Consider the following 144,179-nt stretch of genomic DNA (forward strand, 5'->3'; position numbering starts at 1 on the left):
ATTGCTTCAACATTAGTAACCACTGCTAGTCTGGGGAATTAGATGGTTGCATGCAAACTATCTATTCACAGTCTTCATTAGAAACTTTCAATTCCATCACCATGCCCAGGAATTCTTTGAGTAAGTTATGGCACATCAAAAAAACCCTGCCAAACACACTAGCTAAAAATATAAAAGATTACTAGCATTAGCAGTTGTGTTCCAACAATTAGAAGCATCATTACATACTCCATAAAGAACTAGAAATTTTTATCAAGCATATAAAATTTTAAATGTACATAAAATAAACATATATAAATAAATGCCATAACAGCCATATAATGTGGCAACAGCTCCTCTGGCTTCCAATGCACACTGGAGTCTCAAACACTATGTTTATTCATCCTGATTCTATTTTACATCACTGCCTTTTTGATTGGTCTAATGATGTTTACTTATTTGCTATTGATCTCACACCACTCTTCTGCTCCAAGTTACAGCTGAGGAGTCCCATGGCAAGGGAACCTGCTGCATTTTCACTGGAGCAAACCTACAGAACACACACAAAACAGAGGCAAAACACAACAATGTTCACGTGTTCCTTTCGTCACATATAGTCTGATGTTTTTCATGGCCATTCTTCAAGAAAATCCTCTAACTAACCATATTAGATCACAGGGTACTCTCAAGCTAGTTATCATTCAGCAGAACAGCACCTTACCTGGACAGGGCTGGAGAATGTGGTGCTGAAGACCAGTAGCTATTAGCAGGTTCCAAGTAGAATCTATGATATCACAAAACAAAGGAAAATTTCTCCTGTCTAGGTAAACTCACACAAAACAGAGGCAAAGCACAACAATGTTCACAAGTTCCTTGATCTTGACTTAAAGCAGAGAAAACTTATTGCAGGAGACTATCAAACACTTCTTGGTAATAGAAAATAGAAAGAACACTATGGCTTTTGTTGGCCAAACCCAGCCATGATCATCTGCTTCCAGTTGATTAACAGACTGAACACTTTCTCAAGGCACAAGGAATTGTGTAAGACATTGTGAACAAGCTACAGGCTGGGATAAATGTCATGGACCCCAAAGAGTGAAAAACCATCCTCATATTTTGAAGCATTTTTCATCTTGAGGAAAGAATTCCTCAGATCAGGTCTGAGGAATTTATAAACTGCCAGGTGAAACAGACATAGTGATTTCCAGAAAAGTGTTTTGAACAAGAGCAGTTTGATTTGTCAAATTTGATATTTCTCTGCTGACAGAAAAAATGTCAGGTATACTAGCACAAATCAAAGTTCCTCAAGTAATCATTGCATGCATGTCTCAAGAACAAAAGATTTTGTTGTTGCCCTGGGCTCTCTGACATATAACTGCACAGCAGGGCCAAGCGTGGCCAGGCGTGCAGGTTAGAGCTGAGAATGTGAGTCAGAAGCAATTGCATAAAAGATTGTAAGTAATTTCTTGTTCTGTTTGCACCATATATTGTCCAAAGCCTTTTATGATTTTGTGAATATCAATTACACATCTCTGCCCACACATTCAAGTAATCTCAAGTCCACACTCCTGTCACTGCTTTGGCCAGCACTAAAATATCTTTTCTTGTCCTCTGAAGCATTGCCATATATATGTTGTTCTGCTAAGCAACAAATCTGCTTTGCCTTCATTCAGAGACTTCCATTGTTTTTCAGAAAAACTTCATGCAGTTTTCAAAAACCTGAACTGATCACTCCACTTCATGCAAGAGATTAAATCAGTACAAAAAACAGTACAATAATTCAGTCCCACAATATTTCTACGTCACGTCATGACATGCTATGGTGAACAGGCTATCACTTCATTTCACAAAGTACAATGATGTGAAAAAAACTTCATTCCAGTTTAGAATTCCAGACAATACCAATTGCTTTATATATTTGTATACTTACTCACCCTCTTTTCCCTTATGTCATGGTTTTAATCCCAGCTGGGTATGCAGTGATGCCTGTGCTGTGTGTAGCCTCAGCTGAGGTTTGACATCCCTGTGGAACAGCCTGACTTGCTGCTCAGCAATAGCTTTGTCAAGGGATGGGGCTTAGCTTTGGAGACCTTTGTCAGTTCAGTGGCTGTTCTAGTTCTGCTAAGCTAAATTCAACAGGCTGTGTGGCCTAGAGCATCCTGAAGATCTGCTCATACCTTTACAGCATCCCAGTGCACAATTCAGCCACATCATGAGGACTGAAGGATTGGGACAAGAACATGTCTCAAATCCCAATTCACTCCTTTCATTTTAAGATGAAAACCCTGATGAATTCTGTTTCAATGTCATCTTCTCCCCATCACTGAATTCTGGAGGTTGAGTAAAAGTAAAGCTTGGAGGTTGAGATAAGAACAGTCTAATAATTAAAACCAAAGTAAAATACAATAATAGTATTAAATAATAATAATAATAACAATAAAAAGGGAAAGAAAATAACAAAAAAATTATTTATGCACAATACAATTGCTCCACCCACTGACTGATGCCAGCCCCCATTCCTGAACCTAGACCAAGCCCACTTCCAGGTAACTCCCCCAGTTTATATATTGGGCATGACATTCTATGCTGTGTAATAGCCCTTCAGCTAGTGTTATCCACACCATTCTCATTCCAAATTACAGCAGTGTATCAGCTACTGAGGAAAAATTAACTCTACCCTAGCTGAAACTAGGAAATTCTAGTAATTCACACCGTTTTGTTTCTTTTGTGTCATCTGTTAAAACATGATAAAAATAAATTTCACTAAAATAACAAGAATCATGTGTGAAAAGGAATGAGAGACAACTGTTAATATCCATCTTTTCCTGGTTAACTGATATACATATTGTAACAGCTTAATACCTTACTCTTCTCTGCAATAGGGGAAAAATAGCAAAAAAATTAATTGGAAAACTTCTTTACTAACACAACTTTAAAAAGCATGACAATATTTAAGGAATGCAGTACTTAAGATGCTTACCCAGATAGAAAAAGAAGTGGGATATTTTTGCTCACCCAGGTGCTTAAAGGTTCCATCACCATCATTTTTATAACTCACACTCTAATAGCTCATGAATCTGAACTAAATACTTTCTCAAGGGGAGCCCTGAGTTTCCCCAGACCATTTAGAATTTCAAACATAAATCTTTGCTGCACAGGAAACTCTCAGATGTTGTTACATAGCTTTTAATGAAGACCTCCTGCTACCTTCCAAACCTCATTCTTTTTTTTTGAGATTTAAAAGTATATTGCACTATTTCTAAATTAGTCACACTTAAAGCTATCTCTAGGGGTTTCCTTCCAAGTCTCTCATGCTGCATTACAGAAATGTTGACTATATGAACTGTGAATGAATTGGAAAAACTGACAAATTTGTCAAGCCTGAATTGGAATGTAAAGACAGTTTGTTTGATGCAGCAAATCATGTGAAAACTATTTCCAAGGAGCCTTTTGACAAGCTGTCAAGACATTGGTTGGACAAGCACCAGGTAGCGTTACTCAGGACTGGAACAGCAACCAAAGTGAGGAAACATGTCATTTCAGCTCTGTATTCCACTTCTTGAGAACTGACTGTCATATGATAGAAAATATCCTTTCTGTCAGATTGATTTTATGTGCTAGGGCGCTACAAACTGGCTGCTTTAAAAGGTGCACATTCCCTAAGTGTAACTTCAGGCACAAAAGCCTAAATTAGGCAGGTTCCCCTTTCCTCAGCAGTGGGGAGAGACAGGCTTTTCCAGAGACTCCTTCAGAGATCACAGGCAAGGTTCCTTCCATGAGCTCACTTTAGAGTGGCTCATCTCCTGGGTCCTGCTAAGCTCACTTCTCTAGCCGGTTGAAGTCTTCCTGAAAAATAGGTAGCACAGCCATTACCTGTTCTTCCCAGTTTTGCATGATATTCAAACCTGCTCAGGGTGCACTCTATCCCCTTATCCAGGCCATTAACAAAAATATATCAATGGATGGTTCATTCCACTAACAAGTGTCCTCCTGCAGGACTTTGCCTTGATGACCACAGCTGGAACAGCCAACAGATGAATGTGTTTTCTACTCAGACCAATTTTTGGTTTTCGATACTGTTTTCCCATTCTTACAGTTAGAAAAGATAATGGCAGTTACTTATTCTTACTTTCTGAGAATGTTTCTCTTTGTAAAAAATTGTGAACAATTTTCAGTAGTATTTTTAAAAAGTATAATTAATACTGCACTGATTTAAAGGAAAAGCATTATGTGAGATTCATGGCCCCACCTGATAAGCTCTGATGTTTCACAACACCTACTAACATCTTTGGCTTTCATAAGAGCCTTATAAAATTTTAAAATCTACTGTAGGAATATTCCTCTTCATTTATCAATAAAATGAGGCGGATGATTGTTAGTCTCTATCTTGTTTAAGAGCTCTTTATCATATTAGTTTATACCCTAGGGGATATTGTATAGCTTTACAACAAGTTATAGATGTCTGGTCAGATAGTAAAATGTTAATTGTATCTTCTATTGGTTTTATAGACTTTCTTCTGTCCTGTTGCTTTGCTACCTTGTTTTCCATTTCAGTTCTTTCATAGCAACTTTCTCCAATTTTCTGTGTAGAAATGTCTATGACAGTAAAATAATTCATATAAGGATTGTTCATGAGTTTCCATAAATATCCATTAATCTCTGAAATGTCACTCTCTATAGAGTCCACATCTGTTCTCAGATCACTACATGCAACACCTGTTGATACCAGAGGAAGCTGTGCTCTGTCATATATTATCATTTGAGGTGGTGCTGGTACAATTTCCATTTTATCCAACAAACATTTCCAAACCAATCTTATTCCTGAAATGAATATAAGAAAGGAATATTTTTAATATTCTGAATAGTGTATTACTTTATTTTGCAAGCACATTATGTGGGAAATAACTCTGTATTACAGTGGTTATTAAGTTTAGATTAAGATTATGGTAGCAAATAGACTACCTATCAATCAATGTCTTGCTATTATCTTGCCTAGGAACTTCATGGCTGCCATCTCTGAATCTTTTTATCTGTAAGATGTGCCAAACTTCACTGCCCTAAGAAAACTCTGTACAAAGTCCTTTCATAGAGGCCAGAGACCCTGGCTAATCTTTTCTTCTTCTGATCCCAAGAATTTCATGAAACTGCTATGGAGAATGATGGATGAGAAAAAAGGCAGAATTAGGTAGCCAGAATTGTGGCATTTTTAAGAGTTTAAGAGATGCACAAAGTAATTATCCTCAATCACTACTGCAATATTTTTTCAATAATTTTTGCCTTTTTTATTTCTGTTTGTGATTTATATAATTATTTAATAAAATATACTATTTGTGAGATATTTTAATCCTCTGAATTTGCAGTTGGCTCTTTTTCTAATTAAGGTAATATCGTACACTCTTTTTTATAATCCTTTTTCTACACCTTGTTCATGACAACTCATGCCTTTGGAGTTTTTCTCCCTCTTGACTTTTTCTCACAAGTGGACGCTGGCTTCTGTCAGATCAACAAGAAAATGGACAGATTACTCACTAAGAAATTGGACTGCTGACTGTGGTAAAGCTTAATTTGCTGCTGTGTTAAAACTACCTCTCATCAAGCTGAATTTATTACACTGCTGGCCTTCTCTTGTGCCAGTTTAAAGTACTTGCTTTCAGTGGCTGGTGTTCTCCTCAGGAAAAGGCAGTGTTCATTCCTTATAAATCTCCTACTTGCTAGAGTAATAAAACTAATAAATAAGAATAAAATTTGCCCATCCTGAAATAAATTTATAATTGGATATCAATACAAATGAAATTGTCATTGTCAATGCATAGCAATATCTGTTGAAAATGTCAAAAGTCAGACTAATAGCTAAAAAATACATATTTTAGATATTATTTGCTTACATTAAAATCTTTGAGGCAAGCTGAGAAGAAAAGAATTATTAAAGCTGATGAGAGCAAGTAGAACTTCAGAATTATGATGAATCTGTTTGGTTCTAAATTGACAAGGTGATTATGGATTTTCTATGTGAAAATGCAACGTGGATAAACCTTTTGTGTTGGTGTGGCAAGGTTTTGGGGATGAGTGGCCTCTGTGAAAGAAGGTCAGAGATTGTCCTGCACTAGGCACAGTCATTTCCCGATAGCTCTCCACCCATCACAGGCCAAAGATTATCCCATCACTGAATTTGGGTGCTGCCTCTGCCAAAATGTTTTTATGAAAGAATGGAAGTTCTTGAAAGAGGAGAAGAGAACACAATGAGGGAGCAAAGACAGGTAGAGGGAACCTGAGGGAAACAGCAAGAGAATACTGAGGTCAGAGAGGCAGGAGCTTCCATGGCAGTGCACAATTCCCAAAGGCACAGAGCCTCTGGAAGGCCCATGCCAAAGCAGAGGAAAAGCACAAAGAAGCACCAGAAGGAACCACTGTATCCTGACTTGCAAACTGCCACCCCTCCACCACTGGGTCCCTTGCCTCACTGGAGGTACAACCTGCAGCTGTAACAAGCTGGGAGGTGAGAGATGCCTGATGTGAAGCTTGGGAAAAGGAATGGTGAATTTTCCTTAAATGTTTTAATGGTTTTTTCTTGTTTTGCTTTTGTTTCTCAATACCTGAAAGAGTAATTATTTCTCTTAATTTGCAATAAATAATTTGCCCAGTTTGAGTCTACTCTGCCTGCCACAGCAATTGTGATCTCATTGTCTTCATCCTGAAGCATGAGCTATCTTCTGTTCTGTTTGCTCTTCAGCCACGCTGAAAGCGAGAAGAGTGAGAAGGAGCTGTGTGCTTGCCTACCAGCTAGGACCAGACCACCACAGGGCTTTTTGGTAACTTTTTCACAATGTTGCTGACCTCCTCAATAGTCCCCCTCTTTCACAGAAATGAACAACCTTGTTTACAGACATCCACCTAAGTCACAGAGAAGCTAAAACTGCCATCCTCACTGCTGTAGATGCTTCAGAGACAGCTTCATATTTGAGATTATATACTCAGATGTGCAGTGTTTGATCAATTGTAATGTTCTGCAAACTGAATGACACAAAAGATTTGCATGAAAATAGCAAATAAATACTCATATTCACCAAGGTTGAGACAAAGGTGATCTACATGACTCTTCGTAATGTCTTCCTGGAAGAGTGTCTTGTTTCCTTAGAAAACACTATCTTGGACATCTGCTATAAATTATAACATCAATATATGCAAATAATTTAACAACCTAATTTAAGAAAACACTATAGAATAGTGCTATTAGCTACTGCAAATTTACAAGCTCCAAATTTGGTGTGCTATTGAGTTCCTTCAGGCTTGACTGCTTTCTTAAAGATGCAGAAGTCAGTATCAGGAAGCTTTGTCTATATTCAATGTCACAATGCAGCATCCAACTGCAATTTTCAAAATAATTAGATGCTTGGTTGAGCACCTAGTCTTAGTCAATTCAGTTGAATGCAATTGTATTTATGATATACCAGAAAACTCTTGTTTACAACACTTACGACTTTTTGCTACTATCAAATAAATTTTAAAATCTATTTTTGAACTTGTTAATACTTCCTAGATTTTTATATTATCTAAAAAATGACAATTAAATAAATAACATTAAAACACACAAACCACAAAACTGAATGACATTGTCAATATAAAAAAAAATAACAAAGAACTAATGTGTCATGAAAATGGGGCAATGTGTTGACGGAGAATAATACAGCTTTAAGATATGAATAAATTTAAAGTAAGGAAAAGTTTCAAGCCAAATTTTAAAAAATCAGAGAAAAATAGAGTTAAAATTACCTTCAGGAAGTATCTTACCTATCTATCCATATACTCTGAGAAAAATCATCTAGCTAATCTAAATATTTTATTAACCCTGCCCAAAAAAATCCATTCAGTAATGCAGGTCTCAGAAAAATTATTCCATGCCTCATTATTTTTTTTTTATCAGAAAGTCTGTCCTATTGTCAAATACAAATAATTCACTACAGAATTTAATGTTACTACTTCTTCTCCTCTGTACCATGGATACACACACACAAATGATCTTAAAAAAAAATAACTTCTCTTTATATGCAAATGACTCCACATTAGAAAAAGTTTAGTCTAAAAACCCCAACTCTTTCTATCCATCTCTGGTGACCATGTTTCCTAAGCCTTTCCTCATTGACACTGATGTCCTTCAGAATGTCTCCAATGGATCTATAGGGTTTTTTCTTCAAGCTTTATGATAGAAACGTGATGCATTACTTCAGCTTATCAGAATTCCTGAACAAGAAAGTTATTTTATGCACCTTAAAGGTTATTTGTGCAATTTGTTAATTTTTTTTTTTTAGAACAGAATAATGTCTGACTCATGTGATTCATTCTTTTCTTCTAAAAAGAGCTGCCACCTAGCCCATTGTTTATCCTTCTGTATTTACAACGAGATTATTTTTGTTGTAATATCTTTTTCTTGTCTCTTTTGACTGCATCTTATTCTTTAACAATTTTCTTCAATTCAACAAAATACTTTTGAAGGACAGTGAAGAATAAATATTATCTTCTATTATTAAGAGTCTTCAAATTACCATATTTCCTCGGTGTGCTATATTTTACAGAGCACAGCAACCAGACCATTGCCAAGGTTGTAAGAACATACCAACATATTCTCATAACTTTACAGGGCCTGAACATCTGCCCTGAGATTTCTGTGGAAATTGAGCTCATGTAGTACCTCTCAAGAGCTCAGCAGTCTGTTATATAAGGTCTTGACAGAGCTGAAAAATCCTGATTTCCACGAGATTCTATGTTGTTTGAAGTGCCACTGAAGTCTAGAAGACTATGAAAAATCAAGTACAACACAGCTGCACTCTAAAATATCTGAGCAGTAGTGGATGAAATCACAAGCACTCTTGAGTTATGCTGTTCTGGTTCTGGCCAGAAGAGGGTTAAGTTTTTGCAGTAGTTAGGAGGGGACGTGGCTGGGACATGTGGTGCTGTATATTCTATACCACCACCTCATGTCATTGCTGGGGGCAAGGGAAAGGGACACACTTCTGGGGAGTGCTTTTACTAGCTTTTACTGCTAGTCAAAAAAAATGTGGCAGAGGTAGCCTGCTGGTATTGTCTGTTATTGGAGGGGGTTTTTTTTCCAATGTGAATGGTTTCTTTTGTTGTACCCTCTGTCATTAGTATTGTTGCTGTAACTGTTCATTTTCTTGTTCCATTGCTGTTTCCAGTACATAGTTCTTATCACAACTTATGACCTTTGCCTTTCATATCTCCAATTCTCCTCTCCATCCCACTGTAGAGGAAGGAAAGGGGAAAATGGGGGAATGAGAAAGAATGGAGCATGGTTTGAGAGTCTTGCTGGGGGCACTGAACTGGGCAGTACCATTCCTAAGCCATGACATAAATAAATTCTAGAAGTAAAGATGAGTGTGAACTCATCACTAAACTGTTAGATACTAACACAGAGATCAGTTTTTCTTGTGCTTCCCTCTTATTCAGTTGCTGAGGTAGACTTTCATTTCTGTCATGGTTAAAAACTAGATGGCATATTTTGCCTTTGAATAGTTTGGCTGTTTCTAAATGTAAAATAAGGTTTATATTTACCATGTTTTGTAAAATGCTGTTTATGTTTTTCCCTGACAAAGAAGTTTTAAAAAGTAATCATCTAGCCCAGAAAAATAAACAGACAAAAATGTTTGGAAGACTGAAGACAATCATCATCCAAGTTATAAACATTTTTAAATAAAGTGGTCTGTTATTCCTGGTAGAGCAACTTCTGTTCAGTTTTTCATAGAATGTTGAAGCTGAAAAGATTAAGAGCATTGGACACCCAATGTTTTAGCTTCAAGGTACTTAAAGCACTTAAGACACTTTCAGTTAAAATCTGAATTAAGGATCTCTTAGAAAACATTCAAAATATCAGGATAGGCAGTGAACTAATGTGACTAGATAAAATCATTCTGTTTAAGCCACAGGTTTTTCCTCCTTTGTTTTAATTTTAATTTTAATTTTAATTTTAATTTTAATTTTAATTTTAATTTTTCCTTATTTTACAGAAATCTCAAATAAATGTATAATTAAAAAATACATTGGTGCAAAAATGAATTGAGAATTTAATAGGAATGGGATAAAAACAGGGGAAGAAAATTTGGAAAAATCCCACCATAGTCAATGAAGACAGAATTATCAGAATTGAGCCCTAATAGCTAAAGGATTTTCAAGAAATGAATAAATGGGTTTTGTGCTTTTTGGGTATTTTATATATCCCAAAAGGTCAATATGTTAATAAATTATAATTCATTTTATGTATAGAAGTTTTCTCCCAGCTGGAGAACTCAATAATGTCTGGAAAACTGGCGCCATCATCACACACATGATGGAATAGGAATAAGCTTCCCAGTAACATCTCTTCCCAAGACTCCTTCAGCTTCCTGACATATTTTTTGGTTTCAAAGGAAGAGCTCGCTACATATTAAATTAACTACAATTCTCATTTTCTCAGTGTATTTTGTCTACAGACCTGGTGAGGCAAAGACAGGCTCTTTTGTTCACCACCACATTGTTAAACACAATTATTTTAGTTCATGATGGCATCTATGGATTTTCATAGTGAGGAAAGTGATGCCTGTGATAATAACCATAGTTAGACTTTCATTCTTGAAATGGAAGAACTTGAATTTTCCAGGTAAACTGGTTCATAAAGAATTCTATTTAACTAATATTTTCTAAAGAAACAAAATTCAGGTTTTAGTACATGTCATAGAAAATGAATTTCTTCACTTATTGAAAATAACAGAAGAAACAGTTTACTATTTTACAAGTAATACATAAATAGCTGTTATAGAAATAGTTCTGCTTATCTGCCCTCACACAATTGTATCCTTTAATAAGCTCTTTCAATGAGTTTTTTGAAAATGTATACTTGGATTCCTGTCTTGTCTACAACTGATGCACACATAACCAAAATTCACATGCAATAAATGGATATACAAATAAGTGCTCCAACATTAAAAGATTAAACACTCCAGTCATGCCACTTTGTTTTTAATTACCTTGTAGTATAAATGTTCTGCTTTTCTCACAGAATATCTTAATACATCCCTGTTTTTATTTCTGTTTCCAACAAATGAAAAAATCCACTGCTTCTGAAGTGTAGGGGTTTCTTTTTGTTATCTTACTCCCAGGATATGCATCACACTAACACATCAAATCTTTTGGAAATAATATAAATCAGATTTTTTTTTTTTTTCAGAAGCCTTCTTAGTGTAAGCTTATAACCATCAATGAAAGAAGCACAAACCTCTATATCTATTTAGATAGCTGAGGCTTCAGAATAAGGAACAGTATTTCACCATTCTTAGAGCTAGTGAGTATTTAAACTGAAATACAGAAAAACTGCTATACAAAGAGATAATAAATTTCCATTCTTGGTTTCTACAGAAGGCTTTTGCGTAAATGCCTTATTAGAAAATAAAATGCTATTGCTAAGAAAATTACCTAAGCACACAATCACAGAGCAAACATATTTAATGAGTGTATTAAATTTAGAAAAGGAAAATGTCTCATTTTAAACAATGAAACAAAGAATAAACATATTTATTCTGTTTTAATACCTGAAAACAGAAATTTAATTGCACTATCTGTGATGACTCAACAAATAGGAAACCTTTGGAACCAATGAAAAGACTAATACTGAATTCAAACAGCTTTGTGTCAGCTTCCAAAATTTACACTAACCCTAATAACTAAATATATTCTCTTAGCATTTACCTTAATAATGCTCAAAACCCCAATAAGTTTTGAAGTCGGCAGCTGGCACAAGAATCCTTTGCAAGAGACTCCATGTATCACATATCTTCTTTTACAAGCAAACTTGGAGATTTTCACATACACTTTAGACTTGCTGAAGTACAGAATTGCCACATGCAGATGTGTCTCCAGGATCACATTAGTGGAGACTTTCTTCATTTCTTTGCCTACATTCATCCTCTCCCATTTCTTTTTCCTTGTCTCCTAGATACAGAAGAAAATTGTCTCCTGCCCAAAATAAGTCTTTCTTCACCCAATACTCCATTAGTGAGTTATTTAATGCTGGCTTCTTCTGAATCTGTTCAGTCATTGAGCTACTGCAATATCAGTAATAGTCTGTGAAAGTGTTCTATGCTATCATATAATTTATACAAATCATAACCTATACAATTTGGTGTAATAAACTATTTATCCTACTCTGCAATTCTTGCTTCTTAAATTATCACAACATACCCATTAAATACTTATAAACATAAGTTCTATTTATTTTTACACCCACATAAGTTATACCCATGTAAGTGAACTTCAATCAAACAGAACACCAATATAAGACAAACAGCAAAGAATTACTTATTTTAGTACTTCATATATACTTACTTCAAACTACTCCAATTCTGGCTCTGCATTTCAGATTTCCCAGCAGTTACAAGTCAAGAATCTGACTATTCTTGCCAGAAGGAAAATCCTTTAAGCACAGTACTTTGTAATGAGAAGCATGCTATAGTAATATGATTTCTTATTGAGTGACTACACATTAACTATTTCTATAAAGATGCAATTAATCAAAATTATTTCCTGGAAATCATCTAGAAATTCTTAAACATTTATACTGTAATAAAAATTTCTGTAATTTTAATAAATCTGGATTTTTGACTTCTCTTAGCTTATCAATTCTAGCATGCAACACATAATTTTAGATACACTGCAAAGGATCTCCGGCTGAATTTGGCTGGTATCCATAAAAGTTCAAGTAAAAACCAAGTGCTATCATCAAAGCAAAACAAAGTTAAAAAAGTAGAAAGGGCTGCATTTAGTCTGTGAAATGTCTCTTGCTGAACTTGGAAAATAATATACCAAGGGGGCTGGTAATGAAAATAGCCTGTATTCCTATAGGACAATTATTTTGCTACTGTTTACTAAGATATCCAAGAAAAATAAGACTGAAGAGATAGAATTTTCAATATTGCTTAAGTATCTGACTGACACTCCAATGTGTGTTTGGAAAGACATAATTGAAAAACTTGCCCAGTTTTTTGGTTTTATTTTTTGATTTCTAGGTGTTTTAGGATTGTTTTTTTGTTCTTTTTTTTTTTTTTTTTTTTAACATGAACTCAAGGCTAGGTTCCAAAACCCTTATCTAGTTCTTGCCTCATTAAGAGAACAGTCTTCAGAAGTGCCTGTGACTAGGTATTGATTTAATGTATAAGGCTCCTATTCCTGAAAGCTTTGATTCAATGTCTTATGTTACAGTTTTGATGCACAGGGGGACCTCGTAGTCTTCCTCAAGTGAATGGAAAGTTTTTATTATTTTCAGTGAGATTAGAACTTCAGTTGCATTTGGGGATTTCCAAGGATTCCTAAACTGGTTAAGAGCATGTGTAACTTCCATGTGGACCCCGCACCAAAACATGGGTTCAAGAAATAATGCTAGCTGTTATTAATTTAGGGACTTTTGTACTGTAAACAGTTTATTAAAATCCACAAAGCAAAACAACATTAAGATCAGAATTATGATTTTGGTGATTTTTTTTCCTCTGCAGAGGTACTATTTTCTATTATGATACATATAAATTGCAGCACATTTCAACATTACTGCAAGTAGTATGAGAATACACACACTAACTGGAACATTAAAAATCATCTTTTGATGTAATTCATCTAATTTCTCATAAAATTTCTTGAATTAAAACTAGTAACTGAAGAAGAGGAAGGTAACTACCACAAAAAGCAAGGTTAAAATTAAAGAAAAACAGACTTCAGGCTAAATTTTTGATAGACCCAATTGTTTTGTTGACACATAAAACTAGGGTATTCTTTTATCAAACTAAAAATTTTGCTTATATACAGTTTTTCTCTGTTTTTCTCTTTTGATTATATAGAGGACAAAAAATATTTGAATTCTTCTAGGTTTAAGATTACTTATAGAATGAATTTAATACTAAATTTAGAAAGTGTAATGGAAATAGAAGCAGCAAAAGAGAAGTAAGACCAGAAGATCAAGTAACCATTTAAATTACTCTGGAGTGCAACTTGATGTGTCCAAATGATTTTAATTTAATTCGCCTATAATGTATAAGCTTTCCATGATTTCACTTCACTGTAATTTTAATTGGTAACTTGATCAACTTTTTATTTGCTGATCAATTTTACTTATTGTTTTCTATATTGAAAATAATTGGTTTCAAAATGTAGATTTAAAAATAGAAGCCATAAAAGAAAAAAGACTATATTCCACCAGAAATGCTCACTCGACAGATTTTAATAGCCTAAAGATAAGTTTGATTTCTCAAAATCATTTGATGGAAACAAAGGATGTGGGCTAGACACACTAATCTTCTCAGCCTATCTGCTATAGCTGGCTCTTCAAATGGCAGATCATTAGTTCTCCATGTAACCAGCTGTGCTTAAATTCCCAGCTCTGACAGCTTCACTCTGGGCTACTATTATCATGCCTGTATAACAAGGTATTAATAATATTTTTGTTCATAATCAAGCATGGTACATCAATACCCAATGGAAGGAACAGGATTATTGAGAATCGTGATGATCAAAGAAAAAAAAGCCAGTTCCAGAAAAGATTGTCAATAGTGAAAATGAGTACAAAGCATAGATGTCCCTCCAGAGGCTTCCTGAATACGGATGGATCCAAGTTCCATTTTTTGAATTGGATTTGAATTCTAAGTGTAACTATAAAACACTCCGGAGACATAACTAAAAGAGCTCCAAAACAGGAGGAGGGTTGTGAAGGAAATTATTTGAAGGTAGAGAAAGGAGAAAATTGTTTCCACTGGGACTTTTAAAAAATCACTAAGTGATGAGAAACAAGAAAAAGAAAGCTGTCCCAGATATTCAGGACTGCAGAGATGGGAAAGGAAAGAAAGAGAGCATAGACTGGCAGCAGCCGTATCTCTGAGGTGCTGGAGACAGAAAGCTGAAGTCTCTAAAGGAAGAAGCGTCACTGTTGCAATGCTGAGCCACGACTGCTGTAATTTTGAATTGGCGAGCACCGCAAATGGGATCTTGGCAGGTGTCAGTGGGATCTTGGCATGTGTCAGCTTGCAGCATCCAAACACCAGCAATCCTCAGGGACCGCGTGTCGCTGTCAGCGACGAATCCTGGTTTCCATAGCCGCTCAAACAGCAGACGCCAGCAAGCACCAGGGTGTTCTTTTCCCCCGGATTTTTTAACCTTCTGCAGGTGGCAGCTTTTACGTTCGCCTGAGCACGGCCGTGGCATGCGCGTTTTACGGGCGAGCCCACATCGGCCCGGCCGCCGGCTCTGAACCTCCCGCTCCAGGGGCTCGGAGCGGAGCCGGGGCTGGGGAGCCGGGGGGACCGGGAGGGGCCGGGAGGGACCGGGAAGGGCCAGGAGGGGCCGGCACGGCTCCTGCAGGAGGGGCTGCAGCGGCCCGGGGACACCGGGACAACGGGACACGGGGACAACGGGACACGGGGATACAGGGACACGGGGATACAGGGACACGGGGACAGCGGGACACGGGGACACCGGGACACGGGGACAACGGCACACGGGGACACCGAAACACGGGGACACCGGGACACCGGGACACGGGGACACCGGGACACGGGGACACCGGGACACCGGGACACGGGGACACGGGGACTCCGGGACACGGGGACACCGGGACACAGGACACAGGGACACGGGACACGGGGACTCCGGGACACAAGACACAGGACACGGGGACTCCGGGACACGGGGACACAGGGACACGGGGACTCCGGGACACGGGGACACCGGGACACAGGACACAGGGACACGGGGACACCGGGACACGGGGACACCGGGACACAGGACACAGGGACACCGGGACACAGGACACAGGGACACGGGGACTCCGGGACACGGGGACACCGGGACACAGGACACAGGGACACGGGACACGGGGACTCCGGGACACAAGACACAGGACACGGGGACACAGGACACAGGGACACGGGACACGGGGACTCCGGGACACAAGACACAGGACACGGGGACACAGGACACAGGGACACCGGGCTCGGAGACAGCCCAGCCCGCGCTTTGCGGTCGCCGCTCTTCCCTCACCCGCCCCGCCCCGGTCCCTGCCCCGTGCCATCCTCCTGAGAAGGAAAATAATTGCCGTCCAAAAACAAAACCCGTTCAAATTAAAGGTTAAAGAGAAACAGGCTTCAGGCTAAATTTCTGTCAGACCCAGTCGTTTTGTTGACACATAAAAATGGGGTATTCTGTTATCAAAATTCTGCGCTTGTTTTTCCCCCTTTGGTTATATGCAGGACAGGGCATAAGAACCTCCAATTCTTCTAGGTTTAAGATTACTTTATAGAAAGACTCTAATAGTAGATTTTATTAAAAAGTAACTGGAAAAAGAAACAGCAAAGAAGGAGAGAAGAGGAGAAGATCAAGTAACCGTTTAAATTAATCTGCAGTGCAAATTGATGTTCCCAAATTATTTTAATTCACCTATAACGTATAAACCAGTCCCTGCTCCCATCCCCAGCCGTGTCCCTGGCCCGGTCCATGCTGGGCGGGCGCGCCCAGCGCCGCCATTGCGCGTGCGCGCGCCGCCCGACCATGCGCAGTGCGCGGCAGGCGCGGAGGCGGGCGGAAGTGGCGCAGGCGGCGGGACCGGGGCAGGGACCGGGACCGGCACAGACAGGGACCGGGACAGAGACAGGGACCGGCACAGACAGGGACCGGGACAAACGGGGCTAGCGGCACACGGGGACCGGCGGGTCTCTGCGCCCCGCTTTGCTTCCCTCCGGCCTGCAGCTGCCCTGCACACGGGCTCTGCTCCGGGCTCTGAGTCCCGGCACAGTGCTCCACGACTTTGGAAGTTGCTTTCTGCGCACTGAGTAAACCGAAAGGGGAGTTTAGTTGATAATTATGTTGATGGTCTTGGTTCTAAAGGCCTCGGCTTATTGTAAGTGGTGGATTGGCTTTCTGAAGCGATTGGTTCATATCGTGTGAAGGGTGGGATCTGCAGAGTAGCCCTCTCCTCCTGAGGCCGCTGCTATGCAGTGCATTGCTGCTTTCTAGAGCTGAAGTACTGTTGAGATAATAATGGCTGTGTAAGAATCCCTTTTCCACAGGTAATGTTTGATTGTAGTCTCTTTTGCAGTAAAAGTAAAGTAAATTAAAAGTAAATGTTAATCTGAAATAAAGGAAATTTTGTTTGCTTAAGAAACCTAGTTGTATTCTAAGGAAACTAAGTGTCACCTTATTCTTAAGAGTAAGAGCAGCTGAGGGTACACACTCCCAAAAAAGATAAGTGCTCTTCAGCAAGAGCAAGCTGAAGCCATGCATCTAAGGGAGTAAGATGTGCCACGCTACTGACTTGATTCCTCCTTCTATTTTAATTAATCTGACTTGATATTTTCACTTCTTGAGAATTCTCAAGGAACTAATATTTTAGAAAATTAGATTTTTGAAAAAATTCTAGACAGACTACAGACTTTGTTCACTGATGGTCTTCTTGATCTATGACCAAAGCATTGTCTTGTGATGGCAGATTGGGTTTGTAGTAGTTCTGTACTGTCTATTTTGTTCAAGCTGCAGATGTTCATTTTTACAACAGTATTATGTAAAATATAGTAGGAATGTATGGTTGGTCTACACAGGTGTGTGCTTTTATAATGGAGCATGACTTATTTCATAATCATTTTGACTTCTGCACAGTTAGCCCAAATATTGCACTGATTAGTATTTGTTTTTACAGGGGCTTCACGTATCTACCACTGTGACTGACTACATCAATAAGATGCTGATACTCTTGGCTATTCCTTCATTCTTCATGAGACTTTGGTGAGGTTTCCTCCAGAAGTCCACATAGTCACATGTTTTATTCTCTTCTGTTTCCCAAAATGACGTTGTTCTTTCATGTAATTTTTATGTGTGACTGAAGTATTTCTTGGTAGTAGGGAAAGGACTAAATTTTCTAGTTAGTAGGCAGAATGTCAAGGCTAGGCCAGAGCAACACATAAGAGCTACTAGGACCATAGTCATCGTCAGTCTTATGCAACTTGAGTGTTGCATGTCACATTCTCTCTGGTGGAGTTAAGTTGTATGTTACATCCTATATGCAATATATAGTCTACTTTAAACAGTCTACATCCTTTTATATAATTCTTTGTTAAAGTTGTGAAACTTTGTTTGCTCACTCTCCAAATTTTTGTCATTTTAATTACTGGAAGGCAAAAGGTATTTGTAGTTCACAGTCTTCTTTCTGCTCTGTGTATGTGTTGTATCTCTCTCCTCTTCAAGGAGTGTCCCATGCTGCTGTCTGCCTTTCTTGCAGTCTGTTGGTTTTGTTTGGAGCTTTTTTTCAATATCCATTGTAGAATGTCATAAACCCAACCTGCTTTTCTACAGGAGAGGTTTGTTGGGAGCAGATATTAGGCAGCAGCGCCCACCATCCATCTCCCGCATTTTCCATCCATCCTTATTTATAGCTCTGTTTACACCATTTTCAGGCTTCTTAGGCTCAAGTTGGAATTATTCCTGTCAGCACTAGTCAGACTTTTGGGAGCAATGAAGGTACTTGACTCACTTACTTGCACTTAGTTGCTCTCCAGAAGAGTTGGGAACAGCAAGGACAGCACTAACAGTATCTTCATGTGGGTTTTGAAAGCCAATGCTCTATCGGTTTGATTTGGAAATTTACTTTTATAACTCTTAGAACTGAATATTCATATCTTTGGTTTTTAATTGCTGGGAACAAGAATCTGAAAGCTTCAGAGATTAGCAGTTAGAACACATGACCTTTGTTTTATATATATAGGAGTTTAAATTCTGCAAAAACATCCCACTTGTTCTCTGCTGGAATGTTATTTACAATGCTATTTGTTGTTAAGACATCTTCATGGGAAAATAAAAAAAAACCAAACAGAAAAATCTATTTTAATTGCTCAAGTAGTGTAACAGAGAGAAACAGGATAAAAAAAATAGTTAATCTGTTATGTTGTATGTCTCCCTGGCTCATTATACAGTTGCTGGGTGAAGATCAATATCGCTGATTAACTTTGAAGTTGATTCTTTCTAGGTGGAATAGATCAGCTTCTCAGTCTGCTAGAATAAAGTAGGAAGTAGATACTTTGAACTGAAAAGCTGTGTAAATCTTCCAGTTGCTCTTTTTGCTGGAGACTTGAAATCTGGTAACGACAATGCTGTTGTGGTGTGTTTGAAAACATAGAGATAAAGGCATTGTTTTTAGCCTCATTTAGTAACATCTTAGAGAAACTCTTAACTTCTAATACCTCACTAGTCAAAAGCAGGAACAGCATCTGCACCTATGTAGGAGGCTTTTACTTCTCCTTCTGTTGAAGCAGAAATTGAAACCTGTCTGGTACTGCACCTCCCAGCTCTGTGCTGTCATAGGTAGACCCTGGCTGGAAGCCAGGTGCCTGCCAAAGCCGCTCTTATTATTCCCCTCAGGAGGACAGGGAAGAGAAAATATGACTAAAAGCTTGCAGGTTGAGATGGGGAGATCACTCACCATTTACATAGACAAAAGAGACTCAAACCAAGTAATTTAACTTACTGGTCATCAAACCAAGGTGGGATAATGACAAATAAGAACAAATCTAAAGACTTTTCTTCCACCTCTCCCATTTTTGTGGGCTTAGCTCCACTCCAATTTCTTTACCGGTTTCTCCTTGTGAGCAGTGCAGGGTTTGTGGTCAGTTCATAATGCTTCATTCTGCCTCCTTCCTCCTCATGTAAATTGGAAGCTAGGAAAAAACAAAAGTTAATCACCCTATATGTGCCATTGCAGCTGAGACATCCTCAAACCAAAGTATATTACTGATATGTCATGAGTGACTGTGACTTCTTGCTTATATCTGTTAGTCAAGAATAACAGTGCTGGGGAGTTTCCTGGAAAATGGGGAAGGAGAAAGAAGGGTTGCTCACAACAAGAGAAATAGTCATGAGTTATTAGTAAAGTCTGATATCTTTGGATACTAGAGTAACAATAAGGTGGAATTTAGATTTTTGTGAGGAATAAGGTATTTTTAAAATAATGTGTATAATTTTGCTCTCTGCACCTGTATGTGTTGACTTACATTTCTTGCTTATGATTCACTGATCTTTCCATTTTGCAATGGTTTCCCAATTCCATTTAATTATAACTGAATATTTTGTTGGAATTCAGTCTGCATAGCACTGCAAAAGCTCTTTTGAACTGTAACTGAAATGTAGTTTAAGCTTTTACTGAGTAGATTACCAAGATTTTTTTGTCCATTCAAAACTATAGGAAATACTTTCTTTCCTGTTCTTTACTATCATATGAAAATTAATAAAACTGTTGGAAATTAGGGCTGTGGCTATAATACTGTCATTTGGATTTTCAGAAAACAGAATTAGTTTTTTGCTTACTTTATTGCAAACAGAAGGTTGATAATGTTGTGGCTTTTTTTAGATACCCACTTGAAATAAAAATTATCCTGCAAAGACAAAGATACCCCCAGAAGAAATGAGATGACAATGTAATAAGAAAATACAGCAATAGCTCCTTATTGATAGATCACTTTTTTTATTTCTCTTATGTGTAACTTCATGCAATAGACTACTCTTCCTCTCTCCTATTCTCAGCAATGTAACACTGTCACTAGTAATTTATTTTATTGACTTTCGTTAGAGTGAGGACAGACCATAGGTGACACAGTCATACATTTCTTCCTTTGTACCAAGTGCCTTCCATGCTTAGCATGTGTAGATACTCACCTTATTTTCTTTATTGTTTTTTCTTTACTTGATTCGTTGATGAAGAATTTTCAATTTGTACAAAAGCATCTGTTGTTCATTTTAAGTTAAAATGAAAAATTTTTTAATTTCTTGCAGTCAAATTTTCTGAAAGGGAAAAAAGTGAATATGGGCTATTTGTCCATGACCTTGTGCTGGAGAAGGAGTCGTTCAAAGTCTTTGTGTGGTTTTTATCTGTATTTCTGTACATAAAATATTATATCTGTACATAAAATATTAAGACTGTTCACATTACCCTTTGCATTTATATGTATATCTATTTATTTCTATATAAAGTAATATTTTATTGCCATTTATGGTGTTCTGGAAAACACCAGAAATGGTGTTTGAAAAATCAAGTAATTTGGATGGTTGTCTACTGCCAAGGAAATGTTACTTTCTTCTTGTTGTGTATGGTACTAAGAGATGAGGCTAATCCCTCTGAAAATTCTTAGTTTTACATAATTGTAAAAACAACTGTCTTGTTGTGAAATAGGTAAATATTCCCCTTCTGAGTAAGATGCAACTTCTGGTAACTCATAATTTGAACAAAATGAGGAGCTTCAGGACGCTTTTCATGATTTTTGTTTAGATGAAATAGCTATGCCTGTTCAATTGCTGAAGATCATTGAAGGACAATCTGAGATTCCACTACCAAGCCATTTGCAGAAGGAGAATTTAAAACATTTGCAAGAAGGGTGTGATCATACCAACAAATACATTCAGGTAAACTGACCAGTAAAAGAATTTTGTCTTGCTTTGAAATAGCTCCTGTTGCATTATCAAGGCACTTTCGTATTCCATCTCATTTGGTGGCTTTCTGCAACTGTGGGTGTATTCATCTGTTGCATATCTTTTAAGCAGTGAAAAATTATGACCTTTTTGAACTTCATTGCATGTTGCTGTTACCTTCATTGATTCACAGTCCCATCCCTTTCTCTTATGTTATCAGACTAAAATATTGTAGGGGTTTCTTTTTACAGAGTTTATAAGCTGTGGATCAATTTAAAAACACATAAATATGCAGAATGTTTTTCTGAAAATTAAGGGATTGGGGGAGGTTAAGTGGTATTTTGTTTAAAAGAAATAGTAATAAGCACCCCAATACTGTTAAAGATCAGATTTCAGAGTAACTAAAACACTTCTAAAGTAGTTCTCCTTTTGTATCAAATTATGCAATATCCAGTTTTATAAAAAGTGTTGTTTGTAGAAACTACAAGCATCAAGACACAATTAGACTTTTTTATCATTACCAAGTCTGCACTTACGTTTGACAGTAATCCCAAATGTATTTCATATTTGAAGTACAATCTTGCTATACTAGTGAAATGCAGAAATAACTTTTTCATGCCTAAAACAAGTATTCTCTGTAAAATGCAGTGTTAATTCTTGAGTGTGTTCTTTTTCTATCCTGTTTAATTTTTTTTGTCTGTGGCTCTGAGAATCGTTTTAGGCACCCCTGATGCTTGTGTATCAGGAAATCAGCATTAACCCAGGCCTTCTTTCAGTCTGTTAAAGGGGGAAAAAAAAATAAGGAAATTTGGTTCTGAAGAAAACCTAAGTTGTCTTGAATGCTTAAAAAAACAGCACAAACATTTTAAAAATATGAGCTGAACTGATGTAATGTTTTTCTGTATCTGGAAAAAACATTTTTGCTACCACACCCATATATTCTCAGTTCCAAATGTAGTGCTTATATGACCCTGTGGTTGAGTCCATTTATGAGAAGGAAACTGTCAGAAGACCATCCATATTGCTAGAGAGAGGATAATTTTCTGCTGCTGTCACTCTGCACTGGATCATTGTGTGTCAAATTGATGCCAGGAGTGGTGCACTTTGGTATAGTGAAGGAACAGAACTGACCTGTTTGGAAGCAGGCAGCAGTTGAGTGGTGTAGGAGGTGATTTGATTGAGAATGATTCAGCCTCCCTCAGGTCCTGTAAAGGAACAAATGGAAACGTCAATAGCCACTGCTGCTAGCAAACAGGGTTATTCCTCAGGGGGTAGTTTCCTGTCCCTGTTCACCTGCCCAATACATAGACTTTCCTGCTTTGAAGAGCTGTATCTTCAAGCAGCCCTGACATGGAAGAACAGGGATTCTTGTTCAGAAGAAAGTGGTGAAGGAGACAAAAATGCATTATAAATTAGAATGTTTCTGCCAAAATATACGTTTCCATTCGGAAAGCAGAGCAATTGCTACCAGACTATGATTTAAAGCATACATGCAGTGTTACAGCTGAATCTGAAAGGGAAAGTGTGTAGAATCTCTTTCTCAGACTTCTGCCTTAAGTTAAGAGAACTTCATGCTGCTGGTGACATGGATTAGTCGGTGACTAAAACATCTTGGCATAAACAGCCCAACTGGAGAGCTGATAAAGCTGGTGCTAATGCACCATTAAATGTGAAGGAAAATCCCGTTCTGCAGGCTGAGCTTGAAGGGAATCTTAGAATGCACTGATGTTAGGTTATCTTAGTGGTGGCACAACTGTCACTCTAGACCTGCCAAAATAGGGATCAGGTCCTGCTTTGACAAGGAGGGAAGGGCAGAAGAGGATTTTTATTAAATGTGTTCTGGAAAAAGCAACAAAAAAACATTTGGGATGCTTTTGTCTGACTTGTGCGTCTTAGTCCTTTCATTCTTCTGCACGTTTTTATCTTCCTGGCACCTCTTTGAAAACTGCAAGTTCCAAATTTGTGGAGAAACAGCACAAGCAAACTTTGTACCTCCGCAGTCGTACTGTCTGTTAACTAAACATGATAACTTCTCCTATTAGTTCATAATTGTCTGCATTTTACTGTGGCAAGTCTGAACTAAACCTTAAAATCAACTGCTAAATCAGCTATAGAACCAAACTGAAGGAGCGAGGCCTTATAAGGAAGGAGACACATGCAGCTGAAGAATTGTACATTATGGGTTTGAGAGTGTGTCTAGTGGCATAATGGGATGTTGAGGGTTTTGGAAAAACCCTTTAGGAAAAGGTTTGCTTCTGAGTTTAATAAGCAGTGTAGGATTTATGAGGGAAGAGCCAATTTGAGAAAGTTTTGGTAAGGTAGGTTCTTTTGAAGTTTGGACATCTCAGGAGTTTCAGGCATGTGGAGAAGGCAGTGGGGCAGTATGAGGAAATGGGTGGTAGCTGGGGAAGAGAATTCTACTAACACCTGCTATAGTGTAGGTGTTTGGGATACACAGGAAAGTGGAGGGGCCAGAACATAATAGCAAAGAACATGATCCCAGAATTTGAATACTCTTTGGAAGATACTGGGATATAAAAGGAAAAATAAAAAATAAAGATTGTCAAAAAGCAGCCACTATCGCATCAATGAACTTCACTTTTAAAAAGTGTGCTGGTGCAGATCAAAGTTTCTTACTAAGAAAGAAATATACCTGTTAATGTTGAGTGTTCCTGAGGTGACTGTTTCATTGCAAAGACTTTATTGGAAAAATTCTGTAGTCTTTTTTTTACCTGTGAGTACAATTCAAGACAATCTCAGTAAGAACAATTATATATATAATGTGTATATGTATGTGCATATATATAATGAAATTTTAAACAAGGCTGTAATTTTAAAAACAAATGAGAAAACTTTCTGGTTTTAACAGGTGAGTTCCTGCTTTTCACAGAGAAGCCTAATGAGTTTGTTAAAGAGATTAAATTATCAAATTATTTTGGAAATCAGCATTTGTAAATAATATTGAGGTTTTGTGGAGTAGTATTCTTTCTTTATAAAACAGATAGTAAAATCTTGTTGAATTTGTTTTGGATTATTCCTCAGTTAGGATGTTGTAGGACAAATTTTACTCTGGAGACCTCTGGAGTGACAATTCCCTGCTGCATGTTTTATCCTGATTTGGTTTAAGAAGCATTTGCTAGCATTTAAGTCAAGCTTCCCACTGAATATGTGCACTGTAAAGTCACTGTGATTTACCTGACTGTCCTCTTAGTGTTGCATTTATAGACATATTACTATGCTCTCTTTTTGCAAGAAACCTTTTAGCCTATTTTTGTGGTGTTTTTGTAGTTTTTTTAAGAATTTTACAGAGTCTTTTTTCAATAATTTTATTTTTCATTATTGAATCAATTTTTGTGTTTTATCCTTGAGAAGGTTACAATCTGCTATACTGTGAAAAAATACACTTGACTGACATTTTTGGTACTGTTGATGATAACATCTTTCTAACTAGATACGATGATATCAAGAGATGTTGACATCACTGAAGTTGCTGATTTTTGTTTCACTGTAACTTCAGCATCTTAATAAAAAGAGTATTTTGAATTAATCATAGGATCTTTTAGAGCATTTGTATTATTGACAAATAATTAGGACACGACAGTTTCAAAACTTTGTAATGCTCTTTTACAGCTGTTTTTGTTTTCCACAGATTATTTATCTTCATATGTGTCTATTATATCTTTACTGTGATTTTGTTTTGATATTTATGTTGTAATCCTTTGCCAATATTTTTGGAGGAGCTGTATTTCTTAAGATTTTGATCACTACCTCTTCAGATGTCTTTCAGCTTTTGTGCTAAAACTCCTATCTTTTTTGCTATTTTTGTAACTAATAAAATTTACATGTATAGTTCCATAGCTACTGTTTTATTGTTTATCATCTAGTGGGTGGTATCTAAATAGTATTGACATGTAATACTTCCTTTCTTATGTCCCAAGAATCTTGCTTTTTACTCCTGTCTATAGCAATTGATTTTTCTTTTTTTGTCAAGAATGTAAATGGCAATTTGTACTTCTTCCATAAATTCTGGGGTTTTTTTATATTACAACTGTTTCAGCTGTTACCAGTACTGCAGTAACTTAGAGGCATACGGTCTTAGTTCACAACATTTTATTTTATTTTATTTTTTGCTTTGTAGGGAGTAGTTACTCTTTCCTACCCATTAACAAAACTCAGAGATGGAACAGACTTTTTCAAGATTGTTGTTCAAGGTACTATATTATTTATACATTTTAAATTTATGGTACTACAGTAAAATCAGTAGTTACTGCTTTTGTACAGTGCTCAGTAGAGTGTTAGATTCAGAATTCTCTCTTAAGCTGTTCATTTTCTAAAAATAAAGTTTATCTTAAACTTATGCCGTGTAAGTTAATGGAAACAATGGAAACAAGTCTATATTTCAGTAGACTTCTTGTTGCATAACTTTTAAAAAGACTGTTCTGGGAATGCATTAGCTATATATATAGCTTTAATAGTATATTTTCAAAATGCTTATCATAAGAAGGACCAAGAAAATTGCACACATAATAGTTAACACATAATACATATAGCATATACTATATAAGAGCACCTTTAATGTAGGTCAGTATTTTGAATAGCAGCAAAATATTTGTGTTTCATTCTGTTTTAATTTAAGCATTTAAGAAAAGGAAATTTCACCTGATTACTCAAATATTTGAATACCAGCAGCTAGATTAGCACTTTGAAAGACCTAAGTTGTTCATCATGATATTAAATGATATGAAAAATTAATATGTTCTTTAAGTTTGTCATCCCCTCCAGTCAGGAAGGTGGAGGAGGTAATTTGAACTTTCCATTTCCTTCCATTTCATTCTCAGCTTATTCCTTGCAGTGGCTAAAGAATCACACGTGCTCTCTCTGAGCCTCCTGACTCCTGAGCAGCCAGCCTGGGGTGTGCAGGTGCTGCCTGGTGCTGCTGCCGCCTGTGCCTGGTGTTAGCAGAGGTGAATGGAACTGTTGGCTCTGCTGGCACCAGGTTTCTCAAAGGGATGCTTAACCTCCCTGAGTTTTGCTGATGTCAGTGGCTGTTCAGGAGAGGAGAGTTCATGCACATTCTCCATGGAAACATAAGTTTGCACATCTAAATCAGTGAAACAGTAAAAAGTAGAAAACTGTAAAAATAACAACATGATTTCTGCTTCAGTCCTCCTGGAAGGCTATTAATTAATATTTCTGTGACCTAGAATATCTTCAGTTTATAATAGATTCTATAATAGGATCTATGTTGAATTATCCAAGTGGAAATCTTTTTCATGTCTGTTTAATTGTACACTGGTATACAACAGGCTCATTTTAATACTCTTATGAAGAATATTCTGAGCAATATGCCTGTAGTTAGCAGATTTCCTGTTTGTACATTAATTGAAAAGTGTTAGGCTGTAGATCAACTTGTTTTGTAAATCTCTTTCCACAGGTCTTTTGTTTTGGAGAAGGTATAGTGATTGGAATAACTTTTGTTTTTTATTGTCTAGACTCGGATAACTTGGGTTCCCAGATCAACAGCATCAATGTTTTCATATATGGAAAAATGGCAGAGGATTGTGCAAAAATTATACGCCAAGGGGTAAAAAAACCACCAAAACATATGTACATATAAATTCTTGTTTTAGGAATTTTTTTTCACAGATGTGTGTTGATTTCTTTTCTTCTCTTGGTCTAGCTATCCCTAAAATTGGAAATAGTCTGTTCAGTCCTTTCAAATCTATAATATTTGCATATGTAAATTCTTTCTCACTAATATTTAGATAAAGCAATTCTGTTTATCAGTGCTGTTTACCTAGCAAGCAAAGGATCATGAATATGGATAATAGAGAAGTCACCTTTTATATTCATACTTTGAATGTTCTGCCATTTAATAAGATATATTTTATAATTAAAATCACTTGTAAGACAGTTATACTAAAAGATTTTTTAAAAATTCCAAACTGTGTATACAGGTTTTTTTTATTGACTTGGTGCTGATGTCTTGCTTTGTCATAGGTGGAAGTTTGTTTTGATTAGCTCCAGGTAAAAGACAAGTCAGCCTGTGAGTTTGTGAGACAATGTGGTTACCACTAAAGGAGGAAAACAAGATAAAAACAATTACCTCAATTACCTCAGTCTTTTATAAGATTGTCTGCCAGTATACTGACATTTCAATATTAGCCAAATATGAAATTAAAATTAGTATATGATTCATTATGAGCTCATGTTAGTGTTTTTTCATTTGTGATACGATTTCACACTAAATCATAGAATAGTTTGGGCTGGAAGACATCTTTAAAGATCAGCCAATTACAACACTCCTGCCATAGGGAGGGACATATGGGCAGGGACATATTTTACTTCATTAGATTCTCCAAAGCCCTATCCAACCTTATTTTGAACACTTCCAATGATGGGGCATCCACAACTTTTCTGGACAAATTACAGTCTTCATACAGATATCTCCATTCCATGTAATTTTCAATTTTGATGGGGAAGCCAGTGTGCAAAGTTCCTGAGCTAATTTGCTAAATATGCAAGCTGCAAAATCTTTTTAAATTCAATTAACAGATCAGTTTTGTCCTGATAAAAATACCAATGTTGAACAGGGCATTGTGTAGCAATTACAACATAAAAATATCATTACTAAATAGCTGGATAGGAAACTACAACCCATAGGCAACAACCTTTAGACAAGCCAAGGTGTGCTAGAACCTCCGTTTTTTCTTCCCCATTTAACTGAACCTTCATGGTGCTTCCCTCATATCTCAAGTGAGATTTTAATTTTGGAAGAATATGAATATGAGGAAACAGTAATTTCTGAAGCTAGCAGAGTTTGAAAAAAAAGCCCCACTTTTTTAGTCATTAAAGAATTAACTTCAGTAAGGTCCAGAAAGTAGTGTTTATTTGCTGCATACCATTTCAGATTTTAGTATTTTTTAATTTTCATATCATTCCTGGTATACTGCAAGAACTTCAGCTAAGTAGCCAGGGGGAGGAGCTGGAGATTTCAAAAAATCTGAGTAATCATGTTGTCTCCTGAGAGTCTTCTCGATCTGTAACATAATAACCATCAGGAAAAATACTGTATTTCCTGTATTTCACACTTCCTGAATGAGGGAAATAGAATTTCTTTTTATCATTTAAAAGTGTTGCTTGAATGTCCTAATTTATTTATGCAATATACTTCTGTTGACATCAAAATCCAGCAATTTATGTAAATAGCTTTGATTCCCAAGGCAATTACAAGATCTTTTTAGCTAAAGGTGAAATGGAAACTAATCTATTTTGAAAGCTAATATAACATTTAATTTCAAAGCACCAAGCAAATATTAGGAATTTTTTTTGCATATTTAGAAACTGCAAGTCACAACCTGTCAAAGGTGACTGTGAATTTTTAAAAAATCTGAGATTTTTTAAAATTCTTTCTGCCTATTGAACTAGATTTTGAGATTAGTGTTGTCTTTTTCTCATGGAAATTGTACAGTCCTTGCACAGTTTGAGAGAAGGTTTGTTTTTTTGTTTTTCTTTAATGTGGTGCTATGTATGGCATATATATTACGTGAGAGTAATCACTACTGATCTAACACTGCTCCAGAAATTCTTCACTTATTCTCAACTTGTTAAAAGGCTGAGTCTGTGTAATTCTGAAGTTCCTTCTGACACAGGACAGCAAGACGAGAAGTTACCTGTCTCAGCAGCCATATCCCAGAATCTTGTACAGTCTATATTCTAATAAAATGCTGAAAAGCAAATAATGTATAAGCAAGATACGGCTTTTTAGATTCATGCTGTTTTAGATTCATGTTTATGCTGTCAAATGAACATTCTGGGTAGCATCAACTAACAGTGAAAGGAAACACACATACGAACACCTGATTTTGGCAAAACTCATGGAGTTTCCTGAAGTTTATATTTGTGTGTTTCTCTATCTGGAAAGAATGAAACATGTATGTTAGTAGGACAGCGTGTTAGAGGTGTAGAGAATACTGAGTGTTCTAACTGTTTTGACATGTTTTAACTTAGCTTGGAGTATGGCTTACTTCTAGGTTTATATATTACATTTTAGTCAAAGTGTATATTGTGACAATAACTGAAAATCATCATGCCCTAAGTAGTTTCATTGTGAATTCAACTGTCTGATTAAATTGATGTTTTCTGAAGAAATTTTTTTTCCAGTGTTTTAATAACTACATATATCACTGTCACTTAATCTAGAAGCCTTTCTTTTTCTTGCACATAATATTAAGGTTTTGGATCTTAAGTCATTTAGCATAACATTGTCAGATTGCTGAAATAGCAAAGAAAGCGCTGTCATAGTGCAATATTTGCTAAAACTGTCAGCTTCAATCAGAAAACTCTTTTATTTGTTGTAATCAAATAAATGCATGAAGAAAAGTTATTCAGTAAAATTTTATGGAAGTGCTTTTGGTATAAGCTTGAATAGAAATAGGATTCCAAGTCTAACATGTTTATAGGAATGGAGCACACTGGCACAGCCCTGCTAAGTAGTTCTGACAGCAAGGGAGCTGATGATAAAGGAGCTTTACACTGTATCAGATAGCTTTTTTTAATCACCTCTCATTACCTAAAGATATTTAATGTATTCTCTATCTTCTCCTGCTTTTTAATTTTTACTCTTTTTTTCTTTTTTATTTGGTGAGGTTGCTGCTAAAAACATGTGCTACTGCTGGGACTTGAATCATGTACCCTTTAAGTTCTCTTTTTCTTGTTCATTTTGAGGTGTCTGAGGAGCTTTGTACCAAAGTGAAAATAGAGTTACAATTGCTTTCTGTGCCAGAATCTCAGGAGTGATGCCAGAGATGTTTTTAAGTTCTATATTGCTACCAGAAACTTACCTGTTGATTGACCTACCTATTTAACCGTTACGGAAGCAGTTGGTCCAGCCACAACAGAGTTTATAGGAGAGTTTCTTAAAAGTACAGCTGTAATTCAATGGGAAAGAAGCTCTAAGAAAAAAGGTTTTATTGCTGACATAGGGTTTCTTTTCTACCTTAGTTAAACTAACCAGAAAGGAGGCAGTCTTTAATGTATTAAAAAAGAATTATTCTTTTGCTTTATTCAGTGTGAATCTTCCTCCCTAGGCTTTGTAAAAAATAGCACTCCATTACAGAAGCATCACAAGTGTGAAAATTTTAGCAGAATTAAAAATAAGAGCTTTCTGGCATTTGTTATAAATTCCATGGGTAGAAGGACTAAATTGGGAAACTTAGAGTTTTTACAGTTTGTTTAGGATTTTTGTTTCTTCAGTATCTTGAGACTTTAGGGTGAGATTGCACATTATATAGTCTTAAAATAGAGCATGTGTTACAGTCTGTGTAATTTTCTGTTTATTGCTCTGTCCCCATAGGAAACCTTCATAGCTGCAGGATTTAAGGTGATAAAATTGCCTGCAGCGAGAGAGGATGGTAGACATGATTGTCACCTGGAAGTGTCTGAAGAAGCTGGATCAGTCATTTATGTATGTGGTTGCCTAATTTTTTTTTTTTTTCTTTTACATTTCCAATATGCTAACATTAACATTTTGCTTTATAATAGAAAAAAATCAGTAAAATCTATTAGAAACTGAAATTGTACAGATTATTTTACCATGTTGATCAGTAAACATGACATGTTTCCTCTGTGTGTGTGCACACATGTAATTTTATAACAGCCCTAACGAAATGATTTTCCAGGTAAATTTCTACATGTTGTGTGCAAGAATTTGACTATGGTTGACTTTTGATAGATTCCTAGAACTGTTTAAACTACTGTTGTGCATAACACGTTTCAATAATGCAGACAAGGTAGACAGTGCAAGAGTGATTTCAGATCTATAATTTTGAGTTTTCTCTGGTCTATGGGTTTATACTGTTTTAACTCAAATCTTTAGTTGTTGCCTTTCAAATACATGGATTGCTGTAATCTAAATTTTATACAGAGAATTGTACCCTTTTATCCTGAGCAAAATATTTGTTCTTTTGAAGTATTCTCACATCAGTTATGTTAAGTTTTACCTATATAGTTGCAGTCTAATTAAATCCTAAATTTAAGAAAAAAAAACTTTTTTTTTCTTAAATTTCAGAAAGGCACTTTTGTTTTGGAATTGGCCTCTATAGATAATTAAAACTTGGCACACTGCTCAATGAGAAACAAAACTATTTAAAATGATAGTACAGGCTGTTTCATGACATTCATTATCTGTTGATGATGGTGATACACAGGTAGAAACAATATTTTTCATTGAAGATCATGGTTAGTAAAATTGCCCTGAGTCTGAATAGGTGTGTAAAAACTAAAAGTGTCTAAATTTTAGAAATTACACTAGGCCTTCAACTAAATACTTGCAAGACATCATGACATACAGCCTGATCCCAAAGACACTGTTCAGCTCCCTGAATGCCTGGGTTGTGCTGACGTGTTTATCTCATCGCTGACCTCAGAATGGAGCTTGTGGCACTTCGTTTGGTTACACACATATTGGATGCTTAACATTAATTCAAATGAGCAGACTTTGTGTGTGCCTCAATTCTCTTGGCATAACTTTCCACTCTGCTGTTTAAAAGTAAAATCAGCTTCAGGAATGCAGCTGGAGTGGAGAGCAAAAGCAGATCCCCAGCAGGAGTGAGCAGGGCACAGCTGTGACGTGGGGCTCTGTGTCCGGCAGCCAGGCTGGGCTGTGGCATTGGGATGGCGGCTGAGCCCTGTGTTCCTCACATGGAGTGGGGGGTGTTGGCTTTTCATCAAATCTCCGTAGTTAGTTCTTTAAAAGATCTTACACTGAAGGTAAGTCTGGCTTATAAGTAAGACTCAAAAAGTTTAGGAACTATCTTTAAGTAAAATTTATCCCATTCTGGTGAACTTTTTCTTCCAAAGGAAGGTAACAAGTCACTGAGAATAGATCTGCTCTAAGCACTGACATGTACATAAGTCTTTATGTACAAGACCTTAAACCCATTTAAGGTCTATGTTAAGCAAGTGCAGTATTAAATTTGTGGCCTACAGGTTTCAAATGGTACTCTGTTAATGTGACCTAACATACTCAACTGGATGACTTTAGAAAATGTGTGTATTTTTTTGAAGAACATTTTGTATGAGTGTAAGTGCAGTAAATACTGCTTTTTCTTCTATAGCTAAAATTTGACCAGATTCAGATGTGATTCAGATACAGTAAAAATGTATAGGGCTGGTTTGTATTTCTATATAGTGTTGTATTTGCTTTAAAGTTATCAAATGTTGTTATATTTTCAGTACTTTCAATTTTGTAACCAGAAAGTTTGTTATTTTTTCTTCACAGATTTACACTAAACCGAGAACAACTGCTGCTTCAGAAACTGCATCTGTGGTGAGTTTGTGTTCAGGATATTTTTAAATCACATGGGATTAACTGCATGTTAATAAGAAGGTGTGGAATTCATTTTTGTTCATTTTAATTTACTTCCATGCGCTTATCCCAGTCGTCATTTAGTTTTTACTTTTGCAGATAATAAACCTGGAACACAAAACAAAATAAAAAATAGTATATTTTCTGTACTTGTAGTATAGTTCCCATCTCAGCCTCCAAATGGATTTCATGTTGGTTTAGGAAATTTGAAGTAGAAAGGTAACTGTTGGTCTAAGTAAGATTGTATGCTTGTATTGTAAAAATTAAAAAGGAGATATGAAACTTTCTTTGATTTAAAATCGGACTTTGGATACTGGTCTTAACATTTATTTTGATTTCTTTTTGGAACAAGTCCTTATGTGTCTGACTTAAAATTCTACAAGAAATAGTATTTTAAAGGCAGAAGAATTGCTTTATATAATTTTAATGTTCTTTATCATTATGTTAAATATTCAGTACCAATAGTGATAGAACTTGTTTTCAATTTTTATTTAGAGTTTCATTTTTTTCAGTATAGTACTTGAAAATCTAAGTTATCAATCAGTTTGAGAGAACAGGTCTAATCAGCAACCTTAAGATGAGAGGAAACTAGCCCTTAAACTGTAGAAGGTAGCCCTTAATTTCTTTAATCCTCCAGCAGCTGTGGTATTTTAATCAGATGTGTACAGTGGCTGTGAGAGGTAACCCCCACCATAAGCCCAAGACAAGGATTCTGTGCATTGACACTGCCAAGCAGAAATAAAAAGCTATTTATGTGTGTGCTTTAAAAAGTCCTCTGGGTGGACATGTAAAAATGAATCAGTAAAAAAATTCTATTTCATTGTTCTTTATTTTAATGACTTTTACTCACCTAGTTCATGTATTCAAACTTACTTCAATTAACTGGTTAGTTTATTGTAAGAAAGGTGTAATCACAGAAAGAAATTAAAAGTCTTGTGTGCTTTCTTAGTCTTAAGTGAATAAGATACAAAGAAGTAATCTATTTCTTTTTTTAAGATGAAATAAATATGTCTGAGGATGAATGATGTTAAAAGACAAAATTCTGTGTGAATGTTTGAATAATTTTTTCTTCTGTTCCCTCATTGTATCATGCCTTTTCAGTCTCCAAAATATGTGTATACTCCTCTGAATCGTCTTAAAGATGGAACTGTAGTGAACTTGTATGGCATTGTAAAATTCTTCAAGCCTCCATATATTAGCAAAGGAACTGGTATGTACTATATTCAAGAGATTTGAGATGTCCTCCAGCCAGAACTATTCTTACTATGTTTGTTTAAAATAACCAGAACAACAAATTTACATGATCCTTTGACCATAGCTTTGACCAGCTAATACCAAGGAAACAGAAAAACAAATAGATAAGAGATACCAGTCAGTTCAGGCAGTCTGGTGAAGATAGCAAATGAAGAAAATTCTTAAAGGAGATTTATTATTTGTCCAGCAACTTTAACAAGACTTCAGGGAATTGAGGACTTGGAACATCTTAATTAGACAGGCACTGATTGCTGGAAATCATTAGGGCAGCTAATCATTTACATCTTTCCAGATATGTAAAAATGGGAAGTTAAATGCATGTCTCTGAAGCAGCTAGGAGAGATTTTTTTTCAGCTGAGTTATTTGTCAAATTAATCACTTCAATTTCTTTAGTAGAAATTTAATAGGGAAAGTGATAATTTGTTTAGTAACTAGTCCTTGCCAGAATGTCATTAATCACTTTCTGATATGTCTTCCCTGTATATTTTCAGTTGACATTATTAAAATAACACAACAGTATCAGTGAGGAACAGGGACACAATCTGATATTTCTTATTTATGAAGATAGCTGTAATTCACTTGCTACTTTATAATGAAAATCTCTAATACAGTTCTAATTAGTCTGGGGTTTTGAGTAAAAATATTCACTAATCAGTCAAATATTTCAGTGTTGGTTTTTGATTTTTTTGCACAATCCAGAGTGATGTTTGTTTGAGAGGGTACAAAATGGTCGATGATTTTCCTGCATTGTCAGGGCATGAAGTAGCTCTTGTCAGAAAATTTTCTAGTTGCTTTAGGTCTGGCGCAGTCCTGCACCAATACATTCTCTATCTGACACTGTAATAATAGAATCATGTAGCTTCAAGCTGAGATGCCCCCTGGAAGCATGGAAAGTGGGGCCACTGTACTTTATCCACATGGGTGTTTATTCACTATATAGATATGCCCTGAAGTATAAGATGCTGCTCCTTCTCACACATACTAAGGCATAAGGCTGAGGTTTTGCACTGTGGTCCCACTGAATGTGGATACTACTGGACTGGTACTTAATTTAGTCTTGCTGGTTTATAAAATCTATAATTAAAAGATCATAATTTTCATGCCATTATTGCATTAGGTGAGTGTTAAAACACTGGTGAATTAAATGAGTTTTCAGTATGTTCATAAATCATTTTATGGCAGAGAAAGTTGTTTCAACTAAGCATGCTTTTGCTTGGGGCATATAGTTTGACACCTCTGTATATGAGAACTTCATGAGTTCTGAAACTGTCTAAAAAAGTGTTTTGGGTCTTGCTTCATACAAGAGGCAGATGGGATTTTGTCTGCTAGAAGGTATGTTGGAAGTGTTCAAAACTATATTCTAACTTTCCTTCTCAAGAGTTTAAAATAATTTAAATTTTTAACAAAGATGATATTCTCCTCTCTCCTCTCCCTTAAATCTTAAGGATATCTCAAGTACTTAACCTTGAGACTTAAAAGAAAAGTAAATAGAAGAAAAAGAAACTCTGTGGCGTCCAATTACAGAGATTATGTGTTTTATCATTAAAGTTTTAGGACATTACAGCGTGACACCTACTGCTTCCCCAACTCTCTTTTTTTCATGTAGATATTGGTCAGTGTTTCCATACTATTTCCACTATTTCCACTATTTTCATCTAGCATTTTATCATAGATACATGCAGTATATTTGTATGTCACCTGCTCAGTTAAAATCTCATTTTATCCTACCTAGACATCCATTTAAATTGTAACTCTTTCATTTTTATGAAATATTTCTTAGGACCAAAATTAATAAAGGGATAGCAGTTTTGGAAAAGACACCTCTAAAAAGCTTGACCACTTCCAAGTCAACAGTTCTATATGTCCAAAATGCAGATTAAGAATCAAATCAGATTCTTAAAGAATTTTTCAAGCCCTAAGTTTTATTTTTATTCTCAATTTTTATTTGATCTTGAGCCAAGTTCATCAGACATCCCAGAATTTGTTTAAAATTATGTAGCTGAAAGAACAAAACTCTAAAATGATACCATTTGGTCAACTTGAATTACAATAGCCAATTTTTAGCTAGTAAGAGTAAACCAACTTTACGGTGCAAAGGAAACCCATCACAGAAAGTTGTGGTATCAATTTGTGAGGAAGCAGACTCAGTTGTATCTGCAGTAGTTTTTCCTTCAAAGTATTGTGTTCCATTTTGTTGTTTTTTTTTTTTTCCTGAATCAAAATGTTGAGGATTTATATAAGTTTTGCAGAAGAGAATAAAAACTGTTGCAGAGGTAAAGACAGCAATTTCATTTCTGGGCCCTAGAGACTAGAATAAATTTTTCTCTTTTGTTCACAGTGGTTTATATGCATTTCTTTTTAAAATAACCATTAGTTCTTATCTTAAAATATGGAAGATAAATAAAAGATAAAAAAATATTTAAAGAATTAATAATTACTTGAATAAATAATTAAAAGAAATCTCAAGACAGCTACTTTTATCTACAGATTACAAATTATGGCATTAAAACATCTGTTTAGCCAGATGTTTGTAGTTACCAAATTGTATCTCTAAAGTGTATCTCCATGTTAGAAATAATAAGCCTCTAGCAAACAGTTTGATTTTTCAAAGGTTTTGTTTTGGGCTTCTGCAATATATGCTTGTATGTACATATATATACACACATAGGAGTGTATTATTTGTATTATTTTTTCTTGTCTTGTTGAAATATAAATGGTAAATTAGCTGGGTCAGCTGTTTGTTGTTAGTGCAGACACTTGTGTATTGAATGGCCTCAGTAATTCTTCAAAACAGTATTAAATGTTTGTTTTAGTTTTGAAGAGAGAATAGTTTGCTACAATAATCTGTCTTTTTTGTGTGTATTGAAATAAAAGAAACAGAAGGCAATCTTTAATTAGAGTCCCTGGCTGCTAACAACATTGCCCAAAACGTTTTTTATCTCTTGGAAGGGAGAAGTTATTGGTTCAGGGTAGTGGGTTTTCCACTAAATGTTATTGAAGAATAAATATGTGATTGCCCAAAGGAGAATGTGTAATTAGATCGATGCTTTCCACCTTAACAATTTATACAAGCATATTTGTCAGGAACTGCTGGAGTCCTCAGTAGAACTACGATAAATTTTTAATCAGTAAATACTAAACAACTTGTTGGTCCTACAGTATCAATAACTACTAATCTGGAGAGCTTTTTTAACAATTCTGGTTTTCTTAGGATGACTGAAATATGAGTTTGTATGTGAAGCTGTGGTGTATAGGGTTTTTGTGGTTTTTTTATCTATCTGTACACACTGTGGGAAAATGCTGGCTTTCTGCTCATGCTAATAACCAGCATAACAGAGGTTACCAGAAAAAAAAGTGGGAATGCTGTGGCATTATGAAGGCAAACTTGTAACCTGAAGAATAAACCTAGGTTATCATGATAGTGGAGGCAACTTTAGATTTTCAGTAACTTTCACAGAGCTGCAAGAGATTCCTATTTCAAACTATTTAAAGGATTTAGAAGCTTGACAATCAGCATTCTCCATGCAGACAGTGCAACCTTCTACTGATTACCAAATAGTTGTGGAATTTTTATGAAATGAAATAAAGAACTTGTTAACAAGTTATAGCAATTGTATTTTTAAGAAAAATAAGGACTTACCTGAAAGAGTTATAAAAAGTGTGTAAGATGCTTGTAGACCATCACTCTGTACTTTCATTTAAATTTAACATGAGCTATGTCTTCTTGTTTTCGTAATGGCTGTTACAAATGGGTGACACCAGCATAGGTAGCTGTCCATGGCAGATGGCTCCTCACATGATGTTAAGCCTAAGTGAGAATACCTCTTCATAATTATTAAATATATTTTAAAAAAAGGTAGCTGCAGTTTGAAGTTCTGTGTAGCACTCTGAAGCACTGAAATTCAGTGCTTTTACTGAGACAATCTAGTATGAAAATAGAAAACTTTCTTCTGTAGCATATAAATTCGCTGAACTGTGCATCTGTTTTATCATATTTTTAAGTCAGGTTATTGCAAGTAAAATCTACCAGTGGTAAAGAATCTCTTTTAAAGAAAATCATTGGATTGTTTTAAATTGACTCCAATATGTAAACTTCAATATTTATTTATTTATTTGCTTGGTAATGAAGGAAATTTGCTTTTTTGGGTAGTATATTGAGAAAAATCAAAAGTATGACCAATGACATATTGTTTTGTTTAACTCTAGGACATTATGTAAATTCAGCAATTCTGTGTAGAGTTTGACTCACTGTTTTTTCAGAAAAGTGAATTCATTGACTGATCTATAATGCTACTGTGGAAAACAGGAAACAATTTTCACATTTCAGCTGGAAAAGACAGGTCGCTTTTTGTTTTTAACCTTCAAAAAGGACTTCGCTGAATGAGGATTTCATTTAAAAAAATCAGTGTTTGTGCTTTGTTCTCAGAGACCTCTGTTGTAATTAGGTTTGTAGAGGTGATGTTTTGAGGTGATATTAAGGAATGGAAGACTAAAGTCACAGAGACAGAGAACCTATATTATGTAGAAAGTGTTTCCTGGCTGTGTAAAGTAAGTGTACTATTTTATAATGCTTTGACTAGGATGATTATCAGACTTACATGATTGTACTAATTACACAGAAAATTGAGGTAGTGTATTTAACTTCTACCAGCTGTACATGTATGAAGCTGATTAGGTTGCATAATCACAGCATCAAGGAGTAACCACAATTTTAATGTGGAATGTTTTGCATTTCCCCTTGATTGTGATATTGGATGATATCAGTGCACTGTAGCATGTTATTCTGCATCCCCAAAGGCTTGTGAATCTATGAACCATATGGGCTTTTCTTCTTAATTGCTCATTTTGCTCATATTTGCAACAGATCTTTTAAAATAACCTTTAGAATTCATACTCAAAGAAATACATCAGTCTTTGGATTACAGTAGTAAATACTTGCAGTTTTGTCAGCCAGAGACTGGAGTTTATTTTTGACATTCCTAACATAGAATGTTAAAATAGACTGTGTGGACCTTGTACTAGTTGTACTAGTTTTATAAAAATACAGAAGGTTTTTGTATCTGTAGGAAAAGTTTTATTTCTTGGTAAGCCTTCACTGGATTCCTTTCACCACTTCATTCACTCAAATCTTTAGGGAATTTAAACTTTAAGTTTAAATGAGAGCAAAATTTAAGGGTATATGTGCTGGAAACAGAAGAATATTTCTTCTGAAGCATGTATTTTAATCCAGTCTTACATACCTGTCTTTGTGCTTAGGGAATCTATTCAGAGAGTTCACATATAACAATCATCTTTTTATGACTGCCTTCCTGTAGCTTTTTTATATAAGGCAAATCTGTCAGTTGTACTAGACTGACAGCATTCTCTTTCAAAACTGTCTAGCAACAACTTCAGTGTCTGCATTTTTATAATGTGCATGATGGGGACCTTATTGAATTTGTTTTAGACCTACAACACCTTTGTTCACTTCCTAGCTGTATAAACTGGCACAGTGTCATTATCGCTAGGTGCCTCATAGAATTGCAGCTAAGGGAAGTTGTGGTTTTTGATAATTTCAATTTTTTTTCTCTTATGTTTGGGTTTTTCTTTTTAAGAGATGAGAAAGTGTCAGGGCAAAACAGATTTGATTTGGGGAATTTAATTCATTCCCAGTTAACATAAGCATCTAATAACTTATTCAGATATTGAGAAAGAAATAACTATTTGAACACTTAGGGAGAACACCATTCCTCCACCTTTCCCAGGTTCAGCTTCACTCCAAGCATCACGCCTTCCTCCTTCCTAGTCTCTGTTCCTCTGGCTGTGGATACAGATGTCTCTTGGAGGGACAGTAGGAGGTACAGGAGATCAGGGCCAGTATGTAGCCTTTCTTTCTGCTGTTACTTGGTTTCTCAGGTAGGTTAGCAGCTGCCATGTTGTGAAAGAGCAAATGTACTTTTACTCTGTTTTACATTTATAAGGTATCAGAGCACACATGTTCTGTAAGCTGAAATGGAAAATAGACATTTCGTTTATGTCATCCACAAATACTGTTATTTTCTGGGCTGGTCTGCATTGTCATCTTTGTATCTTGTTTTGATTTTACTTTTTAGATCATTATTAGAAGTGAAATTCTATGAAGTTTAACTTCAGAAAGGCATATTTCATATTTTTACTTTCTAGCTACCACTGTGTGACTATTCTTGTGGCATATATATATATATATATATATATATATTTTGCGTATTGTTGAAATCAAGTAATCAGTCATGTAATTTGTTTTAATTTGCTTGTAGAACTCATTAGCTTTTCAGAAAGCTGTGCAAAATAAATCTTAGAAAATTATTTTATTAAATTGTAGATACACACCTAATTTTGTAGAAGTAATTGAAACATGAAAGAATAGCATGCCTATTGCAGACAGAAGAAAAAGGTTTGTGTGTTCTTGCACACAGAGCTGTGCTTAATCACACATTTCATTTTCAGTTATTAAGGCTAATTATCAGCAAGATAGGCCACACTTCAGTTATAATGGTACTGTAAAAAAATTAACTTTTGAAAAGTTAAATAGATCATAGCAGAAAAAGATTTGCCATAGGGGTGTTTCTGTGTTCCTCCCAAATTTACTGTCTGTGTATTAATAATTCCATAATGCCCATTACTCATCCAGACACTTATATTTTACAGATTATTGCTCAATTGTAACACTTGTGGACCCATCAAATGTGAAGTTAACATGCAGTCTTTTTAGTGGAAACCTAGATTCTCTACCAAAAATTTACAAAGTTGGAGATATTGTTCGATTTCATAGAATAAAGGTATGTACTAGGATGGGGGGAGGGGGGTTATGTGCTTGCTTTTCTGCAGTGAGAGGACTATAGGAATAATTCAGTTCTATATGTATAGAAATTAACTCTTGTAGGCATTGGATAAAGCAGCTGATTGTTAAAACAGCAGTGGTTATGGTATGGGCCAAAACTGAAAGTAAACGATGACATTTTTTCAAAAACAATATTTATTAAACTACTTGACAAAACATTATGTCATACTTTTACATGGATAGAATTTAATTGACATAAATCAGCAAAATTTATTCCTCTTCAAACTGATAGAATTCAGGTTTTAAATATGTAGAAAATATTCCAAAATAGTAATTTTTTACTCTAGTAGAATTTCTAAAGCAGTATCACAGTGCCTGCTGGCTTTTTAAATTACTAAGCCAGAATTTATTTCAACTGGCTTAAGTATATAAACTTCTTGCATGCAAATTTTTCCACAAAATACTTATATCTTTAGGTGAATTGAATTGGTAAATAAAATGCAATGTAGTGCTAATTTGCTTCTTTAATTTGTGTTTCCATTGCTACAGATGTTTCAGACAATCTTAGTTTGCAGGCAGCAATTCAGAGAATAAGCTATCATTTATGATCCTAATAGCTAAATGTGTTTATCATGTTTTCAAAAAAAAATCATTTTACTTCCATGTGACTGTCTTTGTTAATTTTCTTTTAGAAGGTGCCTGCACATAGTTTTGGTAGTTCAATGTTCTTCTTGTGATATTTAAACATATTCAAAATAGTTTAATTTATACTTCAAATTACTTCTCTGTTTCATCAGTATCTCTTTGTTCATACAGCTAGAGATATAAGTAAACCAGGATTACATTATGAAAATATTAGAGAATATAATCAACATTCTGTATTACCCAAATTTGTTTAGACTATTTACTTAAGATGGGAAAACATTTACAAAATATAATGAAATATACCAGATGCATTCTGGTGGGTTTTTTTTTCTGACAGGTTACTTTCCTTCATACAAATATCATTAGTGACAGTCATAAAGAAATGAAATCTTCCTTCTTAGTATAAAAACATATACATTAGTTTGGTATATGTTGTTTCCCTAGGCATTCTTTGATATTCTGAGATGATCTGGGCCTGCAGTGGTTTCATAATAGTCTTTTCCTTCTATAATTTAACAATCAGTTTTGATGGAAAACTGCCGTGGAGATGCTATTATTCCAGCTTTATACACTACTTGCTATCACACTTTTCCATTTAGTGAAATGAATAACATCATCTTCAGTAAAAAAAAAAAAAAAAAAAAGGAATATATTTTACTTTGCTGTAAATCTATTTATAAATATTTCAAGATGAGCTTCTTTTCTTTTCAGGATCATGTTGTACCCCATAGAAATCACTAGAGTTTATTGGCAATGCAGTTTGTTAAGGTGACATTTCACCTGTTGTTCCTTAGTTTACAAAAGCTATGCCAAAGACTCCTGCAATATGTATTGGAATTTACTTGCTTGCTTAGAATAAGCCAAATGCATTTTATCTGCTCTGTTTTTGTCCCAGAGGGTATTTATTTTTATTTAGCAACCATTATTTATTGAAATTATTTGAAATCCTCAAGGTATTTTTAAAGTGATAGAAGTCTGCCCTGTTTCCCTGTTAACCCCTTGCTTCACCCTCCCCCACCAATTTTTTAAAAAATATGTCCACATCCTCTAGAAATGAGACAAAATCTACTGAAGGGGAAATTGTTGTCATATGCAAAAGTCCCAGATTACCTCGTTTATAGGTTTAATTCAGTTTCAGAATTGTTTGGAAAATACAACAGTGCTTAAATTGATTAGAGATCTGCTTAAGATTGCCATAATGAAACAACATTTGTCCATAGATTTTGTTCATTGGACACTCCAGTGATCCCTCATGACTTCAGCAATTATTTGTTTTTAAAGGACTAGCCCAGAGAATTTCTGTTGTCCATCATGTTTTGTGGGTCTAACATAAGGAATTTTCCAGCTATGAAATATTTTTCTCTATAACCCATTCTGCATTTTCTTCTCTTGTTTCTTCTGTCGTTCACTAAATAAAATTGCTGAATTCTGTTTATATTTGAGAGGACTCAGTGGCTGCTCCACCTTCCTGTGCCTGCGGACATCTGGTTTTGCTAAAGATCATTGGTCATTTTGTCATCATGACAATTGAGATTTACCTTCTTAGATATTTTTTTTTTTTTTTAAATTATTATGTTATAATTGTGTCTTCCAACATCAAGGCTGATTTCAAATTCACTAAATGAGGGTACTGGGAGATGTCAGAAGTGCAGTATGTCAGTCTCCTGAATGCTCAAAACATGACAGGATTTGGGAAAAGAGGAGGAGATTTGAGAAAAGAGGAAAATAACTGATGGTGGAAGCCCAGGGAGACAAAATACTTTCTTTCTGGTTTTGTGAAAGGCTTAGAGTCTTCACAGAAGACTAGGACAGAATTTTAACTAAGAAAGAAATCAAGATTTTTTTTAATGATAATTTTAAAGAACTAGTGAAGGAATAAATGATTAGGTAAATGAGCAATTAAAACACTTCAAGAAATATTTCACATGTTAGACAAGATACAAAAAATACTCTTGAAGTATATTTTGATACGGGATGAATAGGTAAAAGTGATGAGAGTTTTCATCCCCTCTGGATGTTACCTGTTTAGAGAAGCTATGGAATATAATGCCACTAAATCTGTGTGTTTATATTAGACCACATCTTTCACGGGAACATGTTTTTTCAGATGGTAGATAATGGGGGGCAGATTGATAATGAAACCATGTATTTTCCTTATTTGTGCTTTGGCTTTTCTTGTATTTTTAATATTTAAATGTAAAGGTTAAAAGATTGAAGTTTTTCAGTGTTTCACTGAAGAAAATCTTCATCCTGAATTAATGTGCTCCATTGGTCAGGTTTGAAGAATGCTTAAGTAAATCAAAGTTTATCTTAGACATGACCCTTAATGCATTTATGCATTATGTCAGAGTAGCAGGGATTAAGGGAGTTCCTGTCACCAAGATTGAACTGCTTTGCTTATGAATTTCCAAGGTCAGTGAATGCCTGATTTGTGTGCTGTTTAAATTTCACCATGTTTATAGGCCTAAATCATTGGCAGTATTTTGCTGTTTAGAACTTCTGACACACGTTGCATGTTCTGCACTTTCAAATCAGTGGGATTTTCAACCATTTGGAAATTGAGTGCTGGGAATCCCATACTAGACTGTCTCACAAATGCCATGTTCATGCATGTTACTGCTTACTTGGTGACCCCACATTAATTAGAAAGGGATGCATCAAAACAGACTGTTTCAGATTTCTGGATAATGAGTCATGCAGTGCTTTGATATGAGTAAATCTATAATTGCAGGGAGCAGTAAGACTAGACTAGACCCTTGAAAGAATGCTTCAGACTTTAAATACTGTTTTTTTTATATGGCAGCAGATGCATAGTGAGATCAGCAGGATTCAGGAGACCTGCCATGAGCAGGGCAATGGACGTTGAATAGTTGTGATAGCTGGATTCATAATCCAAGGAATGAAAGCTCATCACTGCTTGCTTTATGGAAAAAAAAATACTTCCTTGAACTGATACATTTTTTCAGTTCAGTAATATTAGGAAATGGCTATTGTGAGGGGCCAAAACCAGGAATCCATAATAACTTTGCCACAACTCTGCTGTTTAATTAATTAAAAATTAATTTCTCTTGTGCCTAGGTTTCCCCATTTAAAAGAGCAATCCTGATGTGTTCCCCACACAAATATTTTGATGTGTGCAAATACAATACTCTGCAAAGATGCTGTAGGTATAAGTGTTAGAGGTATTATGAGTCTGCCTCTTCAAAAATTTCTCATGTAAGATTATATTTCTGCTTATACATTTTATTTTTTATTAATATTAATTTTACCATTTTGTTTTTATTTTGACTCTGTACTCCCAATGAAACCAGAGACAGAAATTATCACTGGTACATTTTCCACGCACGTGATAAAGCAGAAATATATTTGTTTATCCATGCAGTGCAAACTTTATTTTTTTCTCATTCATATTTTATTACAGATCAGGGAATACAATGGACAGATGCAGGGAATTACCAGTGGGGGATTTGCATCCTTAACATTTGATGGAACCATAGGAGCTCCAGTAGTTCCTCGAACTTCTAGCAGAGTGTACACTTTCATGGACGAAGAGCAGAAAACAATAGAAGAATTACGTATTTGGGCAGCCAGTAATATTTCCATCTCTGGATCAGCAACAAAATTGTCTGATGTTCAGCCAATGCTGTTCTTTGATCTCACTTGCCAGCTGGTAGGAAAAGCAAAAGTGGATGGATCTTCTTTTCTTCTAAAGGTAAACTTCATTTTTAAAAATAATTTTTTAGGTTTATTAAGACATTGAGATATATTTTTCAATAAAACAGACATTAATTTAAATAGTATTATGTAGATAAATATTTTTAGTGTAAACAAATCTGTGATCCTTGGCTATTTTGTTTTCATGAAACAAAATAGGAATCCTGGTTGTCTTTGAAGTTGATCACCTGATTTGGTTTTCTAGAAAGGTTTATATAGATGGAATTATATAGATCACTTCACAAAGATTTGTAGATAAATATCACAAAATTTTTAACCTTGAAAAATATTGTTAGTTTTAAACTGTATCTTTGTTTTCTAGTTAGCAGCATTTACTGCTTATTTTTCTAGATTTAATGGATATGACTAGTGCAGTAAGTAGCACTGCCTAAAAAAGAATGAATGGGTTAAGTTATCAGGATGGATTTCAGGTAGCTTCTTTTAGTTATATGTAAGCACTCTGGGCATCAATGCTTACTGAAAATGCAAAGTGCCACAAAACAGGAGAGCAGATTCTAAAGGTGATCTTTAACATTAACTAAATGAAAAGGAGGTCTCCATAATATTCCTAGTTTTAGTTCAGATGTATCAGTCTGGTATTCCAAGACTCTTCTTTATTTATTTTTGTACTTGATGGGTAAAACATGAGTACAAGCTCTAATTTTCCACTTTGTGACTTCATAAAATTATTTATTGGTTCTACTGTGTTGAACTGTATTGTTACAGTATCTTTAGAGATAGGACTTGTCATTATTCCTTCATTGCAGCATCAATGATTTTTGTCATACAGAGCAATACGTTACTACAGAGAAACAAACTTTAAGTTCATGCTGTAACATATTCTGCAACTGCTACAAATATTTCCATTTAATTATGCCTTGCAAAATAGATGTCAGATGAGACCCAGTAAATTTTCATGACTTTAAGTTGCTCATTAATAAGTGTATCTTCAGCATTGAACGACCTTTTGCAAGGACAGAGACAAGTGCTTTCCTAAATTATTATTTCTTTATACACATTTCTGTCTTGCAAGACCTGAAGTCAATTTTGTCACTTTTGTATAGTAAAGTGATGACTTGGGAAAATTATAGGGTAGATTTAGGAAGGTAGAAGCCTGAGGTCAAATAATGGTTGATCAGTTTTTTAGCATAAAATATGAAATACTTAAAGATCTATTACAATAAATTGGACAAGCTTAAAATTGCTACATTAATATTTTGTTGCTAATTTCCTCCATTTTTCAACAGTGGCAAAATCCATTTCTGATATTAAATACTCGTTGTGATAGAAGAGAAATCTTTCTAAAAATTTGTTGACAGATTTCTGATTTTTTTTCTTGATTTGCTCAATTAAAAAAAAACAATTCAATACCAGCTATAATTGAGTGATAATTAAATATTATTTTATTGTATTATTTTGATTATCCATTTTATAATAATTTCTTACATTTATTTTATTCCAAGTATAGAAGTTAAATAAATGGTTGATTATACTATGAAAAGTTATTATTATTATAAGCATTGATCTCAGGTACCTAGTGTAGAGTGCTTCAAAAACAATTAAAATGAATTTCAGCAATTTTGTGTATCACCTGTAGTATAAGTTTTAAATTACATTTAATAAATTAATTCCTATTTGCACAGCAGCAGAGTTGGACATGGCATAAAGATGGTATCACTGAGCTGTTAGTGTTTACCATTTTCTGAGAATTTTGTTAGTCATATTGGTGGAGACTAAAGAATACACACTAGAAATTATTCTGTCATTTGTGCCTCAGTTTTATTATTAATCTTTTCTTCCTTTCTGTCTGTCATTTAAATGTGTGCATTAAGATAAGTCATACAATGAGTATATTCTGCTGAAGAAAGAAACAGATATTTTCTCTCCCATTTTAGTGATTTCCAGTCATTGTGATCAAATGTTATTTCTTTAGCTCCAATCTGTTCATGACTAGTAATAGAACAATCTGATGTTTCTTATTTAGAATTAATTTAACCTGTTTTGGGTTTTATTCCTGTATTCATTTTTGAAACTAGAACAGTTTGAAACCAGAATGTTTCCATGTTTTGTGTAGAGTTTTCCAAGCTCCTGAGGTAGACAGTTTTATCTGTTATCGTATTTGTGCTAGAAAAAACCCAAACCCAGCTACTTTTGAAAGATTTTTTTTTTTAATAAACTTTACTAGCTTATAAATTCCTCTAAACCAGCCCTGTTACTTCCTCTGGCAAAGGACATTTTTAAACTAAGTCACCATCCTTTTTATCTGAACAGGAAGCATGCAGGTTATTTTAATCCATTTGTCAGATCTTCTTTCCAGAGAAGAATTACCAGTGTGTACCAAGTAAAGCCAGTTGAAAAATAATGGAAAAATTCACAAATTTAAGATTGTTTACTATGTCAGAGTGACTATATTTGTAGTATATATGCCCTAAATCTGTTTTCAAGCTGAGTTCTGGGAAAGATGTGATAATTCAAGCAATAGACAACCTCTCTTTCAAAGGTGGTTTTAAGTATTTCATGGTGCAGGATCAGAAAATAACAGGCTTTTTTTAATCTGTGGCAGCATATACCACCTCATTATCTGGGTCCTTCAGAATATACTCTTATTTGGCAACATAATTTGATATCATGGGTCATTTTCTCTATGAACAGTTTTTGCTTTTATCTCTTGGTTCTGGATGCATATTCCATGAGTTATTCTTAGTACATTTATACATGGCTCTGCTGATTCTTAGATCTTTTCCTGTGGGTCTCTTGATCCAAAGCAGTTAAGCATAAGAGGCAAAAATCCTTTAAAAATTAGACTTCAGTATCCTTTTTTTCTTGCCTTCTGCAATGCCTCACTCATAGGACAAATCACCTTGGAATCACAAACTGAAAATTGGAAAATAGGTTCTTCTGTTGAACCTATATGTATGAAATCCTATAAAATGCAGCATTTCAGAAGTCCAAATGCTACTAGATTTTTGTTTTACTGTGCCAGCATATCAAACCACTATTTTTGAGTCCTTGAGAAGAGTATATCTTCAGAAACTCAAGCAACCATAGTTTACAGAAAAGTGTTTGGGCTAAGAAGTAAGATTTTGGTTTCAAGTATTAAGCCTGTCAGTAAACTTACCTTTTGAGTACACTTTGATAGCTGAAAAATAACTACTGATATTTCAGTGGTTGGAGTGTATCAAGGATTTAGCTTTAGGCAAACAAGTTTTAAAATCCTTGTTAATAGATATAGGTTAAGTACTGATGTTTTTATTATATGTTCTGTGTAACTAGCAGTGTATACTGCTATAAGAGATCATCAATAATTAAGTCAATATATGCAGTGCACTCAGTATTCACATACTGTAGCTGGAGTGGTTAAAACCCTTATAGCAGGATTAAAATATTAAGTTCTGCGTATGATGAATTCTGATAGTTGTAAGAGCTGACCCTGAGATTGTCTCAGCTGGTCAGAGCATGGTGCTGAGAGCACCAAGGCTGAGGGTTCAATCCCCAGGTGGACCATTCACTTAAGACTTAAACTTGATCTTTGTGGGGCCCTTCCAGCTCAGAATATTGTGTCATTCTGTGCTGGATAAGCAGCTGAGGTTTTGCTAGAGCTGTTCTTTTTCTTTTTTTTTATCTAAATATTAACAAATTGTGGGTCTTAGGACTTAATTATGTTCTCTGTAGAGGTTATTTTGCACTCTGTAAGGAATAATAAGTTTAAAAAATTCTCTAAGGTCTAATTCAAGTATTTTAAGGACTTTTAGATTGATACTGCAACTAAGATCTCTTATTATTAATAATTTTTGATCAAACAAAATATTTTATAAGTTATTTAAAGTCTGAATCTAAAGTATTCTGAGCACATTGAAATAGTTAAGTTGCATTGCAGGTTTGGGATGGCACTAAATGTCCCTACCCCACATGGAAGGTGCCTGTGGAAGCAAAAGAACTGGAAGGAGAAAAAGTTCTTCTTCATCAGCTGAGAAATCTGGCGGTGGACATTCTGGTCTATGATAATCATGTACAACTGGCAGAATCACTTAAGGTAATGTGCAGTTTGGTATTTCACTCTCTTTTTGTGGCCTGTTTTCTGCTTAGAAATCACTTCAGAGAATGCATCAATTCAGTTCTGCTGTAATTACTTTCATGTGGCTCTTTATCTTTCCCTGTATTTCCCATACCTTTTATTTGAATGCAGAACTTCAGCATGTGTTAAACAGGCTCATTACCCAAAAATTGCCATGAAAAAATTCTTCAAATTAAGCACTTTCCAGACACTGCAATATAATAGATAATACAATGAAAATAATGCACTCAAGAAAATGTATTCTGTGCTTTAGAATTATTTTTAAATGATACAATGCAGTGTTAAACTTGTAGTCCTGTTAAAGACCCTTAATTCTTAAGTCAGTAGATTTTCTGTTTTATAAGCTTCTGCAGTTTGCAGAGCAATCTTCATTTAGTAGGTCAGTAATGTTGATTATGCTTAGATAGAGAAAACAACAACATAATTAAACATCAGATCTTCAGCAATACTGCCATCTTGCTTCTGAATACAGGAACTTGGCGAAGTTTCATGCCTTGCCCTCTTTCCTCAAGATCATTTTTAAGAGAACATTTTACCAGAAAATAAAGATAAGTGATAACTATTTTTTTGCTGGGTTTTTCAGCAGACATGAAATCATTTTGATAAATTAACACCTATTCATAAGTAAATTACAGATAGCAAAATAAGTGTAAGAATTTCTGCAAGAATTCGTAAGAAAAATGACAGAAGTATTTCATTACTTACAAGTTCTCTTCCAGAATTTTTCTCTTGCTACCTGGTGTAAAAAAATCAATGTTCCAGTGAAATGGTATGTTTTGAATATGAAGGGAAAAAGTATTTTAATATTAATAAAGCATATTTTCTTGATTAGCTTATAATACTCATAAGAATAATAAGAATACTTATTATTCTTCCCCATTTTATTCAATTCAGGAGTTGAATCACAATATAAATTGAGTATATGATACATGGGATGTCTTCATACTTGCTCTCAGTTTTTTACTTCCTATCCACTTGCTCTTTAATATTTCTGAAGCATTTTTATCTTTAATAATTTCAAAGGAAGTTGTTAAGAAATTCCATTTGACCTCTTGTGGGTGTTTTTGTCCTGCTGGCTATGTCCAAAGTTGCAGTAGTTTCAGTCATGCAAGCTTTAGAAGTTTCAAATTAGATAATTCTTGTACACCACTTTCTAGTTGCTTGTCTTAGTGGAGTTATCAAAGAAAAAGGACTGTTATTCTGACAACTAAATTTCAGAAATATTTACTGATTTCAGATTGCAACATGTAGGATTAATTGTATTTCACAGAATAATTTTTATCTCTATTATAAAATTTGGCAGGAACTCTCCCTAAAATAGACAGGGATTTTTAAAGGCATTTAAATACTAGTGGAAATCATGTCATATCATAAAGAAGCATAATCCAAATATGTATGATATTTTATTGAGTTCAGGATCGTGTTATGCAAATATTTTTTTAATTCATTTTTGTAGCAGTGTAGAGCTGGCAAGTGTTTAGTATATCCAACACATACACCTTCCCAAGTGTGATTAGATATTTTGCTAGTTTGTGGTGTCAGAAACAATAAAAAGTGCACTATTTTTCAATCTTCTTTTCTATACTTAACACTAACTTAGAGTGGTCTTTTTTAATGTAAATTATTACAGAATTGTTAGGTTACACTCTTGCCTGTTGTTGTGTACCATTTGCAATGACAGTTGCAGCTTGGAAATTATGTTTTATGTAGGAGCAATCTGTTTTACACAACCTTAATAACAAGAAGGGCAGATTTAGCAAAACCTTGAAATACATGTTCTTATTTTAAAATTATATCTGTCAGCACATGTTCAGACAAGGAAGCTCTGAGTAAGTATTACATGCTAGAGAAAGTGGGTAATATATTGCAGGAAATTTTTGGCAAATCCTGGAGCATGGTGTCAGGGACATTGCTGCAAGAGTTCATTAAAAACTTTAGATCATCTATCCAGAGAACACTGAAGATATAAGCACTTTATCTTATTTTCTAAGACAAATATTTAAAATGTTTTATGGAGAGAACTTTAGTTAAAGGTATGTTGAAAGTATGTTGCAGCTGATGCTGTAAGTAGACTTTTCCCCTCTATATATATTGGCATCCCTTTCCTGCTGAGCAAGACTATGGCTTTTCAGCAACAAAAAGAATTTTCAGAAATCTCATCTCTGAAGCAGATTATTTATTACCTGGGGCATAAGAACATGGCAAAACCTACCGTTAAGGAAAGAAAACAGTGTTCACTGCTTTTGGCTGGATTTCCCTCTTCCTTTGGCAGTGTACCTGGAGTTGATAAGGCTTTCTCATTCCTGTAGGAGGCCCAGCCTACAACTGTCTGGAATACAGTTGCTCCACATTCTTTAGCCTTATGCCGGTTTTCCGAAACTCATCAGGGTTCACTGACTTTGCTATGCAGTTTAGGAGTAGGTCTGTGACATGAGTTTCTCCATCTGGGGCATTTTGCTTAGGTGGTAAGCATCAAGGTGAGTAACTGTCAGCAGTCAGCAGGGGTCCAGCTGCCTGCAGCTGGTCAGAGATTTCCTTATTTCTCTCTTTCAGTGTGATCAGTGCATTCCTCTTCTGGCTTGATGCCATCAGTTCTGTATTGCCATCTATTTTATGGATAATGCAACTAAAACAATTATCCTTGAGCATACGTATGAGTCCTAGTCCATAGTTTGAAAGTATTTGCTCTGTGTTACATATCTTCAGATGTAGAATTTGTATATTTTCAGCTCTTTCTCCCACAGTATCATGCCATGTCTTTCATGATAGTAGTTTGGACTAAGAAGTTTGCTTTCCTAGTGCCAGAGCCACATTTTCAACATACAAATCAAACGAGTTACTACATGGCTGCAATACCTAGCTTCATCTTTTTCAGACCTACATTCCTTTGACATGAGTTGTATTCTCCCCACTTCTGTCTTTTTACTCATTGAAAAGGGAAAAAACTCAAGACCCACTCTTCAATTCTTCAAACTCTTAAATGGATTTAAGTTGGTATCTCTTACTGCCCAAGATGGTGCCCAAATGCCATGTATATACTTTGTCTCATTTGCAGAAAGTCATGCACTATTTACTCAGTAAAATTGGACTGTTGATGCAATAAAAAGGATGACAAAGAAATACCACTGAATACAATCAACCATAAATATAGGCAAAAAAAATAAGTACAGGTGAATTTTTCAGATGACTCCTGTAGATAAAGATAGCTTCTTGTGTGCCTTTTTGGACAAACATGACTATTTACCTGCAATGATACATGCTGTTGTCAATTCACTGAATTCCAGAGTGATTGTGAACACACTATATGTTTTGAAATAATTATGAGAATTTCCTGTGCTGAAAAGTTGTTCTAGTTAACTAGCTACAGGGAGCTACATATATGACTTCTGCATTTCAATTTTCTCTAGCCTTAATATGTATTCTTTAAATAGTCATATTTGCATCAGACTGAAAATAGGGTATTAGTATATTTCCTGTAGTATATGACTACAAGAAATGTTTTTATTCACTTTAATTCACTTTTAAATGAACTTCCTCTAAACAAGGTAGGTCATAAACAGAACTGCTGTGTCATAAACAGAACTGCTGTAAAGTCGAGTAAGGATCTGGGTTTGTAGATTTTAGTGATGGCTATGGTGTTTAATTTAGATTACAATTTCTTCTGAATCTGAATGCAAAGAGCTGTATATGTATATAAAGAGCTCGGTCTGCAGGCATTCTATAAACAGAAATGCAGTAACATTTTTATCCATGGCATCCACGTTTGCTTTATGCTGTTAACAGTAAGCAAGGCTGCCTCCCAAAGGAATCCACGGAAACAGCATGCTGGCCACCCAGCATCTCTGGTCTGACATTTAGAACCTTGTAGACCTTTTGGCAATGCTGCTTATTATGCACCTCTTTTTTGTAGTTCAAAGTGATATTAAAATATATAAAATACATAAAATATAACATTTTCAGAAAAGGATCCAATAAATGTTTAGAAGATTATTTTTTAGTGATGATAAGTCTTGCAAAATAAATATTGCACTAAAACTTATAGTTCAGTTGACTTTTGTGTGATTTTTAGCACACAAGTTTAGATGGTAGACACAGCATTTTGTATTCTTGGCTTCTGAGCTCTCCTCTCCAATATTTGTTTGTGTTTATACATAGAGAAAATACTAATTTATTATATACTGGTTTTTTAAAAAAAAAAATTGTCAATTAAAATCAACTTTTTCCTGTTTATATGCAAATTGCTCTTGGCAGTAGGGAAGTAGTTTGACACTGTTTTATTTGCATAAGGTTGTTCCATAAGCAGAACATAGGTAAGAACTTTTAAAAAAAGTTTATCCAAAAGCATTTGTCATTGTCATTAAATTGGTCTTATAATGTGAGTGTCCTTTGCTTTTTTGAATATTCATAATTAAGTGAAATCAGCATCTGAAAAGAAAAGTTGTCTTTAGATAAGCCTCTTAACTGCCATCTAAATGCACACACTGTCCTGGTGGTGCTTTGAATGAACAAAATGAGCAGCCTACTAACAGGGCAGGTCAATTAAAAGTCTGGAAAGAGCTCCATGCAAGAAGCAAAACAGGTGTGGGCTGAAGTGCACTTTTTATGTCCCTGCTGCCTCAATTGGAAAATATGCTGTGTTTTTAATGTGTGATTATTGTTTAAAAGAGCAGTTTGATACCAGCATTATGTAGTTGTAGTTTGTTCCTTGAGGAACAGAGGAGGATTCTAGACACAGGTTGCTGCTCCATATGCTTTTATGCATATATACATGTGTTTAAAAGTGTTGTAGTATGACATGACCAATCCAATCAAACAGAAATACTTTTTCAGTTTCCACTGGTTAAAGTTTGATCTCAAGCTGAAATATGACTTAATAACTTGCTGTAATATTAATTTTAATTGAAGTAAATTTAAAATAGTTTGTCATTTTTATCAGACTATTTAAAAGATTTTTAGAATTAATATAAAACCAGGTCATTGAGTGTGTGTAGTTTCCCAGCTATTATCTGGATCTCAGATTATATTAAAATATATTTGGTAACTGTGTAACTGAGTCTCCATTTTATCTGTCCTTAGAACATTGGGCTTGGTTTTAGTTGTTTGGTTGGGTATGTGGGTTTTCTTTGGGGGATGATGGGAGTTTTATTTTGGAATAAAACCAAACTTATAAAGATGTGTTCTGTTGTAATATAAAAAGGTAAAAGATTTTAGAAAGTACAAAAAAAACCCAGAAAGTAGACATAAAGATGAGAAAAGCTAAGAAATTTCAATACCTTCTCATAAGAAGCTAAGAAAATAAGAACCAAGTGAATAAATTTCAATTTATCATAAATAACAAGAAAGAACAAAAACTTGTTGATAGTTCAAGATGTGAAAAGTCCTAGATATATGCTTTGCAAAGATAGAAAAAGTTTCAATCTTATGTAATGAATTATTGTGTATTGTTTGAAGTTCATAGAAGTCTTTTTGTTAAACCCACGTGTCTCCTTCTCTTATTAGAGTATAATGACTTGACACCTTTTCTTTTATACTATTAGTTCAAAGAATATGTAGAAAAAGGCTTTGCATAAACTACATTTTGTCTTTCATCTAGATTTGCATAGGTGTTTATTTCTCTGTGTCTCGTGCTTTTTGCTTGTATGATACAGACAGATAATAAATCCGAAGTCTATAACCAGTCAAGGTCCCATCCCATTTTGTGAAATACAGACCAATCCAGCAGCGTTCAGTGTTCACCACTCCATTAGTTTCTTTTTAATAAGTACTTGTATAAGTTAAGTCCATTTATGTAACTTGACAAAACTCTTTCAGAAAACACAAAATCATTCTAAGCAAAACCGGAAGCATATTCTCCATGAACCCGAGGAGATCTAACAGGGATAGGAAAAACGCCAAGATCTTTCAGTTTCTAGCACATACTGTCTTTTTTCCCTGGTGCTATGTTATCTGCAATGTGAGATATGATGGAGAAATCTGAGTAAGCAGATGTTTGTATGTTGATATGAACATAGTAAGCCATGTACAATGATGAACAGGAAGTCAATTGCTAAATGTGATCATTCCCAGGACAATCACAGGATATCATTCTCAGTCTGTGTTAGGAATATAGCAGGCAAATTGTGCCCTTGGGAAAGGAATGTATTGACTCGTTTGGTGTGTCTTCTGAAGTGTGTTTGAGAATTAGATTTACTAAGAAGGCTTATTCTGGTTCTGAATCACCCTTTGCTGCCAGTAATGTTTCCTGATAAAGCAAAACAAAGATCAAAGTGAGAAGTTTTGCAGTTTCCATACCTGAACATACTTAAAACCCATCTGGACACAACCCTAAGAAGTCTGCTCTAGTTGACTCTGCTTTGGGCACAAGAGTTGAACGAGGTAATTGCCAGAGGTCCCTGCCAGCTTCAGCTGCTCTGTGATTCAGTTAAAACAGGGAAGAAGCTTCATGAGCACTAGAATTTTCCATGTAAATAACTAACTTTGTGTTATCAAAGTGGGTTTTTCTTTTCCTTTCAGATTGGAAGTTTTCTGAGAATTTACAGTATTCATGTGAAACAAGCAAGCGCTGACAATGAAGATGTCTCACACATGGAATTTCATCTTCATGGTGGCACCTGTTATGGTCGAGGAATAGGACTCTTGCCAGAAAGTAACCCAGATGTTAAGGAACTAAAAGAGTAAGTAGTATGTGTAGATGTTTGGTTTTTTGCAGATCATTCTTGAAAACTCTAGGCTAATGTACAGTTTAGAATTGTGTTTCTAAGAATCAGAAACTCAGAAACAGAATATGTCTTTAGTACCACTAAGATGAGAAGTATTTGGAGGGATACAAAAATACAGGCAATTTTTTAAAGACTTAAAATACAGTAGGGATCAAGATTTCAATATTAATTAGCTTAATTCTAATTATGCACGCTTTAAACCTGTGCATGTGTGCTACTTGAAAGTGGTAAGATTAAAGATGTTCACAACGAAGGAGATAATTTACATTCTTTACTAAACTGTCTTATAAGGAATTGGAATAATTTAGGTTCAAAAAGACCTTTAAGATCATCAAGTCCAATTGTAAGCCTTGTCCAAATGCCCCACTAAACCATGTTTCTAAATGCCACATCTCTATGACTTTAAAACACCTCCAAGGATAATGGCTCTTGCCTGAGCTGCTTTTTTCAATGCTTGCCATCCATTTCTGTAAATAAATTTTTCTTGATATCTAATGTAAGCCTCCCCAGGCACAACTTGAAGCCATTTCTTCTCCTTATGTCACTTGTTACCTGGGAGAAGAGGCTGACCCCAACCTCAATACAACTTCCTGTCCCCTTGTTGTAGAGATAAGTGTTAAGATCCCCCCTGAGCTTCCTCTCCTCCAAGCTAGACCATGCCAGCTCCTCACAGGACTCGTGCTCCAGTCACTTCACCAGGTCCTTTTTGGCTGAGCCTCTTTCCAGCCACTCTGCCCCAGCCTGTTGCGCTGCATGGGGTTGTTGTGACCCAAGTGCATTTCACCTTGTTGAACCTCATACACTTGGCCTTGGCCATCAGTCCAGCCTGTCCAGAGTGCTCTGCAAAGCCTACCTAGACTCCAACAGATCAACACTCCTGCTCAACTTGGGGTCATCTGCAGACTTATTGAGGGTGCTGTGCCTTCAGTCACCTTGTCCTCTTCATTAGCATAGATGCTGAACAGAACTGGCCCCAGTACTGAGCCCTGGGGAACACCATTTGTGAGTTGTCAGCAGCTGGAGGTAACTCCATTCTCCACCACTCTCTGGGTCTAGCCATCCAGCTAGATTTTAACAAAGGAAATAGCAGCTGTCCCAGCCATGACAGCCAGTTTCTGCAGGAGAATACTATGGAAAACAGTGTCAAAGCCTTTACTAAGGTCCAGGTAAACTACGTCCACAGCTGTTTCCTCATCCAAGCAGGTCAGTTTGTCATAAAAGGAGATGAAGTCAGTCAGGCAAACCCTTGCAGGCTGTGTCTGATCCCCTGGGTATCCTTCATGTGCCACATGATGGCACACAGGGTGATCTGCTCCGTGACCTCCAGCACTGAGCTCAGGCTGACAGGCCTGTAGTTCCCTGGATCACCCCTCTGACCTTTCTTCTAGATAACCATCTGCATTCAACTGGGACCTCCTCACTTACCCAGGACTGCTGATAAATAATAGAAAGTGGCTTTTTGACCACTTCTGCCAGCTCCCTCTGTATCCATGGACAGATCCCAGCCAGCCTCTTAAACCTGTGTAAGTGGTGTAGTGGGTCAGTGACCATTGCCTCTTAGATTATGGAGACTTCATTCTGCTCCCCATCCCTGTTTCCCAGCTCAGGAGTCTGGATGCTTAGGGACTAATTGATCTCTTTATTAAGACAGAGGTAAGGAAGGTGTGAAGTACATTGGCCTTTTCTTTTGTCACTGTTTCCTCCCACATCCAGTAAAGAATGGAGATCCTCTTTAGCCCTCCTTTTGTTGATGATACATTTGGAGAAGCTATTTTTGTTGTCACATACAGCAGTAGCCATATTAAGTTCTAGTCAGATTTTGGCGTTTCTAATTTTCTGCCTGCATAAAATCCTTGTAGTCCTGCTGAGTGATCTGCCCCTTCTTCCAAATATTATAAACTTTTTTTCTTCCTTAGGAAAGGCTAAGAAACCAAAGTCCATATTCCATTATCAGGAATTCTGTTTCTAGTAGTAAATATTTCGTTTGGCACTATTTCGTGTTTAATGTTCCAGAAGTAATTTGGAATGTGTCTCATCTGCATAATTAATATAATCTTCTAAAAATTATGGTTCATTTGAGTTTTATGTCTCTGCTGGAACATTTATGTCTGAACACTATACCTGTGTATTGATAATAAATAGGTTTTGTGTAAGTGTCTATGTAATCCTCTGTGTGTGTGTGTGTGTATGATGATAGATAAAAGATTTCTCTAGATTATAAAATATTTTGCCATTTATCTTTAGATTCTTAGAATCTGTGAATCTGACAGACAGACAGAATATGGAAAGCACGTGTTCAATGGACATAGACAGCACTTTTGGCAATGTTACAGGTAAGAGCAATGAAAGCCAATTTGCTCTTTTTTCTAAGATATATATATGGTCAAGATAAGGTCACAATTACTGCTTCTCTATGTATGTAATACTACTTTCACATTCAAAGCCCTAGACAATTTTTTCAGTTTATTAGACTGGAAATGTACATTACTCTTTCTTGTCTTCCAGCACAAACATTTCATATTACATGGAAAGATACTTTTGTAAGAGTTAGTGAATAAATTCTTAAACACAGATGGTGTTCTTAATCATACTATATTAGATCACAAAGCAGAGTTTTGTAAGTGCCTTCCTCTAAAGGGCAATTCTGCAGGGACAGGCTCTGAAAATGCTACTAAACAGCTGCGTGTTGAGGGGCCCTTCTTAAGCTATTGGATGGAAAGTTGTGTCAGTGGCAGAGGTGTAAGGTGCACTTCCATGGAACAGTGATATCTTATAGACAGTTCTACAGACCCCATATTATTTTCTGAATTGTATTTTTAGCCCAGGATAAGAATAACTAAAAGGGAATTAAACTCTAAAGCTGGTTGGACATAGTATGCTTCTAGCTTTTAAAAACCTGTGTTACTCAAACATTATTAACATAAAAATATAGGATATTTCTAAAAGGATGCAAAAGTCAAGAATAAATAAATACTTCATGTCCAGTCCATAAAAGAAAATTTAGAAAAAATTTTGCACCTCTTGACTGCACTCTCTGTGTGTAGTAGAGGTTCTTGAGAGGGGGGACCAGGCAGTCTGTATTGGTCTTAGAATAATGTATTTATGCTCTTGTCCAGAAAGATTGCAGGGCATGAATACAATTAATGTTAGCAGATCATTCACATTATACTTCTGAAAAGTGTTCACTTTGATAAGCATTCCTATTTAATGTATATGCTAACTTCCCCTCTAATATTTGAACTCTTGATATGCAATGTATGTCTCTTGCTTACTTTTGCTGCTTTTTCTTAGTTTTGTGTTGTAGTTTTTTGTTGTTGTTGTATTGTTTTTATACATTATTGGGATTTTCGTTTTCATTTGTTCAGGTTTTGGTTTTGTGTGTATCTACCTGTCTATCTACATACCATGTATGTTTCCATATGTATGTCCATATGTCCATTTCTTTATGATAAAAAAAGAAAAGAAGGAAGGAAAATAATTAGGAAATTCTTTATTTTAGATCTCGAATTGCACTTACAGAGATGTCAGCAGTTATCTGTTACAGGTAGGTAACATTTGACCTTAGTGAATTTTAATTTTACTGAAGAACAATAGTTTTGAAACATTATCTTAAAGGTTATTATAGGAAGAGCTATTCCAAGAGTATAAATTCCAAGATTATAAATGCATGTATGTTGTACTGGGTTTATTTGTTGTTAAACAGAATAGAGCATATTTGTGTATTCTACTTTCATTTAGGTTTTATACATGTTGCGTTTCTGTACCCTGAAGTACACCATGCTCCCGCAGCCTGATGTGATTTATCTTACTGACTGTAATAACAAGTTCTATTGATAAAACTAAACCTGCAGCTGGGAAGGAAAGAAAAGTTGGAAAGGCATCCCTGAAATTGCCATTTCCAGTATTACAAATATGATGGTGATTAATAGTATGCATGGTGCTTTTCATTTCTTTGTGTATTGTTTTGCAGTATTAACAGATCATCAGGATTTGAGTACTACAGAACTGAAAACTGTAACCAACAGCACAGCTCCTCAACAGTATCGCATTAGAGCAAAGCTGAGAACTTACAAACCCCAAAAGCTCCATCAGTCTGTTAAACTTCACTGTTCCAAATGCAAGTCTTTGTAAGTGTTTTGCACAGTATAAATAACTAGGAAATGCTCTGTATGTTTTGGGATATCTAGATTTTCAGTGTGTTTTCAACTTTTTTTGTGCAAGATAAGCTGAATGTAAATGTATACCATTATGTGCAAAGATTTGGAACTCACTTATAGTAAGTAGGAGATTTTTAAATCATCTGATGAGTTCCATTTACAGAACCCTTTGAGTGCTTTCAAAACAATAATTTTTCTTCATTTGCAAATGCAGCAGTACAGTTTTTTCCATACCATACTTGTATAGAAGTATCTTAAGTGTTTCTTTATTACAGTTTTAAAATAGGATATGCAAAGAGGTATCATAGTTTCCAAATGAATTAATGAAATATCTTTGATGAAAGTGCATCTTCCAGACAAGGCATCTTTTCTAGATCCAAAAATATCAGGGAAATCATACAACTTCAGGCTGCTCCCTTGAGTCCTGTCAGTGGTCAACACAGAGAAGAAATCAGTGCCTGCCTCTCCTCTCCCCTCAGGGGGGTGTTGTAACTGCAGTGAGGTTTCCCCTCAGTCTTCTCCAGGCTGAGGAGACCAAGTGACCTCAGCTGCTCCTTATACATCTTCCCCTCAAGGTCCTTCACCATCTTTGTTGCCCTGATTTGGATACTCTCAGAGACCTTTTACAACCTAATTGATTCTATAATATTTGTGTAATTTGAATGGCCTGCATTATTGCTTCTCTGTGTATGACAAATGGAAATGCACGAATGGTGCACTCCAGCAGGACGGGATAGAAACTGTGTAGTGCAGAGTTGCAGATTTTCCCTTGACAGTACTGACTCACTTACTTATGTGAAGTTATCTTGATCCTGTCCTTTTTTTCTTTTTTCTCTCTCAGTTTATGCAAAGTCAAACAGACTAAAACATACAACTTGAAATTACATACATTTATATAGTCTTTTCACTCTAATGATATGTTATGCAGTTTGTGGCCCTTTTAAGGCCCAACTGAAAGCACATAAAGCTGATAGATTTGGTTTTCCATGAATTTTCATTTGTGTGGAATGTAGCCACTAGGCTGCCTTTGCGCCTAGGTAAGTTAATGTATTACTTAGCATATTTATTAACATGGAAGGTTGTAATATACTATACAACTCTTAATGTTTAAACTGGTAAAACAATGAGGATATTTTTCCTGTATGTCCTTTGACTCTCATGACTATATTCTAATATTTATTTGGAATACTGTCATCCTTGTTGGTAGATTGCCTAAGGAGAAACTGTTATTAAATACTTAACTCAATTTGGAAATGGTTTTAGGCAAGAAGTTCCAGATAGAGATGACTTTGACTTCATTTTACACGGCTCTGCTAGTACTGCCCCAAACCCAGAATTATACAATACATCCTGGTATGAATCTGTAACATGGACTACCCAAGAGCAGAAACAGAGGGAAATTGCCATCCATTTTGTGAAGCATGATGAAATGCTTCAACATCCTGAAGACACCTTGATTATGATAGAAGGTGAGGTAAATTACAAATATACCAGTTCTTACAGCGCTGTGTCCACTGTGTGTGTGTGTACAAAGTAAAGATGTGTTGAAGTTATATTCAGTGTAAGTAGTGACTGATCATAAAGATATCTTCAAAGAAAAGAAAAACTGAGCTGGAACTAAAAGTTATTTTTGTGCAAACAGGAGATTGCAGTCTGTGAAGGTCTTGTAAGCTGCTTCTGTCTATTTTAAAACTGTGCCAATATTGTTTATTGTTGATTCTGCTAAAATTAACATCTGAATTTGGTTTTTTTTTTTGTTATCTGTGCTGACTTGTTTTTCAGTTCTGTTTTAAAAACTTGCCAAGTCTTCTCAACAAGCCTGTTTTTAGTATTGATATAGAAAGTTTTGAAAGGCTTCTGGTAATACAAGAGTAGAATTAAATTTGTCAGCCTCTGGATGTCACTGTTGTTTCAGATTAATAGAGCTTCTCTCAGGTTTTTTTTGTTTTGTTTTGGTTGGTGTGGTTTTTATCAGAAAAGAGGAAAGAGAAATAGCCACTGACCTTTAAACAAAGCAATTTAGCAATAATTTTTATATAATAAAAATAATAAATTGCATATAGCACCATTCAGAGTTCAAAACAAACCCTTCAATTGTGCTCAAGCAGTGATGTGAATAAGCAAATGTAAGTCAGGTGGTCCTTTGTGAGAGGGTCAGTGACAAAACCCCTTCTGTTTTCTGCTTTCTTTTATAATAAATTAGTTCTGATAGCTGTTTTATTTCTGACATGCTCCCAACTGACTTCAATCTAACTTTTTCTTTCTGAAAAAAAAAAAAAAAAAAAAAAAAAGAAAAAAAAAAAAGAAAGAATTATTTCTTATCTATTTTCTAGAACAGTGTGAGCAATACAACTTGGTAAATCTATTTTCAGATATTAAAGTGTCAGGAATTAAGTATGTCTGTGTGTGGATATGTCCATGTAAAAGGTCAGTTTGGTTGCTTTGATTTTTTTTTCTAAGAAAATGGCTAGTAAAATCATAGGAGTAATTATATGAAAGTGATGTTAACTAAGTACAACTTCTTGGTTACAGTGTTAGCTATGAGGAAGATATTAAGGCATTTGCTTTGATAAATGTCCGTCTTTGTTTCTTAATTGAGTCTGTTGTTGACTGAAACTGAGAAGGTATTGGACTCATTGAGTTTTCAGTAGTGGATATCAATTATTATTGAAGGCCCGGAAATCAGCTGAGTAAGTTGTTCAATTTATTTCTGACTACTGTTTAAGAAACCATGTTTTTTTGGTTTTTAATAGGAGGAACACTAAAAGAAATCTGGAAGCTTACAAAAAGATTCAAGTGTGTTATTCCTGTGAGATCCACAGAAGATGATCTTGAATTACTAGATCTTTCAGCTCCTTTTCTTCTTAAAGGGAATGTAAAATATTATGGGTAGGTTAAAAGTATTTGTTGATATTTCAATAGTTGCAGTGATAGCTAGCATTAGCATTCAGACTGCAGTGATAACTTAGTTAACCCAAAGATTCTCTGTAAAATACATAGCATGATCCACAGTACTGACATCAGGAATGAAATGCCATATCATCTGATCAAATGACTGACTGCAGTTTGGCCCTTGATCTGTAAATCTTAACACAACACTCCAGTTTCAGTCTTGTCTGTAACACACATGGAGTGCAAAGTACCTAAAATACCTCTTCTTGTCCAGATCTTCCATCTTCTGGTCTCAGTTAGTCTAAAGTCAAAACATACGTTGTTTTTAAAACTGTATGCTGAGGGGGTTTAAATGTGTGTGTACATATATATATATATATATATATTTATATATATACAACATAACAGATAATATTTAAATAGCCTGTAAATCTACAACTCATTCTCTCTCTTAGTGTTGGGCAAGCTTGAGGTTTGGAAGCAGTAAGAGATTTTGGACAGCCCTTCTTTACCATTTGTATCTCACTGTGAGCCACAGCACTGCAGAGTGCCTTATCTTTTTGTGGATGTCGTTCACTGTAGAGATGACTGCAACAGGTTTCAGAATTCCACAGTTCCAAAGCTGTGGAATACAGTACCCACACCTAGGTCTGGTATGTGTGATCTGCCATGCAGTGCCATGTTCCTGCTCAGTGAGAGCTGACAGCAGTGTGTTTGCCCATTGCCTAGCAGCATGCAGCAGCTGAGCTCAGAAATACCAATCTCCTCCATGCAAACTACTGAGTCCTGTCTCTCTGCTGTTCAGGCAGAGCACAGTGCAAATGGGGTGCTATGCTAGGTCTGCAGGCAGTAAAAAAAATTCTGTGCAGAAATATTCCGTGTTTCCTGTGAACCCTAAAGTTTCCCATAAGTGGCCATCCATAAAATGGATACAGATAATTGTTTCTCTCTGTCATATATAGTTTTGACCTTTACAGATATTGCTGTCTACAGCTTTTTTTAAATAAAGGCAGTATATGGGTACTCCTACTGGGACAGGATCTTCACCAATACAAAGTATTTCTGCTTGTACTTTCATAATCCATATCCATATATTTCCCTAGCTATACATAAGTCACCTTAAGATGTTGTTCTCTTTGCAAATGGTTGGACTATAAAAGTAAATGGTTTATAAGATATTTAGGAAGGAACCTCACAAATATGTGAGCTATAGCTCGCTAAATTTCAGAGCTATTTTTCATGCACATTTTTATCAGTGGCATATACTTAGCAAAGTCTGGAAGATTCTGTATGGTAGAATGAATTATATGTGTGTGTATTTGCATGTATATTCATTTATATATAAAAATAAACATAGACGCACTGAATATAAAAAGCAAAAATCACAGTTAAGTTTGTTCATTGGAGTTTGAGTATGTTTTTTAAAGGAAAAAAGTGAGTTGACTGTATCATTTAAGCAGAAGCAGTTTTATGGATTTTTATGACATTTTTACATATAATTTTAAATGATAATAAATGTTTATTTTAACTTCTAACTAAAATGTACTAATATGGAAGCTTAATTTGGAACAAATAGTTTTGTTCTGTAATTTCATTCCATTATGTAAATGGGAGCAACTTTGAAAACAGTTCTTCAATATCCACTTGTAGCATTAGCTTACTGTGTCACATGTAAAATTTATCATAATTAATACACCAGGAATAAAATAGATTGTTTTAACAACTCTTAGTTAATATTCTTTACATAGGCAAAGCCAAATTTCTCTTGTAACTGTGTAATGGGTTTAGAGTGTGCTACAAGTTCAGATTCATTACTACTTTTACAAAGTGAGAAGTAGTGGCATATGAAGATATGTTTAGCAATGTAGTGATCTTAGAACCATAGAATGGTTTGGGTTGAAAGACCTCTCATGGTCATATAATCCAATCCCCTGCCTTGGGCACAGACACTTTGCACTACACCACATTGCACAGCTCCATCCAGTCTCGTCTTGGACACTTCCAGGTATAAGGAATCCACAGTGTTTCTGGACGGCCTGTTCCAGTACCTCAGCTCCTTCTTTGTGGAGTGCTTCTTCTTTCTGCACAATCTACATCTACTCTCTTTCAGTTTAAAAATGTTGCTCCTTGTTCTTCACTACAGGCCCTGGTTAAAAGTCTCTCTCTGTCTGTCTTTCTTCTAAGCTCCTTTTATGCCCCAGTAGGGTCTGCCCAGAGCCCTCTGTTTTCCAGGCTGAACAACCCCAGCTCTCTCAGCCTTGGTGTACAGTTTTATTCCTGTCTAATGACTGAAGTAGTCCTGCAGATAGATTTATTTCTCCTCATGCATAGTTAAAAAACAGCAGTAAGGGGTTTGTTTAGCTCTAAAGCTGGTGTATCTGGTAAGATAGTTACGTCAAGCAGCAATAGAAGTACTTCTGCACTTCCACTGTGTAAGAAAATCAGACTTTTGGTTTTTTCTGTGCAGAACATTTCTAGGACAAATACATCAGTGTTTGGTAGGTCTCATATCTTGTTTTAAATGCTAGGTGCAAGCAGTGTTCAACTCCAAAGCCTATGAAGAATTTAAGTTCCATTGCAGCAGAACAGCAACCATCATGGGAACCAACTGAAATAGCACAAGGTTAGCTGGCACGATATTTTTCTGAAATACTTTGTCCTTTGATTCTGAACTGTTGATGTGAAATGGTTTGATTTGCAGTTCTGCGTTGCAGTTTTGTACAGAAAGGATGTAATTATGATCATGTTGAATATGGTGCTGTAACATTTGCTCACCTTTTACCAGTTGAAATAACATAGTTATTTTTGGAACAATTGTGGTATGAATTAAAAGATGTTGACTAGTTTCTTCTACCATTGGTATGAATAGTAACACGACAGTGCAGATGTCAATAATTTTAGATTGGAGATGTTACCTTTTACCTGTACGTACTTGCAGTTCTTGAAGTTAATCTTGCTTTTCCTTTTGTAGATAACGTTTTTCTGACCTGAACTAAAGACAGTCTTATTTAATGACTCATACAAGTTAGACTTCTATCTTTTGTAAACTTCATGTTCCAGAGAGTCTGCAAAAAATAATACTCAAATGAAAGGAATTATTCCACAAAAATTATGTGCATTCTTGTGCTTGAACACATTTGCTTCATGTGTTCCTTGTGTTATTATATGCAGTCAATATGTTAAAATGATAGAAAGGGAGTTTAAAACTTTACAAGGCATTAAGGAAAAAGAATATTTGCATGTGTTATCAATTCATGTTCTAACATATGAAGTTGGAGTATCTAGAAGTATATAATTGTGGTAAACACTTTCTAAAAGAAAAAAACTGAGCAATGCAGTGATTTTATTAAATAAACTTTAATAATTGTATCCTGTTAAATAATTGTAAAGTTAAATAATGATTGAGATTTAATTCTCAAAATGAGAACAATATTAATTAATGCTTCCTGACAGTTACACTTTTTAATGTATATTTTTCTTCTATCCAGCTGTATTTTGAGATTAAATTATAAACCTGCAAGCCTATCAAATCAGTTGAACATAAAATGACTGCCAGTTTAAGTAGGTGTACCCAGAAAAGAGTAATGCAGAGCAAGAATACTTTCAGAACTGCCAGAAAAGTTTTTTTTCTGAACAAGCCTGGTAGATTTTTTTACATCATATCAAATAACTGTTCTCCTCAGAAGATAGTTTTCAGTTGGAATTCTTATTACCACTGAATTAAGAGCATCTCTCCTCTGATCTTCCATAGAGAAAAGAACACAGGAGTAGGAGGATCCTACTAAGGTCAGATCTAAGATCTAAGCAAATATTAGCTTTTTTGTTAACTAGCATGGGAATAAGTACTTAAAGATCTTTGTGTTTTTATAGGCTCATCTATTAAAGTTTTTCTAGGAAAATCCCAGTATTGTCTCAAGAGATAAGTGACATTCTGTTGTCAGACAGCAGAGATTCTCTTTTGGTCTTTTAATTTATATGTCTAATGACAGTATTCAAAGTCAGTTACTATTAAAAAAGGGATATTGTCAGGTCAAGTTGTTATAGTTTGCCTTGCGTATTCTCTCAGAGAAATATCCTTTTATTTTTTTTTTTTTCTTTAGTTTTAGGTATTGAACTGCTCCAGTATGTTTTTATTATGAAGTTTACACTGGTTGATGAAACAGCATCACTAAATGCATACCTTTTTGATTATGTAAGTAAATCTAGGTAGACTCTATAGATGATGAGAGTTTGGATTTTGTTTTTAAAATGGCAAATGTATGTGCACAAATACTCATTCTATGTTACCTGCAGTGTTTTGTGGGATTAATTACAATATTATAAGTTAATACTGTACAGAGTATAGAATGTTAAAGCATAAAGACAAAACTGATGCTTGAAGATAGATTATTTTGTATTTCCATAAACTTTTATATACTCCTGTGGCTGAATTTCTTTTTTACTGGCAATGTTAAATTATGCAGCCTGAATGCTGTGTGAATGATAGGAATGTTTCAGGATTTATGCAGCTAACTTCTGCATCAGTTTAAAATCTCACACCTCTTTTTTAACTCTCAATGGAATTTCTCCATTCAGTAATGCTTGATTTTTTTGTTTCACGTGATCATGAGGTAAGGAGGCCCTCTTTCCTTAGGCAGCTATATCTGTACAGATATTTATCTTGTATTTCAGAAGCAATTTACTCAACTACTTTACTAACCTTAGAATTTACCTATCTTCAGTATTCTCTGAAGCAACTTAAAACCATTCCTGCTACCTAAGACACTGAAGACTGGATGGTATTCCTGTCACAGCAATATGGGTGTGACAAAATGGAAAGGGAAAAGAATTTAGTGGGACGTTTTTCTGCACAGTAGTGTTATTTAATGTGTAAATATCTGCATATTTTCCATCATTATATTAAATTACTTTGAGTGGGACTCTTCCTTTAATGCTGGTAGTCAAAATAGTATCAGGAAAAAAATGTGTTCGTTCTTAAAATACATGGTGTTTCAACAGAAAAGGAGATCAAAGACTACAATCCCCATTTCAGCCAGTCATCTTTTCCTTCTACTGTCCTTTTTTGTTTTTATATCAAGAAAAATAAAACTGCAAAATGAAGTTGTGGGAAAAGATTTAAACCATCTCTTGATGCAGAATTCCAAAAATTTTTATTTCAGGGTGGCTCACTTTCTTAACAGATACTGCTCAGTACTACAGTTTAGCTGCAGGAAAATACCCGCAGTTTCTTCTGAAGTGCCGGCTGCTCGCATTCCTGCTGGTGGTACTTCAAAGACAAGCCAAGAGTTTCCAAGCCTAAACTCCAGTCCTTCAGCACCACCTGAGAAGAAACTGGGCTGCTTTGAAGTGCAGCTTTACATTAGCTTCCAGTTGCACTTCCATAAGAACACAGTGCTTTCTTTACTTTCCTCCCCTCCTTACAGGAAAAGTCAGTGAAGAAAAAGAACGAAAAAGTTCTATAGTCAGAAAAGACTGAAGAGAGAGAAGAGAAAGTTGTCTCTTGTCATTTTTGCTGCTGGATTATCCACTAACTTCTGATCATTACCATTAAACAGTTATACAAAAATTATACAGAGGCAGAGTATACTGTATTTGTATCTTTTAACAATGATGAGAAATTACTACCAAAACTCATAGTTCACTATGAGAAATCATAGGATAATGAGCCTTTAGAGATCCAAAATCAGGTAAAAAAACTTGGAGAGAGTAAACTGGGAGTTTTTTCAGTCGTGTTTAATATATGTAGTTTAATAATACAATGTTCTATTTATTATATTCTATCTTCATTCACAAGTGTACCCCACAGTATAAGCCTTTTTTCCGTAGTTTCTAAAACTGCTAGCAAATGAAACTCACACTAAAAGAATCCCACAAATATAAGGCTAGGTTGGACTGCCCCTTGTTTTCAAGTGATTTTTTTCCTCTCAAGATATGAGGGGGACTGCCCATCCTCTCTGGCCCAACATTGTCTGATATTGTCTGGTTATGGAGGTTCATGAGGAATATCTGCCAGTTATGTATAGAGACTGACATATGTGCTTTCTGGCTGGCTGTACTCCCTAAATACTCAGGGGTGCTGAAAAACAGAGCATTATTTTTTTCAGACAGATGGGGTTTTTTCTGCATCCAGGCAGTTTCTTGAAATAATACTATTCTTTTGTTGTGTTACCTGATTTTCATTTCCTAAAAGAACATGCAATCAAGGTTCTGGCTAATGATTTCTTAGACCTCTTTCAACACCTCATACTCTTCTGTTCTCTTTTAGGAGAAGTTTTTTCAAATTCCTGCCTCTGAAATCTTAACTAATAATTTTCTTCAAGAAAAGATGCAGATGACCATGAATACACTCTGTCCTCCAGGAAGAAAATTAGGTCAGTTTGCTGTTATTTTAAAAGAGGGTGGGAAGGGAAGCAGTCTTTCAATCTGTTATTGCATATGAAAAATCTTAGAATTCAACTTAGGCACAGGCAAAACTCAATACAGAAAAATGCTGGAGCCTGAAAGCAGGGTTCATGTTAATTTGTACTGAAGCATGTCTTTCATAGTAATTCTGCCTTTGAGAAAGAAAATTAATGGTTTGTTAAATTCTCATGTAGCATGCAGTGTGTATGAATACAGTCATGCCTGTGCAGCCACTAATATGCCATCTGTATTCATATGGATGTTAACCAGAACACCTTTGGACTGAATGTCACAGCATGGTAGGAGAAATGAAAAGGAAATTCCGTTTTCCCAAAGCACATGCTTTGGGTGATATCCTGCTTTTGATGCTGACTTAGAGCATCGCTTGCAATAGGAAATATCCATGGAAATTGAGCAATGCTTAATCTAAATCCATTTACAGAGATTTTTGTGCAGTGTATGTGTTGTGGCAGAAAGTATTTCTGCCCAACTACACATGTCCAGGGTAGATGGATGTGTGATGCAGCTCCAGCCTCCTGAGCACACTCCAAGTACATGGCTGTCAGTGACCCCTGCAATCACCCCAGAGTCTTTGCCATACTTAAAAAAAGTTGTCCTGTAATAAAGATTGTAAAAGATTTTCCCTTTGAGACCTGTGAAATTGTCTCATTGAGACATGTGGAGATGAAATTTTATTATTGGAAAGTCTTTATGTATATGTATTTTATTCTGTGGCATGAGTGCTGGGTCCAAGTGTTTTGTGGAGTACTGGTGCAGGGAGCACAAGTCTTGGAAGACTGTCACCAAACACCAATTCAGATCATGTGGGAAACTTAAAAGATACCAGTTGGAATTTCAAAGTTAACAATTTTTCTTTGTATTAACTATTGTGTACATTTAGATATCATAGTTAAGATCTTGCTCAAGTTATGCTTTCTTCCTATAAAAATTTGAATGAATATTGAACAGTAATTTGGATTTTGTTGGTAGGTGAATTGCCATGGCTGGAATGCTTCATCAAGTCCTATAATGTCAGAGGCGCAATGGAAAATCAAGTTTATTACCAGATTTTTGACACCACAATTGCTGAAGATGTTGTATAGTCACGTGTTGCTAATTGGAAGTAATCAGTAAGAATCAGTTTCTGTGGGGGGCTGGGATCAGAGACTGTATTAAAAAAAAATTACCTTTGTTCCGTTCTTAGGAATTCAACTTGTTTATATGAATTTTTTGTTTATGTATGAATGGGTATGGGAATTATACTATTATATGTTTGCTGTTTTCCTTGCATATGACTTTGTGATCCAAGGGCAAGTGGAGGTGCTATGCTTTTCACTGGAAGCTGCTTGGCTGATGTTGATGGAAGCAATCTACTTTCCATCTATCCTTCAAAAAGGCAGTAAGGAGGGTACTCTAAATTTGTGAATTTTGCTCAGAAAAATTAGTCAGGATGATGCTGTGCATTCATTTTTTGTATTAAATTACATCAACAGAGTCAGAGATACAGAGCTCTGTAGTAAACTCAGACTACTTAGTGCAAGCCAATATTACTGTTCTCAGTTTGACAGGGAGTCTGGTTTTTAGAAACATCTTTGATTTTGTACTGATATGTACATTTAAACAAACTCCTACTGTTGGTAGCTGCTACATGTACCAGTTATTGTAGATTCTGGTGGGGTTGTGAACATGACCGTGTAGTGATTATCACTAAAATTAAAGTCAATCATGAAAGTAAAGTAAAACTGTAAAATGAATATTGATATTTGGTAGATGGCAATGATTCTGGGATGGCCTTGTTGGGTACCAAAGTTGTTAGCATGTTTGTTAGCTGGATCTGTATTTTCAAAGGCTTGATCTGCCTTTGCCATCTTACATAGTCAGATTGTGTGCCAAAATTTGGAGACACAGAACTTTTCTAGTGCTATCATGGACTGAAAATTCTGCTATACTAGAAAACTATGTGGTGGTTTTACTTTGCATTCAGAAGGCTCTAGGACAAGTTCAGGACATGTTTCTTTAAGGATAATTAATGTAGAAATCCCTGTCAAATCAAATGCTTTCCATCAGAGCAAAATGACTTAGTATTTATAGCAGCTGTTTTAAAAAAATTTCAGAAGCAAGATGAAATATTTGTAAGTAGATTATTATTTTGATAGTAGATGACATTTTATGGTTTTTTTTCATTTTTGAGGGCAATTTAATAGATTGTGCAATTTGTTTTAAAATTTCATCAAATATCCTCTAGTAATTTTTTTGTACTGTAAAAATTACACTGGGTTTATATGTCATAAGCCAGGATATTGTTCTTTATTGATCTGTGAATAGGGACAACCAATATTAAAAGTGGTGAGTGAATATTTCCTTTAAATTTTTTTTAAAAATAAAAATATTTTGGAATCGAACCAGCAGTTTATCAGAGTCTACTGACTTAAGAATGTTTTCTTGAATTTTTGCATAAATGCATCAACAGAAAATAATTACAACAAATTAATATTATAAAACTTTAGACACTGGCCATACCAAAATGTTTTCACAAGTTAGAAGTTAAATTGAAGGGAATCTTCTTTGCTTTTATTTTTTATAGTGTGAAAACATGAATTTCTGTTGTTAGATTTTCGTTAACAACTGTGAATTATATTGATATTGTATATTTTTTCTAAACATGTCTTCATACAGCAATAAATAAAAAGATGTTTTGAAATTCAGTGTAAAATAAATCAGTTTCACCACATGCCTTGTCTCAGATCACTGCCAAAAAACTCTACATATGCATGACATTATTTTTTTATTATTGAATATTGTATTAAAATGTTTAATAAAGATTTCTTCAAATAATGAGGTTTTTCTTGTACTTGACTTTTATTTCAATTTCATAACTCTGAAAACTGTCATCAGTAGCATTCAGCCAACATAATGCTCCAAATGAACGGTTTGTTGGATTAAAATGTACATATTTCTGTTTCTAAATATAATGCATAGAAATAAATTAATAACTATATATTTGTTCATATGAAGGATCCCTATATAGAAAGGAATTATGGTAGAAACATTTAAAAATGGCTCTCACTGGTAGCCTTTGTATGGAGCAGTGGAAGTCAGTGAGGTGGGACTTGGACCTTAGTTACCAGTGCTGGTCAGTGCTGAGAGCTGTGAGTGTCTGACTGCAGGGTGAAATCCTGAGATTGCTGTCCTTGAACATGCAGCACCTGCAGGCTCTGGTGTCTGAAAGATGAGCATCTCAGGCAGCAGTGACTTTTAGCCATTATTTACAATTTTCTTAATTACAAATAAAAGTCTTACTTCCTTTCATGAGTTTCTTGACCAGGTGTGTGATTTCAGTTTCTAAAACACGAATAAAAGTTCAAATGTCTACTCTAATAGTTTTTAAATTGCTGAAATATGTATTTTAATACACTCAAAATCTGAACCAATAGGAGATTAGGTTAATACTGGTCCACTAAAATCCAGTGAAAACTCCAAGCATGTCTTGCTGCTTTCACATCTTCCCAGCATACAGGAAAAAACATCACCAGCATACAGTCAAAACATCACCTTCCTACTGAAAAGGGAAAATATGCATGGAATGTGAAGTACATCACACACAGCAACATCATCAAGGGCGAAGAATAGTGTTTTTAGGGGTGCCTGTGTAATTTGGTTCCTTGAAGTCTGTGTTTTAAGGGAATTTCAAAACTTAAGGACTTTGGAAGTCTCTCCAAATAGAGTTGAGTTTAAGCTGTTGGACATGTCATACCCCGGAGCTCCAGCTAGAAAGACAATGTAAATAAATAACATACTGCAGAAAGAAGGAGGCATTCCTGGTAGGTGACCTGCTGTTCAGTAGTGATTGAACTTTCTCATCAGCTTTTGCAGTTATGGGATCCAGAGATTTACAGACAAGGCTCTGAAATGCTTAGCTTAATGCTAATCCTTTGCCTACTGAGCAGCAGGAAATGGGACTGTAAGAAGGGCAGTGGAGCTCAGAGGATACAAGCTGAGGTTTGCAACAGAAGGAAGAGAGTTTATTGTCTTAACAGGCATGAGTGCTTGGCTTTTCAATACCAGTGTTTTAGATCACGAGAATTTGTGCACATTAGGTCACTTTTTGGCCAAGCCATTGCATTAAGAAGTAAAACTGGCAGGAGCTGGGATACTACTATAGGGAAAGACCAAATATTTAAATGGAGTTGTGAAAAACATTAAGTAAATATATGTTCAAGTTCTTCAGGTGCAATGGGACTACAGCAAAAAAAAATTCAGTAGAGAAAAGAAAATACAAATAAGAATTTACTTAAAGTGTTATTTAAAGTATACAGTGAATATTAAGAATTGGAAACAAAAAAAAAAAAACAGCATAAAATGGAGACAGAAGGAAAGAACAATTCCAAAGGATATTAATAAAAACAATAAGTGATAGAGAGTCTTTATGGGACAGTTTGCTGCAGCTCCTGTTCACAACATTTCCTGTACATTTAATTCACAATGAGAACTATGGCTTGGGAAAATATTCATCTGATGATGGAATACCAGCTCCAAAGTGCCTAAAAAATGTAGAGCTCCATTGTACTAAAATTAATGAATTAATATTTGTGATAAAGCTATGGGTGGACTTCACCCCAGAACAATGTGCTGCAGTGTGTTTTTCCTTATTTTCTGCTGCAACTCCAATAGATGCCTACAGAGGTATCTCCATAAAACTGCTGGTTTGGGACCATTTGTCTATGTAAGCAGAGCAGACTGAAAGCCTAGGAAAAAATTTGCATTTAGTAGATACTTGTTTTATTTTGAATTCTTCACAAGGATATGTGCTGAATGGTGAAATATGTGCCAGTAAAGAAAAGATTTTGGTTTTTTTATACCAACTGGTCTACTACACAAAACTTTAAGCATAACTTCATTCTGTACCTACTGTGTGTGCATAGCCTGTGGTCTGACACTGCTAAACTGATGCTGACAAAAAAAGTATGGTTTTGTACAAGCTACACCTTTAGAATTGAGTCCATATTCAGGTGTAATTTCAAAGGCCAGCTATCAGTTTTGAATTATGGAGATGTTGCTTCACTGAAAGGAATTCTCTGGATAATGGCAGTTTATAAATGCTGCTTGAATTTTTTGGTTAAAAGAGCAGCAAAACAGAAACCAAAATTTGCTGCTGAAACAAATTTAATTACAGATTTTATTTTTTTATTCTTCACTCTACAAATGTTGCCTTAAGCAACTCAAAGCCCCTCTGAAGCAGTGTTTGAAGTGACAAATACAATCAGTTGTTGACAGGGTATGTATTAACCAAAGGGGTTCCTTATTGTTTTTAACAGGGAGTGGGTAAGGGGCTCTCACCAGCCAGCTGTCTTAAATGCTGTCACTGTGACATACATTCATTTGCTACTCCATCTTGGAGGATACACTTTTCCTAACATACTTACTATGCTAAAGGAGTAAAATCCCATTAATAAGAATGGAAACATAGGAGTGATTGCCTTTGACATAAGCCCAGGATACAGAGCTGTCAAAGGCCACCTAGACAAGCTGCCCTGTGGTCTCCGGTCACACAGAGGTGCCCCTGTGGTGTCCTGGCTCTGGTCAGGACAGGGGTAATTTTTTGCTGTAGCCAGGAGTGGGCATGGCTGGGATGCAGAGTTTTTTCTGTACCACTTCACATCACTGCCAGGGGTGGGGGAAAGGGACTCTTCTGAGCAGAAGAGGTTCCTTGCAGTGAGTAAGCATGGCAGAGCTGCCCCTCTGGTCTACTATCGGGGATTTTTTTCCATGTGTATAATTTATTTTCTTGTACCCTCTGTCATTAGTATTATTGCTGTTACTGCTCATTTTCTTGTTCCATTGCTTTTTCCAGTAAATTGTTCTTATCTCAAGTTGTGACCTTTGCCTTTGGTGTCTCCAGTTCTCTTCCCCATTCTGCTATAGGGGACAAAGAGGGGAAAATGGGGGAGTGAAAAAGAGCGGAACATGGTTTGGAGAGTCTTGATGGGGGCACTGAGCTGGGAACTGCCATTCCTAAACCATGATGAGTGTGTAAGGTCTCACTGCCCAGAAAACTGCATTTAACTTGAAGGAAAACAGCTGCTTCCATTGCTTGCTGTTTTGTTGAGAGTAAACCAAAGAGCTTTAAGGGTAGGGAGAAAGGTGAAGAATTGCTTTTTCCCTACAGGTCAGTCAATGCATTTGTTTAGCAACGTGCTGTGGCTTGGGTCCCTCTTGCAGGAAATAGAAGCAGAAAAGACAACTTCAAAAGCTTTGTTTGAAGGGTTGGGAAAGGTCAGAAGTTACACATGAAGGAACAATGAAGAATGAGGAGTGAACCTGAAATATCTAACATAGCAGTTCTGTAAATCAGATATTGTACCTTGCAAATCCTAATGCAGATCTGTTGACTCCTGTGCTCCATATAATTTGATAATAAATAACATTTTTAATATTATTCCAATCTGTTGGAAGTGATTAACTAGACTAATTCACAATTATATTTCTAAAATAGTTTAATTCCTCTGGGTCCAGTTACTGGAATTTTTCTTTATCCTTTAAAAACTGTATGGAAAAAAAATGGCAAAATTACAATATTTGTAATTCACCAAGTGCCAGGACCTACTCAGATCACTTTTTCTGGCAAAGGTGGTATTCCACAATGATACCTTCTAAGTGTACCTTTTCACAGCAATATTTTCAAGGCAGTTTAAAAATAGCAGTAATTTTCAAAACTCATTTAGCTCTGCTGTAAGGCCTAGAAAGATGTGAATGTCTGGCCTACTTTTCAATCTGGGTAAAGAGGTAGCTTATGTGATGTGATGGAGCAGGGAGTCCTGAACTCTTTTCTTAGGGTCTCTGGCAAAGGCACTCAAGCCTCATCTTAAATATTGAGGTCAGTGGCTAATATGTGTCAGGAAATCACAGAGCTGTACCAAATTCTCCTGTCAAGAGCACGTGCAACAAAGCAAATCAGAATTGGAAATCAATTATAATTGAAACTGACACATGAAAAAATGGGACAGTGATGTATTCTGCGTTTGGTAATTCAGCTTTTGTAAAGAATTTTCATCTGAAACTTAAACCAAATAGTCAATAAAAACTTAATTTGATGAAAAGCACAACAAGACTACTTGCTCAAATAGAGCGGAGGCCCCAGAGGAGGCACTGAAAAGGGATTTTTTCCTTAGAGATACCATACAACTGCTGTATACCATAGGATACCTGATCAAGGTTATACATAACAAATTCACAATATTCATGTATTCAATGTGTATTCAACCACAGTTATATGTATGCACCTCTTTGGGAACATTCCTTTATTGAGCGAGCAGTATTGGAGTGTGTGGGAAATGCAAGCACTGAGACCTCCCAGGGCCTCAGATATACAAGCTCAGAGATAGAGATGGATACAGTGTTTGACCTAAGACCTTGGAGAAGGCTTGATGCTTTAGAACAGAAAAGTGAAACAGACACAAAGAATAAAGATTTGTAGTTTAAACAGAAATATGTTTTAATTAAGTAGAAATATGCCTCATATAAGCCAATAAATATGTTAAGCAAGATAGTAGAAAACAATTACAAAGTCTAACAACAGAACTTGTGATAGAATTGGTAAAAAGTAGAAGATACAGCAATAAGTTTTTGTAGAGTTGTATGACTGGATAAAAAGATGCATTGCAGCAGAATCGTGTAAAATGTAGCAATTACCAATTGATTATAAAGATGCTAGTGAGCTTTGTGGAAGTAGCTGATTGGATAAGAAATTTATAAAATGCATTGTAACTGGAATTTAAATGGCTTCTGATGTACAGCTTCTGATGGGATAGCTTTGGATGTAACAACCTTACGGTCTCGCCCTTCCATGAGACTGATTTTGCAATAAAACATCTATTCTGTATCCTGAACAAGACTGCACTCTCCCTGGGGCTCTCCAAAGCTGAGTCCAGATTCCAAACCTGCCAGCTGCCAGTGGTGGATGAGTCTGTACCTGGGAATGCCAGGGAGCACCAAGTTGGCAAGCCCCAGCCCCAGCAGAACGCCGTGTGGCGGGCTGTGACCCACAAGGAGGGGCTCCTCTGACTCTGCAGCAGCTGCACCTCTCAGCTGCAAAAGGACTCAGATTGCTGTCACCCCTCTGCAATTTCCATACTTAATAAATCACCTAACCAGCTCTGAGTGTCAGTGCCTTTCTTCCTGTGATCCCAAAAGAGCTGTCACCTCCTCAGTATAAAAACCCATCCATTTTCAAAGAAAAATCAGTACTTTCCTGGTTGTCCTCAAATTAATTTTCAAAGGATAGATATTAAAAAATCCAACAGTTGGTGTAGATCTAAAAGAGAACACTGACGAGTTCAAAATAGAAGCAGCAGATTAAGTCATAGTTTACAATAATTGTGTCTGAACAGTTTCACAACACATATGGACAGCTGTGCATCTGTGCCCTGTCCAGCCTCTAACTTGTAGGCTCAGGAGCAGATGCTTGCACTAAGACACTGATGTCTGGCCATTGCTGCCTGAGATGTCCTGCTCTTAAAGACAAGAGTGTGAGAATTGAAAACATAATAAATCACTTGGAAAGTTGTATCCTTCCCTGTACTAGACACACACATCTTAACTGATAGTTGGTAATAGAGGTCTTGGGCATTTTAATCAAGAGGAGAAATTAACAATTAAGGCCTAATTGTACAAACAACCCATCTGTTTTGTATAGTGCAGAACCCCAACCATATTTTTAAAGTTAAATCAACCCCTTACAAATTAGACAATCTGTTGCAACTTCTGCCCAGCTGTGCTTCAGGCAGTGGCACTATTATTTATTAATTCATCTAGTACTAAGAGACAAGTAAGTAGATGGAAAGGGCTTCAAAAAATTGAACAAATGAGTATCACATCTCTTTTTTTAATTGTACTAGAAATAATGCAGCCCAAAGATGTATGTGCTCATTGAAAGAAAATGTTGTTTTTTTAATCAATGTGTAAAAGAAGGAACTGAGAGATTCTTCAGAGATTTCTCTTGTTCTAGGTATTATTATTATCTGCAGATACTTAAAAGTAAGTGCTTTCCTTGTAAATAAGTAATAAAAGGGTCTGTCCTTCATGACAGACCCTCTAGCCCAACCCTTTTACTCATCCTGTTTTGTAATTCAAATACCTTTGGCATATATCTGGAGGATGTTTAAACTTTTCATGTTTACCCTTATTGTTCTGGCAGCATCAGGATGCTTTTAAAGTGACATGCACTTAAATATACACAAATCGAGGATGATGACTGAAAATTTGGTCTAGAGAAGAGACAAGCATAGGTGCAAGCACAGTAAATCTTCCCTGAGTCCTGGACTGCTGTCCAAGGAAATGATGACATTTATTTTTTTTGTATAAGGTTTGCCACAGGCTCATTCATTTGGCTAGCCATGTGTCCACTTTGGCAAAATCCAAAGCTCAGCCTGAGCAAACAGATTATCTTATTAGAAGTACATCTGAAGTATATCCTTTTTTATCTCCATGGACAGAAAATAAGTGACTAATACTTAATTTTTAAGCCAGTCTAGGCAGGAAACACAGCCAGACTTGGGAATAATATGTGCTATGTCCCTCCCAGACAGGCATATGGAGACAGTCTCTGTTGTAAATTGTGTGTGCTTATGATGAGATGCAACTCATAGATGAAACAGATGAATGGAGGGCATCTGAATAGAAAAACCTGACTTTTTTCCCCCCTTACCTACTCTTATTTAGGCAGGGTCACCCTGAGAACATTCAGAGAAGGAGGTTTCATCTTTAAGAAAGCTTGGATTCATTCTGCACCAAAACTTGTTGGATTATTTCTTGCTTCCAGAAGTCGTTAAAGGCCTGACAGCTGTTCCTGACTGTCCTGTTCTGGAAATCCTTTCTGAATTTTGAGAATTTCACCATAAAAAATGCTAAAACAGCTTAACTGAGAATTTTCAATTTTTAAATGATAGTGAGTTAGAGGGAAGCAGCTCTCTCTCCACACAAGTTGTTATTGTATTGGCAGCAAGTCCACTTCCAGATTTACATTTGTACCCAGCTATGTTCTCCTACACCCCCTCTCCAAAAGTTTGTCATCTCCTCTGGATTTGAGCATGGCAGTTCTCCAAATGAATTTTAAATGTTCTGGACTAAAATAAATTATTTCCTTAAAAAGAAACGTTAGAAAGTGATCACTTAGTCTGCATTATTCCACAAGTGCAGCTATGAAAAGAGTCACATGAAAAGCTGGGTTATCAGAGCTAAGAAGGAGTGTCAATAAGTGACAGAAGTGGTGGATGTAGTTATTTAAACTGGATTTGCTGATGAGCATTTAGTGACATGTAGCCACAGCTAAAAAGACCAAGTAGACAGGGCAATCCTTGGGTAGCGTATCACAATGTTCTTGTACTTAATTTTTTAAAAGCTGCTGTATTGGAGGACATCTGGAGATCTGTTCAAATTTCAGAAATGGCTCTGTTAATTTCAGACTACCCTTTTAATATAATACCCTTAGATAAAATCAACCTCTCTTTTCAGACTGAAAAAAAGAGAGTATTGTACAGAGGTGCACAAGCTGTACACCACCCTTACTCTGAGCCACAGGAATATGAAGGATCAGACCTAGCTTAGGACTGTACTAAACATGCCAAGATGGATTTCAGTCAGCTTTGAGCACTGGCAGGACAAGTTTACATTTTCCTATGAAATACCCCAAGTGAAAGACTCAGTCCTCTGCTGAATACTCACAGCACTTGGTGCAGAGAGCATCATTTTTATAAGATGTGGCTAGCCTTGCCTTAGGAAAAGGCCCATGTTACATTTAACTCTGAAGGAGAAAGAGTAAGATTTTGCCCAGATGAGTCCCCATGAGTGAGACTTCAAGTACCTATGAGGAGAACTTAACCAAGGAAAGAAAAGGAACTTTCTTAAGGAAAATGTGTGTCCTAACATAATTCAGTAGAATTTTACTGGCTAAACATCCTAGAAGTTTAAACTATGCAGAACAGAGAAAACATAGGAGTTGGAGGAAAAGAGAATAGCATATTTTACACGCTTGCAGTTCACCTTCCAAAAGAACTTGTAATTGCAGATTGTGACCATAGCCAGAGAAATGAGAAGAATGACACACATTTTTGAAATCACTGGTTTTGTTGCTCTTTATTTTGTTGCTTTTTTTAACTATTCAGAAGAGTTTCTAGCAAATCTCAGGTACTTGGTTGGCAAGTATGTTTAGCTTGGATATGTTTTCATGTTTCCAAATTAAAATTTTAAAAATCTGTCTTTTCTTCCAGAGCAACTTAAAACTTTTTCCATCTCACAAGTTTTAGCTGTGTCTGAACTATAAAGTCCTTACTTTCCAATATTGCTATTAGTACACTGATAGGAAATGAACACACCTACTTCTAACACAAACAGAGGACTTCTGTACGTTGAGAAGCACAAATGGGGTGAGTTCCAATCCAAAATGCTAACAGCCAGTTAAAAAGACACAGTAGTTGTGGTGACCTCAAAATGTGGCAAAACTCTTACTCAAAGAGTAGCTTTGGCTATTTCCTGAAACACAGGGACACATTTAAGAATTAGAGGGTGGAGCGGTACTTTGCAGGTAATCCCATATTCCTACAAGAAGAGAGGAAATGGGCATAAATTCTACTGTGGGTTGTTAACACAGCAAAAATCTAGGCTGGTATGTGGCAAAAGAAGTCTTTAAATAGCTTTATAAAATGAAAAATTAAAATTCTAAATGCAAGCATTTTGCAGAAATGCATCCTGCTCAAAGCCTTCTTCTGGAACACAGACTATGCTCAGCTGGAGGCTTGCCAGATGCCTGGCAGCAGCAGATGCTGAAGAGCCTTGTTTTTGAGGCTCCATTGCTCTAGGGCTGTGTCACCATGGGCTCCCAGGTCATCTGCTTCTCATCATGGAGTCTGGAAATCAGATCCTGGATCTGAGATCAATGTGTGAAGGACAGGTTTCTCTTCCCACTCCTTTGCAGGAAACGGAACATCCAGAGCATCTGTATTAAGATTCACTTCAGGATTTCTTCTTGAGTTTAAGCAATTGTTTCAGAATTACCAACACATCTGAAAAACTCAATTTGCTTATAAGAAACTTGCACCAGATCTAGTCTAAAAACCAGATGTTTAAAAGGATATTCTAGCCCTTCTCCCACTCCCCTGCAGCTCTAAGCATTTCCTACCAATGTTTGCTTTGGGCAGGTGCAGCTGACCTTGCTGCCCACGGCAAAGCCAAGGACAGGGCTGGGCAGTGGCTTCTGTGGGGAGGGGTTCTGCAGCAGGGCAGCAGCTGGCACGTGCACGTGGCTGTGGGAAGCACAGCACCTCCAGAACTCTGTGCCACCACTGCAGAGCCACAGCTCATCCACACAACTTCATATTTCTGTTGGGAAAGACTGAAATAGCCACCTCATAATGCCATGAAAATTCTGTGGCAGGAAGTCTGCAATAGGGATTTAAGGTTGTAACAAAGATCATCCATACTTAATTTTTTAAGTAATAAGTAACAAGCAATAATCAGCTGATTTAAAAAGTCACAAGGATGAGGGAAATAAGGAAGAGGGAAGCACATCATAAAATATGAAGTGATGAATAGTATTTTAATAATCAGTTAATAGAGCATGTCTGTTCCTTAATAAACCAGGATGAACTTATATATGGATTTCATTAACATGTTGTAAAGCTTGGTGTATTATAAGATATTGCTTACAGAGAAAAAGCAGCCTTAATATCTCTCCCAGTCCGTCACTAACAAAAGAGGCTAAATCACTATACTAAGATCTTGCTTGGGGAGCTTTTCTGGCTATCTAACCAACAATATTCACAACTGCCTCACATTTAAATAATTTGTGGCATTTTTTGTGAGGAAAATACTACACATCTGGGAGTGAGAATAAGAAAACTATGTCTATTAACAATTTTCATAAGCTCTTATTTCAGACCATACAATGCAAATTTATCATGTATCAGAAGGACAAGGAAAACCAGATTGACATCGATATTTTGGGAAAGTAGCAAAATGCAGAAACATGACAAGATAAAGTCACACCAGCCATTTGTATTTATTTTAACTGTGTCAAACCTTCCATCAAGTTAGTAATAAGCATGCAGGTCATTAAACAGCTTAATTGAATTTGAGTGACATCTGCTTTTGAACAATTAGATGGCACAGCATATTTTCATAATGAAAGAACTTCCTTAATTTTCATACTCTTTCACTGAAGGGTTATTAAGTAGTTCAACCATTAAAGTGCTTATTTATTAGTGAAGCCCAGATGGCCAACCACTATAAGTGTAAATAATAGCTGAGCCATGTCAGACCTTAATTAAGAGATTGCAAATTAGACTAACATCATTCATATCACAGGGGTTAACATTACACTTGGCTGCTATTAAAATTCCATAATGGTTTGTGCAGGGAAAAATACTCCACACCCTAAATATGACCCATTCAGAATGCAATCTGAGGTAAGGAAAGGTAAGGAAGATGTGTGATATCCCTGGTGTGACCCCTGTACCAGAGCTCTGTCATTGATTCTGTGGAATTGCAACCCCTGAATAGTCTTTCCTTCATGTACTTGCAAGGTGCTATTACTCCTGTACTCCTCATGACCTCGGTGGGAGCTGAGAGTATTTAGAAACTGAAGGATTAAGTGAGAAGTCTGTCCTACCCTTTTAGTTATAAATCTGTCTTGCTTTCTCAAAAAATGTTTTGTCTAAATGTAACAAGTAGCTAAGGACTGCAGCACAGTGTGAGGCAGATATCTCTCTTTTCTGAGTAAATTTATCATGTACCTGCTCCTGTGGGACTGTTTTCTTTGGTGAACATTAAAGTAGAGACCCAGAGCCCTCCCAGGACCCATTTTAGCAGTTGTTCTGTCCCAACATACCTTCTTTACACAAGATAAAGAAAGGAGTTCTGATTTAGACTGTAATGGATTTGAAATTTCTGATGATCCACAGGTACAACTCTGGCCAGTTTTCTGCTTGCTTTGTACAAAGCTGGTGGAAAAGAGCTTAAAAGACCAAATGTATTGACAAAGAATCATGGCAAATTTAAGCTCTTTATACATACAGATTTATGGTTCCTGTGAGATGTGCTTTATAGCAGCTGAGTTTTTCTGTGGTTTGGCTTCTGTTTTCATGGTTTGTTTCTAAGCTGAGTGCTCGGGCAAAACTATCACAGCTTAAATAGAAAAGGCAAGGGTTTTTTTATATTTACAGTTCCCAATTAAATTCACCTCAGAACCACAAGAAGTGTTTCCTTAACAAAACATAATTCTAAACCAAGAAGAGAACTGTTGCAACCCAGGCATTGAATTCTGCTATTTAAATAACTGTAGATACTAATTAGATCCATTGTCCAGGCCAGTGCTCAAACACTGAAAATCAATTAAAGCTTAATGTTGCACATAACTCTTCCCAGTGTAAAGACTGTGAAAAATCCATAATATACTTCATATCTCCTTTAAACATTTAGGAATTTTGTGGATGCTGCCATTAACAAAACTAGAAGACACCAAGTTTTAGTTGAATTCAGTCATGGTGCAAGCCCACCATTCTTTCTACTCCCCCCAGTGGGTCCTTAGTCTATGCAGTGCCACAGGGAATTATTTACTTGGCAATGCACAAGGGGTGGCATCATTCCAAAGTTCACCTAATTCCTTCTGGCTTTAACTCTTTTCAGTCCAAAAGGCCACAAGCAATGAAGATTGCTTTGCTGACAAGGTTGGTGTTGCCCACAGAACCACTCCACCTCAATGGGGAGTCACTAAAAAATTGTGGCATGATTTTAGGGCATCAGTTGAATCCACATTTTGTTCTTGTGGATTGAAAAAGCAGCTGGCTACACAGCCTTTCTAGCATGAAATAGGAGGTGATAGTCACAGTAGATGCATCAGGAATGAGAAAGGCAAACAGATCAAGGACAAACTGGCTGGTGAACTGCTAAGTGATGCAGTCAGTACATTGCCAATGCTGCTGAAACCAGTAGGTGCATTTTGCTCTCAATTTCAGGAGGAGTGGGATTTCACCAAAAGCTTCCCTATGCTTAATTCCTGATGGGTTCTACACTCACAGTTAATTGCTTAGCAGTTCCTACTTCCAGGCTTTTCCCGACTAATTAGAAATACGAACTCCCTGTCACAGTATACCCCTAAACCACTAAACCACATCAAAGGACATTACTCATCAGTGCTGTTTCTCATCCTCTTCCTCAGCTTTTGTCAGATGAAAGACATTTTCCTAATGTTAAATCTGAACTTCCTTTTATTTCCTCACATCCTGTTGCCACTCCCCAAAGAGAGGAGATCAACAGCTCTGCCCCTCTGAGGGAGTTGTAGCCTGTGATTAGGCACCCTCAGCCTTCTCTTCCCCAGACTGAACCAACTAAGTGACCACAGCTGCTCCTTGTAAGTCTCAGCATATTCCAATATAGTTTAAAATTGAGTCTTATAATGAAAAGGATATAATAATCTTTATGAGATATTACTCTATTTTTTTCTTTGGACTATAATGTATTAATTCTATAGTTAAACAAAATGGATATCCACATATTCAATATTACTTTAAATGTCTTGCTTTGTATCATAATATGGGTCTGGCTTTTTATACCAATAACTATTCTCAATATTTTGTTTTTGCTAATGCTTTTGGGTTTTTTTTGTTTGTTTGTTTGTTTGTTTGTTTTTTTTAAAGACCAGCACTGCAAGCTATATGTATATTTATAGGTTTGCACATTGTCTTCAGCTGTGGGCCAGGGTGTAATTTGAAAGAATCTAGGGCATCATAATCAGTCTCAATAAGGTTATTCCCTTTATTGTGGCTGAAAAATTAGACTCCAGAGTATGAAGTGAAACTCAAGAAAGAGTGCCAAAAACAACCAAAATGTAATTGCAAGTTTTAAAATATTTGATAAATGAAAAAAGGAAAAGGAAACACAGGACAATGCATCCAGAATCCCATGTTACTAATGCTGCCAGATTTATTTCTCATATTCCAGGAATAGTTTGGTAATGACTGTAATCTGAACTCCTATCCCATCTTTATAGAAATTCATGAGGAAGCAAAGGAAAGACTAGGAATGGTAGATGCTCTGTACCCTGTACCCTGCCTGGCAGCCAGTTCTCATGGAAATGAGAATAAACATGTAACCTGTGAATGGCTCTGGCTGGGATGGAGAGAGTTTCCTCCCAGAGCCCTCATGGTGCTGTGCTTTCCATGTGGACCAAGAATTGATAACACCCCAGTTTCTGGCTGCTGCTGAACAGTGCTGGCACAGCATCTGTGCTCTCACCCCAACATTCCACCACTCCACAGGGAGGCTGGGGGTGGGCAAGGTCTTGAGAGGGGACTAAACCAGGACTGCTGACCCAAACTGACTGAAGGGATATTTCATGCCTTATGATAAATATAAAAGCTAAGAGAAAGGAGGAGGAAAGAAAGGCTTTTTCTATTTACAATGTTTTTCTTCTGGAGTAATTACTATGGATGCTAAAACCTTTCTTCGCAGGAAGAGACCAAACATTGTCAGCTGATGGGAAGTAGAGAAGAAAATCTTTTGGTTTTCCTTTTGCTTACACATGTCCAATCTTCACTTTTTCTTTAGTAAATTACCTTTTTCTCAAACCACAATTTTTTTTCCATTGTATTTTCTCCCTCTGTCCTGCTGAGGAGGGGACTGATAAAGAAGCTTAGTGGGAACCTGGTGTCAGGCAGGATAAAATCCACCCACAACCCATTAGCACAGCATCATTTTTTTATTGTTCTTATAATAGTTTCCTTCTGACAATTTTACTTACATATATATGTTTTACCAATTAATAGGGTGAGTAAAGGTAAAGACATACTTCTTAATAATCATACTTTCAGAAGCAGAGGAAACATATTAGAGGAAGTAAAACTGGACTCTCCAGTAGGTTCTATAGAGCAAAGTTAATAGCTTTTTCTACAACTGTGGGTCTGCAAAATACATTGGATGTGAAAAACATATAATATATTTATTTCTAACCAAGGTCAAACATAAGCTTCTTCATCCAGTTTTAAAATCCAAGTGTCTTACTCTTTCTGCTCACACCAGAAGGGGACTGAGATGAGCAGGCTTTCATGCCACCACAGCTGGTCCTGCCCATTAAAAAAACCTACAAATTTACTGGATAACAACAGAGAAGTTTATGATTGCAAATGTTATTTCTATTTTTAAAAAAAATCTATTCTAATGATTCTTAACTTTCATACTTCTAATCCTAGGACAAGGGAAGAAGGGGGCTTTGATCTATGTTCAAAATACATTTATTGTTTTTATTACTGTTGTACCCAGGATATTCCTAAATACCAGTTAAGCAAATACAAGCAGAAAATATTATCTAAATCACTTTTCATATTTGGTAAACCAATAATTTTCTTCTTAGGCTATACCTCTTCATAAGGATGCATAATATGTTACGGTACTTCACACATTTTCTTGCAAACACCTGACATATTACATTTCATGAAAATTAACTCTAAAGTTTTATCCTGCAGGAAAATGATTGTTTGAGGGCTTTTGGGTGTTTTTTTGTAATGAAAAGATTGCTCTCTTTGTATACGAATCTTACACTGTTCTCAAACACTTGGATATCAAATACTTTTTGAGGAGTGACCCAGCATCTGCAGTTCTTGTAGTGTTTGTATTCTGACACTATTATGCAGTCTAAATTATGATTATGAAACAGATGCTTCTTTTATCTTCTTTTCATTGAAAGACTGCATAAGCCCTCCAATCAGAGAAGAAAAGCCTTTAATAAGACTGTTTTTTTTTCTAGGGAAAAATTTCCTTAATGAGCTTTTTCTATTGTGTTCCTTAAAGATTCTTATTATATTTGTAAATGAATTTACAACCTAGATGTCTGAGTAAAATTCACAAATTACATGCTAAACATAGTAAATACTGTACAAATGTATCAGTGAGTGCAATTTACCACTGCAATCCAACAAAATGAGCTGATTTTCCCTTTAACACTTAAGGAATCATAGAGGACCAGTACAAGACTGGTCCCCTATGACTTGCAGCAATACCTTATCTTTTGCAGGGGAGGGAGCTATTCCCTACAAATTTTAGGATGTAGATCTGTAAAATCAGTGTGCTAAGGAGAAATATGTAGCAAGTACAGCTATACTGGGTAGGCTAGGGATGTCAGGGAAATATTTTGTGCTGTCTCCAAGATTAAAACAGATAAATAAGATCATAATAATGGAGGAAACTTTCTTTCCTGCAGACCTTCACCTTAACAATATGTTCCAACTGCCTGCTTTGCCCTGTATCCCTACCTCATCTAGGGAGGAAGGAATACTTAGCTGAGGATTCAGATTTGTTTATATGTAAAGATGTCTGCACAAATTTGATGACATTAATACCAAACTCTTTTTCTGTCTATATAAACAAAATATAATGTTAAAACACAATATAATTCTTCTACCAAATCTTGGCTATTTGTTGGCATCTGGCAGATTTCCATCCCATCTTTATGTCCTCTCATCTGGTATGGTCCCAAAGGGAAACTGCACTAAGAGGCCCTTAAACTCTGAGATGGAAAGTCACAAAGTGCTGAAGGAGAATCTGTTTGTGTATTGGCAATGTCTTCATCTGCAGTATCAGTAGCACACAACTCTTTGGGCACACACCAGGTGTGTCCTGCAGGGCAGGCAGCCAGTGCCTTCTGTGCAAGTGGCACCCCTGGTTGTGCTCTGTGGGTGCACCAGCTTATTGGCATCTGGGTGAACAATATCTGAGTAAAAATGGATCCTGTTTTATCCATACATAGCCCCAAACTTGTATTTAAAATTGGAGAAGTACGCGTTTAAAAAAATGGAAATATTAATAGTGACAGCTGGAATTATCTCTGCATCTGCTCATTTAGTTCCCAATTCAGATTTCCATGCAGGCTCTATTTGTGCTGCATAACAGTTAACACTGTAAATTGATGTAATTTCAACACAGCCTAAACCACACAGATAAACATATTCACTGCATATTCACTACATTAATAAGAAACATCAGTCATTACTTGCACTGTAAATTGAAAATCACAATAGGATAGATTGTATCAGCTAAACACTTTCTGAAAAGCCCTGATTACTCTCTGGATGGGAGGCAGGGAAATGGAAAATAACTTCTTGGTGTTTATGACATCGCCCCAACCTTGCCTTGCCTTCCTCAGGTTGTGTCCATTTGTATAACATGTACAGGGAAATGACTATTCCCTCACACCTGCTTCTTTTTACAAAAGGTCAAGAAGAAACTCAAATGTGACTCAAGCTCATAGAACCACTGCAATTTCAAAACAGGGAAAAAGTGTTGAAACTGCCAGGCCTGAAAAGTAACTCCCTCTGTCCTCATTTCTGCTTTGTAATGTTAAAGCAGTTTTACAGAATTTTTTTTTGTTTTGGTTTTGGATTTTTTGTTTGTTTGCTTTGGGGGGTTTTGGGGCTTTTGGGGGTTTTTTTAGGGGGTTTTGTATGTTTTTGTTTGATTGGTTGGCTTGGGTTTTTTAATAAATTAATCTTTCTTTATTTTCTCTTTAGGTTCCAAAGGGAAAATGAGTGCCAGAAGCCCACCAGTTTATCTCAACAAGCCAACTTGGACACAAATTGGAGGAAAATAATAGTGGTAAAGAACAGATTCATTTTCACACCGACTGATGATTGTTATGGAACACACAGAAAGAATAAGTTCTATAGTAATAGTTATAATTTTGAATGGCATACTCCTCCTCTCTGTTGTTTTTCTCTCTTGGGCAATTGTACTTACAGATGTTAAAAAGCTGTTTATTTCTGTGCAAATTCTCCACCTGCAAAAACAGCCACAAACACCTGTATAAATTGCCTACAGAATCCTCTTTAAAGCTCTATGTATCAATAGGGAACATTGTTGAAAAGAAACATGAAAATTATGCTTGTTATTAAACAGGGTACAAAAATAGCCATCCCTTGCTTCTGTCTTGGATTCTAATATTTTTCACCACCTAATGATACTCATTACCTAGCTACAATTAATTTTGATGTAACCTTACATTTTAAGGCCATTACAGAGAAAAAAGTGCTATACAAAAAGAAAGCGTTATACATTACTGAGAAAAAAGTGTTATAAGACAGATTCATGATCAATATTTTAATTTTAAAACTTATATTTATGTACCATTTTTAGTACAGTATTTTTCTGAAAGTATTTTTGTACTTCACTCCGTTTCATGATTAATATACCTCAACAAATTCTTCTGCATTTCACTTTTGTATTGGAGTTTCTCTTGGGTCAGAAAAAGGAACTTCAGGTCTTTGAAGACATGGATCCTTTTTGCTTGATATTCATATGAAGTTCTATTTGTTCCCTTCTGTCAATTGAAGCAATAACAGCAGTAGAATGAATAATCACTGTATATGTCAGGTTCAGGGTTCCACAAGATTGATTAATAATGAACTATCATTGCATAGAACCATAGAACTAAACTTGAACATCTTGGCTCTGATTTCACTCATGATTATTCACCTCAGTAAAAGACAGAAAAATAGCCTGGAGGCAGTGGTACAAACAAGTGTCTGATCAGTCAAATCATTTTCTTTTTTGTATGGTTTTTCTGGGTCTGGGAAATGCCTAATTTAGAATGACAGGGTGAGTCCTGAGTTCAAGCTAGAAACAAATACCTGAATCTTTGAATGACCCTCAGGAGAGCTCAGCAGACCTCCATCAATCCCAGGGTTTCAGGACTGCCAGGACTGCAGCTCCCCATTTCAGAGCACAGTTTTCAAGGTTTCTCATATGCTCCATCCCAAATAATTTCTCTTTCCCATCTATATTAAGACTTATATTGTCAGTACTGCTCACAAAGAGCTTCCTCCTCCCAGTGGATGGATAGGCAGAGAACTCTTCAGCCACTGCTTGGTCACCAGCAGGTACAGGTTTTGTCCTTAGTGCTGAAGATCACTTCTCAGTGAGTAAGTGAATGCCCTGGGGAGCAGAGATGGGGCTATGCAGAAATGCCCTGGGGAGCAGAGATCGGGCTATGTTCCCTTGCTTCCCAGGAAAGACCCAGCCCTAGGGTGCCAAGCAGGCAGGAGTCAGGTGTCTGAATGACTCCAAGCAGGGAACTGAAGGTAGGTTGTTATTTCCCCATGGAAATAACAACCTATTGTAATTCAAAAGATGAGTGTCTAAGCCCTGATTTCTGGGGCCACTCTTTCTTCCTTTGTGTTCCTGAAATTCTCACATTCCTGACTACACAAAGGAAGAAAAAAGCTGCACTGCTCTGGAAATGGTCATCTTCTGGCCAAAACCTTAACCATTAGAATATAATTTAAAAATTGTCTGGTACTACTACAGTATCATCAACTTCCATCAGTTTGGATGAGTCATTTAATGCACTGCTACCTGTCAACTCCAGAGCTACTAAACTCTCTTGTCCCTTCAGTAATTAGTTCTCTTTGCTGCTTCATTTCTTCAGCCATCCATTATAGCCACCTCAGCATTCACACTGCATGCTTCTCGCTCATTTCTCAAATACCTGTTGTTGCCTTCTGTTAGTTACAGCTATGAATTGCTATGCTGCAGCAAATTTGAATAGTCCACTTGATATCTCGCTGTTGAACACTTAAGCTGCAGCTCATCAGTTTAATTTTTATGCTCCTACAGCAGGATTGCTGAGTTTTGAAAGGCAGTAACAGTAGCATCCTTCAAAGATTTTCAGAGATGGTTATTGCTAATGGTACTCAAACTTCATCAGTTTTGCAATGAAATGGGTATATTTCTTTTGAACTGACAAAGCATATGAAACATTTTTATTGTTAAAACACATGCCAGCAGACATGGTTAAAACCTCACACTCTAATTCTGACTAAGGTGCTGTGGTATTCAAAAAGCCTTTGTGAATTAATTTTTCTGATCCCAGGGAAAGAGAAGAACACATTACTCCTCCCTTCACATTTTACTAATATTTTTATGTCAGATTTCTTTTCTTTAGTTCTTTTACCAATCAAAACATTTCAGGCAAAAATTCAACAGCACAATCACTGCAAGCAGAAGCATCTTCCAGTATCCCTCAAATATCCTTGATTACTTATTAAGAGAGAGGTTATCTCTTTTCAACTTATTGTGGCCTCAGAAAATAAAAACACAGGTAGGACAGAAAGAAAGACTTTTCTGCAGGTGTATTCTGTTCTCCCACAATTGTTCTCTGTTATGATCAATCATATGGAATTTATTTAACAATAAAATATGATGGGGAAAGAGAAAGAAATAGAAAGGGGCGAGGGGGGAGGGATGGGGGAAAGAGAGAGATCAAGCAAAGGATAGTCAGGACCTGTGTCTCATTGGTCCTCCTTCACCGTGGGCCTCTTGTTGCTGGGGCTCTTGAGGTCATTAAACACTTTTTGCTATTTCAGATTTTAGTAAACAAAGGAATTAATGCTTGTTGGTTACACAGTTCTCTTATTATATTGGCTAAATTATTCCCTCACTTCTAATGCTAAACAGTCCCATGTTCAGTGTTTCTCTTCTGTTGAATTGGTGGGTTGTGAGTCAGTGGGTTTCTGGAGTCAGTGGGTTGTGAGTTGGTGGTCACAATCTCCACCCACCAGAATTACCTTTTAGCTGCTCTGGGCTAATTTCAATACAGTTGCTGAGCTGGGTTTCCTTGTGTGCCATAAATTCTGCCATTATCAGTGATATATTCCTCTCCCGCAGCTTTGTTACCACCCCCCCCGCCCTTGGTCTGAGATAACACCTGGGCAGCAATAGCACCTTTACCTTCCCTCAAGCTCCTGTGATGACAGCTTAACTTACAGTCCATGTTTCAGGCATGCATGGAGGCATACTCAGGGAGGCTGCAGTAGCCTTTGGTATTCACAGGTGCCATCTGTCCCATAAATTGGGGTGATCTTGGTTTAACCAGTTATATCTGCAGCAGCAACTTCTTCTTTACAGGGCTAGCCATAGTGGGAATTTTTGTCTGGATGTGTTATCCAGGATGTGCTAAGTAGCTCCCATGAGACCAGAGTCAGCACCATCCTGCCATTCTATTCTGTGCTTATCCCATGGTAAAGTCCTTCTGCATGCTGAACATTGTTTAAGACAGGTAGCTGTGGTCTTTAAGTGCTTACACTCTCCTGTCCCAGTCATTACCTTTAAGCAAATGAGAACAGGCTCCCTTAACATCTCAATCTAAAGCAAAAAATCCTGTTTTCTGAGGCTGTTCCCATAGAGGTTTTGCTGGAGAATTTTATAAAAATGCCTCACATGTATCTGCTGGAGACAACATTTACTTAACCCAGAAAATTGCTGGAGAATGAGGTTTGTTTGAAGATCTTTCTACAGTTCCCATATCTAGAGATGAGGATAATACAGTGATATCCTACCACAGCAGTTGAAGACAAGAGTGCCATGTCTAGTCTTTCCTTACACTGCCTAGATGTTAAGATGTCAGATATAGCAATATTCTGGTAATAGGAGACAAAAAAAGAGCTGCTCCTTCACTTGTTATGATTATATGTGGCAGGGGAAATCAGCAAGAAAAACTAGGAGTTTGGGTGTCTCAGTTATACAAAACCATATACCACCACCCATGAGTGACATAACGTCGCAGCAGAAATATGATAGACATATTTCTGCACAGGCAATGCAGCATTCATAATTTTGTGTGTGTTTGTGTGGGGTAAGCAGCTTCCTTAAAAAAGAAAGCACTAGGGAACACACTAATGAAATGACATTAACATTACCATTCCTAAAAGTCCTGCCTCTCAGAGCTGGGCTGTCCAACTTGACAGTGACTCTCTAGGATAACAAATTACTGCAAACCTTGCACAGCTGGTACCACGATTTATCACCAAACATAATTTTAGAAATTTGCTGTGAAGCACATAAGTAAAAGGCACATGTGTTCTGAAAAATATGAATTCAAATATAATCAGTAATAGCTTCTGCTGAAACACTGTTACATGAAGGTACAACATATTTGCCCTCTGGCTCTTCTGTGAATACATAATTAACATAATAGAAATCTTGTATTAAGAGGCATAGATAATTTTCTCAATTGTTGTCTACTTGCCCTGATAATCAACCAAGCTATTAGTCCACGTCAGTCTGATATAATAGGCATTCCAGAACAAGTGGATAGAAATACATCAAAAAGTAATCAGAAACAATAACATGTTAGATTGAGAGTATAGGCACTTATTTAACAGGCTGGTCCATAAAATATTAGCAAGGCTCCCCTTATTTTATCCAGGATGCTGTTTCAAAGTGCTGTAGGAGATGTTAGCATTCAAACACCTCTTGCTGCAGCCAAGGTCCTGCGCTTGTCCTTCGTGCTGACAGCCATGGCCCCTCCCCTCTCCTTCACTTTGTGAATACCAATCATTTCGATCCAAGATCTTTAGCAGCATATAGGGCTGAGATCAAGAGTCATTTTGCTCAGAAGGGGCAAGACCTTATATATCTGATAGCCCACAAGCCATTTCAGTGTGTATGCACTGTATGATGCAGGTAGAGGCTTAGAGGAATTACTGATAATGGAGCCTTTGCAGCTCCAGCAGGGCACGTGGGACAGCACACACACCTGTGCTGCAGTGCCCACCAGCATCACCTCCTCTGACCTCCCCTGCATTCCTCCCCCTGTCTCTGGTGACTAACAATTATCAGCACACACACAGAAATTTACTGGGGGTATGTCAGGGGCAGGACACCCAAGACAACATGTGTGTATGTGTGTGTGTGTAGGAGGACTCCAAATATCCGAATATAGTCCTGTCATGAGCCTACAGTGCCTCGAGGTCCGGCCCTTACGCCAGCAAAAGAATTTGTCACTTGCAGAGAGAAAAAACAGTTCCAGTGGAATAAGATTTCAGGGAAACAATAAAAGGGAACCTCCTTTTTCTTTACCCTGTTGCAATACATTTCAAGCTTCTGCTTGAGAGCTTCCAAGGGAAACAGGTGTCAACATTTCATAGTGATCAAAATAATAGATCATTTCCTCAATGCTATACCCGGAAGCTTTTCAAGAAAATTATCTAAAAATTTGGCAAATAATCCTGCTCTATTTTGCCAGTTTCTAGAAAATGGAAAAACTCTGGAATTAAATTTGAGGAAAGCATCAATTACAATTGTGATTAACTGTTCAGTCCCTCAAGAAGTTCAGTATTGTTTAGTTTTTCCCGAGATTCTTAAATAAATAATGTATCTAGTCCATATCATTTTGTTTTAGCAGACAGAGGAAATGCCTGGTGTTTCTAAAGCAATTCTCCAGCAGTCTTGTTCACTGTTCATCTGAAATGACTGCATGCAGTGCAAGAACTGTGTGCTTGGGAGTGCATGCAGGTCCAAACAGCATTGGAACATTGTGTGTCTGATACTTTGTAGTTGTTTGGTGTCAACCTATGGGCTAGAAATATCAAGAAAATTAGAAGACCAGAAATAGTGATCCTCTTGTAAATAAGGAGAAAATAGTAGCCAGTTGAAGAACTTTCTCAAGGGCACACTAAACTAAAAGCTCTCTCAGAGCCAGCTACTGAGCTTGTATTTCCTAAGATCTTACATGTAAGAGCACCCTTCCTCCTTCAGTCTGAAAAATGGGAGGTAACTGGCTCTGCTGGCTAATTATGTGTCAGAGTAAAGGAATTTGAAATGTGACACCCTTCAAGGCTCTTTTCTTTTCCCATTTCCCATGCTGTAAATACAAAATCTTGAGGTGTGATCATTACTAAACACAGGACAGAGTATTACCATTATGCTGATTATGCAAGATCTTTTCCTGGCCTTATAGCTGCAGGGCCTGGTCCATGGGAAATTTTGAAGGACTGGTGACTGAATGCATCAGAAGTTATTAGTGCCCAGACCTGAGAAGATAGATCTGTGTTCTTGCTGGAGGTCACACACCTCAAGAGGGTACTCAGAAGTCTCCAGCCTATTGCCACACTGCACACACTGACAGAGCCTTTGTTATTTTTTTATTCAGTTGCATCATTCCAAGACCCCATCACAGGGCTCTCAACAGGGCAGCTGACATCATTGCAGCTGTACATTATCTCAATGTGATGGGCTATTGTGATACACTATGTCCACCAGCAATTTTTTTTTTTTTTTGCATCAGCTGCTGTTTATTATTCCTAAATCTTTAATCAGGCTGTACTTTAGCTATATTTAAGAGATATTCACTGAGCTCTAAACTGGTGTGACTCTGTGCTCATACACCACCCACTACTGAAAGTTTCTACCACTGAAATGAAGTCAGCTGGATAGCTTAATTCTGTTATGACAGCCCTCCAGAATAAAATTCCTTCTACATCACATCTGTTCCCATTACCCATTCCCAGTGTTATGAATTTAGACTGAAAGTATTCCTCTACTTTCTTGGTTTTAACATTAACATACATCACAAAATAGAAAGTGTGACATGTACTTTAATAAGTGTATGACAGAACATATGTTTGTGTGAAACAGTGCATGTGCGTATGTGCACTTACAACATACAGGTTATAAAAATGTAACTAATATTACATTTGAATGCACCATATATAAAGAAATCTATTTCAGGATATCAGTGTTTTGCATTTTTATATTCCCATGATAATTTTATAAGCACACTATACACTATAAAATACTTTTCTATTTGCCTCTTCTGTGTGCACAATTGCATTTCAAATGCTATTCAAGACTATAGACTCTTGCACTCTACAGATGTCACAGAACACGCAAATATTTTATTATTTATTATTTTATTGTACAATGCATGTACTGTAACTTGTGCTCCACAGGGTATTCCCTCATTTATAAGGGCTTGATGAAGATGTTTAGATTTCATTTGATTTCATTTATTTTTGATGGCATAGCAGAAAGGCTAGTGTGCAGGGGATAATCTTGATGGATTTGCTATGACAGATTTGGTGCTTATAAAATCTTCTACCCCACAGAAATAGGTTTTCCTGGGATGATGGCTCATGGGAAACTCGGATCACTTCCATTAGCAATGATGCATTGGTAACATTACTGTATTCAGATGTGGAGAACTTAGCTTAAGATCTTTTACAGCAAACGCAGAGAAAGGAGGGTCTTTTCTTGCATGGACTCAGGGCAGCTGCTGTGCATTACTTTCCAGCACTGAGATACCTGCAATATTTATATTTTTCCTTCCATTTTGCCAGCCTTCCTTCAGAGTTGCTCAGTCAACACCCTACATTTTTCAGGGAATAAAGCTATTGTCATCACCAGGAACACTCCAGGGCCCTTTGACAAGAAACCCCTTCCCCCACACATGGCCTCTGAGTCTCACATCTGTCTGTCTGAAGTCATTAATCCAAAGACTTCTATGGAGGCGGGGTTCTCACGCTAACAAGCTGGCAGCTTGGGTCGTGCTCTGTTTTCTGGCTCTGGCTAAAGCCTTCCTTGCAAGAGGTTAGAAAGAGCAGCCCTTCATTTTAAGCAGTGTTCCAGCGAGTGACTTGAGCTGAATGATGGGTGCTTTGCAGACAGGCTCAGCCTGAAAACAGAAGGATCTTCACAAACATAACAGCCTAGCCCTTTCCTATTTAAAATAGCAATTAAATACATTCTGAAAAGTCTTCATACAAATCACTGCTGCTGCTCCTTACCTTTATAATGTGGGAGGGGATGTGGCAGAAGCCTTAGCTCGCAGCAACATACAGTTCAACCAGGCTCATCTATGATACATGTGTTCCACATGTAATGCATATGTGTTTCACTCTCCAGGAAGCTAACATTTTGCCAGCATATAAATGAAATACAGTTTCACAGAGGATGCTAAGAAAAAGAAAAAACATAGCATTCTCAAAAGAGATAATATTAATTTCACAATTTAGACTTTAATAATCCTTAATTTTCATTCTGGAAGTAAAGGTAGAGAGAAAAATAATTGCCATTAGCTTTCTTTCAAACCATAGTAATTTGAAAGGGGATTCATGACTATATTATTTGGAAATTTGAATTACTATTTCTAAAAACAATTGCAAACACCTCTTCCAGCCAATAATATATTTTTCTTCCAGAAAACATATGGCTTTCTCTGCTGTTCAGGCTTCCATGGAATTAAGTTCTTTGGGAGGTCAATAACATATTTCTAAAGCTCTTTACAGAGATCAGACTGGATCCTTGACCTTTCTTTTCTGGTCTCCTTGTGCTATGAACTACACATATTAAAAAGCAGCTAAAAGTGAGTTTTCTCTGATTAAAGAAAGTTGCTGATTGCCAAACACCATCTAGCATGGCTCTGTGACACCGCTTAGGAGGAAAGACAGCTGCAGATGACAGTCTGGAGCACTATTTCTGTGAGCATCCCTGAACCTCACAGCAGTTTTTAGAGTCAAAGTATCTAAAAGAAAATTTACTTTAAATCTGTGGTTTTGCTGGCTTTTTTAACAAAGAACAGCCACAGCCAAAAATGTGTCCCACTGTACAAGTAATTTACTTACCACTCAAGTGAAGAGATTTCTGCTATGGGAAATGACCATGCTCTCAATGTCAAGATATTTTCAGTCTTGTAAAAAGTATCCTAGAATTTATAACTGGGCACAGATAGCAAGTGCCTCCTAATGATATTTTATTTGACAGACATGTTCTGGTACCAAAGGTAATTGCTTAAATCAGGGTATTGCTTAAATCATCACTGATGATTTTAAGAGAAAAATATGCTATCTCATGCAGCAAACTGAGGTTTGCACCTATACAGAGGTACATACTGATGGTATTTATGTAGAAAAAGCACAGCCTAATTTAACATCACCACAGACAGCTTCTACCAACACCCTCAGATGCCTTCTGTGGTCCTGCACATCTGTGATTCATAAGACCAGTGACAGAAGAGCTGGCATCTCTGACTGCTTCTTCTCCTTAATGACCTGCTGGCATTATCTGTGACTTCATACCATGCCCTCATTAATAGATACTGGCAAATTGCAAAAATGCTATAGAAGGCTGTTATTTCAGCCTTTGAAACAAATACAGACATTTTTCTAATACAGAAGATCTACATAATATAAAAATGCACAAGAAGTAACCTGCCAGTTGTTGAGATGCAGTTAGCTGATCTTATTCCCTGTCATTCTTCAGAAGCTATCAATTCATTATGCGATACAGAAGTGGGAGAGAGGAAAAAGAAAAAAAAAATTAAAAAATTAAATAAAAACCCAAAGCACACTAAAACAGAAAAGAGAACCCTAAGCCAAAATATGACATTTGACAAGTAAGGGTGTGATAAAAATTAACTGTCTACAGCTTTAACAAGTGGATCTGTGCTTAACAGAGAACAAATAAGTCATGAAATGGAGAATGTGTATGACCTTTATCATAGTTTTAAATAACTCTTCTCCCTCGGGTGTTGTGTTTATGTACAGTGGGCTACTCTTCAGGGAAAAGATGAACTTGTATGAGCAACAGCAAAGCACAAGATTTTGTGCTTAAGCTGAATGCATGAATATTCCCAACACCAGGGAGTAACCAAATTCCTGCAGGATACTTGAGCAATGTAAAGGAAATACACTCTTACAGTTTCAATAGTCTTCTGTAAAAGTGTTCAGTGGCTCTCAGGATAAAGCCAGGAAAAACTTAATGATACCAAAGGGAATTATTAAAATATATCAAATAAATGCAAACACGGTTCAAATGTCAGGCTTCTTTGGTGGGAGAGAAGTGGGCAAAACTCACGTTCCCCACGTACATGTATTTATTATTTGTTCCCATTGAAAGCGGGTTTGCCTGAAAACAAAGTATCATGGTTTAACCATAGCCAGCAACTTAGTACCACACAGCCCCACACTCACTCCCCACCCCTCCTTCCCTGGGGTGATGGGAAAGAGGATCACAAAAAGGTAGAGCCTGTGGGTTGAGATAAGAGCATTTTATTAATTAAAATAAAGTAAAATATTATAATAGTAACAGCAGTAGTAATAATGATATAAAACTGCGAGGAATAAGACCCAAGAGAAACAACTCATGCACAAGACAACTACTCACCATCCACTGACCAATGCTAGCCCATCCTCAAGCAGCTCCCAGGCAACTTATGCCAGTTTCTATACAGGGATGATGTTCTATGGTATGGAACATCCTTTTCACCAGTTCAGGTCACTGTCCTGGCCATGTTCCCTCCCAGCTTCCTGTGCAGCACCTCATGAAAAGTCCTTGATTTAAGGTGAGTAATAATATGCAACAATTAAAACATCAGTGTGTTAAAACATTCTTCTTGTACTGAATCCAAAACACAGCACTCCACCAGCTACTAGGAAGAAAATTAACTCTATTCTAGCCAAAATCAGGACAAGATAATTAACTCTATCCTAGCCAAAAACAGGGTAAGAAAGAAAAAATTGCTATGGATAGCACAAAAGTAAGAAAAACAGCTGTATCCAGTCAATTACCCCACATTAAAGATATCCCTGAGTGCACACTGAAAAGACTCAAAAACTATTTCTGAAAAGTCATATAGCATAGGAAATATAGCCTCAAACATCAATAAAGGGAAGAAGTGTGATTTATTAAACAAGGAGTTTAATTTCAAGTATATTTTGTAATGAGAAAGAACACTTGCTAAGGGGAAAAATAAAATAAACAGAAAAAATAAACAGAACTCATGACTCCAAAACACTCCTCTAAACATTCCAAGGATAATGGTACAATGAGCAATAAGCAGCATGGGTTCATAAGGAACATGTCGTGCCAAGGAAACGTGATTGCTTTTTTGATAGAACTGCAAAAATCCTGGATGAGAGATACACAGCATGATTTTAATAAAGGATTTAATACAGTATCTTACTAAATCTCCCAAAATGAATCCAAATTGCTTTGGACATAAGCACTGTCATGTAAATTGAAAACAGGTTGAAGGATCACAAACACTGGCTGATGGAAATAGCAGCATATTGCACTAAGTTGTGGGGAAGTAAGCAGTGGGTCTACTGCAAGGTATGAAGTGGTTTCTTATTTTAATAACTTCATTAATAACCTCAAAAGAAAGGTAAATGATATGTAAATTACATTGGCAGATGAAACTACTGAGAGTAATGTTAAAGTGGCAAAAAGACCCCAAACAACTAAGATCTAAATTAAAAAAAAAAAAAAAAAACAACCAAACAAATGTGAAGTACCAAGCTACTGCATTGGAGAAGGGAGATCCCATAGCAGAAAAAACCAAGCATCTTCTACAGCCAAAACAATGGCCTACAGTTAGCCTAGCAATTAAAGGATAATTAATAAATGTTATTTATGATACATATGACTGTTTGGAGTGCACCCCATTGGACACAAAAGTTAATGCATGTCCAAACCACATATTTAGTAGTTTAATATGGAATAGGAAATGAGAAAATAATCTGCTTGTAAAAAACATTAGGTTTTGTTAACTATTACATACATTTTAGCATACTGAAGTACAGAAAATCTTGAAATGCATACATAAGGGAGAGATAGGGACCATAACACCAGGAGATAAGAAAAGGGGCTAGGGACAAAGGCTGAGGCAGTGTTTAGGCTATAGTCTCTCCCTTCTCTATTCTGATCATTAAGCTCTTCTTTTCCTCATATTCTCTCAAGTGAATCTCTTCTTACAACTTACTTACAACTTTTTTTTTTTTTCTGCCAGCCTTCTTGATTTCTCTCCCTCTTTATCTTTCAGAGTCTTTCTCAGCTCCCTTCCTCTCATTTTCTTAATTTATATTTAAAACTGCACAAAGCTGCTTAAATCCACCTACTGAGATGCCACTCAAAAACTTCCGCCACTCTGAGATACATGTAATCACCTGCTCTTGGCTGGACTGCAGGCTGGATGAGAAGAGGTGCTGCTGTGCTGGGCAATTTTGGCCATCCCAAGGACAGCACTGCTGCAAAAACCTTTCAAAATTCTTTGGAATTTCTCAGTATGGTTGGAACTGGCAATGGTGGAGCTTCCACTCTTCCATCAGTTTCTCCACAACAGCTGTGAAACCTTTGTTATGGCCTCAAAATTTTTCCACAGTTCATGAAGCATAACTAAGAAGTCACCAGAGTTCAGATCTTAATTTCCTTTGAACTTCAGGATTGCATCAGATAACAAACTAGGGCAAGAAGTGACTCACAGGAGCAATGTTCATACTGAGTATCTATATCACAGTGGCAGACTTCAAACTTTGAAAATATCAGTTTCTGCTTTTTAGGGTTTATGGCTCCAATTCAAATGAGTTGAAATAGTCTAACTCGTAAATAGGGAAAAAAATATTGTGTATAAAGCAGCTAGCAAAATCAAACAAAACCCCACACAAACAAAAAACCAACCAAATTAACAAATATCTAAAAATTCTCTGAAATGCAGTGATCTGAAGAATTTCACCATGGTGGATGCTTAAAAATCTCTCAGGCTGAACATGACCTAACACTTTCAAAGCTGTAAAGGTTTAAACTGTGTCCATATGACTCGTATTGCCTTTCGACACTTCTTACCAATTACAGAGTGAAAAACTCAGATAAGATTTTAAGATGCAAAGGTTTTATTATTTTTGCACTGATCTAAATTTCATAGCCAGGCAAATCAAAAAAAAAGAAGTCTTTGCATCTCACCTTTAGTATTGACACCTTTACTATTTGAGCACTTTCTGTACAGAAACTTGCAAAGATCATCATAAAGATAAAAGGGATGATACTAACAGAACAGATTGAAATAAATTGAATTTTTGTGGATGGACATCACACATTAGCTTTACCCTCATTGTCTTCAACTATGTTCTATCAAGGATACCTACTAATAATAGATACTCTTTCCCACAGCTCTACATTATATAAAGATAACTTATTCCTCAAGTCATTCACCTTAAAAAAAGAATTCATGACTTCTCAATCTAATGATCAGTGTTGGTAAAAAGTCAATACATCATTCTGCCTTTTGGATAAAAAAAGACAGAAAAGCAGCAATGTGAGTATCAACCACATCACAGTTTTCCATGTAACATATATACTTGTGTTTTATTACTAATTGTATTGAAGAGTTGCTGAAACTTCTCTTTTAAAACAAGGATAACTTATTGAACAAATCTATTTAGACTGTGTGACATGAGCACTGACATTTATCCTTTAAAACAGAGTTCAAACTTCAGCAGATGAGAAAGGTTAAAGGGAAAAGCATTATAATTTAAAATGTGAAACTAGACAGGAAGAGCAATCTATACTCAAGAGCCATCAGAAGGTTTCCTAATGATGTCAATAAATACATAATCAAAATACTAATTACAAGAAATTTACAATATTATCATAAAACTTCAAATTATTTTGAATTTAAATTTCAAAATTTTCATCATTTTTTTATTGTTATAGAGCCTGACTCAACCATATAAGAAACTGAATTCAAAACCAAAATTCCTCCTCTTAGAGTATGTTTATCTGCCTGAAATAAAAAGCCCAATGATACCACATCATAGTAATTATGCTCTCTCCAAACTCAGATTTTTATAATAGAATACACAACAAAATCCAATGAGATGTAAGAAGATAGCATAAACAAATCTATGTATTTTATAAACAAAAAAGTTGTCCTATTAAATCTACCTAAACAAGAAAGAAGAAACAAGTGTAAAGTAGCTGAGCATACCCTAGTTCAAAACCAAAAAGACAGTAGTTGTTTTGGGAAATACACTCCTTGTTCAGTGCTGAACTGTTAAACATTGCTAACAATATTCTGGGCTGCAACCAAAGTGTGGCCAGCAGGTTGAGGGAGGGGATCCTGCCCCTCTGCTCTGCCCTGGTGAGACCCCACCTGGGCTGGGCTCAGCTCTGGAGACACCAACATACCAAGAACATGGGCCTGTTGGGGATAGTCTGAAGAGGGACACAAAGGTAATTAGAGGGCTGGAGCACCTCTCCTACCAAGACAGGCTGGAGAAGAAAGGCTCCAGGGAGACCATAAAGCACCTTCCAGTACACAAAGAGAGCTGGAGAGAGACATTTCATAAGGACAATGGGGAATGGCTCCAAAATGAGAGTAGTTTTAGATTAGATATTAAGAAGAATATTAGATATTAAGAAGAAATTCTTTACTGTGAGGGCAGTGAGGAACAAATTCCCCAGAGAAACTGTTGATGCTGTGTCCCTGAAAGTGTTCAAAGCCAAGGTTATGTCGGGTTCTGAGCATCCTGGTCTATGGAGGGTACAGGGCAGGAGGGCTGGAACCAGATGATCTTGAAGGCCCCTTCCCACATAAACCATTCTGTGATTCTATGAACCCTGAGGAGTGGTAAAAAGAACAGCAGATTCTTGCTGTTTCAGCTTCTTGCTGAAACACAGTAACATGTTCAGTATTATTTATTCAGGTAATGAATACTGGAGATGTCAAAAAAAACCCCAGCAGTGCAGACATTGAGAGCCTATTGATTTTTTTACCATAGATGAACTATCATAGGACACCAACAGAACAGAATGAATGTATTTGGAAACCTTTCAATTTTTTTTTTTTTTTTTCATGTAGGAATATGCTTATTGGTGTTCCTTTTATAGATTTTGGCTGCAAAAACATCTATGGATTTTAGTTCCCCTATCTAACAGAGAAAAATGTTTTGGGTGTTTCTGGGTTGTTTTTTTTTCTTTAAACATGTTATAAATATAAAAGTCTCTTTGTGGTTTTCAAGATCGTTTCTAGGCTGATGCATGAATTGGCAGAAAGACTGTCAAAACATATACAACTTCTTTAGCAGAGTTGTGAAAGCCTTAATGAACTGTAGGCTGCATCAAAAAATAATGGAGTAAGAACTTTATTCAACAGAAATATCTTGTCATAAAAAGTAACGGAATTATTTGAAAGACATGGGGCAAATGGACCACAATAAACTCGTTCTCTAAAAAAACCAAAACAAACAAAAACTCAGAAATTGTATGGACTGCAGCAAAATTTAAAAAATATTTGGGACTAAAGATATTTGAAAAATGCAATTTTCAGACACTAACTTTTAGTATTTAACAGCAGCAATAGTAAACAGGAGACTATCATAATGGCAAATCAACTGTTTCTAAAGCCAGCAAATGACCTTTTTAGCTTGGCTGAATGCAATCCAAAATCCAAATTTTCTGTATGTGCTGTACTTTGCAACAAACAAAATACTTAACGAACCAAAAGAAATGTGACAAAGATAATAGTATATAATAGACTTTTCTTTGTGTTCAGAAACAATTTTTCTCCATTATAAAGCAGGTGAAATGCCAACACTGGAAAACCTATGCCCAACTCAGTTCTTATCTCACCATTACAGGATCAGTGATGTCAACCAAACACTGCTTAACCTTCTTCTTGACGATCCATATTTCTTGCAGAAGTATATAGAAGGGCAGTGTGTCTGCTAGCTCCTGTCTGCTCCTTTCATATAAAAGCCAGCAGCAAAAATCCCCAGTACCCTTTAAGAACAAGCAGGGAATTTATCATATCTGGTTGTAATGCCCTTTGGGACTCTTCAGGAAGAAAGGCACTGTAAATGTAAGCTCATTATCATCATTAACTCCTTTTATACACCAGCTGAGCTCAGAAGGAACAAATAGAAGAAAAATGAAAGGGAAAATAGGTTAAATACATTTGCCATTCTCTTCTTTTCCTGATAGGTTTTAACACTTCCTAGTTAGTTTTTAATGTTCATAGATACCTTTATTAGATTAAACTTATTATTTAATAGGTGTTCTTAAAATTACTTTGGTAATTTTTTTTTCAGGAGATTATATTTACATTGCTAAGGATTAGCAAGAAAATGGCTTGACTTGTATTTAGGGATATGCAACGCAGCAGTGCCTAACTCACTACACACTCCCGTAAGCTCAGAAACACCTTATGGTTTCCGCAGTTACACCTCACCTACATGTGTGAGGATGGTTTGAGAAAAGGAAAAACTCTCTGTCTAGCTCGTGTTTTCTGGGTGACTGTCACAGACATTTTTCAAAGTTAAAATAGCAGAACACCTTCTCAAGTTGCTTTATGGGAAAAATATTAAACTTTTAAGTTAGTATGGCATACTTTACAAAAAAGCTCTACAAAATGGCAACTGGAAGGAGCGATGGAGAATCCTTAAGGGCACTTATAATTTTACAGTTACTGTATCCAAATTCGGCACGCTGTGACCTGAATGAAATAAAAAAAAGAGAAACAAGAAGAAAGAACTGTGAAGTTTAACCGACTGTACAATGCAAGAAAGAAAACCATACACAAATGTCCATATCAGGAAAGAAATCAGTGGAGACGCCTCTGATGCTATTCCACTGCGGGAGGATGTGTGAACAGCATCTCCTTCGCTCAGCCTGCTGCTTGGTTTTGCTCTCCGAGGAGAACACCCGTCCGTGGCCTCTGCCCTCGCTGCTGCTCTGCCGCCAGCTCCCCGCTCCGCCTGCCAGCCGCGCTCCGCTCCCACCGCCCGCGGCTCGAGCCGGGCGAGACTCCCGGTGCCGGAGCAGCGCGCTTTGCCCGCCTGGCACCCGCGGCCCGAGGAGGGCGGCCAGACGCTGACACCGGGGCGCGCCGGTGAGCTGCAGAGAGCCGGCGCGGGGATGCGTCCCTGGCGGGGCCGCATCCTCGCAGGCAGAGCTCGGGGTCCGGCCCCACACGGGCCCGGCCCCGCGCCCGCCCCGGCGGGCGGTGCCTCGGCCCCGCGGCGCCGCCGGGCGGCGCTTGCGCACTGCGGCCGCCGCCCGCCCGCCTCTCCGGCGCGCCCCGAGAGCCGCGGCGGGGCCGGTCCGAGCCCGGCGAGCCGCGCCGGGCTGAGCGGGGCCGGAGCCGCGGGGAGCCGGCGGCAGGAGCGGAGCCCGCCGCACACCAGCCCCTGCCTGCGAGGGGCCGTGGCTGCCGCCCCGCTTCACTTGGTGCCCGCGCGACTCGGGAGGCAGGAGCAGCCCCGAGGGGTCCGTCCCGGGGCTTGCCCGCCCGGCGCCGGCAGCATCTGCGGCGCCCTGGCCGAGCGCGCCCTCCCCTGCCCGCGTGCGAGTGCTTGGGGGTGCAGTGATCGATCCCGGCAAGAGTTGTGCAAAGCTCCGAAACACCTTAAGCTGCGCGCAACAACCTGTGTTCTCCGAGGTGCTGGAGATGAGGAGTTAGTGTTCGCGACCGCCCGGCGAGGGGAGGTGTCTTCCTAAAGGGACTTTTCCTGACCCGTAGTGCCACCGGGTGCCCGCGGCGGCGAGAGGACGCAAATGGGCAGCAGGAGACCGGTGCGGCTGCTGGCGAGAAGGCAGCGGTCCCGGGAAAGGGCGGAGCGCCGAGGGGGGGTTCTCCCGGCGCTGCACTTGCTACATTAACTCGGCGCGTCGGAGCCGGCGGCACAACTTTCCGGGTCTGCCCCGGGCGTGGGCGACGAGAGGCTGCTCGCCGCTCCGCTCGTCGCGCCCCCAGCGCCGGCCGCTGCCCGCGGCGGACTCCGGCGGCAGCGGCGTCGTGGCAGGCTGTCCCCGGAGCCGGGTGGGCATGTCTCCCGTTCCCAGCCCCGCCGAGGGAGGCGGCCGCCGGGTCTGAAGGAGAGCGGGTGAGCCCCGCCGCCTCCCGGCATGCGGCCCCTCCGCGCTCCGCTCGCCCTGCTCTGCCAGGTGCTGGGCGCGTGGGCTGCCTGCGCCCTGGCCCCGGACCCCGCCGCAGCCTCTGGGCCTCCGGCGGTCCCGCAGCGCTCCCGCTCGCCGTCGGCCCCGCCGCCCCTCGCCCCGGGCCGGCGGGCGGCCGCGACGCCCCCCGGGCGCGGAGCCCTCCCTCGCGGGGCCGACGGCGCACCCGGCGGAGCGGCGGGACCGGGCGGCAGCTGCGCCCCACGCGGGGCGGCGGGGACCGGGCGGCGGCGGGCGCGGAGCAGCGAGCCCGGAGCCGGCGCGGCGGGCGGCCCCCGCTGGCTGCCCCTGAACGGCTCGGCCGGCGGCGAGGGCAGCGCCGGGGGCCGCGGGAACGCCACGGGCCGCCGCGCCCGGCTCCGCAACCCCTTCTACCCGCTGACCGAGGAGTCGTACGGCGCCTACGCCGTCATGTGCCTCTCCGTGGTGATCTTCGGCATCGGCATCATGGGCAACATGGCAGTGATGTGCATCGTCTGCCACAACTACTACATGCGGAGCATCTCCAACTCCCTGCTGGCCAACCTGGCCTTCTGGGACTTCCTCATCGTCTTCTTCTGCCTGCCGCTGGTTATCTTCCAGGAGCTCACCAAGAAGTGGCTTCTAGAAGACTTCTCTTGCAAAATCGTCCCGTACATTGAGGTAACGTCCGTGGGTGGGGACACGCGGACCCTGAGCTCCTCTCGCCGCCGCTTCCCGGCCGCAAGCCTGAGCCGTGTGCGGGGCCGTCTCTGCTGCCGGCCCGGAGACGTCCCGGTGCGCCTTGATTCGGGTTTCCTGGGTGCTCTTGCGACGGAACGGGGCCGCGTCCTGGCCCCGAAGGGACCGGAGTCGGCAGCGGCCGCACCGGCTCCAGCGGCACCGGGATTCCTGTGGCTCCCGCTCAGTGCGTCCTGCCACTCGCACGACTTGTGCCAAACTTTCCTTGCTTCCTGTGACCCTGAAAAACAAGTGATCGTCTCAGAATTAGATAACAAGTTTTTTGCTTTGTTTATTTTAGTAAAGTGAAGATGAGTCAGGAAAGCGGATGAAGGGCTTGAGGGGATCGCTTGTAAGGAGGTGATTGTAAAAAGGACCATCAATGGGATGTCTGGTTTCTTAATTTATATTTCAGCGTCCAAATCTCACGTTTATTTAGCTGCTGGTTTGTTTGGGTTTTTTGTTTGTTTGTTTGTTTTTGAAAGACACCAGCTCCGTTTAAACTGCTGCTTCTTGGCAGTTGTTCAGCGGCTCTGTCAAAGAAGCTCTGAGACAGCTGGCCACAGTCCTGCCGGCAGTGCTCAGGTTGTCCGCTTTATTTATTTACTGGAACTGAACACTGAGGCTTGCTGCTACGGTGGTAGCCTGGAGTTCCGGCTGGCTCGCCTGTATTCCCAAAACCTTACGTCCAGCATTATTCTGGAACTGAAAATTGAGGAAACAACTGGTGGTTCTCTTGTCCTAAGAATGAGCTATCAGAAAAGAAACCCAAACAAACAAAAAAGCAACCTCCTGTCCCCCTCCCAAAAAACCCTCAAATACCCAAGCTGTTATTAATACAGACAGTATCAGTTGCAGCAGCTCATTAGTACACAGTAACACAGCATTAACTGTCAAATGATCCTATGATATTTTAAAATGTTAAAAAAGATGTGTGACCTGTGTAGCCATAACATTGACACTGCTTCTTTCATGTGTTTAGTTTATTACTGGTGGTATTGGACAAAGGGTGGAGCTGTGCTACGCTTAGTTGAATTCTAGGCCAGTACTATACCACTGCATTTTAAAAACTCAGAGAACACTTAAGTGATTTGCATTTAAGAAGACATGATGCAGTAAATATGTATTTATTGAGAAAGTGATAGTGCTTGAATCCCTTAAAATTCCTGAAATGGATTCTGGGGCTGCTGTGTTAACCAATACAATAAAAGTAACAATTTCATTTAAAATATATAGTGTAGTTTGTGTTTCAAGGACTTTCATATGACATTTCATGCTTCCTAACCCTTTTTTGGTACATCCACATGCAAAATAGAAATAGATCAGTAGTTCAAAGTATTTGTGTGGCCACACTCTTCCTCAAAATTAGTTGCTTATGCTTTGCAGCTTTGGGCACTAAATAGCTTTTCAAGCTGAAAGTAGTTTGGCTGAAGTGTAGTTGTTGAAATTCAAAACTGTAATCCCGAAAAATATTCAGCTGCTGCTGTATGCCATTATAATTTAATGTTACCTTATTTTTTCACTTTAAAGTTCTGTGGATGCCTAGAATTGGTCTTATTCAAGAACTAGTACCAGTCCAGTCAGGATAAACTGGTAGCTTGGTCTCTGTGATAGGCTTAATTAATACTGGTGTCTAAAAGTTAAGCATTTTCCTTGTCCTTGAGGAAGTACAATTAACTTAGTTTTTAATTTCTTAAGAACTGAAGTTCTTAGTTCTTAGTTACAAATATAAAGAGGTCTAGCTTTAGGGCTCTGTGTTGCTCCCAGAATTGTACATTTTTTGTTCAATGGTTATTAAATGTAATAGTCATGCATGTAAGAGGAGTAAGTAAATGGCTGGATTTCCCTCTTTGTAAACTGTGGCAGTGAGTAGCAGATACTGAACACTACTGGATCATGACTTTCCCTCTACAGTTCACCTGGAGCCTGGAATGAGGGACACTGTCCTGTAAATCAGGATTTGACCCTGCTGATGCAGAGAAGGCAGTTAGAGCAAAGGTTCAGCGCTTTCCAAGTGTTGATCTAACCTCCCAGGCATTGCACAGTGACACTGACACCACCAGGAGCAATGCAGATGTGTAGCATGTCATGAAATCCAGCCCATGTGTAGCTGCTGCTCCTTGCTCTGTCAGGGGTTGTTTACAGCAGTACATTCAGCTGACAGCTGAACAACTCTCTTTTCCTTTGTAACTCACCTGGGCAGGCCCATCTTCTCTCACAGACGGAAAGGGTGAAGACTTCTTAGCTCCTTGAGAGGAAACCTCAGGAGAGGTATCCAGACCTTTGTGGAATACAAATAGAATCATCTTCCTGAAGATGGACACATTTTAACATCTTGTCTGTGTTTTCTATAAGTTTGCACCCCTTTCTTTTAAGGGTCTCTTGGTTCCATCTTTTAATCTTTTTATTTTTGTGGGGGTTTTTTGCATGTGCTGTTTAGAGAAAGAGCTACATGCTTCACCTGGTTTTGTGGATGCAGAAATATCTCAAGCATCAAAACCCCTTATTGACCTGAGTCTTCTGTCTTACCAGCTTTTATTCTCAGAACTAGAGAACAGGGCATGGCTGATTATCCACAGCAAGTGATGCAGTGATCATGGCATTTGAACATAATTCAAGCATTCTTAGTGTTGTTTGAAGATTTCAAGTGATCCCAGGGAAATACCTTGAGTTTTCTTAGTTCAGCCTCTTGTGGCCAATTGATTTTTATTTGTGCTGTTTTATGGATATTGTGTAGAATTCCAACAAAGCATCTGTTGCTAGTGATAACACATATGCACACAGTCTGGGGAAAATGTTTTATGATATCTTCCTGCACATTTGTATAGGTAAAGACTGAGCTTCTAGCAGTGGAATGTCTTCACAAATTTAATTTAAAGGGCAGTTTTCCCACACCTAATAAAGATCTTCTATGACAAGCACATTAAATAGTAATTTCACCTATATATTGTATTACCACTTGTAACTTGTAACTACTAGTTTTGAGTGTACAGAAAAGGAGTTGAGAAGGGAATAAATGTGGACAAAAGCTGTACTGTTACTGTGATTTTAAATATTTTACAACTGTTAGTCATGTGAAGTTGCATTTTTTTCTTTATTTTATTTTAATGCTGAAAGCCAGTAATGAAGATATTAAATAAGTTGATTAAGGCCCAAAGCAACTTGCACAAGATGACAAATAGATTCTGTCAGGTAGGACTAGAAACCTTTCAGGCTTAAGAGGGAACTTTGCTTGAGTTGTGTGCATTTTGCTCTTGGAGGTTACACAAGAAGCTTTATTTGAGAGGGTTGCATTCTGTACCAATAGATTGAATCAAGCTACTTATAGCCAAATAAGGGTTTAGAATTCAGGGTATACAGCCCTGAATTCAGTGCTAGTAATCATGAGGCCTTCTGCCTCTCCCATACACCTCACAAGGAACAGAAGGACAAAGTTTGCGGTGTCCTCATCTGGACCATATCATGCATACAAGACTGGTGTGATTCTGGAGCAGGCTGACACTAAAAGCCTTTGAAATCTGATGCCCAAACACTGCATGTGCTTTTGGCAATGGATTTGTGGCATCACTCCTGTTTCTTGTGGGCAAGTTCCAGCTCAGGAAAGCTATCACAATTAATATTCTTAGTGCAAAGCATAAGGATTGATTTGGACTGAAATACGAATTACTCTCTTTCCCTGGAGCTGATCCTCCAGGGCAATTTGAAGTGAGGCTTTTTCCCATTTCTCTTTTACTTGACGGAAGTGAGCAAGAAGCACAGAGAAAATGCCTATTCTCTGCCTGTTCCAAGCTGTGAGAAGAGATCCCTATTTTAAGTTTCATTTTAGGGAAGCAAATACATTTTTAATGGGAGTTTATGAAAGCTGTGTATTATCTATCTTTTCTGTGTCTTTTGATGCGCAGTATTTTCTTTATGTCTCTTTGACTCTAGTCAGAGCTGTGCTCCTGAACCTCCAGTGAGTCCTCTGGGTCACAGACAAAAACAGAGATGTTTGCAGTTTCAAGGCTTCATCATGAGAGTTTTCTAGGGCAATGGCTTGATGTGTCTTTAACTGAGCAGATTATCTTCCGTGCTTATCACACAATAAATAATTATTTAAAACTGAAGTGTTAATATATCTCTGCCCTTTAGGTATTAATAACACAATGATGACAGCTGCCATGTTGGTTGTTCTCTCAGTCTTTCTTTCCTCTGCAAATCCTGTCCTTAGGATCTTCTAAATTTTTGCTTTTGGCTAAACTTTGCCTGTGGCATTTCAGCATGGAAATGAATTTATGTCAGAGTAGGTTTAAAATTGGGTCAGTAATATTTAAGTTGCATATGTGTGGAGAGGAAAAGGCAGCATCTGTGATCCCAGCTCTATTGACCTGCTCTGAACACAAGCATGTAATTTCTCCATATGACAAGATTTTTCGTGCAAAAAGAGGAAGAGGTAGATTTCTATTTGTAGTTCCATATTGCTACTATTAAGAACTAGTGCAGGAGTCCCTTGTGTAGTGTGATGAGAACTTGATCCTTAGTGGAGAGTGACTTAGAAAAAAGAAAACAAAAATAAATTTACCTATTTGGTAGCGTGGTAGATTGCAAACAGGAAAATGAACAAAAATGAAGTCCTTTTGTTTGTTTGTTTTGTGATATTTCCAAGCTTCTGGATAAACCTGTAATGTACTAGTGAGTATTTCCAGTGCCCCAGAGCCCTGTGAGTCTGTTGACTTTTGCTTTCAGCAGAACTCAAGAGTGGTGCATGGAAGTGGATGCTCATTCTAAACAGTATATTTTATGATATACAGAAGTGTAAGTTATTAAGAGTAAATATCACATAAAGTATGTGTGCTTTGTGTCTCCTTGGTGTGAATGTTGACAGTATTTCAAAGGAAACAACAGTATTGTACCTGTTATTCTATGTGTACGATCATCTCCATGATAGTGGATTTCAGAATTACCATCTCATCTTTCAGATAGGTTATGTAGATTTTTATTTGGAATACATAAGTAATTGCTGATGTTAGAGCTATACCCTGGCCCCAGATCTTCTTAGCCACTGAATTATTCTTGCCACACCACAGTAGTGTTTTTACTGCATGACTCTTCCCTATTTTAATGCATAAAGCCATTAATGTTTAATAGCACTTCTTGTGAGAAATACAGATATATTTTTGTTCTTTTTAAATAATGACTGTTTTTCTTGGTTTTGTTTTGGGGTTTTTGGGGTTTTTTGGGGGAGTGGAGTGGGACTTTTTTATTAAAAGAACAGAAGTCTAGATAAATATTACATAATGGTTTGCAATGGCTTGATCTTTTATTTTGCAGTAGTCTGTTCTTATTACTGGAGTCTGTACTGTAAGTGTAGAGTAGTACAAAAAAAGGTATTGCAGTCTGTGCTAAATTTATGTATTTATCTTAGGAAAAAATGACAAATCTACAGGAGTCCCCCTGGTATGTTGCATTAACATGTTCAAAAGCTATGAAATTTAATGTGGATATGGAACAGCCATAAGAAAATGATAAACTATAATGGCTTGATGAATGAAAAGTTATTTATATTATATAACAGGAATGGATATACAGAGTTTACGGGGTGTCACTGATAGCTCAGAAGTGGCTTGGATGGTAGTCACCAACCTTTTCTGTAGCTCAGCTTTCCCATTACAATGGGAAAATGTTTTGTATACCCATCTTGTCTTGTAACAAAGGAAAAGTGCCATGTAGTTTTAAGAAATTCTTTTCTATCAACATAAAATATTCTGTCTTAGAAACTTCAGATGGTAGAAGGGTCCACTTCTTATAACACCTTTATTTTAACTTGTTCAATATAAGCTTTTAATTGTTTCCACTCACTTCTTTGTTAGAATGATCACTCTCATTTCCAGCCTGGAGCTGCTCAGAGCTGGTTGATTTCCATTCTGTTATGCTCACTGTCTTTTGGCTTAAGTAACTTTTGTGTCTCATCATAGATTTTTTTGTAGATAGAAGCAATATCCCTTCTTGCTCTCTGTTTTACTGGATGGAATGACCCAACCTCTCTATTCACTTACAGAATTTGATCTTTGTTGGTCTTTTCACTCAAGTCACCTTTTCTGATTTTGTTTCTCATTTTTATTACTTTTGACTGGAAATTAGTGGGACAAAATTGAGTCTTATTTCCACAGCCATAACTCACTGTAATACATCTCCACTGCTCTGCTGGTCAGCCAGAGTCTCTACTCCTGGAAGCCAGGGCCAAGAGCTGTGGGACCACAGCCAGGAGAAGAAGTAGGACAGGCCAGGAAAGGCCTGGGAACATTTTGGTAATTGTTAAAGTTTGTGAAAGGGGAACTGGTATGTTGGAAGAGTGGACAGGAGAACAGCAATTACGCTGAGCATTTCATGAGTTCACTATTGTTCTCTGTGGCCTCAGTTCCCCAAATCAGTTTTGGCACAGTTGGCTAACAGCTGGTGAGCTAATGACCAAAGGTTTATGCAGTGTCTTGAAATGGCATCGCAGCGCCCACTAATGCTGTCAAGGCTTTTTAAAGAGCAGCAGTGTTTAAAGAGATTATTTTGTAACAACAATGTCTTCCTCTGTGTGTGTATGCTGTAGCTAGCAATCCCTTCAACTGGTATGGGTATCTTCTCAAAGCAGGGGTTCCTTCACCTCAGAGCAGATTGATGGTCACTCAGTTGGAAATTTGGGGACTTTTCTGATTTCATGTAACAAGAGAAAGTTTTAAAATGATGTCAGCCTGAATGTCTAGAAACTGTAGGAGAATCTTCAGTGGACAATAGGGAAATAAACCAGACAGCTAAGTGATGATCAAAAACCACTGAGCCTGAGTTGCCCTTACCTTGCCTCATTTCCTGCCAGGTTGGTGGAATTAAGATTGCAACAGTTTATCAGACACTCAGCTGTTACAAAAAGAACACCATTAAACTCCCTGTGGCCTTGCACCACTTTACATTTTGTTAATTTGTGCTTTTCCTTCTCCCTGTCAAATGAACGATCTTAATTCTGTAGTTATTTCAAGGCAATATAACACCCGAAAAGAAAGTTTCTCTGAATTTTTTCACGCTTTCAGCTTTACTGTAATTATTAGTATAACTAGTATGAAGAAGCACACCTAAATTGAAATTGTGTGAACATGCAGAATGCATGTCCCAGTTCTCACCCATAGGTTTTGAGCAGCACCCATTGATTTTGCTGGCTATTATTTATAGTCTGCTGTGTGGAGTAAGTAATCCAGCCCTTGAATTGCTCTATTGCATTTAAGCAAGTCAGCTGGACTGAATCCATGATCATCTGCTTGAGTGTTTTTGTGTGGTTTCTGCGAGCTTTTCCATGGCATCACTAACTTTGCTAATTTACAGAAAATAGGAAATTGTTGCTTGTTCCAGGGAAACACTGGCTTTGTTTAGCTTGTTTCATCAGTAAATCCATGGGAGGGTTTTCAATGCCGCCTTCCAGTATTCTTAGTTGTTCCCTCTTGCTCTGTTTCCCTGTTTTAAGCCTCCAAGTTGTTGGCCAGTTAATATGACAGGAGCCCTGTAGGTTATGTTTCTTCATGGCAGACGTGTCTCCTTTCATTAGCCCAGCCCTAACAGCTGCAGAGTTCAATGTGTAAACAGTCTGTTTGCCATGAAATGCTGCAGCAATACAAGTGTCTGCCTTGGGGTGGGGGCAGGCTCATGCCAGAGCTGAAAGGAAACATCTTCATGCACAGAGACTCGGGTTTTCTTCTGTTTTGCTGATTGTTATTTCAATCTCTTTTCATTTCCAGATCTCAGTTATTTCCCTGTCTCTTATAATTGTAGTAAGCTGAGTCCTGACCCTTTTGTAATTCATGATGCGTGTTAAGGCTAAAGGTTTTGCTCTCACTAAGAGATTTGATGACTGCACACACATTTAAATATTTTGGAAACAAAGTTGCTAATCTTGAATTTAAAAACCTGACTCTGAGCTGTGATACAGGAAAATCATATTTCATTAGCAAAGTCTATCACTGTTCATTAAGATTTCCCTGTAGCTATTGTTCTTTAAATGTTTTTATTTCTTATTATCTTTAGCAAGCTTTTTTTGAATCTTGTCAGACAATTAAACTTCCAAATCAATGGTTGCCTATTAAAAATCTTCACAGTGGTGCCTTGTCATTAAATATTTCTGGAAGTTAATTAGGAAGAGGTTGCATATTACTTATTCCATCTTTTAGGAAGCTGCTTCAAAGAATTCTCCAACCAAGCCAATATCTTGCAATTGTAATTCCAAGTGCCTTATATTTTTCAATTATAGTCAATTTTAGCAATTTGATATGGCGATTAAATATTGAAGGTCAAAATTAATGATACATTTATATAATTGTGCATAATTGTACTATGTATCTTGGAAGAACTTTTTTCAGGGATGTGTAAACAGTATTATTTCAATATTATGGTGGAAATCAGAAAGTGCTTCTTAAAGTCTGCCTATGCGAAATTTAAATATAGCATTGCACATCAAATTTTGATAAGCAAAATTATAGTGAACTGCCTAATATTACTTTAGATTTCCCAGTTTATTGCAAAGATATGGTTCATTCATTATAAAAGTAAACATTCTTTACGTTTATTAGTGATATTATTTTACTTTTTCTTCACAACACATCAACACATTTTCAGCATAACACATGTATGCAAGAAAATAAGTTAATTAAAATTCAGCAGGGCACTTAGTCTTTCTCCAGTTGAAGTTAATGGGAGTTCTGCTTTAAATTTGAACTGAAGTTAAATTTATTGCTAATAGAATTAGACCAAAATGTATATAGTCTTCTTGCAAATTTATTTTAGGAAATTAAATTATAAACAGGATAAAATGATAGGAAATGATGTTTCATGATGGCACAAATTTCTGTTCATGCATAGAATAATGATTATTAAAGCTAGAGAACATAAGCATTGGTCTGTACTTGTTCTTCACAGTATATAACTGACAGCTCTCTCCAATCCATCTTTTAGTCATTTAAAGAATTAAACTTCTTCCATTTCTCCTGGCCTACAGTACACTCTCCCACAGAATGTTTCCTATGAAATTAAGCCTGGGTTTTCCTTGAAGTTTTTCTAAATGAAATACTGACTATTGGTTATATAGAGCCTAAGCACTGTAGTGAAGGTTAGTTTTGCACAGGCTTTGAAAGTCTGAGGATTTCAAACACAATTTCTTTGACCTCATGGTGGGGGATGACTTTATGCACCTACATCCCATCAAAATTTTGTTTAAAAGCCTAAGTCCACAAAAATAGTTGTTGGATTCTACTCAGTTCCATAGATTCCTCATCCCAAGGGTTTCATAAGTTTTGTAGATATGGAAGGTTTAATGTTTTGATCCCCTGCATGCATAATGAACTTGTTACGTGGTCATAACTTCTGCTGAAGGAAGACTCTCCTGTCTCTCCCAATTTGACTTAAAATTCCAAACCCTGTGGTGGAACGTATCTTTCTGAAAAACACCCCTTAATTAAAAAGTGGGGAAGGAAACAGTTTAGTTTAAAACTTTAGTCAATTCCTCTATATTCTTTTTTCCACTCAGTGTTGCACAGGTGCTTACTTGAATCTCCAGGAGATGTTGCCACTAGGCTGGAATAAGAATTTGTAGGCGAAAAAATAGAAGCATGTACTCTTTTTGGCATGCATGCTGGATGGTAGCTCAGGAAACACTGGAAGCCAAGTCCGTCTGTGATGATGCTTTTGATGGTGCTCAGCACCCCAGTGCTCAACTGCTTCACTTCCTCCCCTCCTTTTTTTTTCTCATTTTTTTTTCCCTTTTCTCCCCCACATTTTTTTTAACCTCCCCGAGACAGCCCCTGTATTAACCTGTGCTGCCTTTCCTCCTTCGCAGGTGGCCTCTCTGGGAGTCACCACGTTCACGCTGTGTGCTCTGTGCATTGACCGCTTCCGTGCCGCCACCAACGTGCAGATGTATTACGAGATGATCGAGAACTGCGCCTCCACCACGGCCAAGCTGGCGGTGATCTGGGTGGGCGCGCTGCTGCTGGCCCTGCCGGAGGTGGTGCTGCGCCAGCTGGCCAGGGAGGACCCCGAATACAGCGGCAGCCCCCCGGGCGAGCGCTGCGTGGTGAAGATCTCCACGGCCCTGCCCGACACCATCTACGTGCTGGCTCTCACCTACGACGGGGCGCGGCTCTGGTGGTACTTCGGCTGCTATTTCTGTTTGCCTACCCTCTTCACTATCACCTGCTCCCTGGTGACAGCGAGGAAAATCAGGAGGGCAGAAAAAGCCTGCACGAGGGGGAACAAGCGACAAATTCAGCTGGAAAGTCAGATGAACTGCACAGTGGTGGCTTTGACCATTTTATATGGATTTTGCATTATTCCCGAAAATATTTGCAACATTGTGACTGCCTATATGTCCACAGGGGTCTCTCGACAGACTATGGACCTCCTCCATCTCATTAGTCAGTTCCTTTTGTTCTTTAAGTCCTGTGTTACCCCAGTTCTCCTGTTCTGTCTCTGTAAACCTTTCAGCCGGGCCTTTATGGAGTGTTGCTGTTGCTGCTGTGATGAATGCATCCAGAAGTCTTCCACGGTGACGAGTGATGACAATGACAACGAGTACACCACAGAGCTGGAGCTCTCCCCGTTCAGTACCATTCGTCGTGAAATGTCGACTTTCGCTTCTGTGGGGACTCACTGTTAATTGACCTTAGGGCTTTATTTCCTGTATCTTTTTCCTTTTTCTTTTTTTTTACTTCATATTTTTCTTCTTGAAGCAAAATGCAGGAAAACAAAATCACTGTTAAAAAGTACGCTTGAAACCAATCTGTATTAACAGTCGTGCTTTGGAAAATAATTTCTTTGGTTATTAAAAGGAAAGAAAAAGAGAGAGAATGAGAGCCATCACTCAGTTTTAAATAATGAGATTTTGTATGGTGCTATGATTTCATTGGGTGAGGAAGAGGATCTATATCAATCCATTTTTATTTAATTCTGTAGTAATTTTTTTTGATAATCACTGTAAAATGATTATATAGAAATTGTGGGCTTTGCAAGGTGTTTTCATGTAAAAGATGTGGTGGAAAGTATTTGAAGGTAGTTTTAATCCAATTACTGTACACTATTTTGAGAGGGCTTGAGCTTCAGAGAATTTATAAAGTAGCATAAAAATAAATGAGGTTTTATTCTTTAACTTGATTTTCAATCTACATTTAACAAAGACACCTATGAGTAGTATTAAATTCCTTTAATAAGTAAAAAAAATCTTTGCATATCATAATTTAGGTGGCAATATTTAATTAACATTTGAGTACTTACACTTGGAGGATATAATTAGAGTGTTTAAGGAAGATGGTTTTAATGATATTAGATTTATAGGAGTGGGCTTTTTTAATGTTCTGTTATGAACGTTCAATGTGCCTCATTGAAAATTTTCTTCTTAACCTGCAGGTATACAAAATACTGAGTTATTTTATACTTCTTACCAAGAAACAGTCACTTTATCACTGAATTTTGTCTTCTGTGATTTCAAAATCAAGATTCTTTCCAGTATGCTATTGGTTTTACATTGAGTTTATGTCCTCCATCTCTGTATATATAGTTCCTACTGGTTTCAGTGAGAGTCTCATTGCAGAGAAAGGCATTTTTTTTTGCCAGAGGTTTGCTCTGACAATAAATGTGAGGGACTGAAACATGTGGTGAGTGAATTCCTTCTGTTTTAAAGGGTATAAACACACTTGGACACCTGGGGCTTGACCTAGAGCCCATGGCAGTCAATGGAGAGGTTTCCATCAATTTCAGAGAGCTTTGAATCAAACTGGCATCTTCTATTTGTTCTGGCATATGTAGCATGAATATTAATCACAGGGGCTGTGTGCTGGATCAGAACCATGCTGCTCTCACAGAGACTGCTATTCATTAGCAGCTCACAGCTCTGAAGCTGCTTTTAAGAGCCACTCTGTGTTTTGCTGATGGCTTCTTGCTGTCCACAGAGTTGTTAAAATGAGGGTATGTCAACACTGCCAGCAACAGTGTGATAGAGTAAAATCCAAAGTTGTTATAAGCAAGCCAGGCTTATAAGAGTCTCTAGGAGACTGCAAAGTGCCTCTCCTTACCAGCAGAGCTTATATCCCCACTCTTGGCTGAAGCAGACATTCTGTTCTTGGCAGGCAAGCCGGCTTCTATTTACACTGGGCAGCAGGCTGAAGTATAGACACAGGCTGAGGAACTGAATTTTTTATAGATAGCTTGTATTTTAATACTAATTAAATAAATAATGCAGCTGTATTGAGCAGAAGGAAAATCTCATGCATTCATGCTTTGAAATTAAACAGTGAGTATAACTGATGCAGTCTTACCTCCCTCTTGATACCTGCCTCGATATATGTTAAAAGGCTTGCTGTAACTTCTGGAAAGGACTCTATTTTTTGTTTGTAGATTCCAGACTTAATTTATCTAATCTTGGTGATATTCTTGGGCAAGCAGTATTTCTTCTTTTTCCTTACCATTTTAACCTATAATAATTTCAACTGAAAAAAAACCCAGTTGAAATTAATTAATATGAATATGAATCTTAATATATATACATGTGAGTTCTTCTTCTGAGTTTTGAATCAGATACCAGGCCCTAGCAAGGTGGTCTGCTTTAACCACAGGCATTTGTTTCTGCTTAGAACTTGAAAAATTAACCAAGTTTTTAAAGTCTTGTTTTACATGCTCAATCACTTCTGAAGATGGGAACTACCCCTCCTTATAAAACCTTTCATTGACTTTGCTTTGCTTGATTACATTCAATAAAGTATGAAAGAGAAAAGATGGAAGCAAAATCTTCCTCACTTTGCTGCCTGTGTTTCCTCAAATATATATTGCCAGCTCTGCATTTTGATTTTTACTATTCTCTTTTATATGCCAATATTTATAAAGAATGGGAATAAGACTCCTTTTTTTTTTCCTTGCTGAGGGAGCTGTTTCCCTCAGCTGCCTTTTCTGTTACAACAGGGGCTCAAGGATCTTGGAAAAGAGCAGCAGAAAGAGAGGAAGCACTTTAAAACAAACAAATGAAAAAAAAAAAAAGAATTTACTTGGAAATATTAAATGATCACATTTTGCTATTTTAGGTTCAAGATTGCACCAGGACACAAAATGTCCCCATTGCTTTGGAGATAAGGTGCTTCCAGCTTTCCATTTGGCACTGGGCATGTGAGCTCTGCTAAGAACCGTCTCTAGCTCACAGCTTACATGTTCTGTGTCCCAGAAAGGTGCATTTGCTTCTGCATTTAAACATTTCCACAATACGTGTATGATAATCCTGGAAAAATCCCCAACCAACCAACCAAACGACCAACCCAAACATAAAACCAACAAAATCAGATCAAACCAACAAAAACTCCAAATCCATACCCAGTGAAAAAACCAACCCCTACATGAAACGATGTAAGAAGGCATTGGAGAAGATAGGATCTGGTAATGCTGTGTTTGTAAATGCATCCTCCTCCTTGTGTGGCAGAGCATTCTCCAGATGATGGGGCTTCTCTGTACCTTTGTGTAATCTTGCCTTTTCTGCTGCTGAAAGAGCATTTTTCACAGCTATTTCTCTGCCTTGCCATGGATTACTGTAGCAATTTGACACTCTTTTATTCTAATTTGTTCTCTAAATTGGTTAAACTAATACCTCATTAGCAATTTGTATTGTCACAGCCATTCAAGTGCCATGATAAATGATTCTTTATGTTAAAGATGCAGTACTGCATTGCATTTCTTCCATCCAACTGATGCTCTGAATTCTTGAAATTTTCTTGTGTTTGCTTTTCTTACTTTCTTTAATATTCTTCTATATTAAATAATAATTCTTTATTATTCTAATAATTAATAAGCTGCTTGTGTCTGGTTTGAATCCACTTCTGTCAGACAATTCTGTCAGAGGGAATTTGATGACTGAAGATTTTCTTATTGCAAAGATTTAATTTTTTACCTAAACTAAAGAAACTTGCAGAACATGGCGATCAACGTAGAAGAGTGATGAAATGGAAAATCAGATTGTAAGGTAGGAAAACCTTATACCTTTCACATATGTAAGCCTTTAATACATTAGCACTAATTGTCCCAGCCCTGGCTACATTGAGAAATTCAAAACCATGAAACTCTAGTATGTATTTCAGTATCTCCAATGAAAACATTTCATGACCTGTATCAAAAGATAATTTTGTAGGTCAAAGTACAAATGGTAAATTACTGAGTAATATCTCTCAGAAGAGATTGCTTATTTTACCACTTTCAAGATAAACTCCTACATTCAACCTTAAATAAATTCTGTGTTTAAATGATGTCAGTGACTTGCTCAGCTCCTGTTCTGTCATTGAGACCATGATGTAAGTTTCCACAGCTGCTGCTCCAGCAGCTCTGGGAGCAGCTCCTAAAGACACTACAGAGGTTTCCAAGCATGTAGTCCTGGATCTCTTTGTAAGAATTTGTGCCATGTTAGGCTCCATGGTGAGACTGTTCTATTGTGCTCTTGGCACTCAGAAGCAAACTAGATTCTATGAAATGTGAATTGCTATTGAAATTCTGAGTAGCTTACCCAAATTCATTAAACAACAAGAGTATTCAAAACCTCTCCTAGTATCTGTGAGCCATTGTCTTAGAAACAGTGTAAAAACATGCAACTTGCCCTGTGGGTGCCTGACTACTATTGATGTGCTCAGATACATTGCTGAGCTGCTTCTGGACTTTTTTTTTTTGCCAGGTGGCATTAACAGAACTCCCAAACCACTTAAATCATCCCCTTGTTATTGTACTGGAACTAAGACTGAAGTCAAAACCTGCTCAAAATTAGTCTGTCTCCTTAGCAGGACTCTCTTCTTTGCACGGAGAGCACGTCTAAGGTTACAGACTGTTAGTGGATACAGGCTTAGCACAGCAGCATCAGCATGTGTATGTTTGTTCATGTTCTGATGAATCAAAAATTTAGGTTCTGTTATTTCTGGGATGGAAGAACAAGATTCAAACCTGTGCTCTGCTTAATTTAGAGGTGAGATTTGAAATTTGGTGGTTCAACATGCCATTAGAAAGGCATAAGTGCTGTAGTAATAGACACACTGGTGTTATTACAGGGGAGAACCTATAAGAAGTTAACCTCCTGCAGAAAGCTGATTCATCTTATTTTTTAAGAACCTAGACCTAATGATTTTCCCGAATTGCAAAGGCAAACAGGGATTTCTTGTGTCTGCATGCTGAAACAATCCTTATTTCTTTGTATCACTGAGAAATGTGATTAGGATGAGTTATAACTTTCTTCCTTCTTTCTTTTTCTATGAAAAGCTCAGCCAAAGTCAATGTGAGCAGATTATATGAATCATTAAAACTTAATGGCATTCTACATGTACTGTCTCAGTCTTCGGGAACTGTATTTTTTCACTACTGTTTTGTATTTGATTGAGTCATTTAACACCTGCCCTTGGTAGATGTCAAATTTTCAAAAGTAAATGGGTATGTTTTGTAATGAATAAGAAACAATGAAAAAGCCACAGATTGAGATACTCCAGGGCACCCAGGCATCTCTGCTTATAGGAACACTGACTCATGCTGAGAGCTAAAGGTTCACCAGTCAGGAGAGCCATGTTTAATCATGCACTGTATTTAACCCCTAAAAACCAAGCTGCTTCCTTCCCTATGGTATAGTTTGGCTGGTTCTGGTTTTGGGTTTCAGGCAGTAAAAGCTGTGACAAAGACTCTCTGGCATTTTCAAAATAACAACACATAAAGCCAGTGCTCTATGTCTAGTGGTGACACATTCCCTATGTAGTGTTACCTGGAGTGCCAGGATCCATTCCTCTTTCAAGGAAGAGGTCAAAGATTTCTGTCCTTGTGCACATCTTGTGCATTACAGCTTCTTATTACTGAAAAGCAGAAGATATTATCCTGACTAACATTTTTGAGGGATTTTTCTTCAAGTAGAAATCAGGCCTGTCAAAGTTACAGGTCCCCAGTTTAATGTATTTAATATAAGTGCTAGTGGCAGCATTATTACTCAATTAGTAGGTAATTTTTAGCTAAAGGGGAAGTTTTTCTTTTTTAATATGTATGTATTTTATCCTTTCTATTTTATCCTTTATTTTTCTGTGATCACAAAGATGTTTTTTCCCTAAACAAAATGCAAAAATTCCACAAGCACTCATTCTTTTGTCTAGTTAAATTCCATCATTAGCTTACATCAGACATTTTCATTTGTATCCACAGTGAATTTATCCCATTGTTCTTTGAGAAAGGAAACCAAAATCCTCAATTAGAAACATGGTCATTACTAACTTGATCTTGAAAAGAGAAGACTTGAATAAACTTTGCAGGCTGGGATGATAACAGTTTTTTTTTTTAAATTTTGGTCTTACCACCCAAAACTTTTTAGGAGATGGGAGATACATACAATGTAACATACATAAACCAGTACATACAACATATACATACAGATACAACAAATACATACAACAATAGTTTGTGGTTGAATTTCTTAATTGTCACTAGAGACTCCAGAATACATACTATTTTGAATGAAATTATTTATATTAGCTGGATATGCATGTGATAGTCCCTGCTGAAGACAATACAAATATTTAAGTAAACAAATAAATTTTAGCCTCTTCAGTTTTGTACCAGAGAACTAATTCTTCCCTAAAATGTGCTTCCAATTTGATTTAATATACAAGTGTGTGCTAGATTAATTAATTTAGTGGTTTTAGTGTTTTTAGTGTTGAATAGGGAACACAAAAGCCTAAGAAAGAAGGTATCATATTGGTAATTGTAGCCAGCAGTTATACATCACATTTTTTCTTAAATTCTTTCATCCGTCTATTTTGAAGCAATTTCTACTGACTGTTCTTATCAGTTTTTCAGTGTCTTATTCCATTTGCTAACTCTCCCCTGGGCAAAGGAAAATGCTGTTGTTTTTCTGAAGATCAATTCTTTTAAACTGAGCATGTAAGTAAGTCTCATTCATTTTGCACAATCTATCCACTGGAAGACTAAAAGGTGAACAGTCCTTCTCCCTGTGGAAAGTATTCACAAATAAGGAAGCTGCAGTCTATCTTTCTCTACCCTAGCAGAAATGAAAATATCTCATCAATCTGTACAAGACCTGTGGCCAGAGTATCCACACTACAGCATGTATTTCTGACTTAAAACTGGCTTACCTACCTGCAAATCATGATACAAGAGAAAACAATGGCCTCTCCTTGCCAAGACATGGGAGGTTTCTGCAAGAAACTCTCAGGTATCTTCATTTCATATAGTAATTCTCTATGGAGTCTCTTGTTATCTATTAAAAAAATCTAGATTTTTAAATACCTGTGTGACCTCTGAGCAAACTATTTCTCATTTAGGGCTTCTTTGAGCAGGTATCATTCATGAGCCTTAAGTTCAGGCTTGTATGATTAAGCTGGGGGTTGACATTAGTTGTTGACCTGTCTATGATGCAAGACATGCCTCTGTGTGACCAGCACTTCTGGAAGCTGCATCTGGAAGGTGAAAGGACAGGGATCCCCCACAGGCAATGCAGTGCATCTGCATCCAGCCTCCTGGTGGTCCATGACAATTTGGTGACAAGTTTGTCAAAACCTGGGACTAGTTTTGAGAGGCTTGGATAGCCTTACAGGATAACCAGTCTCTTAAACTATTAACTCCTCCTTAAGAAATCTTTGTTTCATATGGCAGATGACTTGCCTTTGGCTTTTGACAAGAGAAGAGGAAGAAAGAAGGTGTAAGAAAAGGAGAGGATCCTGCTCAGATGTGGATTGACTTTTGTCTTTGGGGATAGAATTCTGTAATTCTAGTGGTTTCTTAGCTTCCCCAGGTTAAAACAGATTGGACGCTGAATACTCCACTCTAATATAGACCTCCCAACTGCTGCTGAGGATGGATCCAGTGACCCAGGTAAAATGAAGACACTTGAGACAATACCTGACTTTTTTCTTCAAACTCACAGGCCTGTTAGAGTAACAGGTCCATTCTGATATGAGAACATGTAGGTTAGCCTGCTTTTCCTGATGTCTCCCCTTAGTGATGAAAGGGTTAACAGTGCTAGCATTTAGTCTAGCAGAGCCTGGTTTTGGATGAATAGGGGCAGTTTGTGTCTTCTCAGTGCCTGTTTCTGGCTGTCTTCATCCTGCACAAGGCAGCACTGTATGTTGAGATACTGAAGGTCCTACTGCCTGTAGGGCTTGACTTTTTTTAACCTTTCTTTGGTAAATAAAAGGAAAGAAAGTAATTCTTAACTGTTTGAGGGCTTTGCTTTGTTTTCTCCTGGAGACCCACTGCAGTAAAAATCAGAAATTGCAAATATATCCATGCCTAGCAACTATACTCAGAAGAAACTGTAGAGACTTGAACTCTAGAAATCATATTAAAAAAAACCTTCCAGAATTGTGGGTTTATATTGAATTTGACAGAAGATAGTCCATCAATTGAAAACACACCAAAATGTTACCTTTTTCTGCTTTCAATGCACCATTCCCCAATAATAGAGTAATATTTATTTTACTGTCAGTCATGGTATTACTGCTTAAGAATTCATTAAATGTCTTATTCTTCCTTTCTGTTTATTTTCTTTACCTTTGTCATCTTTCATTCTATTCTCCATCTCTGTTGTTCTTTTCAGCTGGAGAATTTTAATTGTTTGTGTTGTCCTCTATACATCTCGAAGCGACCTCTGTTTAATCAGAGCATGAGTTCAGTTACTAAAAAGTGAGTTAAAGAGAGTAAGCACTTCTAGCTCACCATGTGACCATGTACCTGTGTGTTTTGGGCCTTAACTCAATATAAAAGACAAGAAATAAATGAGCCTGCCAGCTAACCAAAAGCTATCAGAACCTGGAGGCTGGTAAAATGATCATTACTGTGGGCTTTTCTGCTACCACTCAGCAGCCAGCTGCAGAAGTCTGCCTTGGGATGGACCTGCCAAATCAAAGATGGGCATCCCTTGGAACTAACCTTAAATAGAATGAAAATTAAAATATGAGATATTTTAAATGAAATATGCTGTGTTCAGCAGAGTAGCATTTCAAACACCAAGGTCTATTCCATCAGAGCATACCTGACCTGCTTTACTCCCAAGCAACTGGCAGGCTGTCAAGTTTTTGGCCCAGCTGAAGGAGAAAATCTATTTTGTTGATTCTGGCATCTAACTCAAATATTAGTGTCAACCTAAAAGTATTAAAAGATGAGATTCCTTGTGGGCAAAAGTGAATTCTTATGGGCAAAAGTAATTCCTTCTTGACACATTTCTAATAATCACTTGCTCAGGAAGGACATTGTGAGGTAAGATTTATGTTTGCCTCTACAGGAAGCTTATTTAATCAAATTAAGTTGAATTTGAATCAAGATTTGAGCTTTTATCTATAATATGCTAACTGATTAATTGTATGTATGAAATATCTCTTGCTTTACATTAGAGATAAATATGCATATACTAATATAAAAATGTAAGGACAACAAAGAAATAAACCAGGCTAAATTGCTTAACAAACCCTCACAATTTCACCCAATTACTTCAGTGCAAAAATTCTGGTTTAGGTTTGGATACTAGAGGCAGACCTAATTGTTCAGTCATCATGGAGACTGCAATTCCATTTCCTTATAGTGCTAATTATGCTAATTAAGAAAACAGCAACCCTATGACTTCAACAAATCTTTCATAATTTTGATAGTACATGTTCAAATAAATCTAGTTATTTAAATGGAATTGGTTTTGGAATAGCTAAATACAAGATTAGATCTCTTTTACACGCAATTTATGAAGCTGAACAGTTTTCTAACCTCAGGATATATAAGCTCGTTACTGGATATTTACATATGGGTTTTGGTGACAATACAAGATAATTACCAGTAGTCCCTTTCTCAGCTGAAACTCTTAGGGTTTCCTTCTTCTCCCACATAGTCAATCCTCCTAAAAAAAGCATGAAAAATACTCAGATTGCTCCAAACGCATGCGCGTTTTATGTCCTCTCAGGACAGTTCATTATTGTTATTTAGGCAAATATTCAATGCGACTTTCAAACTATCAACTAAAGATAGCTTTTACATACCCAAATGGGTATAGGGGTTTTTTTCCTAGTTCCAATGTTTACTTTTTAGATTAAGTTCAAGAAGTTTGTTACAGGAAATTGTTTGCTGAAAAGGCACGCTGTTAATTAGCAAAAAAAGGTCTAGTTGTCAATGAGCAAGTTAATATGAATTCATTGGGGCATTTGGGGTTTTCTTTAGAACATTATACAGTCTATTTTCTGCTTTCTTAAGGATAAAATTTACTACATTTCAGGTATCTTTTAGGCTAATACCAGAGGCTGGTCTCAATTTTATGGATGTCCACTGTGGGGGTATTTCTCCAACAACGTTATGATGTGAAAATATGGTATATCAAGATTCTTCTGATGTAAAAGAAGCTCCATTTACTGAGGGATCAGCACCAAAAAGCCCTTTGCAGACTGGCAGAATCTCTGCTGCATGCCCTGCTGGTACCGGGCATTGCACTGCACAGCCTTGTCAGGCAACACAGGGTTGTGGCTCCTGCTGATGGCAATGCTTCTTGCAGATACAGCAAAGTACTTCTGTCAAAACCAGAAAATACTGTGTTTCTGTGGGATGATTATGATAAACCACAGCAAGGGCAAAAAGTTCAATTATGCCCTTCAATCTGCATGATTTTAGGGTTTTCTGTTTAGGGCCAATTCCAGCCCCCAAAAACATGGAGATTTATTCTGGGGAAAGAAAAGAGAATACTCCTTACTGAGCAAGCTGAGTAATTCTGCACTCGTTACACTTCAGCAATGCTGGGGCCTTGGTGGAAATATGCACTCAATCCTCTTTTTCTTTGACCTGTAATTTCCTTGGGCTATACTGATTCAAGCAGGTGCCTTGTCACGGTCACAAGGAGCAGCAGTAGAAAAAAGTGAATGCATTTTCCATCAAGGAGACCCTGGGTCTCAGAGGAGAAAAAGTGATGCAGGTGATCAGGAGGAGATTGCTGCAGTGTTTTATGTCAACCTGCATTTGCATCATAAACCCATCATCTCCCCAAGCAAAAGGAGCAGCAGGGCTGGCAGCCTGCTCAGGTGGCAGGGTCGGGAGCGATGGCTCACACATTGCCGCCATCCCTGCCACACTTGGGTCCAGACAGGGCTGTTTGTCTCTCACTCGGAAGGGTGCTAAAAGGTTTGCTCTCCTCTCTGCGGGGGGAAGCAAATGCAGTGCAAGTACGTGTTCTGCTGAAGCACCAATATTCTTTGGCAGCCGATTGGTCTCATTACAAAGAACGATCTTTCTGTTAACCTAATCTAAGTGATCACTTGAACACTGCAAGACTCTAAGTCATTTTGAAGCTACTGGACAGCGATGGCCTAAAGGAAAGTCTACAGATGCCTTGCCACAATCTATTTCTTCCCCACGAGGAGCTACCAGACTAGTTGCTTGGATTCATTTGCCACAGCTGTTTGCTTTTTTGACCTCAAAGCTACAAAGGTATGGTGCCAATTGAATAAAGAAGAGGCTGCCTCTTAAATTAGTGATAATAAGAATTATTTTCTAAAGTAAAAACAGACAGGAAACAGTGTTCTTACAGCCAAATGGAACTACTCCTGTGAGTAGTTTGCCTTCACCTTTTAATATTCTTTTTTCCTTTCCTTTTTCTGTTAACCTGTAGACATGGATAAACAAGCAACACAATATTAATTCCTTATTAGTCTGAAATAATTTAAGACAAACTAATATCTCCCTGACATAAAATTGTCAGCTCTGTTCTGTCATGGCATCAGTCATTGCAAGCTACTAAATTTCTTAAGCAGGACTACTAGGTATGTTCCTAATTTAATTTTATTTCTGCAGAACAGATTTAACCCATTTCCATTTTGACCAGTTAGTCCTATCTAGTTGTGCTTATTTGTTTATAGTTATTTATAGGTAGTACTGTCCAAAGCTAAAAGCTCAGCATGCAAGAAAGAGATTATGAATATTAAAATATAATTTGTCTTAAAACCAAAGGCAACAAATCTAGGTCAAAGATATTGCCATGGGCAAAGTCCACACAAATTCTTTTGCATCACTGAGTATGACAGCTTCTGTCTTTCTCTTTAAAAAATGCTCATACCTCATCAGGCAGGTGCTTTTCTATGCAAGGGACAGACCTTGCATCTCAAGAACTAAGTTTGCAAATCCTGGGCTATGTGTTGCAGAGAAAAACAAAATGCTACCCAATATAATGACTGGGCTTTGAGATTTGGGTTTGTATTTGCTGTTTTTCCTCTTTCGAGGAAATGACGCCCCTAAACATAAAGTGATTTGTATAAACAAAGAACTAGGGAATTTGAGGAGCTCCTCACATTCTTACTTGTTGAAGGTGTTAATTCATGTAAAAAACCAGTAAATGGCTCTATTCTGCCATTTCACTTTTACACATGACAGAAGAAGTAGAATAAACACCTTTATCCTCCATCATGTACTGATGGAGCAGTAGAGGCTCTCTGACCTGCATCAGAGGATCTTTGTGCACATTCTCATCTCCTTAATGAACCAGACTTATAATGAGGCTTGTTTTTCACAGTGAAGGGAGTGTGGCTATTGGCTGGTACAGAGGTGGGATGTTCTTCTGTGCCTCGCTGGAACACCATCGGGCCATGAAATTCTGCTTCAGACATGATTCAGTGGTGAGGCCTTGATCAAGCCAGGGGCAAGACAAACAAGAGGCCCAGGTCATATTTTTCTTAACCAGCCTCACCAATTCTTCACTGTCTTAAAGCAACACTGCAAAATTATTACACTATAAAATATTTACCACAGAGAGCTGCAGCAGGAGAGACTGTCCACTGCCTGTTTCCTTTCCCTTTCCATTACCATAAGTACTCAGGATATGTGGCTGTGGCATTAATTTAAATGGAGAAGAAACCTGCATCCATGCAATGCATTACTCCATTGGAAGAGATTATGTTTGCTTCACATAGGTGTGCTGAAAAATTAATGCTTCTAAGAGAAATTTTTTTCTGTTCCCAGCATCCTCTATTCTAAGTTGTAAGAAAATGTCCATGCCCTCATATTTTATTATAGATGTGTAACTTGGTTGCATGCCTTCTGTAGTAATTCACAGTACAATTAATTCCCTATTTTGATTTGATAACGGCTAAAAAGGAAAAAGTAGACAAAAGAGATCCAGAAAGTATAGTTTACTATTTTTTTTTACCAATGTAGTGATATTTTTATGTTATGGAGTATTACAGTGTTGAATTTTTCTCTCTTTGCTGAAAGGTAGTGAGAGACAATAATTTTCTTGTGCCTAAATTATGTGTTGCTGCCTAGTTAAATAAGCAGTAGTGAAGTTCTGCAGATTACTACCATGACTTCATCTTGACAATGAAAATAAAAGAATTGCAGGGCTTACAAATATCAACAAACATTTTAAAGCATCAGTTTCAACATGTGTCTTACAAAGTGTCATGTTGTGTGTCACCAGATGGCACACATTCCCATGTGTTTAATTTTAATCCCTTGAAGAGTTGTTGATTGCCAGTAGCTGAAAATGATTTTGAGTGCTTATAAAGAAATGTTTATAAAATCATAGAATAATTTAGTCTGGAAAAGACCTTTGAGATCACTGAGTTCTATGGTAAACCTAACATCACCAAATGAATCACTAAATATATAGATTTATAATAAATTTATATAAAAATAAAAAGTTTATATTTATTTGGTATTTATTATGCATGTACTGCAAAAGTGGTCCAAACAAATGCAACTTTCATTTCTTCTGCTTCACTTCCCACACAAGAATTCTAGCTCAAAGCTTAACAAGAGATAAGAATTCATTCTGCTAGTTCCCATAGTTTTCTAACTTTTTGGTATTTTTGATGCTACGTTTGCATGACATTTTCATGCTTGGACACTAATTTAGTCTCTTTAAATTTAGCCTCACGTGCCAAGCTAATGTACTTTAACACCACGCAAAGTGCTACAATCAGATATATCTCAGCACAGATATGGAAGATACTTACACTACTTGATTTTTAAACATAGACATACACTACTGCTTATTTAACTAGGTAAATAGATACTTAGGCTAGAGCAAAATATACCAAATCTGGCCAAGACTTATCCCTGAAGTAGATTATATGAAGATGAAGACAGGAATTTTAAGTTTCTTTGTGGGGAAGCTGAAGTCATGGGGTGTAAAGAAGATGGCTGGAGTAGGTAGCTGAGCAATCCTCATCTCTAAACAGGACCACTATTGTTTGTCCATATGACTTCTCATTTAAGGCAGGCAGAGAAGATGCAGAAGACAAATTAGGACATCTCCAAAAGTATGAGCTATGTAACCTAATGCATGAATCAAAGGCACAATGCTGGTAGTGACAAATACTAGAGTGAATGAATTTGCAAAAGCAATAGGTTGGCTCAGCAATAACAGATACAATGGAAAAAACATCTATTATGTTGTCTAAAGAACTGAAAGTATATGAGGGTCATGAGTATGTCACTGGGCTATTGAATGGCTTCATCCCATTCTGTGGTTCCCCTCTTTATGCTGGCCCTTTGGTTTATCATAAATTGGGTGCTGCACATGTTGTGTGGCAGAGAAGAACTGCTCTCACTTGCTTTTTGACAGTGTTTGGCTGGCTATTGTGCTACAGAGAATGTTTTCCTTTTATATAGCATGTTTAAATAGTTATTCAGAGTGACATAAATCCATCCATAAAATGTTTAGTACTGCAGATATTGATCTCCAACAGATGAAGGGCATATTTTAAGATATTTGAATACTGCTTATGAATGCTTGAACTTGACTATGAATTTCTTAATTTAAAGTTATCTTTGTTATTCTACATCTTTGCTGAAAACAAAATTGCATCTGTTTCTTTATAAGCCCATTTGCTAATACACCTGTCAAGCCTTCTTTCTTCTCATGTATTATTGTGGTTTTTTCCTCATTAAAACTGAAGTAAGCAGCAATAATTATGTTTATATACTTATTCTGATACATTAAAAGCTGTAATTTGGATAGTAGATATGACTTTCTAGCATATACATGCTTTCCAAATTGCAACCACTCTACATCTACACATTACCATTATTTACTAAAGCGTATATTAATTTACCATCCCAAATAATTCATTTGAATAAATGAAACATCATTATGAAACAGAATAAGGTACATATGATAATGATTTATTATATTAGACCTTTTGTGAAGAGGAGAAACATGCAGCATCTAAGCATTTCAGGTGTCGATTCAACCATGCAGGAGTGAAATGAAAAACACTCTTCCTTAAATTCTTGCCTGAATAAAATTAATGGGTTTTTTTATGTGATAAAAGCAAAACATACTTAGATAACCAATGTGTTGATAATACATTATAAGAATATAAATAATACAATACAAGGATATGAATGCAATAGAAGGATATAAATGCAAGTCATACAAGTGTAGCAATTTATTTTTATATGGTCACCTAACTTTGAATTTATAATTCCTGTTCTAGACTGTCATTACCAAATTGTTTAAGTGCCTGTTTGATTACTATTAAAAATGAGTTAAATTTTTTTGAGTGCTTTTCTCCAGTAAAGTCAGGTAAAAATATTCCTTTGATAGAAAATCAAAACATTAACATCTCAGTGGTTAGAGTGTTTGTTCCTCTCCTGATTGTTGATTGCATGGTTCCCTTTCTCCCACAACTGCAGCACTTCTGCTCACCTTATTTAGGCAAGAGCAAGGCCATAATTTTTACCAGGATGAGCATATTCCTTATGAGTTTACCTGTTTTGTCCACCACACACAAAATTATAACAGTTTAAGTTATTAAACCTATTGATATTTGGCTATTATTATGTCAAGCAGGAAGATGCAAATGGAAGATTTCTTCTGTTCCATAAGAGCTGCCAGAAATCCATGTGCTCTGCCAGATTTCCAGGGCAGGGAGCTGTCCACCCAGGCCAATAAATCACAAATTACAGCAGTCAGCTGTGACACAAATGGATTACAATAAGCATATGTTTTCTTAGCAGAGTTTGTTTGTACCTATCCTCTACACCCAAAATTCTGAATATAGAAGACTTTACTACCTCAATTCATTTAACCAAATTTCCTGATATTTTCAGACAAAAATGTCTTTAGATGCATGGACATTTACAACAACAACAGCAAAAGATCGGTACACAAGTTTTTTGAATTAATAATTAAAAAAAATATTCATAGACCACAAAACAATGCAATTTCCCTGAGAAAACCTTTGAATCAGAAAATAATTGAAAATATATAATTTTGTTTCATGTATGCTTTCATTATAAATGGAAAAAAATTTTACACAATCATGAAGAGCATACCTTGCTTTAAAAAATTCTGACTTTGAAAAAAGGTCTAAAGAAAAAATGTCCAATAACTGATCACATAGACTAATTTTTTTTCCCAACAGTAATTTGTAGGTGACATCTGTACATTATCTGCTATAATATGTCAGATAAAATTATTTCAATTTGAGTTTTGTATGCTTAAAATTGTATTTCTCAAAAAGTGGCTTGAAGTTCATCAGCATTAGAAATCTTCTGACTCTGATTCACTCCTCTGGTACATAAAGCATTTTCTTATTGATGATAATATGATTTTTGTTTCACCTTTGGAACATTATTAATGTTAATGAATGTTGGTGTTAATTTTGTCCGTATTATTACTATTTAATATTGTTAAAACTTATGCTATAATGATACTATCATACACAATAATGTGTGTTGATATGCTGTAATATGATAAACAAACAGAAGTAGCAACAATGATAAGTGATAAATAACTTGTAGAATTTTTATAATAATTAAAATCTTTAATCAGGAGGCAAATCTTATCAGATTATAGAAGCTCCTAGAAAGCTACAGTCTTTTTCCCACAAAACACATATATAAATTCCTCTAAGACAGGGAAAAACATGCCAATCTACAGAATTCCTAATCAATACAAAATGTAAATTCTTTCAACTATAGGCTTGTTAGGGGAAAAAAAAATAACTCCAATGTGATTAATTTTGTTGCTTTTCTTATCTCTGCCTGTTTTGGTTTTCCTAAATGGCATTAATCCTGCTCTGAGGATGGAGCAGCACATCACAGGTGAATTGCTCCTCCGAGCTTTTCTGGAGAATTAGTTTCTCCCGGGCAGCCACTGCTGATGGTGTCATACAGTCCCTCTTTCCCAGGTAGCCTGTTGGGCTTACTGAACAATTCTGGCTGCTTTCTTACTATCTCTTCATGCCAAAGAAAACTGAAAGCAACAATAGGTGCCACCTTAGGATTAAATATAAAAGCCTTTAATTTGAATTATAGGGAATTTTTAAAAGCATCACAAAGCATTCAATGTCTCCAGGCAACTAAGAAACAAAAAGCTCACAGCTTTCTTAATTGGAATACTGGAATTATTTAAAATGAATACAGCTCCTGGGTTTGTCCTGCCTCAGAATATAGTCCTTTGAAAACCTCAGTCAAGGATGTTAATAATTTAAATACTGTGCTCCTTATCTCTTTTAGTTCTTTGGAATAAAAGATATCAAATTTCAAAACCAGTGACAAAGCCCTCATGCATGATGGACACCAGGGCCTGCTTGACTTTTAACCTTGCAATTTAACATTTCCTATATGCACAGCACATGAGGAGGATCTCTTTTCCCTGGTATAGCTGATTACAATGGCTGAATGAGGAGAGGCAGGAGAAAGGGGTGGTGTACCCGTCTCAGGTCATTAGCTTCTCTCTACTTCACCTCAATCAGAGCTCAACTTTTAGATGAATTGCCTTTACAGTGAGCTGCTGTGGGAGCACTGGGGATAAGCAATGTGCACAGGTATTATTATGGGTAGGATGTCCTGGAAGAACACGGCACATCAGGGGGTGGAAAAGCCAGCATGCACGTCTCGGGTGCCAGGACCATGCGATGTGCTGGTGACTTGCAGAGCCTCCTGTGGAAGCTCCCAGTTCAGTCAAAGAGAGAACAGAGAGAGTTCTCTCAGCCTTCGGCCTGGGAAAATTAGAAGAAAGAATCAAAACAATAATTATCTCTGTTCATGTGTTGTGCCCATGTGGATGGAATGTGTTCTGAAGATTGTTTACCCAAGATGATTGCTTGACTGGATTCTGGTGATGGTGTTTGGATTCAATGACCAATCAGATCCACAGCTGTGCCAGGACCCTCAGGAGAGAGAGTCACAGGTGTTGGAGTTAGTAGTTAGGGAGAGCTCTTGCTACTGTAATATAGTGTAATAGAAGTTTAACATAATATACTATAAAATGATAGAATAATAATTGATTAGACTTCTGCAATCATGGAGCCAATGCTAATTATTACCCAGCTGGGGGCCTGTGGCGACAACCTCCAAGAGAACAAGGTTAAAACTGAATTGTCTCACTTCTCTAAGCCACAGCTCCAAATCTTGACTGTACAAAAATCTTGGTAAAATTCATCCCTGGATGACAAGACTTGGGGCTGCAGGTTTCTCCAGCCCACAGCACTGATGTGAGTAAGAAACACTGGCTTTAATTTATATGTCAGCCTGAGGAGACAGCTCTAACTCAGGCAAGAATTTTCTTTGTTACAACCCAACTCCTGTCCTGGGAAAGAAAATGTGCTCCCATGATCCTCACGATCTCTCTCCCCCCACTCCACCTGGTCCCTGGCCCATCTCTTTTTTCTGTGGCTGTACCAGCTGATTAGGACAGCTATAAGGTACAGCTTAGATATGTCTCAGATGAAGCAAAGTAAACATTTTCATAACTATAGGAATACTGTATGCCTTCTGCAGGAGCTCCCTAGGTACTAGTAACCATATGTTATGCTGTTATGTTTTCAGAACAATCCTGGTCACAATTATCTTCCAAATGTCTCCTGGAGAGGACTAGGAAACACCATTCACTGATGCTTTGCACACGTTTCTGCTCTGGAAATTGAAAATTGCTCTGAAAATCGAAATAGTTAATAGCACTGGATAGAGGCTGCTCTGCGTCAGCTGGCATCATTGCCAGGGTGTGGCCAACTTTAATGTCTAGGCTTGCTAGTTGAGCTGCTCAGGAAGTAGCTACATCAATAAAACCAAAGCTCTTGGTTAGCAATATTTAGTTTTGTGGTCATAGGTCATGATTTATGGAACTGTAGCTGAATAAAGAAACATTTTAAATCCAGCCTTTGAAGTTTTTACAAAACTACAGATGAAAATCAATAAATATTTGTAAGATCCTCTATGGCTTTTCCTTTTCTTATGACTCATTCGATCTTGCATGTACAAAGCAATGTCTGGCGGCCTAATATGGGATTATGGGATGTAATTGTATTTTCTCCTGCTAGCTATTTGTGATGAATCTAGAGGGAGGATCATTAGACAAAAGAGAACTGGCAGTTTTATGGTAGAAAAAAGAGAGACTGAATTTGTAAAAGTGGGAGAGAATGAGAATTCCTCCACCACTAGGAATGTGAGTATCTCTCGACCTTGAGCATACATAATCCAAGAGCAGAGGACAGGAGGTTCCTCAGAGCCCTTACACAGCTGGTTGTTCTTCCACACTAAAGGCCTCTGGAGATTTCAGTTCAGAGAAAATTCCACAAGATCTGGATTAGTTTGAAGGTCACTTGCATTCATTTTATCAGCCTTAACAGATTGCCCGGGGAGGATTAGGAGTCTTTGTCATTGGAGGTCTTCACCACAGCTTATCAAAATGCATGTTCAGGATTGATCAGGGTGTAACAGAGTTGGTCTTGGTCCAACCACTGGACATCTGATCATTTGTAATCTATTTCAGCCCCATTTTTCTAGTTTTCTATGAATATAAAAATATGAAAAGAAGTCCCTGACTACAGTCTGCTGAGAAATTCCTTTCTTATTCATTCCCAACAGAATCTAACAGATCTTTATATACAATCACACAGTGTATTAATAGCAGACCATTTTTAGAACATATTGACATTTTGTGGTATCTTGCACAGAGATATGAATTGCTGGAAGACAAATACTTCAGCATGTTTTTCTCTTCCTCTCACTTGTCTAGTAAAGAGCATACATGTGCAAAAGATAATCGCACACATTTTAAAAGCACAGTAAAAGTAGCTATTCACGAAGGCTCAAAATACTAGCAATTAATTTGGACACTCCCTTGCTTGCTTGCTTTATATATGGACTTACTTTACCTCTATTAAATTACCTTTTCCTAGCAAGTGACTTTAAGCATTAATTATCTAAGCACCAGGTCATGTGCTTAGCACCTGCCTTACAAGACACTGAATTGAAAACATCAGTGTTGTCAGCCTAAAGAATGTGGGCTAGAGATTGTGTTGAGGATCACAGAGATTTAATGTAATAGTAAGGAGTTAAAAAGGTTTCTGAATGAAAAGATTCTGAACAGAGCTGCAGATTCTGCCTGTTGTGAAAGTTAACAACCACTTTTGGCAAAGCTCTGCATCTTGGAATAGACTTAAATCTTTGAAAGCCAAGTAAACATGTCACAAAGTCAACGGTCACATTACAGTTAAATAATAGAAAAGCATGCATATGTCTGTGTTTTCTTATCAGTCTTTTGTGCAAATATTCTGTATTAAGAATTATCAGCACTAGAATCTGAATGTGTGATAAAAATGTTTGAGGATAAAACAATAAATAAAAAAATATTCATGTCTCATTTGGTGTGAAGCAGTAGTTTCTGTAACAAGTTTTGCCCTTGCGAATTTTAGAGCAAGGGCTTATAAATAACATTAACGCACTGTACTACAATAATGAAAAAAGAAAACAGTGTACACTTTTATTTGGTAAAACTACCAGGATCACACTGAGTTCAGTAATTTCAGCGTATATTCATTAATGTCTCTGGAAAGACACCTTGGGAATCTGCCTCCTAGAAAGACATAGATTATTAACAGTTTTGGGAAAAGCACTGATGGAGAACTTATAGGTTCTGATTTATGTCTGAGCTGTATGAGCATGCTTCTTGCTATTCACCATAATGACAAACATATCCTGTTGTGGAATCTAAACCATGGTAAGTGTAGGATGAGAGGCACTGATGTGGTATATACTTACTTTGCTGACTCATATTTATTTTTAAATATTAATAAACTAACTCCATATTGCCAGGCTACCTGCCAGATCAAGTATTATCGGTCTGCATCTCTAACTTAATGCTGGATCAGGCTTTTTATCTGCTTTTCTAATTGGTACAGAACCAATGCAAAAGAGCATAGCTGGCACAAATGTTATACACAAAGAACATCTACCCATTCACAATCCAAACCCAAGGTGTGTTGCTGTGGTAGACAGCAAAGGTGTGGTAGACCCAGTTCTAGATCACACAGGACCATAGTCTCACAAACACCATCTGGTAGTCTCCACAAGTTACAGTCATTATTACAAAAGGACTTCAGAAACGACCAGGGAGCCAGGAAAGTCCCAAAGATCCTGTGGAAAGGGCCCAAGCTACATGTAGCATCCTTTTACTCCAGTTTTGAGACTCTTTGTGACCTGATAATAACTTATAATATGATTTCTATCCACTCTGGTGTGTGTTCTAGGCCCATAATATATTTTCTGAAGTTGTATAACTACCTGTGATTGAGTGGGCTGGTGTATAGAAAACTTGGTATGCCTGTGTGAAATCCACTTGGATTTCAGTGAAGTGCTTAATCAAGTATAACAGAGTTGCATGACTCACAAAAGTGAGTGTAAGAGAAAAAGGTGAAAGCCCCAGTTACCCATGATTTCTATTTGTATTGTATGGTTTGATGCCCATTTGCACAAAGGCAGAATCTATCAAAAGTAAAGTGTTTGGAGGAAAATTCTTAATCCTGAGCTCTAAAATTTACATGCTAAATGTCACAAAACACAAAAAAATTTAATTCACAGATATGATACTTGATGTTAAGAAGATGGATGCTAATATATGTGGACATACATAATATACACTCATACATATAATATATGAATATATTACAAAGAGATTAGCTAGTAGTGCTTAGATTCAAGGCCAGCATGCTAAATAGCCCAATATTTAGATTTATTTTATGTTATAGTGGTTGCATCATTGATGATGCAAAGATCATATATAGCACTTAAATATTATGATAATTTTTATATATTTTTTACTTTAATGATAAAATCACATTTGTCTCCAGAAACAAGCCATATTTCTGTTTTGTTTCTCCATTGTTTGCTTCATGACAATGATGTTGCCAGTTAGATTAAAGGGAAATACAATTTATGCATTCCAGGCCAGGATTGTTTTCAACAATGACTACAAAAGCATTGGTTAATGTACTTGGAGACAGATAACTTGAAGTATGGATAACAAAAGTCTAAATAGTCTTAGAAAGATTTTAAAAAATTTGTTTCCTTATGAAACAGCAAGAGATAAATTCCCTGCTATTTTGCTTACCTGTTAAAACAAATGTGACTCTGTATCTTCAAAGAAAAACATTCAGTTTGAAATGGAAACTCATAAGTTTAGAAAACTCATAAGTTTTTAAAAAATAACAATATGCATCAACACTGGAATAAATATTGCCCTCTGGGGCTATTACAGAAACACAGCATTGCCAGAGGGATAATTATTGAAGCTAAAAAGTTCTCCTTTATGCACCAGTCCTATGAAATAGAAGTGTGAAAATGGGATCCTTTTAAAATGAAAAGTCCTGATGAAATACTCAGGTATGTGGAAGGTGGCATAGGAATAACTCTTTAGGAGTAGATAAGACAACTCCATTTTAGCAAAGCATCAAATATCATATTAGAGCACCATAGCACCAAGGAGTTAAGTTCCCAACACTGCCAGCATCTTAATATATTCAGGGCTGTGTAACTGGCTTTTCCTTGCTGTGTGCCGTGGCTGAGAATACAACATGGGCATTAAGCAAATAATGGGAGTGCTGCTCGGGGCTTCTGTGGGAGCAGGCCTTCATTCAATGGGTTAAGACATCATCCCAGTAATTTTCCTTTTGCCATCTACAATTTAGTTCAATACATTATCATAATAAAGGAAGCTGGGAGCAGCAAGACTTGATTAAGTGTCAAAATGCTCTCAGAAATTCAAAAAAATTAGAGCTTCAATGACAGTTCTTTGGTTTTCAAAGCAGAATGTATTCTTACAGGACAAAATAAAGACGGACAAGAAACAAGTTGGGATCCTGAAATTTAAAAATAAAAATACACAATAAGGTCCTTGAATTCCTGGTAAGCACCTCAGGAATGGGAAGGATTTATATTCCCATTTGTACTTATTTGTACTGCTGGTCTCTGGTCAAGACTCTCAGAAGTGCACAGGGGCTGGGTGTCAAGCTCCTGTTTATGTCAGTGTTGCATTAGCTGAATGCAAGAGTTGAGGCCTTCACAAGTTCATGCCTTTACTTAAACATATGTAAAAATAATCTTTTGCTCTAAAATTATTCAGGCTTCTCTTAGTGGAAAAAATATTCATAACATTTTTTGAAAATTTCTTTATTATTTTATCTCCGTTCTGCTTTTGAAAAAATAAAGCTGTATAGCAACAGTGACTTGGTGAAAGTTACATTCTTTTTTTAATCATTTTTTACCATTTCATCTCCTGGGGAATTGTAATATCCCCTATTTTCAAGTACCACTGGGAGGATAAATTAATTAATATTTGCAAAGAGCTTTGGAATCTTAAGCTGAAAGGTGCTAGATAAGTGTAAAGAATTATACTGTAAATTATGCATAAGCATTGTGAATGCTGTTTTTCAGATGTGTCTGCTACAAAGATCACTCAGTAGTTCAGACATCTAAAACATGGATGAAGTAGGACTGTTTAAGAATTGATTAGTATACCTTTGGGGGTAAAAGAATGGCAGTCTGCAGCAATGCAGGAGACAACTGCTCCTATATCATGAGGAAAATGACATTTTGATACCATAAGAAGTTCCTTACACCTTTGAAGTTGCATCTTAATTCAAAGTCAGACAGTATTCTTTATTTTTCATATAATTATGAAAGCAGTTTCATGTCAATGAGTGTTTTTTTTAAAGTGAAAACAACATAGATGGATCAGATAAAAATTCAAGGGGAACACTCTCACTTCTCTTTTGCTATGAGCCACAGTTTGGGCTGATTTTCCCAGCCCTGCTGAAAGAGGCTTAGGAAGCTTCTTAAGCAACTACAGTTGTGTCGCTTTAAAATTAGGGCTGAATGTGGGTCATAAAATATTCTGTTCTTCAAAGGCACAGAAAAACGAGGCTGCTAATGAGACAGAAATGACAAAAGAGGGAGCAAAATGTGCATCTGGGCCATTCATACTGGAGATTTGTACTATGGAAGTGATCAAAGGGCTCTGGGTAGGACAGATAGGTTTTGCCTTAGCCCAGGTCTATCCATTTAGCAAACTGTTTCTAGAAACCACTGACTACACTGACTACTGACTAGACCAGACAGCCCAATCAGGCTGACCAGGCTGACTTCAGTGCCTCTGTTGGTACTATCTGGTACTAAAATAGGATTAAAGGGTCCTGGTGTGGGCTTTTCATGCCATAGTGGGAAGCAAGGAACTGCAGGTCTATTGATTAGCAATACACATTTCAGTAAATAATCACCAAAAACTGAAAATACAACACAAGAACAAGGAAGATGAAGTTGTTTGCCAGTATTCTCTTTTCCAGGGCACTGGGTGAGTGAAAATGCCCAGTTGATTCTTGAAATATGTCTTTCTTATTTCTTATCTATAATATATGGTAAAAATTAAATTGTAAAGCATTGGCCATCAAAACAAGAAAAAAGAAAATTCTCCAGCTTAAAAGAATGCACAGCAGAGCTGTCTTGTTCCCTTGACAACCTCAGTCTTTCCTCTACTGGCCATGAACTTTCTTCACCTCCCCAATTACCACATCAGCTCCTGTGCTTTCAGTGCTTCCATCTCCTGCCAGCTGAGTGGCACAAATTTGGTGTTTCTAGCACAGTCCTAATGGCTTTATTCTAGCTAATAACAAAAGGTGACTTACCACACAAGTAGCAGAATGTATGCAGTCTTGGAGGATTCTGGTGGTCTGAGATGCAGGTAAAGCCTAGGTTTGAGTAGGAAAATTAAATTTGTGAAACTAAACTTTAAAGCGGGGAAGAAATATGACAGTCAGAAATCCAAAGCAAAAGACAGTCAAACATAGCAAGCATGTCAGGTGGAAACAAAATCTTTGCACAAGAGTAATAGTTAGGTGGTAAGAGCAGAAAATAATTCCACTGAGAATGCTGAAAAGAAAAAGCCCTAAAAAGAGTGGTGAGGAAACTGAAAGAACCGCAGGAGTAAAAAGTCTTGTGCTTTCCTTTTTAATGTTATATTATTCATGTAATAATGTGTCACCTCACAATTTGAAAAAGAGCATGTGTCTTGTCAGCTCTTTGATTTAAAAAGCAAAGAGAGAAAGTCTCAGAAATGTGACCCTGTCTGAGAGGTTGCAGCAGCTCTGTGGCCTGACTGGAAGAGATCCCCGAGCTGAGAGTGACTTTCTCGTTATGCCCTGCTGTGCCCAATAGCTTTCCACCAACCTACATCAACATTGGCAGTGTGTAACAACCCTTCAAATTTCTCATCTCCTACCTGTGGTGAGGTATCCTCTTCAAGGGATTCTAAAGCCAGCCTAGAAAATGAGAAGCAGCCCGAGTCCAGGGTCAGCCTTTCATGCAACTTTGTGTGATCTCCTCGGCAGAGGTGAGTACAGGTTATTAAATCGTCTTGGAAGGGAATTTTGAGCACAGCAGCACTTCCAAATTAGGAGACTCAAATTAGTGCCTAAATAAGAAGTTAGGTTCTTTTTTTCAGAGATGACAAAAAAAGACAAGGTGGTGGATGGAGCATTATATTCCTGACAACAAGGCCAGTGGTATTTTGTTTGTTAAAGGGATGACGTCCACTACTTTGAGCTGAATTCAAAGTATCAAACTTTAGCAAATAATTAAATGTTTTCACTGTAAATATTTAAAAAAATAAAAAAAAAGAAAAAAATGGCAATATTTTTTGCCATGGCCTTTTTAAAAGATAAAATTACTTCTCCTGGAATCAAGTAGGCATATAATGCTAAAAATTTGCATAACGAGAGTGACCTGAAGAACTTTAAAAGAGAAACAATGACTATGCAGGAAGTTCTTTCAAAAGTTTTTCGAAAGCAATTGGGACAGAAAGAACTAATCCCTCTTATTTTTATTTCCCTTCATTAATTGGATGTTTTGGATAAAATCTGACTGGACTAGATAGACCACATAGTGGATAGAAATTACTATTTCACACAGCAACTGTATTATCTACAAATAAAAATTTGTTGAAAAAATTATGGTTATTACTAGCATGCTTTACTATGATGCCAGTTTTTTTTTTTTTAGTTGTACATAGAAAATTACCTACATTAATGAACTTGTTAAGAATTTACCAGCAGATGCAGACAGAGTGAGAAAGATAGTTTTTCTGTTGTGGCAGATACTTTGTTGGCCTTAAAGTGCAATTTATTATTGGAGATATGCATGTCAACTGGAAAATCAC

General features: G+C 37.1%; 2 protein-coding genes across 4 annotated transcripts; both read left to right on the forward strand.

Annotated features, from left to right (window-relative positions):
- The first annotated feature begins 16,548 nt into the window (after positions 1-16,548).
- POT1 (protection of telomeres 1) lies at positions 16,549-72,307 on the forward strand. Of its 3 annotated transcripts, none has more exons than XM_085569298.1 (21): positions 16,549-17,066; positions 17,693-17,778; positions 21,308-21,441; positions 25,586-25,658; positions 26,940-27,031; positions 30,803-30,913; positions 32,729-32,776; positions 33,917-34,025; positions 40,736-40,866; positions 44,935-45,225; positions 49,105-49,260; positions 55,816-55,976; positions 58,266-58,354; positions 59,521-59,565; positions 59,992-60,148; positions 61,442-61,647; positions 62,932-63,067; positions 65,599-65,693; positions 67,171-67,262; positions 69,336-69,441; positions 70,463-72,307. In XM_085569298.1, exons 3-21 carry the CDS (start codon positions 21,319-21,321, stop codon positions 70,573-70,575), a joined length of 2,334 nt encoding a protein of 777 aa, XP_085425424.1. In that variant the 5' UTR covers positions 16,549-17,066; positions 17,693-17,778; positions 21,308-21,318; the 3' UTR covers positions 70,576-72,307. The 3 variants fall into 3 exon arrangements, with proteins under 3 accessions (XP_085425424.1, XP_021409114.2, XP_085425425.1); XM_021553439.3 differs by having other exon boundaries at positions 16,585-16,897; XM_085569299.1 differs by lacking the exons at positions 25,586-25,658; positions 26,940-27,031 and having other exon boundaries at positions 16,926-17,066.
- A 33,818-nt stretch (positions 72,308-106,125) lies between these two features.
- Positions 106,126-123,049, forward strand: GPR37 (G protein-coupled receptor 37). Its single transcript, XM_021553468.4, has 2 exons — positions 106,126-107,656; positions 117,558-123,049. Exons 1-2 carry the CDS (start codon positions 106,964-106,966, stop codon positions 118,374-118,376), a joined length of 1,512 nt encoding a protein of 503 aa, XP_021409143.1. The 5' UTR covers positions 106,126-106,963; the 3' UTR covers positions 118,377-123,049.
- The last annotated feature ends 21,130 nt before the right edge of the window (positions 123,050-144,179 follow it).

Source organism: Lonchura striata, chromosome 1A (assembly GCF_050655825.1).
Source record: "Lonchura striata isolate lonStrDom1 chromosome 1A, ASM5065582v1, whole genome shotgun sequence".
Taxonomy (NCBI): domain Eukaryota; kingdom Metazoa; phylum Chordata; class Aves; order Passeriformes; family Estrildidae; genus Lonchura; species Lonchura striata.

Excerpts from the sequence above, each read along its gene's own strand:
- POT1 (XM_085569298.1), top strand. The coding sequence starts at position 21,319 with ATGCCTGTTCAATTGCTGAAGATCATTGAAGGACAATCTGAGATTCCA. Across the intron at positions 30,914-32,728 it reads AAGCTGGATCAGTCATTTAT|ATTTACACTAAACCGAGAAC; the intron begins GTATGTGGTTGC and ends TTTTCTTCACAG. Across the intron at positions 32,777-33,916 it reads CTTCAGAAACTGCATCTGTG|TCTCCAAAATATGTGTATAC; the intron begins GTGAGTTTGTGT and ends ATGCCTTTTCAG.
- GPR37 (XM_021553468.4), top strand. The coding sequence starts at position 106,964 with ATGCGGCCCCTCCGCGCTCCGCTCGCCCTGCTCTGCCAGGTGCTGGGC. Across the intron at positions 107,657-117,557 it reads AAATCGTCCCGTACATTGAG|GTGGCCTCTCTGGGAGTCAC; the intron begins GTAACGTCCGTG and ends CCTCCTTCGCAG.